Source organism: Diaporthe citri (genome assembly GCF_014595645.1).
Source record: "Diaporthe citri strain NFHF-8-4 chromosome Unknown scaffold_17, whole genome shotgun sequence".
NCBI lineage: Eukaryota > Fungi > Ascomycota > Sordariomycetes > Diaporthales > Diaporthaceae > Diaporthe > Diaporthe citri.
The window spans coordinates 346,172-457,587 of NW_025064862.1; the positions used below are offsets into that span (position 1 = coordinate 346,172).

Here is a 111,416-nt window from a genome sequence, read left to right on the forward strand (position 1 = left end):
CAAAGCTGTGCACGACGCTCTCCTCGTCATTTTGCTTCATATGGTGCATGCATGTCGCCGTGGCCTCCGCATGTCAATGACAACTCGACTCATGATACTCCCAGGCCATCTTTCGTAGCGGTGAACGCATCTTATTGGGCCACAGCAGTATGAGCCCCCGTCCACTCGACCATGCAAGCGAGAATCCTTCAGGCGGGCCGAGTGGTCGGATCTGGAATAGACTCGGCAGCCATTCCGAACCAGCACCCAGCACGCAGGCATGGTTTGCCACTCTCTGTTGGCTGCAGCCTGGAGGCTTCGAAGCGAGATTTGCCAAGGCGATTGCGAGCTACTCATGCACGTCTAACACCATGTCAGCATGTCTGCAATCATGAACGTCTTTAAAAGTCCTTCTAGACCTTCTGCTGCTTCTAGACCGTGGGAGAGCATGCGGGTGTCCGCCCATGGCCCACGCGGACAGGTATCTTCGCACATTAGTTTGCATGGTGGGGTGGGGTTCATTCTGGGCTTTGAAGTGAAAGACTCGGCACGGTGGTGTCAGTCTTTCCACCGGCCACTTTGGTAGCTGCTGACTGCACGTGTGGCGACATGGGCCTCTGCTTGAAACAATTTGCGATCGTTTCCGGTAAACACGAGTTGTATCCAGATAGATATACTAGCAAGGCTGTCGGTTGGTGCCGGCCGATCGAAAATACCCATGATAGAATGGACTTTGATTCAGCAGCAGTTTAGGATTTCGACTTGAGAAACTCCAGGAGGGCTATTCAAGTGCGCTCAATGCTCTCTCAGATCCCAAGACGATGCTCAGTGGGCTCACCCCATGACAGGTGCGCCGACTCGGAGGGCCTCCGGAGCCGCCGCCGCAGCTATACCGATTTACTCACTCTCTGAGTAGGTTTAATAGTTTGGATAAATTTACTAGTGGGATTTAAGATCGCTGGGATTTGAATATTAAACATATTTAGGTGGCTTTTCAATACACAACAGAGATATCTTGTAACGCTCTTCATGTATGACATCATTGTTTCTTGACATGTCTAATTGCGGACACTGAATCCATCTAGTGAGCCGAATTGCATCCAGGAAAGCACCCGAGCCTTGTAGTCGAGGGGACCAGTCCCCCATGGCATGCGCTTCATCTGGGCCTCAATCTGCTCGGGAGACTTTTCTTCGAACGCATCCTTGCGCTCTGCATTGAAATATGACGGGGTGCAGGTCGGCATGACGCTGAAATAGAGCGCCCTGCGTTTGACCTCGTCGGTCCACATGGCCTCGGCGGAGAGGTTTGCCTCCACCACAACCCGGTCCGCAACGAGGGCTTCCTCGCGTGCCTTGGTGATAATGTGCGCGACGACTCTCGCGGTCAGGTCGGCCGTAGAAGTGATGTTAGGAGTGGCGCCGGCATTGATTGGCTATCGAGTTGAATGTTATTTAGCACGGTTCCTGACGCCGGGAAAGAAGTAGTTCGGAAAGCCGTTGGTCGCCGAACCGAAAAGAGTGCCAAAGTCGGGCCCCATCCACTTATCCTCCAAGTTGCGCCCATCACGCCCGATGATTGGGACCCGTGTCTGCTGCGACGGGCAGCCGCCTTTGTGTCCTGCGATCGTGAAGCCCGTGGCGAACACGATGAGGTCGACCTCGTACTCCTTGCCGTTGGCCACGAGACCTTTCTCAGAGTAGCTTTCGATGCCCTTGCCGTCGGTGTCAACTAGCGTGACGTTCTCGCGGTTGAAGATGTCGAGGTATTCGTCGTGGAATGCTGGCCGCTTGCACCAGCCACCGTACCAGGGCTTAAGCTTCTCGGCGACGGATTTGTCGCGGACCTTGCTGTCGATGTATCGCCTCAGCTTTCGGCTCGTGGCAAATCGAGCTCGAACATGGCTGCGTGGTGTTTTTCTACATCCTGCGGCTTGATTATCTTTCCGCCTCCTCCGGAGATTCCGGAGAAAGTTCGCGTCTCAGTCCACTACCGTTTCGCATATTAGCCGCGGAGTATTTCAGTCGAGACAACAAGTTAAGAGGGAACATGAGGCTCAAAGGGGCGAATTCAGTAGCTGCTTACACCGTCCTTGATATGATCGATAGGGTCCGGGACGTTGGACACAAACGAGTCGAAGTGGTCCATGCGGTCTCTCTGCCATCCCTTGCCCGTGGCCACCTTGGACCACGTGTCGTCGGTTGTCTCCGTCTGGCCACGGGGCCCTATATACGACGGCGTGCGTTGAACCACGTATAAATGCTTAGCCCACTTGGCCACCTCGGGGATGATCTGCACAGCCGTCGCGCCGGTTCCAATGACGGCGACCCGCTTGTCGCGCAACTTGACCATGTCAGGCTGCTCCTGCGAGCCCCCGACGAGCCCCCAGTCCCAACGGGCCGAGTGCACGATGGGCTTGCTCTGGCGGAATTTGTCGAGGCCCGGGAGCTTGGGGATGTGAGGCGTCGAGAAGGGACCCGCGGCGTGGATGACGAACTGGGCGCGCAGGGTGATGTCCTGCGCTTCGCGGCCGGGCCCGCGCTCCTGGGTCATGCTCACGACCCATCTCGCCGAGGTCTCGTCCCAGACCTGTTTCTTGATGACGGTCGAGAACAAGCCGGTCACTCCATAGTGGGCAGCAGCACGCTCGTCCTGACCGCGGATCTCTGCACCGTAGGAGTTGGAATGGTCTATTAGTATTGCAGTAGTTTCCCCGGAAGCTCGTGAACCGCGATAAACTCCGCGGTATACTCACTATCTATGCTTGGGATGGTATCCAGTCTCTTCAAGCAGAGGGAGGTAGACGTAGCCCTCCACATCACACATGACACCAGGATATCGGTTCCATTACCAGGTCCCGCCAAACCCGCCGTCGTTGTCGACGCAGAGGACCTTCTCCTTTGGAATGCCAGCCTCGATGGCGCGAGCAGCAGCATGGATTCCAGTGTGGGCGGCCCCGATGACGAGCAGCGTCAGCTCGATGCCGTCCTGGGCCTGAGGGGGCAGCCCCTGGGCCGCGATGGCATCGTAGTCGATGAACGGGTTCTTGTCCAGATCTTGCAGCTCGGGAGACCAGAAGTCGATGAACTGAGCGAGGTTATCGCGGCGGAGGCGCTTGTCTCGCTCGGCGTCGTATTTCTTCTTCAGGTCCTCGTTGGCAGCTGCCATGACTACAGTGACTTATGGTGCGTTTCGATGGTGTGCTTCTTGGGCGGGGAGTGGCCGATCCTCACGGGCCGATGCAGCATTCTTCTTCATCTGCCTGAGACATCTTTTATCCTGTTTGGATCTTGCCCAGATGCCGGTTTTATACCTTGACGCCCGGGGACTTAAGCTGTCCGAAGTTCATGCAAATTGAAGCAGCTACCAAGTCGGGCCCACGCCCAGATGCCAGGTTGCGGTGGTGCCATTCATTGCGTACACTAGTTTTGGGAGCTGGCAGAAGCAGGGTATACATTCTTCCTGATAGAAGCGTTGCCCAATCTCATGAGCTTGAGCACAAGAAGGTACATTGTGCAGTAGACTCTCGTGGCATTTGTGTAACCGCCGACTGTCCGAACTTACACAGACAAAGCATGTGCAAACGGAGCTCTCTCAACGTATGATTTCAGGGTTTAGCACTACGGCACCGCTTCGGCTCCGGTCACATCTGGCGAATGGAAGTTAACGCCATGCATTGCCCCATAATTGATCACCACCCCGGAACGGACCGATGGCGTTCCAAGATGTATCGGAATCGCTGGAATTCAAATCCGAAACTTGGACTTATCACATCCATTAAGGCGCATACCATTCAAACCAAGATCGCGAGGTCGACGCTGCAGTCTCAGGACCGGTGCAAAACAGAGTACATGTGAGGACAGCGCCGTTCGCCTCGGATTACATCAATACAATAGCGCTATGCAGACGGTGATCCGTGTTGCGGCCGCCACGAGAGGCAATGGAATTTATCGTCGTTTTCCGTCGTTTTCCTAGAACTCAGTCGAACTGTAGCATTGAAAATAATACCGCGGTTCGATCAACATTACGAGGTCACATAGGCTGTACTTTTTTGCACTTTTGAGGGAGTGAGCGATAGTGTGCCGTTAGTAGCGGCGCCGCCGGCTATGCCGCTACCGAGTGGCAGTACGGATTGACACGAAAGAGAAATTATTCGAAATCGAGTCTAACGCCTTTTTGAATGCGCCATATTCCCAAAATGACAAAGACACCAATATGCTGGAGCGTGCCTGGTCTCCAGGCAGCGGCTCTCCCGCCTGCCAGGCTGAGCACATGGTGCAAGGATGTGGAGAGAAGAGATGGCGTTACGGACGGCCAAAAAGCGAAGGCACCGTCGCAAGAACGGTTGTGCACGTCATCTCTATCAAATGGGTTGTAGTGTAGCTACTTCGCTGTGAAATCTTGTTAGAGTCGTGCTTATAAGGCTAGTTTTGTTTGCCTTGCGCTAATGTAGCTGGGGAGCCTCCTCCGCTGGTTCAGGCATGTGTGAAGCTGACCGGACAGAGACTTTGCAAAGAACAAGAAGGCGGCCGACAGACTGCGGGTGCCACTTCTTACTCTGGTTGTCCTTTTTTGCCCACCGTGATTATTTGCCAGGAGACCAATCGATACCACCGAGCCAGCTCTCGGACACATCTCCCAGTACTTTCCCACAAGCCCAGTGTCAAGATGAGGCTAGTCACTCAACCAAATGAGCTTGGAAGGTGAGGGAGGTTGCGTTCCACCCAGAACCTCAGAACTTCTTTCCATTGAGCAATTCGGATGGCGATTGGCTACGGATGGACTGGTTGTGTTCTCTTGTGGCGTTGAAGGATCTGTTGGTACAGGGATCAACTGGGTTGGCGCACCTGAATCCGTGGGCCCCACGCAAGGGCTAAAACGCATGTTTACTTCCGCTCTGCCGTTACTCTGAGTGACTGGCCACCTTTCATTTCCTCCTCCTCCACGCTCTTTCTCACTCATCAGTCTGTCATTATGGCGCTGCCAAAAATCCACATCTTTTATCGCATCTGGTTCTTATGGCTAGACCCTGCTGTACTAGCCGTAACAGTATACGCGCTTGTGTTTACCCCTCAAGTTGTGCTGGACGCCTTTGTTCCGCCACCTCTATCGGCGTACAACCCCGACCAGGGCTTCCTCCTCCACCAGCTAGCCGCTTTATATGCATTCGTGGCCATCATACTCGGAGGCGCCCTACGCATCAGCAAGGATATCCAGGTGTGGAGGGTCATTATCACGGCAGTCCTGGTTGTTGACATTGCAATGCTTGCCAGTAATTATGCCACTCTGGAGCAGCAGGATCGGCTGAGCTTGGGAGCTATGCGCTCGGCGGACTGGTCCAACATCCTTTTCACTGGATTGGTCACTGCAATCAGGATTCTTTTCCTGGCTGGGGTTGGTGTCCAGAATCTCAAGTCGAAGAAGAAGTGAGAACCCAGATGACCCTTATTTGTGTGCTCTGGGAGGACACTGCAGGGATTTACACAAAAAGGGACGATCAGAGCAACCCACTGCAGGGCGTGGGAGGCGAGAGCGGCGTGAACGAGCTTGGCTAAACTCGAGAGGCTTGGGACAGCGCCATTGGCGAGAATATGATGATGGACGTTGTCTGTGTTATCATTTTGACACGCGGTTGGAGGGTACAAAACGGCCGGCGAAGGAAATGGGTGTGAGATAATGACAACTTACAACCACTGCCCTGTATGACCGCTGCTCTGATGAATCCTTAAGGTTGTTTTGCAGGCCGCTTTAGCGGCGCTCGGAAATTCCTATGATTACTAAGAGGCCAGGCAGCAGCAGTCAGCAAGACCAGCCTCTTTCAGCTGTCGCCCATTTCTGTTCGTCTCCGGTTGCTCACAAATTTCCCTATAAGCCTTCATCGCGTGAACTATATCCTCACTCTGACGCATATTAGTGCGTTTTATTTGCAGCAATGTCGGCTAAAGAGGCGACTCTTGAACCTATTAAGACGGCCGAAGAGGCTTCATCCTGGCACCAAAGTAGCCTCTACGAGCCCTTGCCTCTTGGAAGATACATCAGATTCCTACTCCTCGAGCCAGGTGAACCGGACGATCCTATCGTCTGCAAGCTTCACACATCCGGACTTGATGTTGCTCATTTCGAGGCTTTATCTTACGTTTGGGGAACGCCCTCAATGACGGAGCGTATTTCGTGCGATGACAAAAGCATCTACATCACGGTGAACCTGAGGGATGCCCTCGTCCAGGCTCGAAGCAAACTTGAGCCTCGCGCCCTATGGGTCGACTCTATCTGCATCAATCAGGAAGACAGGGAGGAGAAGGGGCTGCAGGTGGCGCTCATGGCTGAGATTTACAGAAAGTCTAGCTGTACGGTCATATGTCTGGGCCAAAATGATGCCGAGGCCCATGCCGTAGCTGCAGCAGGTTTGCTCGCCGACGTGAACGCCATGATGGATCGGGTGCTGCAGCACAAGGGCTTCTCTTGGGAGCCTGACAGTTTTCCGGTACCAGATCCAGATGATCCTCTCCTGTCGGATGCACGATGGGAATCCGTTGCCATCCTCACAGGGCAGCCGTGGTTCCGCAGAGGCTGGGTGGTGCAAGAAGCAGCACTGGGGCCAGACGCGCGCATACTTTGGGGCGACGTGGAGATCGACTGGCTCCAATTCTTGCGTGCTTACTCTTGGGTTCACCACAGAGCCATTACGATTCATTTCAGGGTTTTTGGCGACCGGTCGATATCTTGGTTACATCTCATGCCCTTTCACCTCAGGCGGAAGCAAGAGACGATAACGACCAGGCCTGCAGGTCACGATCCGTCTTTGACAATGCTGCAGGTTCTGGACTGTGCAAGGGTCCTGAGTGTGACCGATGCAAGGGACAGGGTCTATGCTTGCCTCGGTCTACCAAATTCCACTCCAAGACCGCCTGAGTTGATGCCAACCTATTATGGGACACATCTAGAGGTGTACCGCGAGTTTGCCTGCGAATATTTGCAGTCGACGCATATGGACCTCGACATTCTTCTCTTCACTCAACACGACGAAGAAACATTGAGCGATGCTGAATTCGGATCTTGGATTCCTCGCTGGCATCTCCACTACTCTGCAAGTCTTTTCAGAAACAACATACGACCTGTTGCGCCCCTATCTTCCCATGCATCATCGGGCGCCAGAAGGCCTTCGTTGGTCGACCAGAACACGCTGAAAGTCCAGGGTGTGCGTATAGGAACCGTCAGATTCGCTTCTGAGCTGTTTCTCTACCACAGCACAGATATCGAGACAGTCAAGCATGTTTGGCAGGATGCTACATCAACGAGCTCTGGAAGAAACGAGGAGTTGAACTACAACTCTCATGCCTCCACCCTCGAAGCCATGATTCAGACCCTGACAGCAGGGAACTACAGGGGTTCTCTCGAAGCTTGGGCTGAAAAAGAATCCGAGTATGCAGACTTTTTGCAGGCAGAAGACGGGATCAAGAGCGAAATCCCTGTGGGCGTGTCAGAGGTGCATGAAACTCTCCTGCAAACCGCCCATAATCGGAAGCTCATCGTGACCGACCGAGGACACTACGGCCTTGCGCCACTTACCACACGTGCAGGCGACGCCGTGTATGTCATTATCGGTGCGAAAATGGTCTTCAAACTCCGTGGGACGGAGCGAGATCATCATTATAGGTTTGTTGGAGATAGCTACATGTTGAGCAAGGCAAGGCCTGAAGATTTCAAGCTTCTGAAACCACTTGGCTTCAACGAGAAATTTGATGACTGGGTCAACTGGGGCCTCGAAGAGGAAGATATTTATCTTTGCTAGAGTACCGACAGACAAGGCTCACTCGCAGGCGTCTTGACATGACAGACACTAAGTTTCAATCGGTTGCATTCATGGAGTTCCTTTTTGTACTTCCATTTGTTGCAACAGCAGCTTACCTTGCTTCCGTCTCCTAAATAGGTGGCTGAGTTTCTCTTCCTTTCTAGGATTCCATTTTTGAGACGTTGTGCACGTCTATAATTCTGGCAAGAGAAAATTCTGCCAAAGAACATATTATCGGTTGTTTGGATTCCGTCTCATTCCATACTACATGCCCCTTGCTCGACTGGTGTTCTTCCACGATCTCAAACAACGGATTATTGCTCTGTCTCCGTTAATGGCCCTTCAGCCAGCAGGCAGATGTCCAAATCGTGTTGTGGTGCATGAAGCATATTTTGCTCCCAATAGGCTGTTGGTAACTGAGCAGGACTTGTTTCACAATTTGGGCGTGATTAACACTGCCAATTCGTTCTCGTCCTGACCGACAGTATATGGTGCAAGTTGATCAATACGGTTCCTCAATTCAGTTATTTAATTTTTGTTACCATTTTCCAAGGTATAAATCGCGTTCACAAAGCAAATTATATCCAGCGTGAAGCAACAAAACTCTGATCAGTGATGGATATCCTCATGCCCTGACGCAGTCAACAGGTCACCCCACCGCCATAACCCTCTTGGTTTTGCACTTGATCTCAAAATGAACAGCAACAATTTTGATTCATATTTTGAGGATGACTAGCCGCTACACATTCAGGCAAATCGTCCGTCACACCGACATCCAGGTGCTCGACTTTCCCACCCACTGTGTTCAACATGGGTTACCCGCCACGCATTTATCGGCACGAGGTGGTACGGTCAAAGTTTGAACAGCAGATCGCGTAGGTAGTCTGGTCGGAGGTTTCGCATTCATGCCCCTCTGCAACCCATTGTCAGTATCTCAAGAGTCCAGAAACAAGTTATGACGGTGGGGAGAGGCGCGGGTGGTCGAACTTACTCCAGCCCGTAAAGTCGGAGCAGCATGTGGCCGAATCGGTGTTGCTACCGTCGCAAGAGCAGAGAACTGCATTGGAGACGCCAAAAAGGGCGCTGATGACATGTTAGAAATGGTCGACCATGATCACGAGATCTTTGGATTTAGACAAACCTGAGGACAAAAACGGCAGCAGTGAGCTTCATCTTGGTTGGTGGTGCTTAAGTGGTACGTTTAATGGTAATTAAAGAGGACGGCGACGTGCTTGTGACTTCGGTCAGCGATCTAAAATAGATACCAAGTCAGGAACAATGCTTGAGGAAAGTTTCAGGATTTATATAACAGAAGGGGAATCCTCTCAGTTCTCCTATCTTGGCACTCGCTACCCCTGCCCCTTTTTACCATGTTGCACTCCACTCCACTTGCCAAGACCCGGGGGCTCGCTGCCGATGTGGGCGATGTTCGCGGGGCCGAGCCTTGGGACAAGCGATAGATTGGATGTCGGCCTGCTTCCCAGCACGGTGAAGATTGGCAGGGTCTCAAAGCTGCATTCAAGTTTCTTTTTACCCTGGATCATTTTGGGCAGGCGGCGGAGGGATTGATCATATCCAGTGTTGCTGGGACCTCATTAACTTGACTGAAGACACATCGTCCAACCATCCGTCATGGTGTCCTCTACGTCGCTTGCTGATTTTCGCCGGCGAATGTCCCTCACAGCAGCCGTTGCTATGCATGAAGGGCTGCACACTAGGAAATGAATGTGGCCTGGGAAAGACCTTGGCCAATGTGGTTTTCCGATCATTCCATGATTCGAAGAGGGAGAGGACTCTTGTCCGATGTCCACCAACATGCTGCAAGTGGAGCTCACAAGCTCGACCACCCATTTCCGGATTCTGGGGGCTGCTCGGAAGCGATTTGACTCACGGCTCCTTCCCAGCATCAACCCTCGAGACCTTGTCATCATGTACGAACTGGCAACAGTCGAAACGGATGTTCAAGACAGTGTCAACACCACTCACTATGGCCACAAAAGATTTCGGAGCCAAGAAATTGAGTACAGGCGTCCCTTTTCGGTAGCTCGCACCGCAACGCTACATCATCTGCAGTGCAATGTGGGTCCCTTGCAACTCTCGTCGTAGCATTGCTCCCCGATGAGCTTAAAACAAGTTTAACTCACAAAAACTAGTAACGCAATTCACCTTCTTATAGATCCTCCGACGTTGGTAGACGCCGGAGCACTCTGCAGACATAGAGCCCTCCGCTGGTCTTGCCATCAATAGACTGCGACTCGACCGGAGCATGTACTGGAAGAGGATGGCACAATGGCAATGATCAGTTGGCTCAGGGGCTACGTACGAGATAGTACGTTGGCAAAATGGGGCTTGTGGCAATGGATTAAGTGGAGAGTGACGACAACTATGCTATTTATCTAGAATAGTCTGTGAATGGGAACTTGGTTGGCATATCATAAGTTAGAAAAGTTGCAAGTTAATTAGTTAATTGCTGTAAGTACTGCCTTAAAGTATAGCAATAGCTATATTGCTATAATTCTTAAAACCTTGTAATTTAATTAATTAAATGCTATAAATATAATAAAAAGCTAAAAGCTAATTAATAATAATAATAAGGTTATATAATACTTTTTTATAAACTTAAAAAGTTATTATATAATAATAAAAACTATAATTATATAGTTTAATTAATAAAGGCATTATAATAATAAAATTAAGATTTTAAGGGCTAGTAGCTTTTTAATTAAATAAATTAGAAAAACCTTATTATAATTTAATTTCTTTTTAAGCTTAGTAAGCTTTTTTTTTTAATTTAAGCCGCCTTATCTTGCCTTAAAAGGGGATTTTTCTTTTTTAAGAGTTTTCTTAAGGCTAAAGTTTTCTTATTAATGCTATAATGCCTTCTTCTTTATAATAAAGAGTTGCTTAAATTTTATATTATAAGAGTTATAAGTATAAGTAATGCTTAAAGCAATTTATAAAGTTCTTTTTTGCTTTTTTATTAAGTTAAGATATGGAAAGCTAGGTAGTTAAACTTAATGTTATAAGGATTATAAGTATATTTCTTATATAAATTAAATTTCTAAACTTATTTTTAGCTTTTTCCTTAATATAAGTATAATTTTAATAATCTTAAAAAGTAATACTTTTTTATAATAAAGTTAGAAATAAGTATAAGGATAATTATGATAAAGTTAATAAGGAATATTTTTTTATAATAAAGTTAAAATTGTAAAGGTTATAAGTATATTTTTTATATAAATTAAATTTTTAAATTTCTTTTTAGTTTTTTGCTTAATATGGGTATGACCTTAGTAAAGCTAGTAAGCGGTACTTTTAAGTAATAAAGTTAGAAATAGGTATAAGGATAAGCATAGTAAAGTTAATAAGGAGCATTTTTTTATAGTATTAATAAGTTATAGCTAGCTAGCAATTTTTCCTTAAAAGTAGGATATTAAAATAGGTAATTTAATAAAGGGTAAAGAGGAAGTATTATTTAACTTTGCTTTATGGTAATAATAAGTAAAGCTTATTATAAATAAAAAGAATTTATAAAATATTTATTATTCCTAAGTTAATTAGTTTATATATAAATTAATTAATTAATTTAACTTTTATATATATTATATATATCTAGGAAGTAATATTATTAATATTATAATGTAATATTAAGGGAGGAGTAATTTCCTGCTTTAAGCAGCTTTGTATTTTGTAAGGTGCATAGGAATTAGCAAAGGGAAATATTAAAAGCTTATATATATAATAAGGTGCAAAGTAGGTTTAAGTATATAAGAAAGCTTAGCTTATTATTTAAAATTATAAAGAGGGTTGGTTTTATAAGGAAGGTATAACTTAAGTTAAATATAAATAGGAATATAATATGGATAATATTTTAAGGCTAAGGTATTTAAATATAGTGCTTTATATTAATAGCTTATTTTTTTAAGAAAAAGTTTTAAGCTTATAAGTGGGAAAGTAATAATATAATAAATAGTTTTAAGCAAGGAGAAATTAGTAAGAAGGGAGTTAAATTATTAAATAATAAAATAAGAACTTATTATATAATAATTTTACTTAAATATTTCTTATTATATATAATCCTAACCTTTTAAAATTATTACTTAATAAATATTAAACCATAAAGCTTATAATAAGCTTATCCTTAATTACTTAAGATTATTTAAGGTATTAATAATATTTCTTATTCCTTATTTAAGCATTGCTTTTATTATTAAATAATAATGCTTAGGTAGTAATATTATGCTTATAGTAATAATTATTTAAATGCTAGATATACTTTACATAAGCATTATCTTTAAATTTAGGGATGATTATATAATTTTAAAACTTAGTAATTATAAGGTTAGTATACTTATTAATATATAGATAAATAAAGAGTTTGCATAAAGCAATAATGAATGTATAAAAGAGATTTAAAAAATAAATAATCTTAATAATAAAGAGTTTAATATTCTTATTTAAATATATATAAATAAGGATATTATATAATTAAAGTTAAAGGGTAGTTATTTTCTTATTTTAAAAGATAGTTAATGCATAATTATAAAAAATATAGCAAGAAGGGTTTTGGAATAAATATTAATAGTAAGTTTATTTAGCTAGGTGTAATTAATATTTATTATTATAGGAAAGATTGCATAAAGCTAGCCATTAATAATGCATTACATAACTTAATTAAGCAGCATTATAATTAAAGGGGTAGGAGCAGTTATTATATAATAAAGATTAATTATTATTTATAAATTTTAATATTAAAAGGATTATATAATATAAGAAGGAAACTTAAATATATATATTATATAATAAAGAAGGGAAGAAGAAGAGAGAAAAGCGAAAGAAAGAAAGGAAAGGTTTTATATTAATGGGTAAGAAGCTGCTTAAGTAGCTAGGAAAGTTACTTTCTTAAATGGTAGTTAATTACTTATATAAATAACTTATTAAAAGATAATCTCTTTCCTTTCTTTCCTTTAAGTTAATAATATTATAAAAAGTTAAAGAAAAAGTATAATAAAAAGCTGGGTAAGTAAAGGGCTAATATTAACTTTATATTAAAAGCTTATTTATATTACCTAAGTATAAAAAGTTATAATATAATGTATAAAGAGCTAGGATAAAGTTTAAAAATTAAAATAATACCTTTTATTTATTATTAAGTTAATTTCTTTCTTTTTTTTTGCAACCTTTAATATTAATAACTTTTAATATTTGCTTTTAATAAGGTTTTAATGGTATAGCTAATAAATATTTTAAACTCCTTACTTAAATGATATAAAATTAAATAAGGAGTTTAGGATATTTATTAATTCTTTTATTAAATAATAATCTTGGTATATTTATATTAAAAGAAGTAATTTACTTATATAAAAAGATTCCCTACTTAATGGCAGCTATTATAAAGATTATAACTTATTTTTAAGGAAGAGATATTAATTTAGCCCCTTTATAACTTTATTTAAAAAAATATTAAATATAATATAATTTTTATTTTTAAATCCTTAAAAGCTAGAGATTTTAATAATATAAAGTTTAGGTTAATTAATAATTATTTAGCTTTAAAATTTATTAAATTATAGGTAAAGCATTAATTTTTAAGATTAATCTTTAATAATAAGATAAGTATATTATAAAGATATAAAGCTTAGCAAACTTTTTACTTAAATTAAGTAAAGAGTTTGCTAATTCTTATATAGCTAGATATAAATTCCTATTATTAACTCCTTATAATAACCTTAAGCAGTCTTTATATACTTAGTAAGCCGGATATTATAATAATTAACTTTTATTTAAAAGGGCGCTATATACTACTTAAATGAATTAATTAATATTTTTAATTATAAAGAGTAAATATAAAGAAAGCAAGAAATTAAATGCAAATTATAAACACTACTTACTTATTTATATAGCAATACAGCCCTCTAAATCCCATCTTATATACTTTATATAATATTAAAACAAGGCAATTTACCCTTCTTATTTTATATTTATTAATAAAGCTTACTCCTTTTATAAGCAATCTTCTCTTTTATATAATAATAAATTAGCTTAATAATCAATTTATTAAATTATATTATCCTTTTAAAACTTAAAAAGAAATCCTTTAGCTATTCTTAGCTTTAAGGTACTAAGGTGCCTTTAACTTTATTAATATCTATAACCTTTATATTTAAATTAGTAAATAGCTCTTAATTACCAATTAAAATAAATACTTAAGCTAGACTTAAAGAAAGGTATAATAAGTGCAAGTCTTTATTAAATATAGCATTAAAGCCTATATTATAATTTTCCTTTTCCTTTTCTTTTTTATTTCCCTTAATGTTATATACTTAATGCCTATAAATAAAAGATTAAGCAAGCTAAATAAATTAAAATACCAGCATATTAATAATTAGCTATAATATAATTTAATAATCTTTAGCTTAATTATTATATGCATAATTTAAATAAGCACTTCTTAGGATTAAAGGTATAAAATTAACATTAAGAGCCCTTATATAACCTTGCTATAAGCCGTGCTATTAATAATACTTATTATAAGCAAAGCTAAATGTGCTAGTAACTTAATAAAGAATTATAATTAAGTTTTTATTAATAAAAAATATATTAAAAATAGGGCTTAGTATAAAGGCTGCATTATTTATATAATAATAATTATTATTAATAAGCTTATTAATTATTAATAAATTTAATAACTTTTTAATAAGTTAATTATTTAACTTTATTATTAAGTAATATATAATTATTATAAGAATATTCACCTTAATATAATCCTATGCAAGCATTAAAAGAAATTATTAAAAATACTTAATTAAGAGAATAAGATTAATATTATACACATTTTTAAGTTAATTAATAATTCCTTATTTACTAAATGCTTATTTAATATATATTAATATAATTATAAGGGTAAAATATATTTAAGCTGCTACCCGCTCCTTTATTATTAACATTATTACTTTCATTATTAATTTAAAAAGAAGTTATTAAATAAATTATTAATTAAATAATTAAAGAAATATATATTATTTAAAATTTAACTAAAAACTAACTCTTATTATTATTATTACTATTATTAATATTATTATTATTATTATTATAGCTAAAAAAGAAATAATAAATGCTAAAGGTAAGAGTAATATGTTTTAAGTTATAAATATAAGGCTGTATAAACTTTTTATTAAAATATAATAAGGAGTTTGCTAACCTTAATTAAGTTAATATAGTTAAAATTATATTTACTTTTATTTTATTTATAAACTTATATTTAGTTGCTTTATAGCTATAATATTTTTTAATATCTTTTTAATTAAATGCTTATTATATTTAATAGCAATTAAAGTATTTACCCTTTTTTAAATTATTAAATAAAGCATTTTAAAAAATTTAATGCTTATTAAGTATTAAAGCTATGATATTCTTAAAGATATTTAATAAATAACTTATAAGTTTATAATAATTTATTCTTATTATTAATATATATTAAACTCTTTATAATAAGAATTAGGTTAAGGGGATTTATATTATTTAATAAAAAGTATAAGTATTGGAAATCTTTTATATATTTATAAGGGAACTTAATTCTTTTAAAATTAGCAGCAGAATTATTTATAATTTATATGCTATGCTATAAAATACCCCTATATCTTTCTTATGTTTTTAGCAGTTAATTTATATTAAAAGTTATTGCAATATATAATGCTTAACTATAAGAAGTAAAAGGCAGCTAATAATATTAATAAAATAAGGATCTTATATAAGAACCTTTAAGAAAATCCTTATATTATAACTTATTACTTTTACTATTACTTTAAGATATTCTTTTAAAAGTACCTTACCTTTAAGCTTAAAATTACAATTTATTAATATAGTTTTAAGTAGTAAAATTATAAAAGTACTTATATATATAGGGTTTTTTAAATTAATAGTATCTTAAAGGTACCTATAAATAGCTTTATTAATAAGGTTTAAAAGCAAAAGTTTGTTAAGTTTTAAGGTATATATATTTATATATAAAACTTTAAGCTAAGTTGCTAAATATTATTATAAAAAGATAACCCCTTAAAGTATAAAATAAGCAGCAATAGCTCTTTCCTTATATTATTTCATATTATTAACTGCATATGGCATTATATTTATAGCAAATCTTATTACTTATAAAAATATAAGCTTTACCATTTATTATCCTTGTTAAGATAAGTAGTTATATAAGGTAGCTTTACTTTTTTAATTAACTAAAAATTCCTTGCAATATAGTGCTTATCTTCTTAATACAGCATAAATTTATAAGGGATATTATGCTTTATATATATATATAGTTTCCTTATATTATTATATCTATTATTATTATATATAAGTTATAAGGCGTAATATTAGCTAAGGCTATCCTTAATATTTTTAAATATAACTTCGCTAATAACCTTATTTACATAGCTATATCTTAAGTTACTTACTTAAATAAAATTATATTTAATATTTCCTTTTACCTTATAAATTTACATATTAAAAATAATAATATTAATTTCTTATGGTTTAAGGATTATAATTACAAGCTAAATATAAGTTAAATCTTAAAGCTTAACATAAAGGAGGGCGCTTTATTTCCGCTGGAAAGGTTGCCATTACTTTTTTAAATATTCTTAAGCTTTGCTAATGCTCTTTATAAAGCAGTATTTATCATTTAAGAAAATAAGCTTAAATTAAATGCATTAAGTATATAGGTAAGGTAGCTAAATAAATAAATAAAAATATATAATATTTTTTATTAATATTATATTTATATTATATTTATATATAAGAGTATATATATAAGGGTATATATATAAGGGTATACATATATATGTATTTTAGCAGCACTTTGCTATATATTTACTTGCTAAGATATGCTTTATGCACCTTATAAGGTGCATACTTAAATTTATATATATACCTTGCAAGATATATATAATATAACTTAATAAGTAATAATATTTAATATAGGTTGCTATAATAACACTTATTATATTACATTATACTTAACTAAGCCAGCCTTAAAGCTAAGCTATTTAAAGAATCTTTTCTTTAATATTCTTTCTTAATAAGTTTTTATAAAATATTTATATTAATGCTAATAATAAGCGTTTATAAAATGTTTACTTTAATATATTAAGTTCTTTATAATAATAATCTAGGATAAGGTTATTAAAAGCAATACTTTAATAATAATTTTAATTAAACCTTCCCTTTTTATTAAATTTAACTTTTTATTTTATTTAAATATTTTTTCATTAACTACCTTTTAATATTACTTATTATTAATTTAAACTCTTTATATAATTTTTAATAATATATATATTATGCATCCTTTAATATAATAATGTTTATTATATAATTTTTTAATATAAGTAAAAAAAGAAAGCATTTTAATATAGATTTTAAGCGCTTAAATTGCTTTATAACCCTTTAGCTATATCTTTTTCCTTTTATTAAAAAACTTTCTTAATTATATCTTTCTCTTTTTATTAAAGAATATTAGCTATATCTTTTACCTTTTATTAAATATAAAAAAGTTTAAGTATTAGCTTAAAATTAATTTATGCCCTTTTTATATAAAACCTTATATAAAGGGATTATTTAAAAGCTATTAACCTTATATCTCCCTTCTCCTCCTCTTCCTCCTTCTCCTCCTCCTTCACCTCTACCCTCCTCCTCCTATTCCTACTCTTAATTTTGCTAAGGCTGCTTAATAAGTATATAATTTTAAATTCCTTTTATAATAATTAATTAAAGTAAAAAAAGTAAGTTTTATATAAGTAAGTAAAGTATAAAAAAGGATATTTATATAAAGGATATTCCATTAGCTTAAGTTTTATATAAGCAGGCAAAATATAAAAAAGAATATTTATATAAAGGATGCTTTATTAGCTTAAGTCTTATATAAGCAAATAAAATATAAAAAAGGATATTTATATAAAAGATGCTTTATTAGCTTTAGCAACTCCATTATATTATTTTAAGACTTATATTTCTTAGCTTATTATTTACTTACTTAGGTATACTTTAAAATATTAAGGCTATTTAATAAGTATATAATTTTAAATTCCCTTTAAAGTATTAAATTTAACTTTTTAACTTAACTTGCAAGATATTAAAAATACCTTATAAAGATATCTTTATTTTTTAAATCTTTAGTTAAAAAAATAATATAATTATAGCTATTTTCCTTATATTTTTAAGTCCTATTAAGGATGCTTAATAATATACTTAAGATTTTCTTTATATAAATAATAAAATAAGCTATCTTTAAAAAAGATATTAATATTAGCTAAAGTGTGGATTATAATTATTTAAATAAAAGGGGTTAAAAGAAAGGGCATTAAGAAAAAGATAAGCATAAAGAAAAGGATTATAAGGAAGATAATTACTCTTATAAAGATTTAGCTAATGCTTACCTAAACTTAGCAATTAATATTATACCAAAGCTTTTAAGGGCAGCTCCTTTATTAATTGCTAGCCATTAAGCTTATTAATAATAAAAGCAATAAATACTTATTTAAAATACCTTTTTTGCATACCTATTTAAGCAAGTACTTAAGCTTAAACTTTAATATAAGCTTTTTCTTTTAATTACTACCTTTTTACCTTTTATATTTTATTTATAATTTTATATTTAAACTTTTAATAAAATATATATATATAAGGCAGCTTTTTAATATTATTAATACTTATTTATTAAGGCTATTATTATTATTTTAATTATATTAATACCTTTTCTTATTTATATCTTATAATAGCTAAAGGTAAACTAAAATGGCTGCTTAAAAGGCTGCTAGGCTAATTATAAGGCTCTAAATGCCCTTATAACCCTGGGTGCCCTTATAATTATTTACGCAAATACTTTAACTTAATTATTGCCTCTATTAATTATAATTATATTAAGTATGTTCCTAGTTTAAGCGCCCTCCTGGTCGTTTATGCAAATACTCTAACTTAATTGTTGCCTTCATTAATTATAGCCATATTAAGTACGTTTTTAATTTGGGCGCCCTTATGGCCTTAAGCGCCCTTTTGGTTATTTATGCAAATACTTTAACTTAATTATCGCCTTTATTAATTATAGCTATATTAAGTATATTCCTAAAATATTTAAAAGTAGGAAAATTATAAGGAGGAGGAGGATTATAAAGGGGAAGATTATAAGGAAGAGGATTAAGGAGAAGAAAGAAAAGCATAAAAAGGATTATAAAAGGGAAGATTATAAGGGAAAGGGCTAAGGGAAAGGAAAACCACTAGCTTTAAATTTTATCTTAGCTTTATAAATACTTAATTAAGAAACTTAACCTTTTTAATTACAAGCCTTTTTTTACCTATAACTTTTTATATAATTAAATAATTAAAAGTAAAAAGGTTAATATAAAAGGCATTAACTTAAGCATTAAGTTAATAACGCTCCTTTTTTCTTATAAAATAATTAATATATAAATATTTATTATTAAGCTTTATAAATTTTACTTAAATAATAATGCAATATATAAAGATATATATATTATAAAGTTTAAAATTATTAAGGAAATTATAAAAAGGTTAATTAATTAAAATGCATTGCAAAGTATTTAAAATAAACTATTAATTATTAAGTTAGTTAATAATAAAAGTAATAAAAGGAAGAAAAGCATAAAAAAGAAGGATTATAAGCTTTAAAGCTTATCTTAGCTTTACAAATATTTAATAAACGGACTTAATAAAACTAGGAGGAAGATTAAGAGGAGGATTAGGAGGAGGACCAGGAGGAGGACCAGGAGGAGGACCAGGAGGAGGATTAGGAGGAGGACCAGGAGGAGAACTAGGAGGAAGACCAGGAGGAGGACTAAAAGGAGTGCTATACTAAAAGTGCAAGCTAGCAAATATAAAGTACGTAAAAGAAGATTATAGGAGAAAAGAAATAAATATATATACTTAAGATATTAGCGCTCTTTATTATTATTTTAAAACTCTTAAAGTAGTAAAATTAAGAAGAAAAGGAAAAGGAAGAAGATAAATAATATATCTTAAAATATAAATATAAAACTTTTTAAGTTATATTATATTATATTTCTTATAAAATTAAAAATATAAATTATTTTATTTATTTAGTAATTAATATTTAATATATATATTAAAAATAAATTAAATTAATAAAAATAAAGGCTACCCTTAAGCTTATAATTTTACTAGGGCTATTTTAAGCACTTTTTTATCCCTTAACTCTTTGCAAAGTTAATTGCAAAGTTAATTTTATAATAGCTTATTAACGCTAAATAATTAAATTTTAAAAAGCTATTACTTTTAAAAAATATAATAAATAGCATTAAAATAAGTATTTATATCTTTTCCTTAATTTTAATATTTAAATCTTTTCCTTAATTAATAATATATATTAAGTATTAAATACTTAGGTTATTTATAAGTAATTATTAATAAAATTTATAATAAAGTTTATTAAACTTATTAATGCTAGCTAAGTTTAATTTAATTAAATCCTAAGTTTATTTATAGCTAGTAAATAATAAAATTATAAGCTTATAAAACAAAATTAAAATAGTTTCCTTATAAAGTAAATGCAATACTTTATTTATATATTAAGGCTATTTATATAAGCAAATAAATAATAATATCCTTAGGCTTGCAAAGTATAATGCATAGGATAGCAACCTTTAATTCGGAATTAAGAAGATTAAATAGTTAAATTTCATAGTAAAATAGCATAATTAAATACTTTTATATTAAATAATAACTTAAAATAATAAAGGTTTAATTTATAATTATATATATATATCTTTTTATAATATACTATAATAATATAGCTAACTTAATATAATAAAAGTTAAATGTTAATTTATTAATATTTATACTTTATAAGGCGCATATTAAAATAAATTAGTTTTAAATATATATTTTATTAATTTTAAATATTACTTAAACTATGCTTTAAATTAAGCTATAAGCTATATATTAATAATAGCTACATAGTAAATTACTTATTAATATAATAAAAAGAAAAGCAATTTAAAAATAAATAATATTATTTAATTCCCTAGCTTTAACGCATTTAAAAGCAAAAGTTATATTACATTTAGCATTTTTTATAATAAAGTTATAATATATATAAGTTAGCATATTATAAATATAAATATTTAAGCCTTAATCTTTATAATTTTTAAGTTTACTTTTATTAAACTACTTAATAAATTAATCTTTATTAATATAAGTTTATATTTAATTAAAATATTAATTATATTATTAAAATTATTAAGCTTTATTTATTTAAGAGCAAAAGTTATATTATATTTATAATATTTTTTAATAAAGATATAATATATTAAAGTTAATATTTCTTAATAGCAATTTATATAAATAAAGTAATTATGCATATAATTTAAGCCTTTATATGCCTTGTAAGTAAGATAATATAATAGCTATTACTTAATAACCCTAGGAATAACCCCCTTTAAGTAAATTATATATATAAAAGACTTAATACTACTTAACATTAATATATAAAAATTTATATAATATAAAAATGCTAACGTTTAACGTTAAAATACCATACTTTATCCTTTTTAAATACTTCTTGCTAAAAATTATATATTAAACCTAGCCATAATATACTTATAAAGATATAACTAATAAGATACTAACTTAATTATATTTAAAGAGATAATCTTAACTATTAATATAGTTTTATTAATTTATATTTAAGTAATTATAAATTAAGAAATAAGGCTTATATTTAATTAAATTAAAATTTAATAAGCACCCCTTATTAAAAGGTATGCAAAATTAATAATCTTATAAGCTTTTAAGATAATAATAAGCTAATTAAAAGATAAATAAGGTAATAAGCTAAGAAATTACTTAATAAAACTCTTAGTAATTATACTCTTATAAGAATTCCTTCATTTCGCTATTAAACCATATATTTAAGGGTTTACCCTTTAGCTTTCTCTCTTCTTTTAAAACCTTTAAACTTATACTTATAAATAATAAAATAAGGATTATAACTATAATAAAAAATAAGGTATAAAGCAAAATATTATTTATAAAAGAACTTTATATAAGCTAATTATTATCCCAAGCTATAGCACTTATATTCTTTATCTTAGCATTATTAAAAAAATCCTTTAATATAAATCTACCCTAATACTTACACTCCTTTACCTTATTATATATAATAAAAATATATGCTAAAAACTTATATACTTAAATAATTTCTATATTATTAACTTCCTTTAAATTTCTTTAAAGAACTACCTTTATTTATTAAAGGATAAAAGGGGGGCAGTTAGTTATAAAAGGAGCTAATATTAAGGGCATAAGAGCTAAAGCTAAAGTAAGCATAATAAGGGTAGCTATGAATAAGATAGCTAATTAGCTATTAGGAAAGTGTGTTACTTAAGTAAGACTTATTAAAATAAGAATTAATTTAATAGTTTATTAATAATCAATAAACTTTTAATTATATATATAATTAGCATAATAATATATAAAAATATTATACCTTTAACTTACTTAAGCTAAGTTAATAATATAGCTTACTTATAAATTAAAGCTAAAGGCATATTTTTAATATATAAGTATCTTAATAATATTTAAAACTTAAACTATAATAATAATAAAATTATTAAAGTAAATAGAAAATTTATATATATTTGCTTAATAAGATAAGCTAATTATTAAAGAGTAAATAGCTAAAAGGTTTTATACCCGCTTAATCTTAGCATTATTAAGGGGTTAATTAAAAGAGAAAGCTTGCTATACCTTTAAGATAATAGCTTAAACTATTTGCTAAGTAGTTAAGGTTTTTATAAAAGTATTAATAATAAATTAAGCTTTATAACTTATTAAGCATATAGCAAAGGAAGATATATTTAAGTATATAAGTATAATAAAGGGTTAACTTATATATAATAATAAATATTATAAAGATTATTATTCCTATATAATTATATATTAAAACTTATAAATAAATAAATAAGAATAATCTTACTTAATGCTTTATTTTAATATAAATAAAAAAGGGTTTAAATAATATATAAATAATAAATTATTATTATATTATTATTATTATTATGTAAATATTAATATAATTATAATTATACCTTTTATATTTATTAATATAAGATTTTATAAAAAGATTTTATTAATAAAAGATAGGTAATTTATATACTTAATATAACATATACTTAATTTAAATATGCATCTTATTAAGCATATAAGATCTTTATTATTATATAAACAAACCCTTATTATATTTTATAATAGCTATATAATTAATATATATTACTTTAAATTTAAAAGTAATATATTTAGCTTACTTCTTAATTTATATAATATAAATAATAACTTATTCTTTGCTTAAATATATAATAAGGAAATACTTAAGAATTAATATTACCTTATAAATTAATTAAATCTTAACAAAATCCTTTTAATTACATTTTACTTAAGTCATATTATTTAGGTTTGCTTAAAGTATTAATATATCTTAATAACTTATCTTTCACTATAAAAGTTATTTTAATTTACTACTTAATTTATTATAATTAAGCTATATTACTTACTTAATTTATATTATTTAAGCTTACTTAAAATATTTTTATTACATTATATTACTTAAATTAATTTATATAAAAGTAATTTATTAATTATATAAATAATTATATATTATACTTATGCCTAGCTTTTTATACTTAAAATATTTATTTTTAATATTATTATAAAAAAGCTTTACTTATTAAGTTTATTATAATTATTCTTATATTTATTTTTAGCTTTATTATAAGAACATGTTCCTTGCTAACATTATTATAATTATTTTTATATCCATTTCCAGCGTTATAATATGTTTATTTTCCTTTTAACCCTTTCCTTATTATTATAAAGTATATTAAATAAGGCTAGCTTATAAATAATATAAAGCTTAAGGTTGCCTTATTTAAAGTACCATTATGAGTTCTTAACTTTAATAATGCTATTATTAAAAAGGTTAAATACTTAAATAAGATAATTTTATAGTTAAGATAATATTAATCCTTATACTTTATAAATAGCAAAAAAGCTAAAAAAATTATTTTTAATATGCTTTTTTTTATTTTAATAATAAACTTATTTATATTATTATTAATATTTATTTTTAATTATAATACTTTTATAAACTTACTTTTTTATAATAAATATATAAAGAATAACCTTTATATTTAAAATATTAAAAATTTAAATCCTAAGATAATTATAATACCCTTATAAGCTTTCTTTTTATTATTATTATTATATATATAAAGCAATTATTTAAATATAATAAAGTTTAAATAAAATAAGTTATTTTATATTAAGAATTATTATAAGATATAACTTTATATAAAGTTTATTATAAGCTTTTATTATATTTACTTTATTTAATTATTTAAAACTGCAAACTCTCTACTTAAAATAAGTAAAGAGTTTATAATTATAAATATAAGTTAAAAAAGTTTATATAATAAGGAAGGAATTAATTTCATTTTATAATTATCTTAAACTTTCTTACTTTTTACTTAATTCTTAAAAAATTAACATTTCTTATACATAATTATATATATTTATAAATTATAATTTTTAAAAATTAACTTAAGCTTAGCTAAATATAATTATTTATTTTATTTTTATCTTACTATATTATCTTCTTATTATATACTTATTATTAACCTTTTTTAAGCTTACTTTACTTTTTATCTTTATTATATAATTATATTATATTTTTAAAGGTTTGCAAGCATTTAATATAATGCTATAAGTATTATTATATTTTATTAATTTTCTTTTAAAACTTAATTTAAAACCTTAATACTTACAAGGTTTTTACACCTTAATAAGGATATATATATATTAATAAGCTTAAACTTCTTTAAGCTTTTTTTATAATTTATAAGCTTAATTAAAATCTTATTAAATATCCTTCCTTATGCCTTATAATTTATAATAATAAATATTAATATATAAAGCAAACCCTTTTACTTATAAATTATCTTAAATATCTTAAGAAAACTAAACTTATTATTAAATAAATAAATAATATTTAATCTTAAAATAATTATACCTTTTAGCAAACCTTTAATTTATAAGTTTTTTATAGCTTTAAATTATAAAAAAATTACCGCAAGGAGTTTAAAATAAATAAAGATATTTTTATTAATCTTAAGGTTATAAGCTTAATTATTAATAATAACTTTAAAGGCTATAAACTTTATTTTATTTATAACTTTAAGCTTAAGATATTAATTTTTATTAATTATTATAAGCATTTTATTTATATAAAAGAAAATACTTAGGATATTTATTTAACTATTATTCCCTTAAGCAATTATCTTTTCTTTTTTATTAAAATTAATAAAGTTCCATATATAAATTAATATAAATATCCAATAAACCTAATTATAGCTTCTTATAAAGCAAAATATAACATTTATATTTATTTATTATTGCAACTTATTTTATAAAGTAATAGCCCTTATATTATGCTCTTAATTAAGGGCCTTATTAAATTATATAACTTAATTTATAAGCTATATATAAAATTTATCTAAAGGTTTACCTGCCCTTATGCTACTTAACATTTCTTATAATTTTAAGTTACTCTTTACATGCATTTACTTATTAAGAATAATTATATTTTAAAACTTATTAAATAGCTTAAATTCCATATAATATTTTAAAGCCTTATTAACTTAAAATAAGGAAAATTTTTTTTTAATTTAATTATTTATCTTTTTAAAAAAATTCTTATAATTCTTATTAAGAAATATAAGAAAAATACCCTTTATAAGCTTAAATTAAGCAAAATCTTTAAGAATTATAATAAAAGGAATATTATTAAAAGGTTGATTTTCTTTATTTATATTATATAAATCCCTTAAGCATTTAAATATATTATAAAAGAAGTTATTAGCAATTATGCTTACTTTATTATATATAAGCATTTTAATCTTTTTTTATTAAGATTTTAAAATTTAAATATGCTTATTGCCCCTACCTTTAATATTTACATTAATTATTAAATAAAGAGTTTATTTATTAATATTTACTATAATAACCTTAGTTTAAGCAATTATTTATAGCACCCAACTCTTACCCTTTATTTAAAATATTATTATTAATATATAAATAAGGTAATTCTTATTAACTTTATTGCCTTTATTAATATATAATAATTTTTAAGATTTTTTTAATTAAATATTTATTATGCTTTAAAGATAATTTAAATATTATGCTATATAGAAAAGAATAAAGGCTTACTTAATATTAAGTAATAATAATTTTATAATCTCTTTTTTAATTATAACTTAGCGTTTCCTTAAGATAAAGCTTAACTTTATAATTTTTATTCCATAATTTCCATAATTAATATATAAATTATATATATTATTAGCTATTTATAATATATTATCTTTTTTAATACTTTCTTTAAAGGTATTAAAAATTATAATATTATTAACGTTTTTTTATGCTATTAAAAAACCCTTAATATTATTTTTATATAATCTAGCATTTAATAAATTATTAAATAAGTTAACTATTTATCCTTTAATAAGTAAATTAAATATAGTAGGGAGGCCTTTAATAAATTTAATTAAGCTCTTTAATTCCTAACTTTGCTTTGCTTTAATAAAGAGTACTTTCTTAAGGAGGATAGCTTGCTTAACTATTAAGGTTAAAAGTTTTAAATTATTTAAATCATTAGTTATATTAATAATAAGCAGCTTATTAATATTAAGACACTTCTCCGCCTATACCTTTATATTAATCCTTATATCTTTTATTAAATATTATAAATATTAAATATTAATTATATATATTTTTAAGCACTCCTTTAAGTTTTTATGCTTAATTTTTTAAACTTTTAAAGGGCTTAAGTTTATTTCTTTAATGAAATATTGCTATAAAATAAACATATTTAAGTAGTAAATTGTTATTTAAAATGGCTTTTTATTATTTTATAATGTAAAATTTAAGTTAATATAACTTATTAAGATAAAAATAGCAAGTTTTTTCTTTTAAATTTACTAAACTTATTTAAGTAATATAAAAAATCCCTTTAGAAATAAAATAAACTATAACTTCTTTATATTAATATTTATAAGCTATTTAAGTTTAATAAAAAGCATATAATTATATAAGCAAAGATAATTAAAAATTGGGCTATAATAAGGGTATGTTTAAATATATAATAAACATTATCCTTTATTTATTAATATTATAAAGTTATTAAACTTTATAGCTAGGTTTAATCTTATAACCCTTTTTTATATAATTAGCTAAGTATTATAAATAATATTATATAATATATTTATATTTAAAAATAATTATAAATTATCTCTTTTAAATAATAATGTTATAAAGAAGTTATAATTTAAAATATTAGCAATAACTTTAATAAATAATAATTTATATTTAATTAAGAAATAATTTACAACTCTTATAAGGAATTATTAAGCTATATTTTAAATAGCTATAATCCTAAGTAAATTATCTTTATTATTATTAGTAAATTCTTTAAAACCTATTACTTAAACTCTTATTATATATATAAAATACTTATATATTAATATATTAAGCTTTATTAAATATTTCATTATATAATATATAACTAAGAAATTTTAAGTCTTTATATATATAAAAGTAAAGTTATAATTATATTTAAATGCTATTATAAAGATTATATTATATTATATAATATAGTTATAATTACGTTTTAACTTAATAATGCCTTTATTTATAATATATAACCTTTTAATAATACTTTATAATATTTTAAAACAATATTTCTTATCCTTTTCCTTTTACATTTTCCAATACTTATAATAAGTTGCTATATAACTATATTATTAAAATATTTTAGCATAATAATTAGCATCCTTAAAAAAATTACATTAAGCTATATTTATATCTTACAATAATATATTAAGGTAAAGCGTATAATAATTTAATTAAAATATATCTATATCTTTTAAAATATTCTTATTAAAAATCTTTATAAAATTTAAATTATATTATCTTAATAATAATTCTTTAAGTAACTTTTACTTATCTTAAATATTTAAGTTAATTAATAAAAGTAATAAGGTTATATTAGGAAAGGCAAGGTTGCCTTAAAGCTATATTATCTTATATATATATAACATGCCTCTTTTATTTATTTCCATTACTTTAAAGTAAAAGAAAACCTAATTAATTAATAATAATTTATTAATTTATAAAAACTAATTATAAAAAATTAATATCTTATAATAAAAGAAGATAATAATGTTAATTAAATCCTTAATATTAAGTTTTAGCTTTTTATATACATTGCTTAAGCAATTAAGAACATCTTTTAATTCTTTTAATAATAAGAAATATTTTATATTAAGTTATATCTTAATAAAATTTATAAAATTATTTAAATTAATTATAAATTATATTATTAAAAGATTATATAATATAATAATAACCTTTATATAATAATATATTAATAACCTTAACTTAATTAAAAATATAAAAAGAAAGCTAAATAATATTAATTACTTTAGCAATTATTAAATATCCTTATTTATTATAATATTATACAGCTTTATCTTAGCAATTACCTTCTTAAGATAAGCTAATATTAAGCATAAAAGGATATTTTAAAATGCTTTAAAAAAAGCCTTTATTACTTATTACATACTAATATATTAATTCTTAGCATAAATAAATATATTATAAATAAAAAATATAAATATTAAGTGCTTTATAAAATACCCACTATATTATAAAAGGCATAGCCTTGCTTATAGCTTAAGTTTAAGTAAATAATTATACTTAGCATCTTTATTATTATTATTTTTATTAAAAATAAATTGCTATATACTCTTAATTCCCTATAAAAATAAATATAAAAAGGTTTTTACTTAATAGGCTAAATTTTTTAATATAGCAAAGTTATTTTTATATTTTATATAAATAAATAGTTTTATATAAAGTATTTCCTTTATATTTATTATAAGATTACCTATTAATTCTTTTAATAAAGCTTTGCTTAAGATAATATTAAGTATTATATCTTAAAATTAAAAGTCTTACAACTCTTATTTATATATGTTTATTGCTATAAAAGCTAAATAAAGCTGCTTTAAATTCATTAAACTTATTAAATTATTTATAAGAAAGATATTAAATAAAGTCCATCTTATTATTATAATAGCTAAATTATTAATTAAGTTTATATATAAATTAAGCTAATATATTATATAAATATGCTTATATATATTAATATATAATGCTAAGAAACTTATATTATAAACTCTCTATTAAAATATAATAAGAAGTTTTTAATATAAGTTATAATAATATAATAATATAATAATTAAAATATTTAACCTTTTAGTATTTTTATATCTTTTAAATCCCCCTATATATCTCTTATCTTAATAAACCTAAAACTATGCTTACTTAAAAATGTATTTTTATTAAAATTATTTGCTAATAAGTTTACCTTTTTATTAATACTTATATTATTTCCTTAGCCCAACCTTATCTTTATTTTAAGTTCCTTAAATAAAATATAATTTATTATATAAACCTTTTCTTTAGCCATAAGTTTAAAGTATTAAATATATCCTTTTAAGCATTTAATAATATAATCCTTAATTTATAAAGTTAACTTATCATTATTAATTTATATATTTATATATAAAAAGTTATTCCGCCTTAATTATATTAATGCTCTCACAATATAAATTAAATAAATGCTAAGAAAAAAGGAAAGGTTCTTTACCTTAAACTATATCTTCCTACTTTATATTACTAAAATATTTTTAAGTATAAACTTAAAAGCCCTTAATAATATATTTATACATAAATTAAATATTAAACTTAAAAATATATATATATAACCTTTAATATGTTTTTAATATTTTAAATTAATTTATTGCAAATTTATATAAAGCTTTATAATAAAATTATAAGCTATATTAATTTTAATAATCTTTTTCTTAATTAAAAAAAGGTTATATAGTTTTTTTAAATATTAATATATATATTATAAAAGATATTGCTTATGTAAAGCATAATTAAATAATTATTTCTTTTTTAATTATATTGTTCTTACAGGAATAATAATTGCTATGCTTTAATAATATTTCTTATAAGTTAATTATATCTTTTAAAATTAGCTATTTTCTCTTATAAATATACTCTTAGGGAAATATAAGTTATACCTTATAATATATAAAATTACTTTTTAATTATTAAATATAAGATTATTAAAATATTATTATTATTCCTAAGGTTCCTTTATAAAGTCTATACTAAGATATATAATTTAATATTATATATATATTTTTTTTAATAACATACCCCTTAAAAGCTTTTTATTAATATTTAAATCTATATTATAAAGTTTTTCATAGCATTTTTTTATAATTTAAACTTAAAGATTAAGATTTATTATTATAAATCCAGCATTTTACTTAAATAACTACTTTTTATTCTTAAATTCCTTAATAATTATTTAAACTAAGTATATTAAATAAGCCTTTTAAAGATATTTAGGAATTAAAGCATTATTATTTTTTTATATTAAGGAGATATATAAACTTATGCAATTAATATTCCTAGTTACTACCTATTATTTTTTAAGCTAATAAGCGCTTAAATTTTAGTTTACTTTAGCTTTATTTATAATAGCTATTATTAACTTAGCTTTGTGCTTTTTTATTAACTAAGAAGGAAGGTTTTTAAGTACTTTAGCGTGGTTTAAGGGAGCTGGCGCAAGTCCGGTACTTGCAAGCACTTAAAGCCTATATTATTACTTATTATGCTATTTAAGTAGGTTAAAGATTTATAATACTTATACTTAAAATATCTTTTCTTATAAAATTTAATATAAATAATATATAATCTTATTCTTAACTTATGCTTCTTATTATATTTTATTATAATTATATAATAATATAAATACTTTAATAAAATAGCTAAATCTTAAGAAATTTAAAAATTAAATTAAACTTAAGTATGCTAAAAACCTTATAAAGCTCTTTATTATTAATATTTATATATTATTTATTATATTAATTATATATTATCTTATTTAAGTATTTAAATAACTATTAATATTAACCTTATTTATTAAATAATATATAATTATTAAAATTAAATAAAGTAAGTAAAAATAACTTATAAATAAAGAATTAAAAAAGCCGCCCATAATATTTATAACTATTTAAAACTTATACAATGGATTTATTATTACTTTACAATGCATAGCATTATTAATAAAAGTTTTATTATATAGAATTTAAAAGCGTTTAATATATTTATTAATTTTTAAAATGGTTGTAAATTTAAGGTAATTTATATGGATTAAGCATATAATAACATTATAATTAAAAGCAAATAACTTAATTATATATATATATTATTAAAATATAAAATTTAGTAAGATAATATTTAAATATTAAATAATATTATAAGTAAAACTTGTATAATATAAAAGCTTTTAATAATTATTATATTTTTAATAATAGCATTAAAGATAATTTATTATTATTCTTAATATTTTATCCTTTAAAATTAATATAATAAATATTTTTAATTTTGCAAAGGCTATTAAAAAAATACATTATATGGAAATTTATAATTATATATTTCATAGCTAATTATACTTAAATTAAATCATTAAGTATAATATTATAATATTCTTGTTAATAGCTAACTAGTTTAATAATGCTTACCTTAAATAAGCTAAATTTATAGCTTAATATAAAAATTTTAATTATAAGAAGAATTAAGTTATGTAAAGCTAATATTATTAACTTAAAATATCTTAAATATAAATATCTTTATTTTAACTTACATTTTAATAATTAAAATAAGATATTATCTTCTTAAATTATATATAAGCTTATATTATTTATAATTTCCTCCCTTTTTATTTTAATATATTCTTATACTTATTATATTAAATATTAAGATAAATGTTAAATTTAAGGACTTTAAGGAAGACTTTAATATTCCTTTTAATATAAATTAATTAAATAATAATAACTTAGCTAATGGTTTTAAATATATTAACCCTAGGGGAATAATTATATAGCTAAAATTTAAAGCAAAGACTATACTTATCTTAAGAAATAATTATATGAAGTTTAGCAAGTTTTTTAAAGGTTTTTAATTATATGTGTTATTAAAAAGCTGGCAATATAAAAATATTTAAAGGTAATTACATTATATATTTAAGAATTTAAAGGAGATTAAGCTTTATATCCTTATTTAAATTTAACCCTATATAATTAATAAATTTAATATTTTTATAATTAAGGGAAAATTATTATATATCTTAATATAATGCCCTTATTACTTATAAAACCCACCCTTAAATAATGTCTTAAAATAATATATTTAATCTTATATTTTTAGCTTTTATTTAAATTTAATTTAATTTAAGATAAATATTATTAATAATAATAAGATAATAATATAGTATAAATAATTAATTATATCTTAATATAAATTTATATATAAGGATATATTTTAAAAGTAAGTAATTCTTAGCTTATTTTAAAGTTATTTGCTAACCTTTTCTTAAGGTTAGCCTTAAAATTTCATTTAAGTTAAACTTCTTAAGCAATATTGTTTTAGCTAATAAAATAGCAATAGCTAATTTAATAACATTTATATAAAAGTTAGCGGAAAACTTGCCTTAGTAGATAATTACATAAAAGATTAAAAATATTATAGGTTTTATGTAAATAATTATATACTTTAACATGCTACTTAAGTATAAGAAGGATTAGTTTATATCTTTAATTTGCTTAAAGATAAGTAATTATATATTTTATATTTTTATTATTATTTTTAAGTTAATAATGCAGCTTTAAAAAAAATTTAATAATTTATTAAAGTTAAGAGGTTATCTTTAATATAATGAAAATAAATATTGTTTTAATAAGTATTTTATTAATATATTAAATATAAACTTTTTATAGGAATATATAGTTTATATTTAAATCTTAGTTATTATCTTATGTAAGATTTTTTAGTTAAATGGGTAAGAAGGAAGTATTAATATATTTAGTTTTGCAAACCTTTCTTTTTTAAAGCTAAAGATGCCTTAAACACTAACTAAGAATAGTTAACCTTTATTTTTAAATAGCTTCTTAATATTTTTTACCTTAATAAATAATAAGAATGCTAAAATTAAGGCATAAATAAAGAAATAACTTTAAATTAATATACTTTTTAAAAAAAATATATAATTATTTTTAAGTCTTAATATATAGGATATAATTAGCGGCAATAAAGGTAGTTTCTTAGGTATAGCTTTAATAGCAATCAACCTAGGTATTAAATTTATAAATAAAGTTCCTTAAGTTATAAATATTGGCTTTAATAATGTAAGAATAAGTTTATTTGCGGAATTTATAAGTATAATATTAATAGCGTTAAAAGATTATATTGCTTTAAGTATTGCAAAGGATAAAAGTAAAGAAAAGGCTATTATAAATAATGAAAGATTTGGCAATATAATAAGAGTTAACTTTACTTAAGGTAGATAGAAAAAAGGAAGGAGGAACTAAGAATTATAGGTTATTATTACCTACTTTATTAATTTTATTTATTAATATAATTAATTATTTAAAGTATTATTTATTTAATTTATTATTTATTTATTAAGTTTCTTTATTTAGCTATTTTATTCCTTTTAAAATCTTTTTAAAAAATTATAATATTAGTTTGCATTTTCTTAAAGTTTATAAGTATTTATTACTTATAACTGTAAATAAATTATCTTATAATTTATTTATTTCTAGTAATATTATACCTTATATTCCTTATATTACTTATAATTAAGAGCTATTAACTTAGGTTAGTTAAATTAATATTTTTATATAAATAAGTAAGTTAAATTAAAATTGCAAACTCCTTATTAAATTTTAATAAGGAGTTTATATTCTTAAATATACTTTTAATTAATAAATTAGCTATTACTTAAGGAGAATTGGATATAAGTATTGTATAATTCTTTTTTAAGCATAATTTTATAAATAAATATAATAAGAGGAAGTTTGCTGGGTTTTCCTTTAAATAATATTATAGGAGCTATATAGATTTATAAAGTAAAAAGCCTTTATTATTATAAAATTATTGCATTATTAAGAATATAATTCATTGCTTATAAATAAATAAAGTAAAGTTAATAAATCCCTTAATTTATTATATATTATATTGCTATGTTTTTATAATTATATATTATTTTTTAGCCTTAAGCTTCCCTTTTCCAGCATTAAAATATTATAATAATAATTATTTTAATTTATTTAATAATGCTTATTATTATATTTAATATTACTTTTATCTTTATATTGAAAACGCTTATTTTTATTTTTTATATTTAAAAGAAATTAATATAAAGATTATAACTTAAAATTTTAATTATGCTTAAATAAATACTTTATAAATATTTATATTATTGCTATATTATTAGAAATTATTATAAAAATTAAAAACCTTATAAATATTTAATTTTAATATATTATATTATTTATTATATAAGATAATAAAGCTTATATAAGGGCTTAAATACTTATAAGTTTGCCAGCACCTTTTCCAGCACTTCCTTTATATTAATTATTTCCCTTGCTTAATATACCACCATTATTAGCAAGGGAATTACTATTAAAGCAGGCAAGGGTTGCTTAATTAATCATTCCCTTTGCAATTCCTTGCATTATATATATATAAACTTATCTATATTAAGGGCTATTTTAAAGCTCCTTTAAAGTAGCATTTTAAAAGATTTCTTATTACTTAGTTTAAAGAATATACATTATTATATTATACACCATAATTTAATACTTAAGATAAGCACTTAAGGCAATAAGCTTTTATATTTTAACTTATACTATATTATGCTAACTATTATAAAGTAGCTAAAATTAGCTATAGCTGCTTTTACTTATATTACTATTATTATAATCACTATAAGATAAGTAACCCTTATAAGAAATAGCCTGCAAAGGTACTTAAAGTTAATAAGGATGCATAATCTCTTAAAACTTAATGATTTTTATAATTATTAATATTAATTAATATATTTATTATAATATTAAATATAAACTTATTAAGGTTATTATTTACTTTATAATATTAATTAAAATTACTTAATAAAATTAACTCTTTATATTATATATTATACTTTAGCATATAAGATAAGTAGCTATTTATTAATTAATTTAAACCTTTATAAGCTATTATTATTAAAGCATGCAATCCTTTAAAAGCACGTTTTATAGCTTGCTAATTAAATTTAAAGGATTTAACTCCTTATATATTACTAAAAGGAAGTTAATTACGCAAAAAAATAAATAATACTTAATTAAAAACCTTAAAACTATTAAATTTAAAGGATTTAAATAAGATAAATTATTAATGGCTTCCGCCTTTTTATTAATATATATTAAAGAAAGCTTTAAATAATTAATATATATTAATAATTATATAATTATAATATTAAAAGGAAAGTAATATATATTAATCTTTAAGTTCCTATAAAATAAGTTTGGCTAATTTAAATTTAGGAAAGTTCTTGCAGCTACCATTATTAAAGCTAGGGCAGCTACCATTATTAAAGCCATATTAACTATTAATATTAAAGCTCTAGCAATTACTAAACTTAAAACCTAAGCAATTACCGGCATTAAATATAAGATAATTACTACTATTAAAGCTAAGATAGTTATTATTATTAAAGCCACCCCTTTATAAGTTATTACCTTAAACTTAGCTACTTCTTAAAAGCTAACCATGCTATTATAAGTTATTATCTTAACCTTAATTGCCTTAAAAAGCTTAACTACTTTATTAATTATAAGCATAATTAAAGTTATAATTAAGCATACCTTAATATTATACCTATTTAATTTAATTAAAGCAATAAAGCTTATTGCCCTTATTATTATTGCTATAATTATTATAATTATTATAATTATTTAATATTTTAAGTATAGCTATATAATAAGCTTTTAAATATAAGTAAGTAATATAAGGTATATAAATAAAGTAATAAAAAAGTTAATAATAATAATTAAAAGTATAAATAAATAAATATAAATAAGATAAAAGGTAAAATATATTTTATAATAATAATAAATAAGAAAGGTATATAAAGAAATTAAAGATTATAAATAAAGATTAAAAGTTTTATACCTTTAAGGTTTATTATATAAGTAATTAAAAAGCTAATATCTTTCTTTATAAACTTTTTAAAATAACTTATTAAATATGCTTATAATAAGTTAATTAGCATTTAATAAAACTATATTTATAAAGAATTTATTAAAAAACTTAGCTATATTACTTTCTTTATATATATAATAGGAAGGTAATATATAAAGAAGGCTTTCTTTTAAGTAAAATGAAATGGAATTAATAAAAGGAACTTATATGAATGTATTTAAAGGAATATAATTACTTATATAAATATTACTTATTTTAAATTATTTACTTTAATTTCTTAAATTTCTTAAAATAATATATATAAAAATAAGTTATAATATATAAAGTATATTAAAAAGAAAGATTTTATAAAATTAAAGTAAAGTAAAGAAGTTTTTAAAGGTTAGCAGGTTATTAAATAATTTATAATAAGGTTTTTCTTTTTTTATATTTATTAAAAGTAATAAGAAAATTTATATAATAAAGAATATGCTTTATATTCTTTTTAATTCTTATATAAAAGTTAATTATTAATATTATAAATATTAACTTATACTTATTAAGAAAGAATTAATAATTATTATCTTTCCTTAAATATGCTTATTATTTTTCTTTCTACTTAATATAATTTCTTAAAATAAATAATAAAAAAAAATAATTAATAAAATCTTTCTTACCTTTATAAGATTTTATATAATATTAATATAAACTTTAAGGTTTTAATTTAAATATTTATTATTTATACTTTAAATTATATTTAAATATTCTTAATTTCCATTATATCTTTTTAAAAGTTAAATTAATATTTAATACCCTTTTTTCTATACCTCCCTTTATTTCTTAAATTTACTTTATATATAATTATAAAACTCTTAAATTAATAAATAAATTTATAATTTTTTAAGCTATTTAATTATAATAATATGTTTTTTTATAATAATATATTTTTTAAAGTAATTTTATAATTATAAAGCTAAATATGCTATATAAACATTAATTTAAATTATAAACTCCTTATTAAAATCTAGTAAGAAGTTTACAATTTAAAATAACCATTAAGTTTATAATTTACCCTTATCCTTTAATTACCATTTAAATGCTATTTAAGCCTAATAAAAAAACTAACTATACTTATTTTAGCATAAAGGCCATACCTTATAGCATATTATATTATATTATATTTTCTTAGCATAATTTTAGCTCCTTATTAACTATCTTACCTTAAGATTTTTATATTATATATATTATATAATAATAAAAGGTTAATACTTATAATATTATAACTTAAGCTGGGCTTTTTTTATTAATATATAGCTTATACCTTATTATTAAGTTTAAAGCATAATTATAATAAATATAATATAAAGTATTAATAATAAATTAAGTTATATAAGAGAAATTCCTTGCTAAATATATTTTCATTTTATTATTAACTAAGAAAGATTTATAAAATTAATTAATTATATATTATTTTAAAATTAATACCATAAGCCTTTATTACTCAACCACTTTTCCCAAGAATATATATAAATATTCCTTAATATTAAATAATTAACCTTTTAAAGGTTTAATACTTATATAAGAAAAAAGCAATAAGTTTATAAAACTTCCTTTATAGCCTTAATAATTAAAAAAGGTAGCAAGGCTATTTTAACCTTTAATAACTTAAATATATTTACTAAGCTAACCTTATTAATTATTATTAATAGTAAGTTTAATTATAAGTTTAGCTTTAAAAATATCTTTATTAAAGTTTTCATTATTAATTATATTATAATTATTAAGTAAATTAAAAAATTAAATAATTATATTACTTAGCAAAAAACAATATTTAAATTATTTATAATATCTTGCTTATTTATTATTCCTAGCTTTACATAAGAAGCCACCCATATAATATATTTAATATTATAAAAAAGGTACTTAGGCAAAAAACATCCCATAAACCCTAAAATCATATAACTAATATGCCTATTCTTTGCCTATATTCTCTATATATACTTATTAACTATATATATAACTTAATTTACTTATTACTTATAAACTTATATTAAACTATTAAAGAAATAAATATATAAAGAAATAATAAATAAATAATAAATTTTCTTAATAAATTAAAAACCTTGCTATTTTACTTATATAAATAATTAACAACCCCTTTTAGCTAAGTACTTATAAAAAGTATATAAATAAATATAGAAATTAAATTAATTATTATATAAATAAACATTTACTTAATAATTTTATTATAAAATCCTTACTTAGCATTATTTATACAAATTATATAATTAATAACAAGAGCATTAAATATAAAATGCTAGCCTTTACTTAAAATTACTTTATTAATTAATTTAAAGTAAAAATATTATATATTAATACTTTATAATACCTTATAATATAGCCCTTAATAAAGCATTTTATTAATTTAAAATAATATTTTTAATATAAAATTAAAGTTCCTTTTTAGCAATTATAATAATTAAATAATTATAAATATTATTAAATTAAAGCTAAAGAATTAAATAATTATATATTATTATATTAATTAATATAAGAAAAGTAAGTTTTTATATAATATTTAATTTTCTCTTTTTATAATTATTAAAAGCTATATACTTTAATTAATAATAAATATTAAATATATAATCTTAAAACCCTTTTATTTCTTTAAAATACTTACCTTAAACTATATATATTTCCTTTAAACCTTATTTACTTATTTAAGAGCTTTTAGCTATAGCCTTAATAATCTTAAAACAAAGCTTTTTTAATTAATATATATAAGATCTTTTTTAATAAGAATTAACGGGGGAGTTAATAATAAAATCTTTAACATCTTTATTTACTTCTTTCATTAAATTTACTATTAAGTTTATTTTAAAGGCAACCCTTAAATTTATAAAATCTTTAAACTTTTTATTTATAGGAAATTACATTATTATAAAATAATATAAATTACTTTAAGTTAAAGTAAGAGATTATTAAATATTAAATTCTTATAATAAGGAAGTAATAATAATATTATTATTATTATTAATAAACCCTTATTAAGTAAATTATATTATATAAATATATTCTAAGCTAATAAAGGATAAAGCGCAAGCTAAATTTACTTAATTTACATTTTATATTATTATTTTATTAATTCTTTTAAGAATTTAAATAACTTTGTTATCTTAAATATAAATAACTAATAACTAAGCATAATATATATTATAAAACTAATATCTTTACATATATTTATATTAATATTAATAAATTATAAGATGTATATATATTCTTCATGGCTAAGGTTAGGGTGCTGCAAGGTAGTAATATATAATAATTAGCAGGAGGCAGCAACTTATTATACATTGAGCATAATGTTTATTATATAGTAAAACCTATATTATTTCCAGTTCTTAAAGTTACCATTACAAGTAAATTATAACAAAAGCATAAATTACTTTTATATAATATTATATAAGTTAAAAAGGAACAATATTATATTATATATAATAATGTTATATAGGAAAATAAAGTTAACTTAAAATAAATAAAGTTAAAGTTAAAAAAAGAAACTTATCCTTTATTATAAGAAAATAATATAATAAATAAGTTAATAGAAATTAAGTAAAATTAGTTACTTTATTTACTTATTTTAAAGTTTCCACAAGTAATATTAACACTTATTATTTATAATATATAGCTAAATAATAATCCATCCTTATATTTTATTACTTATAGCTTATTACAACTTAATTAAGATATATAATATTTATTCCTACCTTTTTCAACGCCATATTACTTAAATAAGTTAAGTTATTATTAAATAATATTATTATTTAAATATAATTAAATAATTAAACTTTTTAAGAAAGTTTAAAAAGAATATAAGCATTACCTTAAGTAATAATATTAATAATATTTAATATATTTAAGATTTATAAAGGCAAGCCAACTTTATAACATTTTTACTTAAAGCATTTCTAATATTAAAATAAAACTATTACAATAAATATAATTATAACTACCCTTTTTATAAATTATATATAAATAAAAATAGCTATAAAAATAAAAAAAAATATAAATAAGAAAATTAAAGCAAAAATAAAAGCAATAATAAAGATAAGATTTAAAATAAAGATAAAAGTTAAATTATAATAATTATTAAATTATAATAAATAATTATTACCTAAGCAATAACAATATTAACTTTCAAGGCCCATTATCTTAATAATATAAAGGCTAATAATAAAATATTTAAGAATTTAAAGAAAAAAAAAAAAAAAAAAAAAAAGAAAATAAAAATAATAATAAAAAGAAAAAATAATAATAAAAATAATAATATAAATAATAATAAGGATTATAAAGCATAAGTAACTTTACTTATAAATTATCCTAATAAACCTATTACTCTTTATTATTATTACCATTACTTTAACTTTTTAAAAGGCTTTATTACCTTAACTTATTTTCCATAAAATATTATAATTAATCCTATATTTAAAAACATAAGAAGCTATTACATTTAATTATTTATAAACAATAATTATTTTATTAAAAAGAAATATAATTAATATTATAAATTCCTTACTTAATTTTAATAAAGAATTTACCATTATAATTATAATTATTAAAATTTATAATAAGTTTTAAGTTACCTTAAATTTTTAATTAAAATAAGCATTTTTAATTTAAATAAACATAATTTAATATATTAATTATTAACATAATATTATTAAATACCTTATAATTAAAACTTAAGTAATTAATTATTAAATAATATAATATTAAGGGTTTAACCTTTAATATAATTAATATATTTTCCCTTCTTATTATAAACATTACCTTTTATTTTTAAGTAATATAAGGTATTATAAAGAAATATAATTATATAATAATAAGGAATATTAAAATAATATGGCATAATAAGGTTTATATAAATTATTAATATTAATATATTTTATTATATATTTTAAGGCATTATTAAAGGGTATATATATAATTTAATATAAAACTTAAAGATATACTTATAGCTTAAAAATTATAAAAGCTATAATAATTAAATAATTATAAAATTTAAGGGTTATAATTACTTATTATTTATATTTAATATTAATAAAAATAAGAGCTATATATATACTTATAAGCATTATAATTTTATAAACCCTATTTATAATTAACTTAATGCTTAATAAATATAAAATAAGATGCATATTATAAAGCATTGCTTAAAATTAGCATAAATTATATAAAAAGTATATTTAAGGTATTAATTAATAGCAATATTAAAGATAACTATATAAAAAAAGGCTAATTTAATATAATAATTAATTAATATAGCTTAAAGTATAATTAATTAATTTAATTTTAATTAAAATAATAAAATCTTTAAAATAAGTTTAATTATAATATATATTATATATATTATATAATTTAAAGTATAATATATAGTTAATTAATTTAATTTAAATTAAAATAATAAAAAATTTAAGGTAATTTTAATTAAAGCTATATTACTATTTTTAAAATTAATATAATTATTAAGAGTAATTAATTTTTAAAAATCTTTATATTTTATAAGATATATTATATATTTAAGTATATGCCTTATAAGGCATAAAGGCTTTTAAAACTTAGCTATCTTTTTATTAAATTTATTAATTATATTTATTATTATTATAATAATTATAAAATTTATTTATTAACTTTAATTATAATTAAAATAATTATAATATTAACTTATTTTAAGAATAATTTTAATAAATTATAAAGATATTAAGCTCTTAAGGAAAAAAAATAGCAAAGCTTATTATATATCTTAAAACCATATTTATACCTTTAATACTTTTATTTATATAGAATTTAACCAGCTTAATAAGTATTAATGCATATATTAAATAAAGCCCTTAAGTTTTTAGCTATAAATATTAATTAATATATATTATATATTTTAAAGTTTATTTATTAAATAAATATTTAACTTATTATATTTAAAAGCCTTATATTTAGCTTCTTTATAAAAAAATCTTACTTAATAATATTATTATAAATATTTTTATGCTTATTTTTAATTATATTAATAAAAAGTATTACTTATAAAGATTATTAAGCTTATTTTTATACTTAATTTAAGGTTTATTATAAAGTTTATTATAAAGAAGCCCTTTTTATAAGGATTATTAAGCTTATCCTTATGCTTAATTTAAAATTTATTATAAAAAAGCCCTTTTTATAAAAATTATTATACTTATCCTTATACTTAAATTAAACTTTATTATAAAAAAACCCTGCTTAAAAAGATTGCTATACTTATCCCTATGCTTAATTTTAACTTTATTACTAAAAAGCCCTCCTCTTAAGAACTACTAGGCCCCTCCTTATACTTAATTTAAGCTTTATTATAAAAAAGCCCTCTTTATAAAGATTGCTAGGCTTATTTCATCATCTCTTAAAGGCATTTTAAGCTAAAGAAAAACTTAAAAAAAAGCTTAAAAATTTAACTTAAGCAAAAGATATACCCATAGCCTTTATAATATAAAGTTTAAAGATTAAGGCCTTCCATTATAAAAAAAAGTGCCCTATGCTAAGAAAAATAATTCTAAACTTCCTTTAAGGATATTAATACTTAAAAAAAGTAAGTTTACCTTTAAAAAATTTTAAAATACCTTAAGATATATTATTTTAAGCATAAAAAGAATTAATATTTTAATAAAAGGGCTTTTCATACCTATATAATATATTTTAATTATTAAAACTATTAGCTAAACTATATAATATACTTATATTCTTTTTTAAATATAAAAAGGCGCTATTATTAAGCAACATTACGTAACCTCCCCTTCGCAGCCTGCCCAGATGAATAGCTCCCAGGGCCCTGATAGGGGCTTTCCACCTGGTTTTGCATGCAGTGCCCGTGACGCGGTCTGCGCTACCGTTTTTCGTGATTGGCTATATCAGCCGCGCTGCATCGGCAGCCTCCTAGGTCCTGGGCAGAGTACCTGGTCGTGAAGCCGATTAGTACCTTTCCCAATTGCCAGACAGCAATCAAGCAAGTCATGCGTATTATAGCCCTTAGCTGAAAGGGCAGCGCCGTAGTGGCGAGCTGGGCGCCTTGTTGGGACAGCGTCCACCTGGCCAACTACAGCTGGCAGTTACCAGCTACCTGAATCTCCTGTGGCTAATGTAGTTCACACTGCTACACCAGGATTGCACTTAAGGCTGGCGTGAGTTCCCAGTCTACAGGTTGGGAAGGATAACAATGCGTGTAGCCACGATACTGGTATACGGCGTTCGCAGGGGTGGCTGTCGCGCGGTGCGGTGACTGGGATTGGGTGGGGTGTGAGTGACCGGTTACCCTGGCTGCAAAGAAGTCGTTGAGACCAGTCACAAATCCGAGACTGGTCAATAATGTGCCTCTGCTAGGGCGGTGACCAGTATCTATAGCCGAAGCAGAGGAGGCGTGACTAGTATCAGCGGGCTGTGCGATGACTGGTCGCGCGTGAGGCAGGTGGTCTCGAAGCCGCGGCCGTGTAACTGGTCTGTTGAGGATTTAGCGTTGCCTTGCGACTGGTCATGGCGCACTGGGATTCAACTGGTACTATTAGGAAGGAACCATGTATAGACATCCTCAGGGTACTTCTAAAAAATTTAAAGCCCTTTAACCTTTTAGTCTAAACTTGAATAAAAATAGAAAAATAATAAAATTTATTTTTATCATCTTTTAACATAATTTCTTAATAAATAATAGATGTTAATAAGCAGTAAGTATTAATAAGTAGCGAATTTTCACTATATTAACTAATCTTGTATTATCCGTTTTTTAACCTATAAATATCCTAAATTCAAAATATAACTTATTTCCTCCGAGCAACTCGTAGACATATTGAATGTGCGATAATCCAAACCATGTTTGTTGAGCCTCAAGGAGTAATAACATCGTCAGCCTCCCGACCACCCAGGAGTCTCCCCTTAGCGTTAAACACGGCAGTCGTAAGGAAGCAGTACTCCTGAAGTCCCCAACCCCATCGCCCCAGCCGTTCTGAAAAGATCCTCGCCCCTCGCTAATTGGGCTGTTTTCTGTCCGACCCAAAGATGAGGGGCGTGATGGGTCTTTCTAGACTCGCATGGGACCTAAGGACTCTTGGCTCTGTTCGTACGAGGGTGATAACTCGGGTTGGGGGCTCAACCGACCGGTCGGGCACGGAAGTCGGCTGGGCTTGGGCACTCGAACAAGTGACTATCATCTTATTCTAAAGTTTACACCGAGATATGCTGTGGAACCAATGAGAGGCACTAGAGGCCCTGGCCACATATGCAAGATCTTACTAGCTTGCTCAATTGTATACCTTCTGGGAGGCTTACATGTCATCTCTCGCCACTTGCTTTGGGGTAAGTAAAACAGCCCAAAGGCAGCAGGTAGACTCGATCTCGATCTGAACTGCTCTGTTGGCATGACAGCTCGGTAAGAGGTTCATGTAGAAAGGTTTTTTTGGGGGGAGGGAGGGGGGGAGGGGGAATACAAAGGCTGGTTATTCTTATCTTATTTGGTAAGGCTTACGGGAAATGAGGCTGTTGTATTGATAACCACAGATTTTAGCCAGAATAATTAGACTATCGATTGATTTCCCCCACCCTCTGATGACATTCTATGAAAAGCCTGTGAGAGTGGACCAAGAAAAGCCACTCGTGGTCACATATTTCCCACGCCGTTCAACAAAAGCAAGCAAATGCAACTTCTTCTTCTAGCAGTCAATGTGCCTTCTTGGTCCTTCACACCATCTAGTATGCTGTTACACGAAATGGAACACGTGGCCGACTACCTAGGGATCTATTGCTTCTCCATCTACCGCAGGGCTAGGCACGGCTCAAGAATCACAGTACAAGCTCACAAAGGATACAAATACGCGGGTTTTTCTAAGACATCTCCCCTTTCAGGCTTTGCCGTTTCCTTGTGATCGTAAAACTTCATGTTCTAAAAGTCGAATGCCCTCGCCTGGATACAGCTCCTCAGATATGATTCGCCCCTCTGGAAGTCCGTTCTGGATACTTTTGTCCTCGTGCCAGTCTTTGGCAAGCGCCCATCCTGTGGATCAAGACAGCTCACAGTCTCCGACAACAAGCCGGACTTCCCTTTTGGTAGTTCAGTGTTTTGTCTTGATCATTGAAGTCATCGCATTTGCATTCGATGTCTTGTGCTCAAAATCAGCATGGCCTGCTAGCCTCGCCGTTATCGAAAAGCTCTCAAAATCAGCACACACTCGGCGCGTTGCAATCGCGGTCCCTCCACTGATATGGATCGATGTGCACACTGTACCTCATCGATCTGACAAGACACGACCGTCGTCAACAAGATTGCGAAGGCGTTATGATCGACCCCGACATTGCTGGTGTAGGAGTGCGAATCAGTTTATACGTGACTGGTGGAATCGTCTCCACGATGGCAATTCTTGGCCAATTCCATGCCGAACCTTCGCCTGTTGCCGAATTGAGTCTCCTTCTCTGGGCGCTGCTGTCGGCGGTGATTTTTAACATTGCCAAGGGTTTTGTCCATGGAATGAGTCCCTCTCAGGAATTATTGGCAGCAATAATTGCGGAAGGGTACATCAACTGTCTCTCAGTTCTTTTGTCAATGAAACAGCTACTGGCATACCCGCGGAGAACAATATGCACACTGTTCCTGCAGCTGATTGGTATAGCAGGCGTCGTTGCTGCTCTGGCCCGTTTGAGTAGGGCTCGAGAAGAAAGTGGAGAGGGCGCGATATGTAAATGTCTTGATTTTCGCTGGTGGGGATCCTCAAACACCTGTGGACAAGTATCCAGAACGCTTTGGCTCTATATCACTCTCCAGCTGTTGGACTGGATCCATCTCGCGTGGTCTTCCCTGCGACACTCTTTTGATTATAAGCACGCGCGAGGAGCAAGTGAGGGTGTAATAACGCCTAAAGGAGCAAATCGCCGATCGATGGCGAAATCGGTTTACGACTCTATCCCGGCAACAGCCTCCAGTTCTTACTGTGCGCCAATGATCAGACTACTATCAACTTGCATCACTCTCGAGACGTTTCTTCAGGAAATTGGGCACCAAGACACAGAAATGTGGCGGACATGGGGCCAGAGTACACAAATAATTGCAACCGCTTGGACGGCGTATCGATGGGTCAAAGAGATGGAACGAATGTTTAGCGTGGACAGCGTGCAAAGGAGGCGTGCAATCTTGAAACGTTGCGCAAATGGCACACTTGTTCCAACAATCGGATGTGTCGATGAGTCTGGAGCAGAAGGGCTTCCTTGGCTGCTATTCAACGTCCGTCGGTTCTTCAAAAACCATCCCTTTGGCCGCATGCCACCACGCCGGTCATCTGACCACGCCCGATTTCGTTCTTCAGGTGCAGGGTGGACAGAGATCCTCCTTGACTTTAGGCAATGGCCTGATGCTACCGACGATGAGAAGGGTGAACTACTGCTTCAAGGATCTCAGCAAGGCGATCAAGTTTTGGTATCGAATTTGCTTGAAGAGGCCGCTCCGGTGGACCAGTGCGACGCGGACGGGAAGACTGCGCTACGCGTCGCTATTGATCATGACCATGACACCATCGTGTCATTGTTACTGGCTAAAGGTGCGAACTGCAATATTCCGGACGCAAATGGTCAGGCTCCATTACATGTTTGTTCAGAGCTGGGCAAGGAAACGGTTGCAGATATGCTGTTACGAGCTGGCGCACATGTCAACATGACGGACACTCAGAACTTGTGGACACCTTTACATGCTGCCGTCAACTTCGGGTACGGTGATATAGCAGTCCGGTTGCTCCGGAACCGCTCTGACATCAATGCGCGAGACAAGAAGCAGAGAACACCCCTACATATTGCGATCAGGGTGGGGAACGGTCGTATGGTCCGCACTCTTGCGCCCAATTCCGACGTGGACAGCAAAGATAAAAAGGGCAAAACCGCTCTTTACATTGCCGCGCGCTACGGGCGAGACGACGGTGCGAAGGTACTTCTCGATAACGGCGCAGACAGAGACATCCCAGACTCGGGTCACGGTTGGACACCCTTGCATCTGTGCGCAAGATACAGCCGCAATGAGGTCGCCAAACTCTTACTCATGAGCCCTTGCAACACTGATTTGGCCGACAAAGAGGAGGGACAGACAGCCCTACACATTGCGGCAAACTACAGTTCAGAGAAATTGGTCGACTACTTGCTTGACGCCAATTGCGACATGAACTGTCTGGACCACGGAGGCCGGACGGCACTTTACTGGGCAGCACACAATGATGGCGCGTGTACAAGAAAGTTGATCCGGAAGGGAGCGGATATATTGAAAGGAGACACAACGAAGCTCCGCGTTTTGTTGCAAGACTATGGCAGGACGACTGAAGAAGCCGAGAACATGATGCGTAACGGGGACAGGGACGGAATAATCTCCACCTTGAGCGGACGGAGACGTCGAATCTAGTACCTACCAGGGGGAGGGGGGGTTTCCGTCAACATAGCACCACTATGTTAATGGAATAGCGATATAATAGTGATATGCAATTAAGGTTCTGATATGCTTTTTTTATATATACATTGCATTATTTATACGTTATTAATATATAATTATTCTTAATATGTTATAATATAATATTAACCCTTAATATAAGGGTAAAAAAAAACTTCTTTTTTTTCCTTATCCCCAACCTAACTACTTATTTAATTCTTATTAGCTTAACTATTTATTATGGGAGTATTTATAAAATTACGGAAATATTTAAAAATAAAAATAAATTTAAAGTTAATAGGATTTAAACCAAAGCTTTTAATATAAAATTATAATAATATTAAATTAATATTAATATAATTTAAAGCCTTAATATAATTTACTTTTAATAGTATTTTAATAGCCATTTATTAGCATTTTGCTAAAATTACATAATTTTGATTAAATGTCAAAACATGATTGCATTGCATGACCCATACAAAGACCCCCCCTCCCCCTGGTAGGTATCGCCAGCAGCTCAGGTATGCATCGGTTCCAGCCTCAGTAGGAGGCTTTCCCCGGCGTCTAGTGTGGCGCCAACTTCGCTGTCAGAGACCCCGAAAATGAGCCCAGTCCATACATTCCGGATCTTGAATGCGCCTTGTATCCCAAGATCGTACCACGTCACGTGGACGAGTTGTTTTCCTTCCAATGCTGTGTTGAATCCACCCTGGCCCCGATCAGGCCCGTAGTTTGCGAGAACCACCAGACTGTTGCCTAATTCATCGGGGCCAGCAATCCAAGCTTGGAGTTGTTTCGAAAGGTTCCGGCCTGTCGTCGGATTCCGGGGCTGCATGGGAAACTGGGCTGAAAATCGAGCCGCGTCCAAGGCGTCTTTTTGAGTGAGGAGGCGGGTTCCCAATAGATCGATCTTCGTCATGTCTGATCCCGTGATAAGATTTGCAGCAGCTCCGATCCAATGTGTTGCAATGGTCTCTCGCATCATGTCCGACACACCTGTGACCGCCTCTTCATTGCCTATGAACATGTTGTCCATGTCTGGATAAATGGTAGTGAATGGCGCTTCACTCGCATTGACAATTCGGCTTATGAAGTCTCTATAATTCTCAATGGCTCGTTGGATTGTAGCCCAGTCCGTGAATACGGTTTGATCTCCATTGTTGATGTCTTGATCGGTCCTCATAGAGTCTGCGTTGCTAGACCAGACGCCTAGATACGGTTCGTCGCGCTCGAGCTTCCACGATATGTCCAGCCTCATTGGGCGCCCTGATGCGGTGATAGCTTTATGGTACGCGATCACCTCTCCAGAATTGTCCGGGGGCAAATTGCCACCATTTGCAGGAGATCCCGGGGGTGACGTAATCCAATTTTATAAAATCGACATGCCTAAACAATCATCAACGGTTAATACCAGGTGTCTTCGCCCTACGGTCTGTGTGTGGGTGCGAACCAAGACGCAAATAACGCGACCACAGAATCATGCCATTCCTGAACTCCGTCTTTCGAGAAATCAAAGTCGCATCGTGAAAAGCCGTTGTTGTTTCCGCTCAAGGTTGCCTTGATAGCAATATCAGTGCCGAGAATGATCTTGTCGCTGTCCTTACAGAAAGCTCCTGGCAGGATATAAACGCCCAATTTCAGACCTTTAGAGTGCAGGTAGGAAGCCAGGGCAGGAATGTCGAACTTCTCAGTGTCATACACAATGCGCCCGTGCTTGTCGCCGTGGTCGCCGACGCTCCAGCCGGAGTCAAGGGATATGTAATAGTCGCCGGAAGTCAGAATACCCAAGGGAATCTTGTCCAAAAGGGCATTCGCTTGCTCGATGACTCCCTCCTGGTTGAATTTAAAAGATGGGTTGATGTTTGGGTTTGCTTGAAGCCCCCAGGAGTTCCATCCCCTAGGTGGTGCATTGAAGCCATTTGGAGTTCGCCTAGCCCTCACTATTCTGAGAGGCGGCATCTCTTCATTACCAGCAGAAAAGCCGAGCAGCAACAAAGCGAGGATGGTAAGGGTCAAGTGTGCCGAGATGCGGAAAGAGCGTAGTCCAACTGTATAATCACACCAGCTAGCATGGTTCTCGTCGCTTGACATGGTCAACTTGGTATGATGGATGAGGATTTCTTGTTACTTGTTGCAATAGTGGTGTAGGCGGAAGACCTTGAAGAAGCAGATCCAGCGGTATGCCTGTGTGGCAGGACGGATGCAAGTGAAGTGATTCCACATCCTGGACCCATGAGCGAGTGAGCAAGACGTCGTGTAAGCAAGCAGTCAGAATGAAGCTAGGCAGAACTGAGGCAAGCACTATCGCTCACCCAATTGACCCCGCCCGCCTCTAAGTCAGAGCTAATCTCACTTACCGGACACGCCGGAACGCTGTGGTGGTACAGCATCGGTAAACCCTTGGCATGCAGCACATGGATGGAGGTTGACATCACCTCAGTTGATCATCACCCTGAATTCTAACAGAGAGCTGGCAAGGGCCACATTCTTGTTCGCTGTCTTTTTTATTTTGGGTTAGTGCTGATGACTAGGACAATTCCACGATTCACGTCTCAAAGATGTGGCCATTTCCATGGTGCCTTACACGACGCTGAATCACAGAGCCGTCATAGGCACTAAAGTCTTCTTCACTTTGTCCACCGTTCTTTTGAGGGAACACAACTAAAGCGATTGTCGGCATAGTAGAGAAGTATGCGTGGAACCACAAGCGGCCGGTCTGATCCCGAACGAGTGGAACGGACAATCGGACACAGGACACTGATCGACCTCAAGCTAGAGCCTAAGCTGCCGCTAGCATAGCTTACCTCAGGCAAGCTCTAATTACATGGCATTATGGCTAAAACGAAATGCACCTAAAACTCTCACACAACTCTTAATATTGTAAGCAGAGTCCTTCTCTCAGCAAAATGTACCACCAAGAAAGCGTACAATTCTGATCGCGTTTTCCTTTTTGGAGCCTCGAATCAAGTCATCCTAGCAACAAACTGATAAGAGGAGTGGCACCGGCTGGGGATTCAGTGACAGCGTGATGCCGAGATAAAGATCTCGGCAAACGCCGGCCTCTCCAGCTTTTCCGCCAAGGACTCTGCATTCGCATCTCATCGTTTTCAAGGCAATGTCATGTCAGACCGACAGATTCCACGCGACGAAATACACAAAAGTTTATCTCCAAAGCTCAGCATCTCCATGTCAGCTCCCGGCGCCGAAGACGGTGCAGATCCAAATGCCCCACTCACCGCCGAGCCGGCCGGCGGTCGGGTGTGGCAAGCCTGCCTCGCGTGCCGGCGAAAGAAGGTGCGACGTAGAGATGAGCATTCAGAAATAATCCCAGGCGCTAAAGTGCATAATAGATCAAATGCGATGGCAAACAACCTTATTTGAAGAACCACACTTTCCGGCCCGTTACGGACGACATTTTTGTGCATTCAGGAATGATTGAATATCTGCAAAGCAAAGAGTTCGCCGACGAGTTCAAGATCAGAGGATACAAGATTTTGATTGGTGAAGTGCACAACGAGGAAACGTTGTACTCGTCATACAATGCCCCCACTGAACCAACCGTAGACGCACTCAAACTGCAAGTTTCGAATTACTATGCCCCTCAGGTAACCGACCGAGTCACCAGCAATACAAGTTGCCGGCGTCGGACAAGTTAGACGATTGGCAAAGGACATTCGGTGAGACGTTGTAAGCTTGACGCCAGTCTATAGAGCCATCGCTGATATTCACGATCCTAGGGAAACATTGTGTCCGACGGCCAAGTGCGCGCGCCGTCTCGAGCTTTTGCTAAAGCATTGGTTGACAATGGCCTCGACCTGCAAGACGTATGGAGATATCACATTGCATATCGTTTGTCTTTCATCGATGCAGAGGTGGCCCCGGCCTCTTTCAGCATCGCGCATGCGATGGACAAGCCAACAGGAAGAAACATTCGAGTCTTGAGAAGAAAAAAAGAACTGACTCTAGCCCCACCAAACAGCTTTGCGATTTGCCACGGACCAACGGCCGCTGAGAGACAGCTGATGGAGGGTTGGATCCAGATCTTGAAAGCTTTTGTGAATGATGACAAAGTGTACAAGTTTGGCACGACTTCAATGGATCAAATCAAGGTTATGACTCCAGAGGGAAAGGTCGAGATTCGTTCAGACGAAAGATGGGAGGAGCTGGTGAAGTTGGGAGGCATCATTGCGGGCAATTAGATTTCCCATAGTTACAAGTACCGTCGCCATTCAAGTTCACGCAATGTCTTTCAAACCCTCGAACTTCGTCCATCAAAGTCACTGCCCTCAGTTGTCAACTCAGATCAAGCGATATAACCCTTGTTAGCCATCCTCGGCTCGGTCTGATTTCCGAAATCGTCCCGGGCAAAACGAGCGACATTCTCTGAGGCACGGACTGAACCACTTCTCCTCCGATTACCGCTCACATCTTCCCCACGCAGCGACTCAACTCCTGGTTGCTCGGCATGGACCCCCTGTACAGCTGAACGGACACACCTTGATTTTGCCAACGTGTTCTTATCCCCAATTAAACCATTCGTTAAAATATTGGGTGTTGCTGTCTTTGGCTCTGATCGCCATGCTAGACATGACAAAGGGACGTAGGCAATATATCAGGTGTATAGCGGCATTGCCTGAGACTTAGGATTGGCAGCTTGGTGGGCATGGGGTTTGCGGACAGAGAAGTGGAGATGGGGGATGCCAACCGTTGGGGACACAGTTTGAGATACTGAAGGGTAATGCGTCGCACACAGCAGCATTGCTGTTCATGTGCGGTACCGACCCTCGAGCTTAATGCGACATGATTCTCCACAGTCCTATGGTTCTAGACTGGCAGAATGCATAATACTTCTTACTTGCATCATCTATGCATACTAGCCGCTTACATTGACGAGTCCTCTTGCGGAAATAACACCCGTTAGGCTTCTTCCGGGGCTGGGCTATAATTAGACCCCTCCTGAAGGATTCACGAACCCACAGGTTCCAATGCCCAGAAAGTCAAACACGTGCGCATGAAGTAAGACTTCACCTCCACGACAGTGCCATCACTGTAAATCACGACCCCCAATGTCGTCATCCAGTGGGGACGACGAAACGTCCATCGAGACAATGAGCCCAGTATGCACGCGGAAGGATCCGCGGCAGCAACAAGCCTTTTGCCCCATGAGCATACCCGTGACGCACCATGCTCCAGTCAGCTTGAGACCCGCAGCCGGGCATGACCGGGCATATCCCCAAAACGACGAATGGAACAAGTATAAGCCTCTATTGAGGAGGCTATACTTGGACGAGAAGAAGACCCTTGTTGAAGTGAGGGATCTCATGAGGACACAGTACAAGTTTGACGCCTCGTAGGTCTATCCTCGAATGGAGACGTTGCCCCAGGCAAGCTTTACTAATACAGAAATCCAGAGCCAAGATGTACAAGACACGATTCATAGCCTGGGGCTGGCGGAAGAACATCAAGTTAACAGCGGGCCTCGATCCTAAAGTAGTGCAAGACACTCCCTACGAGGACTCTGTCAGGCCCGGCACTCAGATCCGCCTGGCTAATGGACAAGTCGTCGACACATCCCGCCTCCAGAAGCACCTCCGGCGGAAGAGAGTCGTCACAAAGGTGCCGCTTACCGCGGTGGTTCGGCCGCCAGACAACCATCACGTTTCTGAGGCGGTCTTCGCCCACACGCGCACATACGTCTTTGGTCGGCATGAGAGGGAGATTGCCAACCTGACAGAAGCGCTCAGCATCATCTCGCTCGACCGGCCGAGCACTACCCGGTGGTTTAATTTTACGGGCGGGATCAACGAGGCAATGAGACAGAACAACGTGAGCCAGGCTCTCGTCCAGATGCGCAAGGCGCCTGATGAGATCGCCATCATGTTCAAGTCCCAGCCCAGCACAACAATCTGCAACATATTCATGCTGATCGTACAGCTGAATCGCTATGCGGAAGCCACCGGCGCCGATGCTGAACAGTTTAGGGTCCTCCTCAAGGCGCTACTCAAATACGCCGCGTCTCTAGGATTCTCCGGCGCTCTGGGCATGCCGAGCTCACACCCACTACCTCATCTCATGCAGAGCCTAGCAGTTGTCCCGCACAGCGACCTGAACGAGGTAGCGATCAGGGCGTGGAAGGTGACGTGTCAAGCATGGGCCGAGATGGCCTTTTCCAACTACTTTTCAGCAGTCGGCACAAAGTCACTCGCGACTTGGCTCCGCGTCGGAGACCAGGGCGAAATGGACGGCATGTGGTTCTTTCAGCTCATAGAGATGATTATTGACGAGCAATTGGCGGCCTACGAACAAATGTTCGGCACGCGTGACTACCGATATATCGATACCCTCCTGGCCAAGGCCGAGCTGCTGTCGTATGTAGATATGGCTAAAGGGGCTGACTGTTACCAAGACCCGAGAGTCATCGCTCTGTATGAGCAAATGCTGGTCAATGGAGCTCAAGGGCCTCGGAGGACTGCCGCTCTGAGATTTCTTGCGAGAGGGGACGCGAAAGCATGACATGTCGAGACGGGATATGCAACAGTACATAGTCATAAAATTGAACGGGCAGATAGGTGTTGAGGTGATTAGTCGGACGCCTCCGCCCCCACAGCAGAGAATGGTAGGACGATGCAATGAAGCTACATAAGTGTAAATTATACCCGATACTTGTTCCCTTGTCCTTGCACCAAAGCTATCGGCGACTACTTTGATTATTGTCCAACGATCTCTTGACATGTCTTTCACAGGAGGAAGCGTTGCTGAATTATATCTGCAATTCCCAATGGAATATTTAGTAGACTCGTGACTCAAAAAAAAAAAACACAAACACAACCCTGAAACCTAGGTATTCCATCATTACTACCATTCTCAATGCGGCCATCCTTCGCAGCCAACGAACACTTCCCGTGCTCCACATGAACCTAGTCGTCAGACTTATCATTGTCATCGTCACCCGGGCACCAGCCGGGGCCGCCCTTTCCACCACCTCCGCTGCCGATGCAAGCCCCGTTGCGGCAGACACCACCGTTGGCACAATCGCTGTCTCGGTCGCACGTCCCGTCCCCAGAGCCTGGACATGAACCAAAGATGCATCGAGTAGTACAGCACTGGAAACCGCTGCCGCAGTCGCCGTCGGCATTGCACTGACCCCATTCTTGACGTGATTCTATGACACCGCGAAAGGGTTCAACAGCAGCTGACTGTGCTGTGCTTGACATGAGGGCGAGGGCCAATGAGATGGTGGAGAGGAAATGCATGGTTGTGAGTTTGTGATTTTGTGGTTGTGTCAGGTATATGAATTGTTTGATGAGAGCAAGAGCTTGAGAAACTTGCACAATAGAGTATCATGTGGCTATTGTTGAAGGTAAAGTTATGCTTATTGTTGTTCACTCAGAGGAGAGAATGATGGCCAATTTATATGTGTCCTCCCCGCGGGATCGTCGATATCTCTGGCCCCGAATCGGGCGCGAAGATTTGCCCAAAGTTCTCCCTCGATAATGCCGCTTAGCAGCACACCAAGAGCGCGCAGCTTGGCCAAATACACCGACTATGCCGCACAGTATCCAATCGTATAGGTCATCCTAGGAAGTGCACGGCTACACAAACTTCTCATCGACGTCTTGGACAAGATGGTCCATGCAATCCGTTCGGATTCGTACTGCTAATTCGGGGACGGAAAAGAGCGGCGCGCCGTGCAATGTATCTCACTTTATGCCATGGAAGCCAGTATCGAGAAAAAGCCCTGCTGCGGTGAATTCCATCTAATGTCTGTGTGAATCTGTATCGGCTGCTGCACAAATTGTGCAGTAACTGAGTTCGGTGGAATATCAGCAAAGTTCTACCGACATCCGAGATCTCCGGCGTTGTCCACCACACACTTCAAGTTGGGGCGCGCCTTTCTCCCCAATTCTCTGCTGCCCAGTGAATGAATCCGACGGAATTGAGAGTTAGACTCATTCTGGATGGTTCTTTTTAGACGTATTCTCTGTCGATTTTCTCTTTACCTCTGCGATTGGATTCCGCGTGTTGGTAAAGTTCGGCCACATGTAGTGCTGCCTGCGCATTATGCATATTGGAGAATCGAGAGAAGACGCAGGCATGGCACGGCGTGCACGCGCCTTGGGCGTCAACACTACCAAGACCTCGGGACCGACGGTCCAGATCAACCTTCGCGATCGTTGGGGATCAGAGATGTGTCATGCTGCTCACAGCGAATACGGAAGCGATCAACGCAACCGAGTCCGGTCTTCGCCAAACTGAGCGCGCAAGTCTGGCTCCATTTTATCGACCAGAAACGTACGGATACGTCTGGGACGGTGGGCAATGGAGTGTCGCAAAAAGTTGTCTTGAACTGTGTTTATCATAATTTGCAGCGGCAGGGTACTCCACGGCAAGAACTTGCTCTGATTCACCAACTAATGATAACAAGGAACCACAACTAACCCGCGGAAGATATATCGCACACAGCACAGGACAGTTTGCCCTGTGCCAGATCCCACATTAGCTACCACCTACGGGCATACGTGATTCCAATAGCTACCAACACCATTGTTAGACTCCCTAAGTGCCACTAACGTATTACTGCCGCTGCCACCAGTGGCGGGATCCATAATGGCCGGCTGTATTAGAATAATCGCCCTTGAACAGTACACCAACCCAATAGTCCCCGTTTTGCATGAGGAACTTTAGACCGCAGAAAGATTGCGTCTCCGGGGGGGCCGAGCTGAACGAGCCACAACGCTGAAGCGTAACAGGGGCGTTAGTGTACCTGGGCGACGACAACGAGGTCGGGAAAGCCACAGCCACGCAGAGCCCAGTCCGCTGGTGGTAGAGATATCCGAGGTATCCACAGCCACCTTGGCCGATCCCGCCAGTGGGGTAGAATGCGAAGGAGTCTCCTGCAGGCTGGCCCGAGTATCCGACAGATCCGACCACGTCGGTCTTGAACCCGAATTTCATGCTGATCTCGGGTGAAGCTGGACAGAGAGGGGCAATGGGTGTGGCTGACGGGGTGCCTGACGAACTCGACGAGCTTGTCGAGCTCGATGTACTCGATTTACTCGAGCTTGATGAGCTCGACGAACTTGACGAACTCGTCGTACTTGAGCTCGACAACCTCGATGTACTCGAGCTTGATGTACTAGAGCTCGATGTACTTGAGCTCGATGTACTAAAGCTCGTCGAACTCGATGTACTAGTTTCAGGCCGACTCGTCGTTGAAATACCTGTCGCCGAGGTGCTTGCTGCTGCTGAGGCGGTATGTGTTTCCGAGAAGCGGCTACTAGGACTGGTAACACTTTCCACACTTTGGAGGCTACCAGATGAGCGATTTGTGGTATCCGTGCCGGAAGTTTTGAAGGTGCTCGTGCTAGGGGCGCTGGAGGTAAGCGTCGATATCAGACTTGGAAGGTCCGTTGAGCTCGACGGGCGTCCAGCTGAGGTAGTCGAGGAGGAACTGGACTGTGTGGTACTTCCGGGAGCTTCAGAGCTTGTCACAGATGTCGACGAAGGAATCGTCAAGCTGGAGGAGACAGTGCCTGGAGAAGTAGAGTATGGCGTTGGAGAGAGAACTGGCTGCGATGAGCTAGCCAACGCCGAACTGAAGCTGGATGCATCTTGCGACGATACAACAGACTGAGTGCTGGTTGGCTCCGATATTATAGACTGGGTCCCCGATGAGTCGACTGTGCTTGAGCTAGGCCTCAGAGATGCACTCGTGGGCTGAGAATTCTGAATGAAGGATGACCGTGGCGATGAAGCAACTTCGGCTGAGCTGGGGCTTAGAGAGCTTTGTGTCGACTGGACAACTGGAGGGATTGACGAACGAGATGATGATCCGGTAGTTGCTCCTCCAAAACTAGGAGACTCTCGCGTAGACTGCGCAACTGAAGAAATTAGCGATCGAGATGACGAGCGAGTCGTGGTTGAGTTAGAGATGGGAGATTCTCGCGTGAGCTGCCTGGTCGAGGAGGTTGAAAAGTGCGATGACGAGGCAGCCACGGTAGAGCTGAAGCTGGGAATGCCTTCCGACGGCGAATCAGAAACACTGCTGTTAGACCAGCTTGTTCGAGAAGAAGACAATTGCAGTGATGGGCCAATTGTAGTCCGGCTGGCTATGGTTGTGACAACGGGAGAAGCGCTGGTTGTTGTGCTGCTGCTGCTGCTGCGAGTAGAGCCTGCAGATGGGGTTCCAGCCGCAGTCGGAGGCAACTTCGAAGTTCCAGAGTCGCCTGGAGTGCTGCCTGAGAAGACACCTGTGCTACCCATCACACGGGTAGACGAACTCGGGCCAGAGGAGAGCTGGGAGCCCGAGGTAGACAGAGTGGAGGATGCCGCCATGCTCGGCAGCGCTTGCCGTCCCGGGCATTCAGACACTGGATGACATGTTAGACCCGCAACACCAGTCAATAAGAGGAAAGAGAATCATGACAAGACCTACATGATGTGAAAGAGAGCGTGACGTAGACGCAACCTTGAGGAGCGTCATCGAAATAAACATACACCGTGTCAACCAGGAGGCAGAAAAACGCTGTCTGCTTTGGGAACCGTGGGTTACTCCACGAAAGTGTACCGTCCGTGAAGGAGAATGTGATAGAGATGTCCCTACTCGCGCCACCCCCAAGCAAAGGCTGAGGCCTCGGTGGATCCGAAACTGTAACCACAACTCCCTCTTTGAGTAGTCGGCCACTAAGGAGTTGAAATAGGGCGCCTTGTTCACAACGCGGGCTAGTAGAGGAATTGTCTTCCAAATAGGGGTCAGACGACTCTTGTCTTCTGTTCCGGGGTGGTGATCCGGGATCTCTAGCCTGGATTTGCAGCAAGAAGGGCTCTGGAACGGTTGTGGCCGTACTGATGAATGGTTTCGTTAGGAAATGTTACATGAAATACGGGCATGGGCAATGCATTAACAATGTCGACCTACCTTGGAGCGGCTGACGATGTGTTAACAGTAATCAGAGAGGTTGTGGACTGCGCGATCGAGGCTGGCGGCGACTGAACACATCCTCGTCGGCGACCACCAGGACGCGACGCAGTGGCGAGGCATGAGAAGAGGAGAAGACTGGTAATCAACATGGTGATATTTTGTCCCCGCTCGGAGAGAAAACGAGAAAGGATGCGGCATCTTGGAGAGGAACACCGTAGATCTTTGGGAAATAAAGATGCGTTTAATCCAAAATTCAGTGCAGTCCAACAAACGCGACCGGTTTGCTTTCTTGAACGCCGGCATGCAAAAGACGCGACATTTGTGTTGGGGTGGATATTTGTTTTTATATCGCAATTAATGGCTCCACGCCACAATACGGCACAACATGCAGGCGGAATCATACCGTCTTATCAAGCTATGCGCATTCTCTTGGTTTCAGTTCAGTGGCGTTGCAGTGCTTAATCACCCTTCTAAGACAGTAATTGATACTGTAATTGTGGGCTGCGCCCATGTGCTTGAATGAGCACGCAGAGTGTCTCCCTTGCCTTTCCCCAGCTTTAGTGTCGGTGCATTTAGCCTGGAAAGCGGGAAGAGAAATCAGGGAACTTAATTATGATACCGCGAAATACCATCAAAACAATTCCATTCCTTGAGGGATTTGGTGGCGCACACATTTTTCCAGTGTGAGAGGGCTCTACTAAGCCCTACCAGAAGTCTCCCACAAGCGTAAAGTTCAAAATGACGATACATCGTATTTTGAGCAAAGAGTTTCTAAAGCAACAGGCTTCTCGGAATCCATTGGAGCATTTACCTCCAGTAGCAAGAAGTGAAAACCATACTTGCTCGAGACAGCTTCCAACCGCCAGACTTCTCTAATTTCAACGGACAAATCGTGCCCATTGAGAGGCCTTCCTGGAATTTTGGAAACCAGGATCTCCGGCTGGTCAATCAGTTGCTGCCGAAGACTGGCTGGTGGCTCATCGTTGAGCGCGCTGCACCGGCCCTTCAGTCCTTGTAGGAGCAGCAGCCCGGGGGTGTTTTATCCAAGCCATGGAACGCCTGCTAAATCTCCGAACACGTGTGCTAACATCTACTACCAGGAAGCACCAAGAGCCATTGGCAGCACTTACAGAAACATACACGATGCACGTCTGGTGCGTATGTCAAATTCGATCTTGAGAGCGAGTATCGAATGGAGGGCATCGCAAGACGTGGCAGGCTGCTGGCGAGGTAGTGAATGAGTAAGTGACTCGGGATTGCCCGTGGAGCCATTCTTAGATGGCTGGTCGGTGATGCCATGATGGGTGAGTGTTTATCCAGCAACACAAGCGCATTGTCTGGCAGCACAGTATAGAATGACCTCGACTGGGATACTCACTTGGAAAGCAGTAGAAAGCCTCGACGATACAATCTTGCAATTCGGTGAGAAGGACGGCGTCAATATCGCCAGAGTCTGGCAAAGTATTTGGGTCAAAAACCTCTTCTTGCACCCGGTCATGACGGCTGAGTGTCAAAGGCTGGCGCTTCTGCAGACGCGTGAGGCGCGCTGTTGTGGGCAGTGAGCAGATATGACCGGGACCAGGGCTCTGCGCAGTGTCACATCAGGAGATAAAAGCTTAAATGAGAGTGTTTAAATCGGGCTGGCGAACCCTTGGCTTATGGGGGTTGCGGCAGTTGGATGGCGGGAGGGACTCGGCCTGTTGGACGGCCTGACGACCATTGCGGCCCGGTGGTCGTGGCCCCAAGCTGGAGGGCCGAGGCGCCGAGGGCCTTGGGAGCCCGTGCGGTCAAAGTCAAGACGAGGGCGTCTGTTCTATTCTATTTAAAGGTGCCCAGAGGACGAGACATGCTGCACACAGTGGTGTGATGCCAGGCCGTGCCATGACCTTCCATGACATGCGATGTGATCTGATGGGTGTGATGGGATGTAAAGTTATGCGACGGCCAAGCCGTATACCTGTGTCTACAGGTCGTGTTGGTTGACGATGTGTAAGGATGGCGGCGAGACGGGTGTCGACGTGCTGTACCTGAAGAGACCAGATTACATAGGTAGAAAACGGAGTAGATCGTCATAGAGTGAGTACCGTAGCTCGTGTAAATGCAGCATGTGCTAACATGCTTGACTCGTTAGAGAATACCACAAGCTTTTGACGGCTCCAACCGTGTTTAATGGCATGACGAGGACCCAACACGCGAATCTGCGAGGTCTGGAGGGCTGAATGGGGCCGGAAGGGGTTGGTTGCATGGACGTGCATGAAAGTTTCAGGGTCCAGACGTCGAGCATGTGCAGCGTTGGCAGGTGGCTGGGCGCCACTCCCCGAGTGGGCGACGATCGAAGGTCGCTGACAGGGGACAGGGACAGGGAGAGGGGAGCAGGAAAAAAAGCAATGTGGTACCAGCGAAGAGAATGCAGTTGTCTTCGATAGCAGGTATTCTACCGTGCCACATGTCAGCATGTATGTTAGACCGTCCCATTCCCGAGAACCAGCGCCCAGCAAGGGATAGAACAGCTCATCAGTACCAGACTGGTAGTCCTCCCCATCATCACCATCATCACCATGACTGACCACGACCATCCCCAGCCCAGCCCAGCTCTCCTTGGCCTGCACAGCCCCACGCGTATTACCTGTACAGTAGATACTTGACGAAGTTGAATGGTCGGGTACATGTACGCAAGCAGCCAGATAAATCTGTCTGTTTGGGTGTCGTGGCTTCTTTGATGCTGACGACGACTACGCCTGCACCGTATCTTTTTCGTCATTGTCTGCCTTGAAATTCTTCGCCTTGGCCTGCACTAAATACTAGACACTCGATCTGTACTCAGTATAAGACGGACGAGGTTACTCAGCATTCACCACGTTGGTTTCTTCAACGGCTCTCGTTCAGTGTAACCCATCTGTCGGTCAATCCAGCCAGTCGGTTGATCAGTCAAGAGGCCACCAGTTCGGCCCCTACACAGTGCTGTACCTGGGTCCTGGCTAAGGATCTGCCGGCAGCCACAGCGGGCCCCAAACCCCATCAGCACTCGTCACACACCCACTCATTCAGCCCATCTTACCGCCAGGGCCACCTGTCTGTCGTCGTCGCCCAGGGTGCAGGCCCCCAACGACCCACTCCCATCCGCGACGTCAAACCACGTTGTGGGAGACCTCAGACATTCACTTTACCACCGGATGGGCCACCGGTTGAGCTGGGCTGAGTTGGCTTGGGTTGGGTTCATTACCCAAGAGTAATAAGTACATTTGACTCGACAATCCTCGACGCCACCTGCTGCACCTGCATCACTAAATCCCGACTCCCAACCACAGCAGTTCCTGATCCAGCCCACTTGGTTTATTGATCGACCTGCACACCCGTTCAGTACACTTCAACTTCAGTACACCACATACATACTTTGCGTGCAGCAGTGCAACTCCGACAAGGCACTTGCTTGTTACGGCCCACTAGTTCCCGAGCTGTGCTGTCGCCGGCGTCGTCTGATGCCGTCAGCCTTGGCTTAAATCCATTCCATCGTGAGATTTGGTCTCACTGTCACTCTTGCTCTCATCCTCACTCGACACCATCAGCATCTTCATCTGCATCTTCATTTCAAGCGTGGCAACTTTCACCAAATCCCCCATCCCTCCCTCCCTCCTCCCTCAACCATGGCCAGCGTTGAGGCCAGGTCTCTCTCCGCCCTCAACCACATCGCCGCCCATCCCCCTCAATATCCCATCAACCCGACGGAGCGCAAAGAGACCCTCACCCTCTACATCTCCAGAGTCCCCGGATGTCGCGGTAAGCACGACCTCCCTGTTTTCCGAGCGATGGAATCCCGCAACTGACGTCATCGCCAGACATAATACTGTCCACCTTCAAGCCGCAGAGGAAGGTTGTCGGCGGTGAAGACGTCGCAAACTCGCTCTACTACATCCACCTGGACACCGATGGCGATGACATGCTGGCTCCCAAGGGCGCCGCTGCTGTCGACAGTGGCAACCCAAGGCCCAGCATGGAGTCTACCATGACCCAGAGGATCGCCAGGAAACCTCTGCCCTCCACAGCCAGAGTCCCTCCCCTCCAGGAGGCGACCTCAGTTGCCACTCCTGGGCCGCCCCCAGACGACACCGCTCCGACCGACCAGCACAAGTACCCGCCATTGGACTCGTCCTCACACGACAAGGAGAACGTCCCCCTGGGCGGAGAGGCTGCTGGCGCTGCCGACCCTTTCAATGACGGCCCTCACATGCCGGCTCAACCATCCCCGACCAAGCTATCTGCGATCAAACCCCAAGGCTCAGTGGTGAGGAAGCCGTTGGGACCCCGCCCATTATCTACGGGTCCGCCCTCGCCCGGCAGGGAGCCCCATCCGTACGAACCTACCGCACCTGCAGCTGTCGTGAAGCCATCAACGCCTCCAACCCCCGATGAGGCTCGCCCGGACCTCCCACCAAGGCCTGCACCAGGGCCTCTGCATCTTGATCATCTACCAGCCCAAACTTTCGATGAAATTCAAGAGACTCGCAGTCCCATCCGCAGCCCAGGGTTTCAGTCGCCGAACGCACAATCTCGCTCTCCGTCCCCCCAATCGAACAAGAAGCCGTTCACGCCCTTTTCCCTCTCTATCATTCGCCGCGACCCTAGCACGGGACACCAGTGGAACATCGGCAAGGTCAGCTCCTTTCAAAGCACCATCATCGTCGCGCAGGACCCTCAGAACCCAGACTCGCCCAAGATCGCCCAGTATCCCAAGGGCTACCCCGCCATCACCGTGCACATCGAGACGAGCGGGTACGCACGATTCCGGAACTTCCCCACGGCTCTGCCAAAGATGTCGGATCTCCCGAGGATGAGCTTAGACAGCGCACGTCCAGGGTCGAGCGGCAGTTCTGCGAGGACCATGAAGGAGTTGGCGGCGAGCCTGCAGGCCCAGGCAGAGCAGCAAAAGGGACAGGACGACACCGAGGAAGGATTTAAGAGACAAGTCGCCATGACCTATACCAAGACGTGGACATCCAACCTCAAGGAGGCCTTCAGCGGCAAGAGGCGCGACAGGTCGTCCACCAACACCAGCGCGACCGACTCGGCCTACAATGAGCCGCTCGACCCTCCACGGGCAGGATTCCACAGAAGGCAAGACAGTGGCAACTCGACGAATTCCAACGACTCCATGTTCGGCTCGCTGGTGCCGAACCCGGCCAATAACGACGCCAACCACCATCATCAACAACAACATCATCACCATCATCATCGTCAGAACCACAACCAGCCCCAGAACCAACACCAACGCCACGGTTCTGACATGAGTGCCACATCCACAGCCGCCGCCGCGAACCCCACGGCCACAACGACGACACCAAAGCCAGACGAACCGCTCATAACAGCCCGCCCCGGGGCCGGCCTGCGTCCAAAGGGATACACCTTCGCCTCCCCGTGGGACGGGCGGTGCGACTTCCGGACGAGCAGCAACGGGCGGGCCCTCAAGTGCCACCACATCCGCAACACGCATTCGCAGGGGTTCAACCCGCTCGTGGCGGCCCAGGCGCTCCGCGACGCCCTGCCAGAGAACAACGGCGGCTCTGGCGGCGGCGGAGGGGCAGGAGGAGGAAATGGGAGGGCCGGCCGGGCAAGGGGAATGAGCGCGTCCCTCCCGATGGGCGACATGGGCAACCGGGTGCCCGTCAGCGAGCTGCGGTTCAACCTGCCGTCGTCGGACCTGTTCAACTCCAAGGAGGACCGGGACCGGGCGGTGGCGGAGATGAAGGAGGGGCTGGGGCGGCTGCTTGTCAGGAGCCCCGGGGGTCACGAGTATGATGATGACGACGACGACAAGGAGGAGCCCATCTTTGACTTCTCTGGACTCGGGAGGGAGAAGGCGGGCGGGGGAAACAGGGGGAAGAGGGCCAAGCTGGGCAAACTGCTCGTGCATGACGAAGGGCTCAAGATGCTGGACCTCGTGGTGGCTGCTAATATGGGCATCTGGTGGCAAGCGTGGGAGCGGAGTTTCTAGGGGATGACGTGACGGTCAGTTGGTAGTGGCGGCATTTGCATTGTTGATTTGTCTGGTTCAGGATCAATACCCCAATCTCTGCCCTTTTCTGCATGAGTCCAATATTGGTAATGAGTGTAGGTAGACAGACTCTCAGCGTTTGGATGTGGACGTGACGATAATTTTGCTAGAGCTGGTGAAACCAGCAGCCATGATAGAATAAGCGAGCGACAGCAATGTGCAGCGAGTCTGTCTTTTTATTTTTATTTCTATATTCTATTTTATTGTTCTCATCGTTGCCCTGGGACTTGTTTAGCATCTTAAATAACTTTCCACCTTGTATTCGTGCAGAAGAATTGTAATGAGTGTGCTCCTCACTCAGTTGCTCTTGATGGCAACAAGTAGGTACCTAGGTACATCGCCATCCGGATGACCGTATGTAACGGTCATCACTGGGACCCACATTCCCGCCCCCTCAGCCAACCAGAACCAGCCGTTTGTAATACCACCAAAACAGCTCGCGCACCCAGAGAGAAGTGCCACCCACCGCCCGACGTCAAGCTCCGTTCAATTGAAGGAGGGCTCTCGACTCCCGCCGACAGACCAACCATCCATCTACGCCTGGGCACCTCTCCACCCCGGATCCAAACCCACCGACTCCCTCCGCCGACCGAGACGTTGCCCAATTGGCCTCCCGACTGGCCCCTTCAATCCTCGCCCTGCCTCGACAGTCGCAAGCTGCACAGACAGCTCGCCTCTTCTGTCATCGATCCTCCGTAGCCATCCAAACACAGGCACAACTCGACCCGAGACGAAGCCCACGATGCTGTCGACAACATCAGCCCGGCGTCTCGCCAGAGCGTGCGCCACATCCTCCATCCTCCCCACGGCTACCGCCACCACCACATATCGCTTCGCCACGCCGGCGGCGGCAGCAGCAGCACAAGTGATGGCAAGACGGGGCTACGCGACGCCCCTGGGCCCGCCGCCAAAGGGCTTCCGCCAGCAGCCGACCAAGAAGTGGGACGAGGAGGACGAGTCCACCTTCAACAAGGTGGGCAAGTACTTCCTCATGACCGAGATGGCACGGGGCATGTACGTCCTGCTGGAGCAGTTCTTCCGGCCACCGTAAGTTGGATTTAGTCTCGGTTGTTGCATTGCCCTGCTTTCCCCAGTTGGAATCATGGAAGATGTTTGGATGGTCGATGCATTTGGGGGACGAAGCTGGCTTTGATGTTGGGGGGCACATTCAAAGCAAACAGCATCGGATGCGGTACACACGATACAGAGGCATAGATCGAGGCATAACACAGAAAACGACTGGCTGACTCCCCACCGACAGATACACAATCTACTACCCCTTCGAGAAGGGCCCCATCTCCCCGCGCTTCCGTGGCGAGCACGCCCTGCGGCGCTACCCCTCGGGCGAGGAGCGCTGCATCGCCTGCAAGCTGTGCGAGGCCATCTGCCCGGCGCAGGCCATCACCATCGAGGCCGAGGAGCGCGCCGACGGCTCCCGCCGCACGACACGCTACGACATCGACATGACAAAGTGCATCTACTGCGGCTTCTGCCAGGAGTCGTGCCCCGTCGACGCCATCGTCGAGAGCCCCAACACCGAGTACTCGACCGAGACCCGCGAGGAGCTGCTGTACAACAAGGGTGAGTGGATAAATGAATTTGGTGCTTCATTGTTGTTGAAGATCTCTTGCTGACTTGATTGATCTACAGAGAAATTGCTTGCGAACGGAGACAAGTGGGAGCCCGAGCTCGCGGCGCTCATCCGGGCGGATGCCCCCTACCGATAATGGCTGTGACCACAATGAGCCTGTGAGCGTTCATGACATGTGGATTGACACGACAGCCTGGGCTCAAGGACTTGGAAAGGAAAGGGAATTAAGATGGCAACCTGGTGTGTTGTCCAGGGCTTTCACCACGGTGACGGCAGGGGGAGACGAATGTAGACAAAACTATGTATATGAAATCCATCATCAAATGCTGCAGCATTCCATTTGTCCTATGTCTACCAGTTCCAGTTCCAATACTCTGTTCGTTCAGCCCTCTCTCACGGTGCAGCCCTCCACGCAGTTTCAAGTCACTCTGAAGGCAATGTGGCGGCGGGTGGAACCGGAGCTCTTGCTGTAGTCCGCACTGCTTGCTTGGCCACCCCGAGTCCACAGTGCCAAGGGCCACGGCACAGCAATCCAGTGCTCAATGCTCCTGCTCAGCTGCTGACATAAGGAGGGTGGCCCAAGCTTCCCCAGCCCAGCATTGCCGGCTCTCTGATTCGCAAGCGAGAAATTTATCATCATCGACCCGTACATTGCTTGCTTGCAGACCAGAGAAGGAGCTCCTCCCCCCCATCGACCCCCGTCGACGACAAACCGGCTCTGCCCTGCAATTGATTTCCACAACCACCGACCTTCGTACCCACCGAGATCTCCCTCAGTTCACGAACCTATCGTCCCCCGGTTGACCACCAACACATAATCAAAATGTTCCGCTCAGCAGCCGTCCTCCGATCCGCCGCCTCCGCCGCGCGCCGGTCCGTCGTCGCCACCAACACCAGCCGCAGCTTCTCCTCGGTCGTCTCGAGACCTACCCTCGCCTCGAGGGCTGTTGCCGCCGCCCCCGTCTCGCGCGTCGCCGGCTGGAACTCGGTGCGGTGCTACGCTGCTGGCTCCGGCCTGTCCAAGGGGGATGTCGAGGGGCGCATCACCAGCCTGCTGGCTGGGTTTGATAAGGTGCGTTTGTTATTTTGCGAGTTGGATGGGGCGAGGGGTGCAGGGGCGAGGCGTCATCTTCCCTTGATGTGCCGCGATGGGGACGGTTAGGTTGCCGTGGTCGCGCCTTGTGCTGCCTCTCTCGGATCGCAGGTTGGGACGGGCTGGCAGGCTTGCCCAGGCCCGGCGTGATTCTTGCTGTACCTTGGCGATTTCTGCTAACAATTTGGTTTCTCGCAGGTCAACGACCCCAGCAACGTATGTACCCTCGGACAAACAACGCCTGTTTTTAATCAAGGCCCCCAGCAGTAGGAACTTTTGCGACTGACATCATCGGGGTTTCTCAATGCAGATCAAGCCCACCGCACACTTCGCCAACGATCTGGGCCTGGACAGCTTGGACACCGTCGAGGTTGTGATGGCTATCGAGGAGGTACGGGAATTTCCCTTCCGCGATGCAGGGCTCAGCTCCTGGTCGCAAATCAAGCCGAGGTATTCGCGCTGACACGCATGCAACACAGGAGTTCAGCATCGAGATCCCCGACAAGGACGCAGATGCCATCCACTCCGGTAAGCAAAACCACTTCCCTCAACAATTGTGCCAACTTGAGGCATGGGCCTCTAGTCACGGCTGCTTTGGCGGCGAGAAAGAGATTGGCTAATCAGACTCTCCTCCTTTCAGTCGACAAAGCCGTTGAGTACATCCTGAGCCAACCCGATGCTCACTAAATCACGGACCCGGGCCTGTCCTACAAACTCTCGACACAAACAAAACTGTACTATACAATGGCGACAGACGGGCAGACACCAAACGCACGGGCGCGACGCGTTCAAACGCCACTCCGGGACGAGGACACTTCTAGACGATGGAGAGAGCAAGCAACAGGTTAAGCCATGGCCGCGCGGCCGTGGAAGCCACCTAGAGCTGGGCAGATGGGTGGTGGATGGGTGGATGTCCTGTGTCAGATAAAAGGCCAATGTGGAAATGATAAAAAGACCCAACGAAGCGACGCATCTGAATCGAGACGTGTTGTGATATCCCTGATACGGCCGGTTCTCCTGGATCTCCTGTGGTCGTGTGACGCGATTCGCTTTGGTGTTGTATGGGTATCCGCGGTTCTTTGAGCTTTGTGTTCAACGCCGCAGCTTTTTCGCCGCGCTTCTAGGTGAAGCCCTCGTCCACCGTCTTGATGCCCGGCTTCGGCCCAATGAGTGACCAGCTCTATCCGGCGTAATTTTTCTTGCTTCTCGGGATCCCGACAAGGCAGTGATACGAGACCACCGCATCATCTTGTACTCCTCTTTATCAAGCACACACTATACACCACCCACCAGACCTCACCGGCTGGTCGTGCCGGTCGAGAAATATCTCTACATCAACAACCTGAAGCTCACAATCTACTTTCAGGGCCATTGCGCGTGGGTCAACACGGGTCTCCTGAGGCTTCGAGCCTCAGGAGCCAACTGCACAAGTGCCCTCAAGCGTCCAGGGTCTGGAGCCAGTGCTATTATGACCAGCAGATGAGCACGACTTGAGTCTCCTCCAGAGTCGACTTTCACGCAAGAATGCTTAATTGACTGCGAGGCGCCGATGGATGAAACTGATGACATAGTTTCGTCTCAGAGGTTCACTCGCGCTCGTTTTCTCAATAGCTGGCATGGAAGTCAGCATCTCTGCCCGGAAACGAATGAGGTGTCCTTCAAACAGTGAGCCAACGGCATTTTTAATCGGTCTGGCTTGCAAGAGACAGATGTTAATCCTATCGAGCCGACTTCATAATACTCCTAAGGCGTTCCTGGCTTACTTTAGCTCTGGTAGCTTTTATACTCAATGGATACTTCGCCTACTCATACGTATATTACAAGGCTTGAGGGACTCTTGTACGCAAATATCCAAATCAAAGGTTTTCGGGTGATATTCTCAGAGCGTAAACCAGGAGAATGCAGCCAGCACGAACCCACATCACTTGTGGGAGCTTACTTTGATGCGATTTTCTCAGAACCAGTCTATTAAACCCACATGAGCTGACTATTGTGAAAGGCAATGCTATTTAACATTATAGTATAACACACCAAGTCAGTGACGCGTCAAGTAGCACCTAGTCAAGGTTCTCAAATTCAGGAACACGATCAGGACTTCAATTAAACCCACTTTACATGACCAGCGGATCTCATTGTAGAGGCTTGCATCATATGCTAGGGGCGGCAAGGCCCAAGTTGCAATGGGATAAAGCCATATCTAAATATACACAACGGCTACAAAAGCTGCTTTCTCATAACGGACTGTAAATAGAATACTGTTCCAAAACAAAGGCAATTCCCACCTCTGTGCCCTTTCCATCCGGACAATGGCAGAAGCTTTAAGTTGCTTGTGCATTCTGGAAAGGCCATGCAACTATCCCGAGTTAACTCGCTTGATTTCTTGTTCAACCTGCTCAACCAGATCGACTCCATTCGCAATACAATTCTTCCTGTACTTTTTTTTAATAGCCCAAACAACTGTGCAGGACAGGCGCCCCACCGAGCTTTCTCTCTTATTTAAAATCATTAATATCTGCTTTGGAAAATGGTGAAAGTACCAGACACGAAGACACTTCCACTCTTTGAGTGGATAGATGAGGCCGGGCAAGTACAGCCAGTACATGGACCCCATTCAGACCCTCGAGAGACCACGGATTACGTTATAGACCCGAATGATTGGCCTTCGGAAAGTGCCACGGTTCATGGCGTGCTGAGTCGAAATGTCTTTTCCCTGAATTGTGAGGTGGTAAGTTAGGATTCCTACCCAAGAACGTCTACTTCGTAGTTTGCAACACAAGCATGGTGCAAGTACAAATGTACCTGTCATGATAGATTGCTGACTACGAGCACTAAAGTGCGGCAACGGACGTGATACTTGCGGTGAACGAGCGTGTGTCGAATACTTCCAGGACGTTATTGCTGTTGCCGGTAAGGAAATGTGTGATATCAGAGGGGCTGGAGCAACGGGCAAAGGGGTGTTTGCTAATCAGACAATACCGAGTGGATCCGTCATCGGAGAGTACCTGGGCAGGCTTCATCCCCTGAAGTCCCTGCCGCCCCGCGACAGGTACGTCTTCGTCATCCCTGAGATTGCCGATGTGACGGCCAACCAATTTGGCAACCTCACACGTTTCGTGAACCATCACTGCAACCCAAACGTCACCGCCCGGATTGGGATGTACGGCAAGCGGCAGGTGGTTCTGTGCGTCGCCAACCAGGAGATTGAAGCCGGCGAGCAGCTATTTGTCGATTATGGCGCGGCCTACTTCTCATGGCCGGATTTTCCGTGCAAATGCGACGCCCAGGATGGGGATCACCTGCCCAGCGCAGCTCGGATCAGGCCTCGGGGCGCGGTCGCGGCAGAGAGCGCCAGCGTGAAGGCTTCGCGAATCGCACGGGATGCTCGGGCCCAGAGGCGTGACACAAATTCACAAAAGACCCAAACAGGCGTGGCTCTTGAAGAAGCCATCGAATCTACAAAATCACCGAGGAAGGCCAGTGGAACCGCCGGCAAGAAGCAGAGCCGGACACAGTCTACTGCTCTAAACACTTTGACCAGGAGTGCTGCGGTATGCAAGCGGTGTTGTCCGAGATGTTGTCCTAGAGTATCTCCCTCTATCTAGTGAGAAAAATTTAGACTATTAGTGGTGCAAAACACCTCGAGGATAATTACATACTACCTAAGACGGCAGCTCTCCATTATTGCGGCACTTTCCGCCAACATTACATGACTGTTGCCCTTGGCCCCAGATGCCTGTCTTGTCTGTCTAGAAAGCTCCAAAGGCACGACGGTTGTGCATGTAATCGCCCTGAACAGAGGGGTTAAATGTGAGAGGCGGGTGCAGTGAGACAATCGTTGCAGACTCGGACCACATGGGATAGCTAAAGTGTCTTGCTTAAGCTTGTTTTAACATTCCACGCCATCCCGTCCCGGCAACATGAGACGGGGACAGCGGAGTATGCCATATACACGCTTATTCTTGCTAGACTTTCAAGTCGAACCCGCCATCAGCTTCCACTCAAAGTACACAATCCTGTTGGCTCGTGTTCACCCTGACTGCCTGATATGGGCTCCCTTGCAGCGCGTGTCGGCGATCTTGTGAAGTCTTGCTCGTGTTGATCAATGCCTACAGTGGCTAAACGACAGGGGCATGAGATGTTGAAAGGTCCAGAACAGACAGATCGTTTCCATTTTAGTGTTATCATTTTCCTGCGCCCCTGAATCGGCACTCTGCGGGATCGTGATGTTGGCAAGATGAGAAGGGAGTGGCGCGAAGAGAAAGACAGAGATCGTCCTCAGCATGCGGATGAGGACCAGCCTCTCCCTTTCAGATAGACGGGCTTGAAATTCTGAAGTATAAAGGTGGTCTTGGTATTCTTAATAGGGCAGTATTGGGAAAACAAACCATCAACGGCCTGAGGAGTACATGTCACCAGTCTAATCTTCCAATCCCCCAAGCCCACGTTCTTTACCACATTACCATTCATTCATTTCCCGGGGAGTATACTGCCCATCATGTCGTTTCGAAAGCTGCCCTTGATTCTGGCCGCTGCCATGGTGCTCCGGAGCGCGGATGCTGCTTGTATCGAAGACAATTGTTACGGAGGTGCGAGACCCTAGGAAGTACATACCAACCTTCGAAGAGAAGAAATATACTGACAAGAAACAGCCATGTACTGGAACCCCGCAGGGGCTGAGGAGTGTTCTGCACATTTCATCACGACCGTCATTCCGCCCCCAACGACGAGCACAGTGACCATCACGTCCGGTATTGGAGAAATCACCACCATCAGTGGCCCCTTTGTTGGTGCCAGCACCATTGTTCCGTCGCAGGTGATCCCCACCTACATCGTGCGGGCCTGCTATGGAGATGTGGCATACCGCTTCGAGAGTGCCTGCTCGTGCATCGGCGCCGGACCAACGACCACAACGGCGCCGCAACCAGTTGCAACAAATACGGTTATCATCCCAGGGACATCAAGGGCCGGCATCTCGTCACGACCTCTGATAACAGCCTCACCGGTCAACAGCGGCAGCAGGTTGCCTGAGCCGATAGTCGTAGGCCCGGGCCTAGAGCCAGCTTGCCTTGCGGTTGGCGGGGGTTCTGTGATCGTGACCATCCAGGTGGACGAGTTCTTTGCCATGTCGCTCACTGTTTCCGGCCCCGTCTTCTGCATAGCGGAGCCCACAGCACCGCCGGCGCAGTCTTCGCAATGCAATTGTGCCAGCACGTTGCCTTCTTCAGCGCCGTTCTCTTCCTCCAGGCTCGCCATCTCGAACGAGACGAGTTCTGATTCTTTCTCGACCGTCTTCCGTACATCCTACACACCAACTTCCTCAGAACGCTTCTCGAACTACTCCACAGCTGCATCAGCAGAACCTACGACGTCAACTCGACCAGAGATGTCAACTCCACCAGAGACGTCGTCCGAGTTTGAACCAACCACATCGTCGCACTCCTTCCTGCCCTTCGAGACGGGTAATTTCAGCACCACTGAGGCTCCATCATCCGTGGAACCATCATCCGTGGAGCCATCATCCGTGGAGCCATCATCCGTGGAGTCTTCCGCAACGCAGAGCTCAGAATCGAGCGGCCCGACCCCGTTCGAACCCATAGGGCCCGAGATCTTCATCAAGATCAGCGCGGGCACGTTGACCGGGCAGTACTTCGCGACGGACGACCCAGACGGGACCACCATAACGACGAACCTCAAAACGCACGTGACCGCGAACCTGGACGACGCGGCCGCGTGGACGCTGGACCGCGAGACGGGCCTCCTGTTCCAGCAGATCGGCGACGCCTGGTGGGCCGCGTACATCACGTTCGGCCCGCTCAATTCGTACAGCTCGGTCCTGCTGCTCCCCGCCGACACGGTGGTGGGTTGGCTGACGGAGCCCGTCTTCCAGCGCGAGCCATTGCGGTGCACCATCGACTACTCGGCCGATTTCCTGCTCATCTGTGGCCTGCAGCACGGGTACACGTCGGTCGCCCAGTCGGAAAGGTGTGGTTGGACCGTCGCGTCGGCCCTGAACAATGTCGTCAAGAGGGCCTGTACGAATTTGCAGGAGGTGCTTCTCCAGGCGGTCGTCATCTACCCGGAGGAACAGGGGATATCGAAGTGAGACGTGGTACGCGCTGGTTGGGAGAGGACGCCCCGGTGTTGAGCCGGCCAGGGACCGGATTAGGGAAGCTTGGATTGATGTATAGTGTTTGATAACTTCGAAGCGGTCTAAGAACATTGATTAGTCCTGTATTAGTATAGCAATTGAGTACCTTGATCAAAGAACCGGTGACAGACAAAGTGTTTGTTGTCGCTGCTGTGACGTTAGTCTCACCTTCTGCCCTTCGGAAGGAGGCAGCTAAATGCCATGGGGGTTCAGCCTTGCCTCGCGTTACCTCTTCACAGCATACAGCTGATGTTCCAGGATGGTCCGCTCCGTGGACGGAGTGCTGAGGCCGCAGGACATGCCGTTTGTTGAGCGAGGGAAGTATGAATCCGGCTGATCGCTGTGTGAGACGGGTGCCAGGTGGTTGCAAGTCTCATGTCGCCTGGGCTGCCCGGATTGAGGCGACAGCGCCTTGGTGTCATCGATGATTAAATTGGTATACCGCAAACTCCAACGCCTTCTACATGTGCATCAGTACACGTAAGTCCCGCCCAGGTGCCATACTCGGACCAACGCCAGCCATGCCATGCCCACCGCCGAGCCACAGACGCCGAATCCGGTCGCATATTGTACAGCTTGAATAGTACATACGTCTTCGCGTGACGGCCCAAGGAAACTGAGCCCTCTCCCAAACTCCAGGTGGAATGAACCCTCAAATGTTGTCCACCAATTCCCATCTCAGTACTCGTCTGTTGGAAGCACATCCATGTCTTCCTCCTCGCTGCCTTGGCTCTCTATGCCCATCATCAAGAATTCGTGCTCCAGCGCCTCGTCCGCATCGATCCTCTTGCTCGGGTCCAGCTCCATGCAACGAGCCAGGAAATCCAAGGCGATCCTCTCTTCGTCGGAGAAAGGCTGTTTCTTCTCGTCTCGAAGGGTGCTCCACATGATGATCTTGCCCAGGTCGAAACCGTTCTGCCCGATAGTAGGTATGGTGGTGTCGAACATACACCCATGCTGCTGCCCGGCTATGCGCATCCTTCTGTGGCCAAAGATGGTCGCGATCTCGATCATGGCCTCGACATCGTCAGCCGAGTTGAAGAAGGGGAACCGGCGGGACATGATGGTGAGTAGGATCACACCGGCGGACCAGATATCGAGCTTGGTGGTCTGCTCGGTGCATTTAAACAAGACCTCGGGCGCACGAAATCCGCGGGTGCCGGCACGGTTGGCCCGACGAGAGGGGCGGGTATCATTCTTTGGGTAGCCACGATGGGGACCACCGTTGGCCATGACGGCTGCCCTCAGGCGTTGCCGCCGGACACTGGGCTCTTCGTGGCAGTAGCAGGGCTTGCTGTCCTCGCCCTCCCGCTCTGCAAGGCCAAAGTCTACAAGAACACCACGTTGCGTCGAGGGGTCGTAGAGGAAGTTTGTAGGCTTGATGTCTCGATGTATGATGTGATTCCGGTGAACAGCTGACAATGCTGTGAAGAGCGAGCGGAGGTAAACGGCCATGTCGGGGATGGTCATGTTCCTGAAATAATCCCGGAAATCGTGGTGGCAGAAGTAGGGGAGGATGGCAATGACCTGATCTGTGCTTCGGAAGGCCGTAATCAGGGGGCAGACGGCAGGGCAGTCGCGTAGGTCGTGAAGCAGCTCGAGCTCGTTGAGGATTCGCGAGGGGGAGGACGTGACGTAGATCTTCTTGATGGCGACAAAGCGTGACCGTGTGCGGTGCTGTCGCGTGGCGCGGGATGTGAGCTCTGAGGCCTGGTCGATCGTGGCAGAAGAGCTGCTACTGCGGTCGACGTGCCGCTTGAGGGGAGGCGGAGTCCACGACTCGTTCTCCTTGTCGACATCCCATTTGTTCTCGTAGCGGTCGTACTGCAGGTCTTCGGCCTTGTAGACGGTGGAGAATGTGCCTGGAAAAGTTGAAAGTAGCAGTCAGTCAGTGTCAAAGTCACAGCACGCCGACGGGCGAGAATTGGCGTCTACACACCCTCTCCGATCCTCTTGATGAGCTTGTATTTGCGTCTGAAGCCCGGGAAAGCATCTTGGAGCCTCCTCATGTCATCGTCCAGTATTTCTTCCTCGTCTGACTCTTCTTCGTCCTCGTCGTCTTCATCAAGCTCAGGCTCCTCATCCTCCTCCTCGTCGACGTCCCGACGGGCCCCGCGTGCCCCCCGTTCTTGACTCTGGTCTTGCTCCTGTTCTTGGTCTTCCTCGTCAATGTACTCCTCCTCCCTGCCGCCAGCAGCGTCTGTGTTCATCTCGGTGTCTTCTGTCGAGGGGCCATCCTGGTGGATTTGGAAGTCGTCTGGCCGCCGCCGGCGGACTGCAGGCGACATGATTGGGTGGGGGACGGCGATAGAGTGCGTGAAGGGTCGAGAGTTGAGGGAGAGGCCAAGAGAAGAGGGTGTAAAGAGAGGATGCTGGCCGTTAGAACGAAGTCGTTCCTGTTGAACGCGCAGGGAAGTGAGACGACAAGTCGAACTGCCAGCCAGGAGCAACAACCCAGACGTCCAAAAAGGTCCAATTGACGACTCGAGAGTAGTCTAGTGGCCTCGAAAATGGTCGTTCAATAGTCAATGGTCAATGGCAGAGCAGGGATTGGGGCATGGGGCGCCGAGGTTGGTGGCCTGCAAGGAAGCGTGCTTCGTGCTTGCAGCCTTGGACTGCTCGACTGACGCGGATTACTGCGCTGCAAAATTGGCGGGGTACCGATCCGCACGCGTCGAGCCACCCGCGCCCACCCCAAACAAAACAAAGCTCCTGAAGTGGGCAGCTGGTTGCCCAGCACCTTCCAACGGGCCCCCGCGAAGAAATCCCACCTTCCCTGTCAACACCCACCTGCGTCAACAACAGGGCAAAGAGAGGCAGGCCCACCCGACCGAGTCGCAACGTCCATTCCTTTTGCATCTTCAAGGTTGCCGTCGCCACCGAGTTAGGGACTCCGGACCACTTTCGAATGTTGCGCGAGCTGTGACCAGGTCGCCGTGTCTGCTGCTCCACGGGACTGCACTCTGCCACCGCACTTTCCTTGCCTCTTTCCCATCTACTTGTTGTTGATCCTTTTGTCCTCCATCTCTTTCGACTTCACGATACCCAACCCGCCATACGACACGAGCACCAGACGAGCCTGCCTGTCTGTGTGACCAGGCGACCCGGCAGCCAAGATGGACAACGTCAACTTCGACATCAACGAGGCGCTCAAGCTCTACATGAGCGACCCTGCCACAATACCCACCGAACAGGCCGACTCCGCGTTGTTCGACTGCGAAAACGACCCAGAAAGCCTCACCAACGGCGTGATTAACCCCGTCCTCAACCCGATTATCGACGCCGTCGCCGAGAACCCGGATGCCATCACGCGCAGCGCCCACTTCGACTCGCTGCAGTTCCTCCTCAAGTGCGCCCCCATTTCCCTTTCCCCCTCCGTTTTCCCGGCCACTACCGAACCTGCTTCCTCTGCCAATGCCTCTGTCCATGCCTCTGCGCCCTCGCCCTCGCGATCCGCGCTGGCGCGGAAGAGCGCGCGTCCTCTCGCAGACACAGATACACCTTCAACCCTGCCCACTCCAGAGCAGACTCCAGACCCAGACCTAGACCCAGATCCAGGCCAGGAACAAGACCCACGAGCACCTTTCGCGGACCTGCAGGGACATGTTTCTAAGCTCTTCCAACTCTCCAGATATACTCCATACCTGCCTACACATGCGCTCTCAAAGGTCTTTGATCTGATCACTTCCGGTCTGTCCGCCGAAGCCGACATCATCCACACCGACCTCGAGTCCGATGAGCAGGACCTTCTCTCCCACCACAAACATCTCCTCGAGATCTACGGATTCCTCCTGCAATGGACCATCTCTTGCGTCGAGACCAAGGCTGCCGAGAAGTCATCGTCGGCACCGATTGCTCGAGGCAGGAAGCCCAAGGGCAAGAAGGCTGCTGCGGCAGACAAGGACGCGAACTGGGACAGCGCTGCCCAACTTCAGATAGCCCTCGACACCATGTGCAAGGTGCTGCGGTTGAAATTGGGCAAGATCTTCTTGACGACCTCCGAACGAGACACCTTTATCGGCCTGATCACCCGGCCCGTCTACTTGATCCTCGAGAGCGAGCAACGAATCAAGAACACCACCATCCGAATGCACGCCTTCAAGGTGCTGTGTATTGCTGTCAAGCACCACGGCCACGGTTACGGTAGGTTCCTCCATAGAATCAGTGGCGATGGCGGTGGCTGCACGATACTAAGCTAACTATGGTTTCCCAGCCGCGCAAATCTCCATTGTCCAGAACCTGACCTACTTCGAGCACTTGTCCGAGCCGATGGCGGAGTTTCTACACATTTTGGCAGAGCAATATGACTACCCGCAGCTCGGGGAGGAGGTACTGCGCGAACTCAGTAACAAGGAGTTCAACAGTAACGACACCCGGGGCCCTAAGTCTGTCTCTACCTTCATGGTCAAGTTGTCTGAGCTGGCACCCAGGCTGGTGATCAAGCAAATGACCATGTTGGCCAAGCAACTCGATAGCGAGGTAGGCTCTGAAATTCTGTCCACTTGATGGCCTGTTCTGAAGCTAACGAACCCAGTCTTACACGCTGCGATGCGCACTGGTTGAAGTCTGTGGCAACATGCTTATCTACTTGAGCAAACAAGAAGAACGCGGAGAGAACTACAAGTCCCAGCTGAATGCCTTCTTCGACGTCCTGGAGGAGCGTTTCCTCGACATCAACCCCTACTGTCGTTGCAGGGCAATCCAGGTCTACGTGAAGCTGTGTGACCTCCAGCAGAAGTTCCCCAAGCGAAGACAGAGGGCGGCTGAGCTGGCGTGTCGAAGCCTCGAAGACAAGAGCAGCAATGTCAGGAGGAATGCCATCAAGCTGCTGGGCTGCCTCATCAAGACACATCCGTTTACTGTCATGCATGGCCACCAGCTGGCCCGAAAAGAGTGGCAGGAGCGCCTGAACAAGGTCGACCAGGAACTCGATGCTTTGAAGCCTCCAGCTGGGGCGCCAGATATGGACAGCCAGGGTAGGGCGGATGTCACAGTGGATGAGCAGCTGCTTGATGAGGCAACGCAAGTCGAGCCGTCCCCGCAAAAGAACGACCCTGCCGAGATGACGGAGGAAGAGAAGCTCGCTGCCATCCAGAAAGTGCAGGAGGATGCCGCGACCTCGGAGGCCATCGAGAAGCTCACCCTCACCCGACGGTACTACACGGAAGCCCTCAAGTTTATCGACGTCCTGCACGAGGCAACTGGTACCGTCTGCCAGTTGCTCGGGTCCAAGAACAAGAGCGAGGTGATCGAGGCAATGGACTACTTCGAGGTTGGCGATGCTTATAACATTGAGCAGAACAAAGTAGGCATCCGCCGAATGCTGAGATTGATCTGGACCAAGGGCAACAGCGACGAAGGAAAGGGCGTTCAGGCACATCTCATCGAGTGCTACAAGCGGCTGTTCTTTGAGGCCCCGGATTCGTTCAGCCCCAACGATGCTGCCAACTTTATTGCACGCAACATGATCAGTCTGACCTTCGGAGCCACGCCGGCAGAGCTGACCTCCCTCGAGCAGCTGCTAGCGACAATGATGAAGCAGGGGATGATTCCCGACCTCGTCATCTCGAAGCTCTGGCAGGTCTACGGCGTGCACAAGCGCGAGATCTCCAGGACACAGAGGAGAGGCGCCATCATTGTTTTGGGCATGTTGGCGACCGCCAGTCCCGAGATCGTAGTCAGCGACATGGAAACCATGCTCCGTACTGGTCTTGGGCCCCATGGGCGTGGCGACCTCCAGCTCGCCAAGTATACATGCATAGCGTTACGTCGCCTGAACCCAACAGGCCGACAGGCCAAGGAGTCTGGCGTTAAGTTTTCGCGATTGCCGAACCAGCATGCCGTCCTCCAAAAGCTCGCTGCCATTACAGATGTCCCCTCCCAGAACGAGGAATGGTACGGCGTTGCTGAGCAGGCCATCAATGCCATCTACGCCATCTCCAAGCATCCCGATGTGCTTTGTTCCGAGATTATCCGCCACAAGACAAAGGCTGTGTTTTCCGGCCGAGCTCGCTCGAATTCCAATGACAGGCCTGGATCCAGGGACTCGCAGAAATCAGCGCAAAGCCGACACTCGGCCAAGGTCGAAGCAGAAGAAGATGAGGATGGTGCTGAGCCTACTGTCATGCCCCCAACGCAACAGCCGGCAATACAGCAGCCGGCTACGCAGGCGGAGGAGACTTCAAAGCCCAAGCGCGACAACGCGATCGCGCTGTCTGAGCTCCTATTCATCGTGGGCCATGTTGCTATCAAGCAGATTGTCCACCTTGAGCTGTGCGAGCTGGACTTCAAGCGCCGCAAGCAAGAAAAGGAGAAGGCTGTGGCTGCTGAGAAGGCAGCCGAGGCCGAGTCGCGCCGCAACAGCAGGAACAACAGGGCATCGACCATCGGAACGGTGGCCAGGGACAAGGATGAGCCTGAAGATGAACTGGATCTCATTGGCGGTACGACTGAAGATGATTTCACCGAGGCCATGCTGCACATTCGCGAGCGGGAACTCCTCTACGGCCAGGATTCCCTGCTGGCCTTGTACGGGGCTCTCGTAAGCGAGATCTGTGCGAACAACACCAAATACAAGGACAAGGGCCTACAAGCAGCTGCCACCCTGTGCCTGGCAAAGCTGATGTGCGTCAGTGCCGAGTATTGTGAGGCCAACCTGCCCTTGCTCATCACCATCATGGAGCGATCCCCCGACGCGACGGTGCGGTCCAACGCGGTCATCGCGCTGGGTGACATGGCAGTGTGCTTCAACCACCTTATCGATGAGAACACGGATTTCTTATACCGCCGACTCGCCGACAAGGATGCTTCGGTCAAGCGCACGTGTCTGATGACGTTGACCTTCCTCATCCTGGCTGGACAGGTCAAGGTGAAGGGCCAGCTGGGCGAGATGGCCAAGTGTATGGAGGACGAGGACAAGCGCATCGCAGATCTGGCCAGGATGTTCTTCACGGAGCTGTCTACCAAGGATAACGCGGTGTATAACCACTTTGTTGATATGTTCTCGCTGCTCTCGGCCGAGAAGGCGCTAGCAGAGGAGAGCTTCAGGAGAATTGTCAAGTTCCTGCTTGGATTCGTGGAGAAGGTAAGCCAGAGTCTGGCGTGGCAGAGTTCAGGGATCTTCAGGGTGTATCGGCTTGCTAACGCTCTTCATCATCACAGGACAAACACGCCAAGCAATTGGCCGACAAGCTTGCGGCTCGTCTGCCGCGTTGCGATACGGAGCGCCAATGGAACGATGTGGCCTTTGCGCTGGGGCTTCTGCAACATAAGAACGAGGACATCACCAAGATGGTGTCGGATGGCTTCAAGGTCGTGCAAGCGGCGGCCTAGAAAGCTGAGCTCCCTTCGCGATGAGCACGGCTCGCACGTCCTGATTTGTTTTGCTCTCGATGTCCCGATGTCGACGGATGTGTCTATATTATGTGAAACCGGTCTTGGAGGGGAAGCATAGAGCTCGGGGAGTTTATGGTTCGGTCCAGCATGGGATGGATGATGGGTCTGGTTTTCTTATGGTATGGGTGGATGATACACTCTATGCTTTTACGAAGTAATGTACGCGGCACATACGAAAGACACCGTAGACGTTGCTTGGTGAATGTTGACTCGAGGCATCCAACACGTCTTGACTTTTCAGGCGCCGGACTCTTTAACGCCCTCTGTAACACTGGAGGACACCATGCCTTGTTCTTGGTTTTTTTATTGCTTGTCGCCATTGAGCCAGCCGTATCATATGTACAGAGAGCTCATCTTGTCCCCGACTGGCAAACACACTCAAGGCAGGTATGTGCTGCTCCCGTCGGACACGCAGCTGGATCGTGGTCTGATGCCCAGTCTAATATCCCACTCTGTCTCCATTCGTCCCTTGCTTCCACCACCACCTCCTCTTCCGCCCTAACCGAAAGCACACTACTACTTCGTCTTCTCGGGCGTGACGGCGAAGGTGGGCTTGACGAACCTCTCGTTGTTGTAGACCTTGAAGTTCTCGCCGCCCATGAGGTCGCGCTCGCGCTGCTGGTCGGCCAGGTAGCGGCGCACCTGGTCGCGGTCCTCCTCGGCCTGGAGGGCGGGGATCAGGTGGATGCGGGCCCACATCTTCTCGCGGGCGAGCTCGCTGGGGAAACACCGGGGGTTGTCAGCGAAGGGGGGAACTGGTGGTGGTAACGCGAAGTCTGGGAGAGAGTGAGGGGAGGGGGTTGGTTGAATTGGCAGAAGATGGTTCGACTCACCGTTGTTCTCTTGCGCCCTTGCCGAACTGGTACCATCCGTAGAGCACCACGCCGCCGCAGAGGGCGAGGAGTGTGGCGGGCTTGAAGCCTCGTGCGGGCAGGTTGCGCTGTGGCGGGTGGTGCAAGTCAGCAAAGTCGTCCTCGTACACTTGGTTTTGAACAACACTGCAGGGAACCAGGAAATCCATCAAGTCCAGCAGTCGATTGTGGTCCTCCTCTTTCATTGGCAATGGCCGATCCTGATTCGGCTCTCTCGAGGTTTGCGACTTCCCGACCCCATTCATGCCATTGCGCTTGGTAGACGCATGGTCTGGTCAGGCCAAGGTCGTCGAACCGCGTCCTCCAGCCGCGTGCTTGTCCAGCGCAAATGTGCCAACAACCGGGGTATCAAGCAGCCACCCAGTGTGCCTCCGCCTCCCGGGACTTGGGTCACTGGCCGTGTCTTTCTTGATGCATGGGAGTCGTCTGGATCGACGCTTTCGCCAGCGGCGTCTGCTTCTTCGCTCGCATTGGGCGGGCTGCTGCAGACAGAGTGCGTCATTCGGCTCGGCCATTGCCATCCCAAGCTCCTCACATACGCTCATGCCCCCTTCAACCTTTCCACCCGTCCAGTTCCCATCCATCTCGTCACCGTATGACCCGGGCGGCCTCGAAACGGACTGCCATTGTCGACAGGAGGGGGACGAGGAAGGATAGTAGGTATAGCGCAGTCGAAGAGGTCATCTCACCTTGTACTGGACGGCGTCGTAGCCGCCCACGGGGGGCATGTCCTGAGGCATGGTGGGCTGTTTGTTGTCGGATGGGCCGACCAATCCTGGCGTTTGTTGCCTTATTTGGGTTGCAGACGGTATTCTACTCGGCGTGTCGGTCAATCGGGGGAAGAATTCGCGGTCGGGACGTCGTCTCGGGGGGTCGGGAGGATCAGGCTGAGGACAATGGGCGACGTCTGGTCGTGGTCGTGGATTTGGTCGTCGACTTCGGGAGCGGATGCGATGCGGCTCGACTTGCTTTCCCTTGCCTGCCCGCGGCTCACCTGCTTGCATTCAACCCGGGCTGGATTGGCCGGAGCTCTGGCTGTGGAGGTGCCGTGTGGGGTGGGATTTGCTTGCGTGAACCCTATCCCTGCTGCCTTTCCCGAAGATCACCTATTTGCCAACCACAGGTCAGTAGGTGGTAGGTTGCTTGGAACGCAACTTTTCCATTATATTTCAGGAAATTCACCTTGATGTTACCCTAGAATTCGCTGTGGAGCACTGGCCGTCACCACATGGACTGATGATCAATATTAGACTCACAGCAAGATACTGCCCGTCCAGGTCTCCCATCATAATATCTTCTCGTGGCCCCGAATGTTATGCCTCTGGGACAGGCTGTGACATAGATTCTAATTCACACGGCTAATCAAATATCGCTAGTAAAAAAAAAAAAGGATCCTTTCCACAAATGCAACCCGCTGATTCCGTAGAGATCCCCTAGAACCTCTTCACCGCCGCCCTTGAACCTATCTAAGGGTAGACTCCGGGGGCGTCGAGGGCGTTGATGACCGTCCCTGCGCCAGTTTGGCATTGCGCGCCGGCGAGTTGAGCGACGAGATCCAGGGCACCTAGCCCTTCTCTGCGATAAGCTCCTGCTCTTCCCTGTCCAGCTCTGCCATCAGCTCCTCCTCGTCGATCTCGTCCATGTCCTCGTTGCCGGCCCCCTCCGTCTCCAGGAGGTCCACCTCCTCCTCCTCCTCCTCCTCCTCCTCGTCCCCCTCGGGCCCGCGGCTACCGCCGTTCGTACCCGCTCCTTCGCTTGGGCTTGCTTGCGGCTCGGACTCGGGCTGATATGCCGACCGCAGCTTGCTGCCCCCTTGTGACCGCGATACCTTCAGTTTTTTCGACAGCGCAGAGCCGCTGCCGCCCTCGAAATCCCTCTCGCCCTCCGTATCGCTGTCGCCATGTTTCCGCTTGGAACCGGGTGATGTGCCGTTGACCGTCTCGCCCCTGGCTCCGCTGGCTTTCGACCCTGTCTCACTCGCACTGTCCGAGGTCGTGCTGTTGTTGTCGTCAAGGTCGGAATCCGACTGCCGGCCTCCCTCCTCCGACTTCCCGTCATCGTCATCGTCGTCATCGCCGTCGTCCTCCTCCATGAAGGCGGCAAGTTCCTCGTCGGCCTCATTGAAATCAAACGTCTTGAGCTCGTCAATGGGGCTGCGCGGGTCCAGCTCGTCCTCCTCGTCGGCGCTGTCGAGCTCCTCTTGGTCGGCACCCCCGTTCTGGATGGCAGTGTTGATCGCCTCGGGGCTCGTGCCACCCTCGCCCTTCCCAGGCAGCACGAGGGGCGCCAAGCCTCCCCGGTCAGCAGGGTGCAGGTCCAACAGATATGGTGTCTCGTCCAGCTCCTCCCACTGGCTGATCGAGTCTTGTAGCCAGTTCTGATTGACGATCTTGATGGTCGGTATCCTGACCGCCTCGCGCACCTTGGCCGTCCGAGGCCGGAGCAGGCTGACCACCAGGTGTGTGATTCCAGGATGTATCCGGTCTTCCAATATCGCGCCAAAGCTCTTCACTTGCAGCGCTATCTCGTGGTTCCACTTGTCCACGTTGTTGGGCACGATGCCGCTCAGCACAATGCGCGTGCCGCGCAGGACCTCGTGTTTCAGCTCGTCCAGCAGGCTGCCCACATCGGGTATCGAGCGGCTGTTCTCGCGGCTTTCGTAGGCCTCGTAGTATTTCTCGTGTAGGTTCGTGAGGTGTCGTTCTAGGTAGATGAGCTCGGCGTCATCGTCGAGGAGTACGTGATGTCGCTGGTGCGGCGGGGTGATATGGCCGCTGTTGGGGCTCTCGTTCTCCGCGCTGGCCTTCTCGGCTTCCTCGTCGTCCTTGTCGAGCTTCTCCTGCATGTGCAGCAATGGCCTGTCCGTCAGCTGCTTCTCCAAGGCCCGCTCCTGTTCGCTCTGGGCTTTCAGTAGTGCAACATCATCAGCACCGCTCACGCCAGCCGGAGTCGGACCCACGGTGGAGGGGACGGCGGCTGCGGCGGCGGGCTTCGCTGCTGCGTCTCCCTCGACCTCCGGCTTTGCGTCACCGTTCGGCGGCGGCGGCGTCTCCTGGACGGCGTCTGGGGCTGGGGTAAGGTCCGGCCTCTTTGGCAGGAAGCTGGAGTTGATGTCGCCGGTGCCCTTGAAGAAGTCGTAGGGCACGACCTTGATCAGGTTCCGCCTGTTGTTGGGCCAGACGTCGGCACGGTCATCAATGACGACGACCATGTTGGTCGAGACAGGGAAGAGGCGCTGCAGGCTCTTGGCGGTCATGTTGCCGTTCTCGTCGCGGCTGATGATGCGGTCGCCAAAGAGCTTCTTGTCTGGGTCCACGATCCTGGCGATGTTCATGGCGTATGCCCTTGTGCCCATTGTGTAGACGTGCAGCTCGTAGAGCCTGGCGATGTTGGTGAGGAACTGTCGCAGATTGGGGCGCATCTTGATATAGTAAGAGCAGCCGCTGGCCATGCCGCGGGGGCCGTCGTCGTTGAGCTGGAAGCTTTGGACGTCCTTGACGGCCTCATGGTTCGGGTTCGTGGGGTCGTTCTGCCACTCGCCGACGGTGGGGTCTATGCAGGCGTGGATGATGGTCTGGTCCAGGTCGACGACGAGGCTCAGCTTGCGGTGTTCGAGCAGACGCTTCTGCTGCAGCAGCTCGGTCTCGGCGGCGCGGTCCAGGCTGACGGTCAGCTTGACGTTGTCGTGGATCATCTGGACGGGGGCGCGGGCGGTGTCGAGCTGGGTGGTGTAGAAGTCGATGTCGTCGGTGCTCTTGCCGCAGATCAGACACATACCACCGTACTGGTTATCGTGTATGCAGGTCTCCTCGATGCGCACGCAGGGGCGGCTGCGAGCGATGACCTCGCCAACCTTGATGTCCCAGGACTTGAGGGTTCCATTGGTAGGGCAGGGCCACGAGGCAAAGCCGGTCTGCTCCTCGTGGCGGATGTCGCCGGTGATCTGGTCGCCAAACTCCATCTTGTACTTGTACGAGAATTCCATGGCATTGGAGCCCTTCTTGACCTCATCACCAGGCTTGTATATCAGCCTGGTGATTGTTATGGGATACCGCAGGTGAGGCCCCAGGGGGAACTCTGTGACAGAGCCCATGGTGGAGGATGGGTGTGGGTTGAGGTTGGGGCAAAATCTGGGCCAGGAACAAAGGTCAGCTAGTTGCAGCAGAGCACGAGGAGGTAAACGGATATATTTATTTAGAGGCAGAGACAGGGAGGGAGAGAAAAGTAGCTCACAAGGAGGCTCAGCTGCCTCTAGCTGGACAGAGTATGGTCGCGTTGAATGGAGGATGGAGATGGAGAGGCAGCGATTGAGCTTCCCATGGCAGACAGAATGGGAGGAAAGTGGTGATGCTCTCGAGGGCTGCACGGGTCGAGGTCCAGAGGAGAAGCTGACGCGAAAGGCCGAAGAGGATTTTCTGGGGTCAATTCGGGGTGGTGATGGCTGGTCAAGGAGGTGATCAAGAGGGTGTTGAGGATGGTTGGAGGGACGAAGTGAGATGCGATGCGCTGCGCTGCGATGATATGCGACTGGGATGGGTCAAGGCCGAGAAGCTTGGGCCACCGGCACACACAAGAGCAGACAAGAAGCGCACACAACCCACACACACACACACACTCACAAGGCCGCAGGCGGACAGGTGGAGCAGGGAGTAGGTAGGTGTAGGTAGGTTATGTACAACGGACAGAAGTTGGGTACCCCGGACGGCGGCTGACCAGGCACGTTATGAAGCGTACCAGACCAGTTGCTTGCAGGTACCCAGGTACCTGACCCCAAAAAAGGCCCAGGTGGGAGAGGGGTGGTGGGCTGGAGTCCAGGCAAGAGCTCCCTGCTTAGCGTCGGCAGCTAGCCGTGACAGGCCAATGGCACGGCGGATTGGCAGGCAGAGAAGTGGGGCCGGTCGGACCGCCAGAGCTGGTTCGTTCGTTTGTTCGTTCGCGTTTGCTCCTCCAACACAAGGAGGAGGAACGGCTTTCTCGAGAAAGTTTCACCCCTGGGAGTTTCGTAGGAGAAGGTTTGTGAGGAGGATTTCGATGATGATGGTGCAGGCGATGGAGGCGTTCGAGGTCAACAAGGCCAGAGGCTCAGCTGGATGAGACTGTGATGATTGGTAAGTGGGCTGCTCTGTGCCGTGTTCGAGTTGGAAACAAGGTTGCTTCTGGGGCACAAGATGTTGGCGGGCGGTGGACATTTGTGGCTGCAGCCAGCTCCTCCTGTGTGTCGCCACGCAGTAGACTGACTGCCTGTGTTCACAGTCCACGTAAAGGCATCAGAAATGGACAGGGCTCTGCTCACCTGTGGGCTCGTGACGGTGATATTGTTGTGCTGTGGTATCGCGGTGGTACGTCGGATGGCTAACCGAACAACCTGTAACCTGACCTGACCTGACCTGACCTGACCTGAACGACTATCCCAGATGCTGGTTCTTACTATGACAGCTTCGCCGTTAGGTCATCTAGCTTATGACTGTAATTAGACCCGAGTGAGTCAGTGGGATGGGAGCTATGGACAGAGAGGAGAGAGAGATCACATACCTTCAGTAGCTTAGTCTCTTCTATGCAACGGCCAGTGGTAAATAATTCATCAGCCAGTCAGCTAACCAATCAGTCAATCAGAGCTTTGCTCCCAGGGGCCCCCAAATCCCGCGGCGCTGAGAGGCGGGAGACTGGCGCCCTTTTGTACTCGCGTACCCTGCGGCCGAGACCCTCTTTTTCCGGAGCTGCACATGTGCCATTGTGCACTGACGCGAGGAAGCCACTCCGCATTCCCGCTCCTTACCGTTTGCGGGGTTCTCCAGTCTTCGCGTCCTCCAACTGTAGCCTACTTGGTACTTACTCTCGTGGTCCACATTGCGTTGCATATTGTCAGTACTGCAGTATATATTGTGGCTGCTGGACTGTGGCTTGATTACGAAACCCATATACTATGAATAAGCAAAGTTTCTATTTGCATCGTACATCCATAAGAGTTTGATTCGATTTGAAACCCTCACCCTGAAAATGCTGCCCCGTGCCTTCAAGTTCTTCCATGTACCTACCGTCTCGCCACTCTCACCTACTCTCTCAACGGCACATAGTCATCGGCACATACAGGCACAGTGGTCTTTCTCTCTGTGATTCCCCCATGAATTTTAACTATCTGTCCTCTCACCCTATTCGCCCACACCGACCTTGCAGGAGCTGGCTTGGTGGGCTGACATCCGCTCTCTTTGTTGCTCCACCGCCCAGTCTCCTGATATTCGCCCCCAGCCCCTAGCCCTTTTGACTAGAGTTGCGTGCTTGCTCACTCGAATGCGTGTATCCCTTGCACCCATCGCCTTCCTCTCCATGAACCCTTCGATCCAACATGTTCCTCCCCCCCTCTCGTCTTCTGCAAACTCTCATTTGTTGCTGTCCCGGTTTTATCTGTTGAGTCGAGTTGCTCCTAGGTACAGCACTCCTCACATCTCGTTCAATAGTGACGCGCGAGCAAGGCACAGTATGACTGACACATCCCGAACATCGTATTGCAGGCAGTGATGGAGGCCGGCGCATTCACGCCAACAACCGTGCCGAATGTGAACCCGGAAGCAGCATAACAAGCTCTGACTACCTGCGTACATCCCGCCTGACAAGTGCCGTAGCTGACCGGGTCGCCTGCGACGGCGGTGGTCAGCGAGAGGGCTGTGATGATGGTTTTGGTGAGTTGCATGGTGTGGTGATAAGGCCTTCAAGTCTGATAGTGGTCGTTGTCTTGTCTGAGGAACTAAATCTTTTGATCGTTGGTGGTGTTGATTCACCTGAGCATGGCCGAGGAATGGCGGCATCGATAGTATTTTATGTCTGGTTAATTTGAGAGTTGTTGGAATTCCATTGTACTCCTGAAACCTCATCGTTTATTAAGCTTACTGTCGTGCCTTTTTGGACTGTTGAAGCCGGCCAAGTTGCATGTCTCATTAAGCTCCCGGCCAGGACGAAACATGACCAACTCATGGGCGGCTGGCGCCTTTATGAGTGTTATCTTTCTGAAACCACCAGGTCTCAGAAGTGTTGTTCCAGACAATGGGCTCATTGCCATCACGATCCAGAAGTGCACAATAGAATGTTTCGGGGCCAGAACTTGGGTCTTTGACTCCGGTGAGTATTGCATGCATATCCCTAACCCTGGTTTACAACCACTTCCTAAAATGCTTAAATAGCTAGATTTCTTTTATTTCCTCCTTTTAAACTACTTTTAAAAGATAAATGCTTTTATAATTATGCTTTTAAACCCCTTATAATACTTATAGCCTTTTATAATTATAAGCTTAGTTTGCATAAAATAATCTTTCCTTTTTATAAGTTATAAATAAGTTATATAAAGCGTATCTTAATTATATTTATTTTATATTATTTATTTCCTTTTATTTTTAAGCATATATTTATATAATAATTATAAATATTTTTTTAAATCTTATTAATTAAGTAATTTATTTAAATACTTATTTTTTTCTTACTTAATTTATTATATTATAATCTTATTATTAAATTAAAAGGTATTAAGAATTTATAAACCTTAATGCATTAAACATAGCCTTTATTAAGCAATTAAATATAATCTTAAAATTAAATTTTTAATTTATATAATATAAAAAGAAAAAAAGAAACATTTAAAAAGCTTTATATAATAAGTATTAAAAGCGTTTAAGTAATAATAAGCTTTTAAAAAATAAAATAGCACTTACTTTATTTTCTTCCTTATTCTTTAATAAATTAAAATAAAATATAATTAATATTTTTAATAATAAGTTGCTTTAGCTTTTAATAAAGTAATTAAATTTAATAAAGGATAAAAAATTTAAAAATAAATATAAAAAATAATATTTAGCTTAATTCTCTCCTTATATTTAATTAAAATAATAAATATAAAATATTTTTTATTTAATAAGTAATTTAAAATATTAAAAATAACCTTATACTTTTTAAGTTAAGCATAATAAATACCCTTTAAACTTAATATTAATAATACTTAAAAAAAATAAAGAAACTAAATATTAAATTATAATAATAATATTAAGATTTTATAAATTTATATTTATAAGCTTATACTTATAAATTACTTAAAATTAAGGGATTTATTAATTTAAATAACTTCCTATAAATAATTGCAATATATATTACCCTTAATTAAGTAATCTTTAAGCGCTAAAAATTTATTAAATAAAATGCATTAAAAAAACCTATTTATTCTTTAAAAACCTTATTTAAAGGGTTAATGGTATTTTTATATTATAATAAGCTTACATTAATCTTTAAAAATATTATAATATTTATTATATTAAGATTAAAAGTACTTTTTAAAATGGAAAGTAATTAATTAAGGGAATAATTAAAAAATGAAAATATATTATTTTAATTACATTAATAAAATAAAATATATAAGTATTCTTATTAAAAAATTAATTAATAAAAGGAATATACTTAGCTTTTTATTAATTATCGCTACCTTTATTTTATATTTTTAAGGAAATAAATCTTAAAGTTAAAAATATTTTTAGGGGAATTTAAATATAATAAAATTAAAATATAATTATAAAAAAATTATTATAAGAACTTAATTTAAAAGCTTACTTAAAAAAACCTTTTACTTAAAAATTAAATGCAAAGCTTATTAAGAATATTAAAAACTTCCTTAAATATATTTTTAAAAGCTATTAAGGGATAATATCTTAATTTCCTCTTTTTATTTTATTTTTCCTTATAAAGCAAACTTATATTTTCTTAAACCTTAATTTTAAAAAATTAACTAATTAATAATATTTTTATTATATCTTTATTAACTTTTTATTAATTTATTTATACTTTAATTAATTTATTATAATTATTAATTATAATTAATTTCTTAGGAATATATATAACTTTAAAATTTTATATTATATTCTTTATTTTTAAGTATAATTTTAAATAATTATGGCGCTATTTATTTTATTAACTTTATTAATTATTTAATTTTAAGTACTTTTAAAAAAGCTATTAAAATAAATATTATTAAAGTAAAAACCTTATCTTTAAAGGTTTTAAGCTATAAAATAAAGCGCTTTAAAAATATATTATATAAAGTAAATAAAAAAAGAATTAAGGATTTAATTTTAAAAAATATAATAATTATAAATAAATTTTATATTAATATAATATTAAAAGCGCTCTTATAAAAATTAAGCGTTTAGTATTATAAAATTAATTTAATGCTATATTTTAAATTACTTAAATAAAGCATTATTTTTCTTAAACTTATTTAATAATATAATTTAATCTTTCTTAAATATATATTATTATAATTTCCTTATTTTTATTTTTTATTATAAATACTTATAAGCATTATAAGTATATATAAGCTTATAATTTTTTAATAAACTTAATAAAACCTTTTAAATCCTTTTAATACTTAAAGGAAGATTAAAAGGACTTAATAATCCTTTAATATCTTTAATTTAAATACTTAAGGGCTAATATTCTTAAATTATTAATTTAATATATTTAAGGCATAAAATTTAAGGGAATTAAATAAATTAATTATAAGAATTGCTTTAAAGCCTTTATTAAAAAAGTAATTTAATATAAGTTATTAAAAGATAAGAGCTTAAAACCCTTTTTTTAAATTTTATAAAACCTTTTTTATTATTTATAAATATTAAATAAGTTAAACTATAAGCTTATAATAATAAATAAGTTCTTAGGATTTATTTATATTTTCCCTTTTATATTAAAAACTTAAAAATAAGTATTTAATACTTTTTAAGTTTATAAAAGTTAAATAAAATAATAATATAATTTAAATTTTTATAAAATTAAATAAAATGCTAAAGTAATAATAATTAACTAATTTATAAATATTAAATATATTAAATAGATAAAACAAAAGAATATTAATTTAAAACTTATTCCCCTTTAAATCTTAAAAGCAAATAGCATTGCGAAAAGGGCTAGTAAAGCAATAATTAAATATACTTTAGCTATGCTATTAAAGATTAATTTACCTTTTAACCTTTAATTAAAGGTAATGTAAGTTGCAGCTTAATTATATAATATATTACCTACCCTAAGAAAAAAAAGGCGCGCCTTAAACACTCTTTTATATATATAGTTTTCTTATTATTTTTAGTAATTTAAATTAGGATAAATTTACCATTTTACAGCTTATTTATTGCCCCATTAAGATAATATTTATACTTATAAATTTAAAGCATATATGCTTAAAAAGAAATATAAAAATAATATAAAAAGATACCTTATAAAAAGGGAACTAAGAGCTTACATTAAATATTTAATTAATTATATAGCATTTAACGTTTTTTAAATTTAAATTCCCTTGCTTAAGTAAATAATCTTTATAAGGAATATATAATTTAATAAAAATATATTTTATAAATTAGCAATAAATAAAGTAAAAAATAACCTTTTAATTTTTAAAGTAAAATTACTAAATATTAAAATTATTAATGCTAAGGAAATTTAAAATTATATTTATATTATATTTTTAATACTTTATATAAAAAATAACTTAATTAATTTAAATAATAAATTTAATATTTATTTTATATTAAAAAAGAATAAAATTAATACTTTTAATTAAAACTTAAGAATAAGGACTTTTAAATTTAAAAAGTAAAGTTTATTATATATTGCCTTTTTAAAAAGCTTAGGAAATTAAGAATAAGGACTTTTAACCCTTAAGAAAACCCTAAATATATTAAAACAAGGCTTTTATAAAAAGAAATATACTTTTATTAATAAAGTAAAAATTAATAAATTTAAACCTTCCTTTTAAAAATTATATATACTTAAAGTTATGGGAAATTAAGAATTTTTTTAATTAATGCAAATAAGGAAGATATAGGAATAAATTTAAGGGTTTAAACTTATAAGAAGATCTTCCTAAGTATATAATTAAGATAAATGCCCTTAGGAATCCTTTAATTAATTATTATATTTAATAAATGCAATTATATTTTATTTTAATATAACCTTTTAAAGTAACTTTATAATTATTTTTTTGCTTAATTAGCTTAAAAAATAAAAATAAAGAATATTTAAAAACCTATATTTTTTAACCTTAAATAATATAATAATAGCTGCTATTTAAGCTCTTAAAATTAAGTTTAAGCCTTATTTATAATAATAATATTATAAAAATCTATCTTTAAAATTAATTATATAAAAAGAAGCTTAAAAAAGCCCTTTTTAAGATAAATAACTTAAGGTAATATATTAAAAGATGCAAAGCCTTATTAAGCTTAGTATTTAAAGGACTATTAAGCGTTAAAAAAGCAAAATTAATATTGCTACCTTTAAAATAGGTATATAAATATAAGCTTAATAAAGATAAAATAATTAAATCTTTTAAAATATTAATTTATATTTAAAGAAACTTATAACCTTATTTTATTATAAAAAGCATATATATTGCAATCCTAATTATAAGATTATTTTATATAATAATAATAATTATTATATACTTTAATTTAAAAATTTAATAATTTAATATTATAATTATATTCTTAAATATTAGCTAAAAAGAGTTAAATTAAATTTATTATAAATTGCTTAATAAATTTAAGAAGTTAAGGAAATATAAAGTATTTTTAAAGGTACTTTATAAATTGAAAGATTTTTTATTTCTTTAATATAAGGATTTTAGCTATATATTATAAAATTTAAGCTTAAAACCCTTATTAAAAAAGCCATGCCTTTTTATTAGCTTAGCTTATAAGGTAGTAATCCTCTTTTATATAAATAATATTTTAATTATATATCTTAAGGATAAATATAATTTCTTTATAAAGATTAAAAATAAAATTAAATTTATATATAAAATAAAGAATTAAGGAAAAGCTTAATAATTCTTAAATATATAAATTTTTAAAGATTAAAAAAAGCGCATTATAACGCTTCTTTATAACTTATATATTAAAAAAATAATAAATAAATATAACTTATTAAAAAGTAAAAACTTTTTATTATTTACTTTAATGCTTAAAGAAAAGCTTAAGCTTTTTTTTAAATAAGCCTTAAAATAAGAAATTTAAAAATTTTAAGAAATAATTATTTTTATTTTTTATATAATAATTATAATATACTTAAATATAGCATTTCCTTACTTTATATTATTAAGATTCCTTATAAACCTAAGTTTAAGTTACCTTAAGGTAATAAATTGCATAATTTAATATTTATATATTACTTAATTCCTTAAATTATAATTTAAAGGAAATTAAAAAGCTTAAGCGCTTTTAATAATTAAAAACGCTTTATTTACTAATAACAAGGAAGATTAAAGATCTTCTTAAGGATATATAATAACCTTTTTTAAGGGCCTTATATATTAAAAAGTATATAAATAAGTAATTATTTTTATTTTAATTATTAAGGCTAAATTATTAGCTTTAAAGCTTATAGTTAAAGAAATAATAGCTTTAAAATGCTTATTTAAAAATATAACCTTAAATTTAAGCAAATCTTAAATTATTTATTATAATAATTAAATAATAATATACTTAATTATTAATAAGTATAAATAGTTAAAAATAAGGCTTAAATATATAAATATTTAGCAAATATAATTAAAATAGGAATTTAAAAGGGGTACCTTTAATATTATATATTTAAAAACTAAGAAAATACTTATAAATAAATTTATTAAAGTTTTATTATACGTTTAATTTAAATATTTTAAAGTTTTTTTAAATCTTTAAAATATAAGGAAAATAATAAAAAAGGATTATTTATTTATTAATTATTTTTATTATTAAGTTTTTATTAAAAATTTTAAAAATTATACTTTTTAAAAATTATAATATAACTCTTATATAAAAACTATTTTGCAATTAAAAATTACCTTTTAATCTTTATAATAATATATTAATTAATTTAAAACCTTTTTTTAATTATTATAATAATCTTTTAACTTTTTTAAAAAACTTTCTCAACCTTTAATTAAATTTTTAATTATAATTTTAAATTAAAATTTAATTATATTTATTTCTTAATATTATCTTTAAAATTAAAGCATTTAATTATAATAATAATGTAATCTTTATACTTTTTTATAATTTTTATATTATTAATAACTTAGTTTTAAAGCCTTTAAGTTTTTATATTAAACTTATTATATTATTTTAAAGTAATTATAATTTAAGCTTTAAGGTGCTTTATTATATTCTTATATTTACTTTTTATAATTTTTATAAGTTATTATTATAAAGTAAAAAGCTTTTAAGTATTAAAAGGAATTATAAGAATATAATTAATGCAAATAAAATTAAATTTCTTATACTTATATATATTTAAAGCCTTTTTTTAAGCATATTAAAACTTTTTAAGCGCTAAGGAATTGCTAAATTAAATATAGTAAAAATAAAATATAAATAATAAAAGGGCTATTAAAAGTAGCTTATAAGAATTACTTTAAGTATAATAATAATAATAATTGCTTTTATTATTATAGTTTATATAAAAATTATTATTATAATTATATATAAAACTCTTAATATAAAGGAGATAAGGAATGCAATGCTTATTAATTTTCTTAAGCTTCTTTATATCCTTTTTCTTTTCCTTATGCTTTATTTTAGCCTTTTCCTTAAAAAGGAGTTTTATTTTAAGCTTTAAGTTATTTATATATATTTAAAGGTTTTTTAAAGCTATATTAAGAATTAATATATGCTTTAAAATTAATTTTTAAATTAATTAAAAAACTTATTTTTAGGTATATTATTTAGCAGCATTTTAATAAGAGTATTAAAACTTTTGCTATTTTTATTAATAAGCTTTTTATTAATTTAAATATATTTATATTTTTTTTTTAAACTTTAAAAATATAAGAAGGTAGAATAATTTAAGGCTTAAAAGCTTATTTTTTATTATTTTTAGCTATTTTTAATATAATTAAAAAGGTGCTTAAAATTAATAAAAGTAAGTATTTTTAAATATAGATTTAATTAAAAAGTTTAAAAAAGAGGTTTAATTATTAGTTATAGGTTGCATTATAAGGTTATAAGTAATTAAAGTTTAGGTAATAAAGTATATATATTATAAGAAAAATTAAATAATTAATTGCTTAATAAGCTATAGCTAATATTTTTAAGTATAAATTAGCTGCTTAAAAAAGTAAGGTAGTTAATAAGATAAGAATTGCCTTTTAATTAAGGGATGTATTATATGTATATCCCTAACCCTAGTTTATAATTATTTCTTAAAATGCTTAAATAGCTAAATTTCTTTTATTTCCTCCTTTTAAACTACTCTTAGGAGATAAACGCTTTTATAATTATGCTTTCAAACCCCTTACAACACTTATAGCCTTCCACAGTGAGCTCGGTTGCGAAATCACATTTTTTGCCCAGGCAAACCCACGCAAAATGGTTGCAGCCACGGTTCCTGACAGTCAATGTTAAGTGGCCACAGTGCACACGCTGAGCCATACATCATGTAAGCAGAGCATACTTCCATATCCACCATACAACTGTGTGTGTGTAAGACTTCCTGCATATATCGGACGCATCTTTCATGACTATTGTCTTTCTTGGCATACGCTGTTCTGGCCAGGGACAGGATATAACTTAGCTGCAAATGTGCCCAAATCATGAGGCAATTCTTGTTGAGGTTGTACGCTAGTACAATGGTAGCATATGAGTGGCAAGCTCGTGTCAGATGTTACGACCACTTGTAGGAACACTATGACCGACTCAAAGTACCTACTGCAGGCGAGAATCAACGGTGAAATCTGCTACGTACCTAAACAGAGCTGATGTGGGCCGTGTAAATTCATAGACGGCATTCGGGACTATGGCAAGTGGTGAGCTTCATCGAATCGTGAGTGGTGGAGTGGCACAATTATCAGACGCCCATGCCAGATGTAGTATTCCTTCATTACTTTTCTTTGGACACATCGTCCGTCAAATATATGTACACATAGCAGCCATAGTCTAGTACACGAGGAAGTAAGGATCTCTCCATGTCTGCGCATATGTTGAACAGTGAATGCCGCTAACATCCAGAGGGCACGACAAACCTGCCCTATCCGGACCCTCTGACGGCGTCTTGTCCAAAACCTCTCTTTGCGAAGCCCTTCCAAATGGCGCACTGATTCGTGCCACCAGTTAGAACACGATCGGCCTGGAGTATCGCGTCCCTCGTCTGCAAATGATTCGGGGAGCAGGGTACCAGGGCATCACTGCCCAAGATCAATTTGAGCAGCAAGTAACGAGCTCTTTGTGGAATCCCGCCCGCACCCAGCGTCACCTTGTCCATCTCGCCGATGCCGTATGTGTCGACAAGGTTCCAGAAGACCTCGTACAGGGCCGTCGCCCACACGGTGGCCAGGCCGAAACCACCGCTGGAGGCCAGGGCGTTGAGTGATTCGTAGGTCAGAGACGTGGTCTCCAGACTGGTCGAGATGTAGTGAGACCTAAGCCCGATGGCCTCGCCCGTGGCCCAGTCTGCAATGGTGTAATCCGTGCTTCGTGTATCGCCAGCCTTGACCCGCAGGAGCGTCGGCACAAAGTCGGAGTAGTCCTCGTTCAGGGAGAGCCCGTCATTTCCACTGAGGCAGCCGGAGGTGGCTGGCCCGCCGACCAGGCGCACCGTCACGGCGTGCATGTACTCATGTAGTAGCACCGTCGAATCGAAAGCGGAGTCTCGAAGCGGCGTTTCGCCACTCGTCCAGGCGCCCATGGACAACCGTGGACTGCTGCCGTCGGCCGGCGTCGAGATCATGGCGGATCCACCGCTGCTGTGGACTATGATTTCTACGGGGTCACCGGCTCGTCCACCATTGCCGTTGTTGGAGACCTGGAAGTTTCCCGCGTCCTCGTCGAAGCCCAGGGCGTAAAGGATGTCGTGAAACTTGTTGATGGTGTAGAAAGCCTGGGTTGCTGACGCGTTGACATATGTTTGCCAGTTGGCAGTAGCAGGGGAGTACGGGTACGAGAAGACAAGCGAGGGAGAAGTTGCAACTGCCTTGTTGGTAGTTGCCCCTCCAACAGTAACAAATGCATTGTTTCCGCGCAGGGTTGTGTAATTCTGGGTGCCATCTGAATGCCAGCCAAATGGCGATGATGGCGCGTCTTCCGGGTTGGCAATAAGCTGCCAAGAGCCTTCATATGGGTTCATTGTACCCCATGGGCTATATGGTTGCCTGGTTAGGTCTTGTTGGCTTTATATGAGTCAACACAATAGGGGAAGGACCCACAAAGCCTCGCAACTCGCCGTGTTTGTGTAGTCAATGACTCCTGCGATCTCGTTGCCAGAAGCAGCGTCAACGTAGGAAATGAGCCAGTTCGATCCGATGTCTGTCTCTATTCTCCAAGCAAGGTCGACCTCAGAGTCTCTGGTCACGTAAACCAGCTTCGCTGTTGGACTCGCCACAAAGCCCTCGACTTGCTTGATAGTGTAGCTCTCGCCGGGGCCCTCCACCTCGGCGACTGCACCGGTAATGCTCGTGACTGAGATCAAGAAGCTTCACGGCGCTCTCGAAGGCGGCCAGGGGAGTTATGGTGCTCTCAGCCCTCCTCACAATTTGTAACGGGGTAAGGGAATCCATGTGGAAGGAATGGCCGAAGGATAGCACAGTGCCATTTTCCAGAATCTAAGTTGAGTGGTCAGGTATTCGCTTCAATGATGAGAACATGGGATATATGAGTTCACGTGCGACTGTAGCACAAGTAGACAACCTACGTTGATTTTGAAGTCAGCAGTGTCCACGTCGATTCCATCAATGACCTGCTGGAAGTGCACATGGCCCACATTGTTGGTGCCAACATAGTAGTCGTCTACGACGCGAAAACTTGCGTTCGGTACAACCTCTCGCACCTGAGATGTCGCAACTTGGACATAGTTGGGGACTGCTGCATTCCCATACCCATCTGCACCCACGTCGTCATCACGTTTCGAAGCCGCACTGGAAGGAACATCGCGATCCTGGTCAAACGTGGTATAGGTGGACACCGTGTTGAAGCGATAGATATCAAGCAGGGGCGCTCTCTTGTCCACACGCGACGAGGTTTCACGCGTAGGGTGCTGAGCCAAGGCGGGTGCTAACAGCAGCGACAAGCCAGAGGAAGCGAATCCGGGACATTTTGGCAGCGCTGGCCTGGACGGCGTGTAGGAAGGAACAGGATGGCTGAGAACATCGAGTAGGACCCGAAGTCTAAGTCTCTTGCCAGAGAGTGAAGTCTCTTTAAATGCAGTCTTCCGTGGGGTCACAATGTTGTTTGCAGGGTATGATGGGACCACACCGGTAGCGATGCTGGCATGGCAGCGACCTCCCTAATTCGGATCTAAACGGCGGCCAGGGTTGTGTGCATGTGCTTGGCCGGCGACATCACGAAGCTCTGCCAAGCACCCAAATGTGGGTCGTCTGGCCACCAAGATCAAGAGCCCATCTAGCAGTGCTTCGATTTCGTACATAGTAGGCAGGTTTAGAATCGTCAACTGCGCTGGGCTTGAGGCCGGCCACTGTCTAGGCGGCCATTCCACAAGCAGCCGGCATAGACATGCATGCAGGCAATGTAGCACCCCAACTATCCAGCAACCTTCTCATCAATCTTCTCTGAGCGATCTCCGCCCGAGAAAGAATAAGACAGCACGAAGCTCAACCTAGAGACCGTAGCCGATTGCGACGATGAGGCTGGCCCGCCGTTAGAAGATGAACTGCCGCCCCAGGCCCTTCCTTCAGTCCGCACGGCCTGACACAACAAACTACGTTAGGTATTGTCTGAAACTTTCCGAAGACGACGCAACAAAACCAGAGCCACCGAACCAGATCATTGCTTTCTTCAAGGTTATCGGTGATGCTACCTGTGAAGCGTATTACCAGAGTAATACAAGACTTGACGTTTCATCTCCATTCATGACTGAAGTCAGCTGACACAAGCAGGCCATCGAGGAATACTCCTGAGGGAATTCGAGTTTTTCATGGAGACTTCAGAGGCGGAACAACGAATTCGACTCAGCCCAGAACTCCCATCAACGGAGGAGTACATGAGAGCCCGGCTGGGCACAAGCGCAGTCAACGTGGCCAGCTTCTTCAATGAGTGAGTCGATGGTCGGTAGATCGCGGCTACACCAAGACAGGCCGGCTGACGCCCGCAGATATGCCTATGGTACGAGCATATCAGTCGAGGTCCTCAATGACCCGGATATGAAAGTGTTATACGTCGTCCATCAGACCTGCCTGACGCTTCACGACCAACGCTGACGCTCTCTATCAGAACCAATGATCTGCGTTCTCTGAAAAAAGAAGTTGTAGGTTGGCCCCGCTTGCTAGTACATTTCGTATCTGACGTTTGTCCTTACTGAACATGATGGTTGCAGGCGCAACAAACCGTCGACAGTTTTGTGCCGCTGCTCTACCTCGTGCATGGGAACCTGGACCTGGCGGTGTCGCTGGTTGTCGAGACCATCGAGAATGCCGTCAAGGACTTTGACTGCGCGGCTGAATCGTTGGCACGGAAGTTTTCAGATGACAAGGAATTCATACCCAGGCTCGAGACCTTCATTCGTGCGTGCCGACTAAACTGCACAGGAAACCTGAACTGGAGCCTTCAGACGGGCCGATACGGCGTCTCACAGCACAGCATTGCGGGCGGCGTGACATTAAGGCTGGAGTAAGATGAATGTTGTCGAGATATTTCCATTGAATACGATCCGTTGGTGTGAAATCCAACTCTCTTCCAAGGAGAATCAACTTACCATTACCGTGATATCAACCAACGCGGTGTGACATATTGAAATAAATGCAAGATAGGACCAAGTGCCAAAGAGAGACACAAAAGACCGAAACAGGATTGCGAGGTCCAGCAGGATATGGTGCCGTAATTTCAACAAGGGCAGGTTGCAACTTGAAGTCCCATGATAAAGAACGGATTCTGAAAGATGTGTAGGTAAGGTCTACGGTGGGGGTGTATAGCTGCATGTTGAACAGGAATGGTCCTTTTCCTCAAGCCCCCCCCCCTGCCTAGATGGGGTGGGGGCATCGACTGCAACGCAGACTCACGCGAGATCAGGGATAGGGTTGAGAGCCGCCTTCCATTGCCCCCAGAATTGCTCAACTCATTCTTGAGGGTGCGATTGACCATCAGGGTGCGATTGACCATCAACATTCCATCCACTCTTGTGCAACAACCAAGCGTCTAGAACTCATCCTCAGAGCCACCCGCTTTCAAATCATCAGGGACCCACGGTGTGAGGCCACCCCTGCTCTTTCTCTTCCCAACAGCAACTATTTGGTCACATGCATACTCGTGCTTCCGTCCGCCATGGCAGCCTCAGACGAGGTCCAGCGAGATCAGACCAATTTTCACCACCCGTACTCGCCTTATGACGTTCAACTTGAGTTCATGAAAGCAGCATATGATGTTCTCGGCCGCGGCGAAGGCCAAGTGGGGATTCTTGAAAGCCCGACGGGCACGGGGAAATCCTTGTCGCTCATCTGCGCGTCAATGACCTGGCTGAGGGACTTCAAGAGACGTGCTTTCGAAGCGTCAACTCAGATCGATCCCAAAGACGCCGAAGGGGAGCCAGACTGGATCGTTGAGCAGATGCTGCGACGCAAGAGGAACGAACTCGTGGCAAAGTGGGAGGAGCGTGAGGCGCGACTCGAAGCCATCCGCCAGAAGGAGAAGGCCACCGAAGAACGTGGAAGCAAGCGCCGTCGTATCGACAGATCGGACATCACTTCAAGATCGAAAGAGGAAGATGAGGAAGAAGCCGAGTTCTTGATCGATGACTGGGAAGAAGGTAATGGTGTTGGTGCTGCTCGGAGCTCGGATGAGAAAGATGGTTTCGACGGGTTGAGCAAGGAGACAAAAGCTCTGCTGCAGAAGATTGGAATGGGAGGAGCACAAAAGATTGACGCCGAAGAAGAAACTGTGGACGACGAGATCAAAGTAAGCCTTCCTTTTTTCCATCCAGAACAATACCAAGTTCGACCATGTTAACCGCCTCTTCAGATTTACTACACATCGAGGACCCATTCTCAACTGACGCAGTTCATCTCCGAGTTACGCCGTCCCGTTTTCCCGTCTGCATTGCCCACGCATCTGAAGAGCCAGCACCCTGATGATGAGTCATCGGAAGGGGAATCAGTGAAACAGATTCCTCTTTCATCACGACAGCAGCTTTGTATCAACCCAGCTGTGGCAAAACTCGGGTCTGTGGCCGCCATCAACGACAGATGCAGCGAACTGCAGAAGCCAAAGTCAAAGGACAAATGTCCCTACCTCCCAAATTCTGAGAACCTTGCCCAAACACACCAGTTCCGTGACGCTGCTCTGGCAACGCTTCCTGACATCGAGGACCTGCACGGACTGGGCAAAGCTCATCATGTGTGTCCCTACTACGCATCGCGATCAGCAATACCCACAGCAGAAATCGTCACTTTACCGTATCCACTGCTTCTGCAGGCAAGTGCCCGCGAGGCACTGGGCATAAAACTGGAGGGCAATGTTGTGATAATTGACGAGGCGCATAACATCATGGACGCTGTTGCAAATGTCCATGCTGCAGAAGTACGGCTGAGCGAGCTGAAGCGGGCGCGGAAGATGATTGGGGTATACTTCAAGAGATTTGGGAAGAAGCTCAAGGGCGAGAACAGGATCATGGTGGCTCAAGTTGTGAAGGTGATCGATGGGCTGACCGAGTGGTCGACCACAGCCTTGTCTTCCAAAGTGAGTCCATCAAGCCTAAAGAACTTTGGATGTCGTCCATTTCCACTAACTATCCTCAGAGTGAGCATGGCATTGTGGATCCTAACTCGCTGCTCCAGAGCAAGGGAATCGATCAGATCAACATGTTCAAGCTGATCAAGTACATCCAAGAGTCAAAGCTCGCATTCAAGGTCGAAAGCTACGCAGCCCACATCGAGGAGCCCGAAGGCTCGGACACCCCGGCCAAACCGGCTCACTCAAGCCCTGTTCTCCACGCTCTCCTTTCTTTCCTCGTAGCTCTCACCAATCCAGCCGACGAAGGTCGCATATTCCACGAGAGAAGCGCGAATCCCCCAGATATCAAGCTTTCATATCTGCTGCTGTCACCAACGCATGCCTTCTCGTCCATCGCAACATCCGCCCGAGCAATCATTCTCGCCGGCGGGACCATGTCACCATTCGACGATTACAAAACACATCTCTTTCCTTACCTGACACCCGAGAAGATCACCACTCTCAGCTGTGGCCATGTAATACCCGATTCGAATCTTTGCGTCTGGACACTGGCATCCACACGGCCCAGGAAGACTGTACACGGCAATGCCGCAGCTGACGCAACAAGCGGACTATTTGAGTTCAGCTTCCAGAAGCGGAGCGACAAGGGTACAATCAACAGACTTGGCCAATCCCTGCTGAACATCTGCTCGGTGGTACCAGACGGCGTAGTGGCTTTCTTCCCCAGTTATGGGTATCTGGATGAGGCAATCGAGGTTTGGAAGGCTCCATCAGGACCCGACGGTGGAAAGCCACTGTGGGACCGATTTTCAGACAAAAAGGCGCTCTTTCGAGAGAGCAAGGGCGGGTCGAGCGAGGAAGTATTGGCAGGATACAGCGAGGCAATACTAGGAACCGTTCAGCCGGCAGATCGTAAGCCCGCCAGGGGCGCGCTGCTTTTAAGTGTTGTGGGCGGCAAGATGTCCGAGGGCATCAACTTCTCCGACCGCCTGGGCCGATGCGTGGTCATCATAGGCCTCCCATATCCCAACATCAACAGCCCCGAGTGGAAGGCACGGATTGAATATCTCGAGTCATCCACTGCCGCCCGGCTGACGGCCTCCTCACCGTCGGTATCGAAGGCACAGGCATCTCAGGAGGCGAAGCAGATCGCCCGGGACTTTTACGAAAACGCCTGTCTCCGCGCCGTCAATCAGAGTATCGGACGCGCGATACGACACAAGGCTGACTATGCTGCTATCGTGCTCGTCGACCGCCGTTTCGAGACGGAGCGCATTCGCCGCAAATTGCCCGGGTGGATCAAGGGACGACTGGTACCCGGTGCAGAGACACAAGGTCTGCAAGGACTCATGGGCTGCTTGAACATGTTCTTTAAGGAGAAGAAGACGGCAAAATAGTGGATTCATGCTTGTCACTTGTAGTCCCTGAAGAGAAATGCCACTGATATGTACACGTCCTGGTGGACGGTTGCACTGTCATACCTTACTTTATTACTGTCATACTTTACTTTATTACTAGATGTGCATTTTGACACTATGCCATACTTTTCTCACACAGGACTTCCAGATCTGCTCCCATTGAAATTCCCAGCCTCTTTAGGGCTTACGATCTCCAGGATGGATTCGAAGCCAGAGAGTGGGCTCACCGGAGGCAGATACCATGGGGCTCTCAGGTCATTCCTGGCATCTGAAATAGATGGCTCCCAGTGTACGTGTTCGCCAGTTGCATAAGTATGCGTCCGAGTCACCGCGTCCGCAAACGAGTCCAGACCTTGGTGCCTCGTTAGTTCCACTTCATCGTTCGCAGCATCGTGCCTGGTGCCTCCTGTCACCCTGGTCGTTGCGGTCGTCGCGGTCCTCCCAGTCCTGGCACCCGATGATGATATGGAGGTTAGCTTCCGGAGCCATTCCATATGGACCCACCCGGGATAGCTTTCAGATGCAGATTCTCGACGGTCCTGGTTAGCACTTGGGGGAACCAGCCCGCGATAGACCTTCTGTAGAACAGGTCTGACAAGGGGCAGACTGACTGGGTGTTGTCAGAAACAAACTGGACTCACGGGTGAAAGCATGGTTAACTGATACTTCGACTTACTTGCGACGATGGCCATGTTGATCTCGATCTGGCCCCAAAGTGCTGGAGGGGCGGTGTTGCTTGGAGTGAAGAACAGCGTTAGCAGGAGCGGTCAACTGTTTCAACAGCCAAATATGGGTCTTCCACTTACTACAGGACCTCTATCGAAGCATCTGTGTGCAAGAACGCGTACAATTGGGTCAGATTTACAATGGAGACGATGCAGACGAAGGCCCCGGATGCAAAGATAGCCAGGACTGCTAATTTCTCGCCGGTGGTTCTGAAGGTCAGTTGTTGTATTTGGAAGATTGGCAGGCTGAAAATGGTGACGTCCAAGAAGGCGTGGACAACGACCGTCCCGAATTCGAATTTGGCGTCATCAATCGGGCAAACAGCGTTGGGATATTTGGCCATTCCCTCCCAGAATGCCTGGATGGGATAGCAGTGAAAAAGGCCCAGGAAGGTCCGGCAGAGCAGCCAGATGACCGTGGCGACAAAGAGTGTGATGATGGGCACACGGATCCTGAACAGGCTGAAGAATCTCCAGTACAGCGCAAGAATGGAGAGCTTGGAGAAGCCGAGCGAGTAGGCGTATGTGAACTCGAGGATGTATAGGTACAGCGTGTTGTCACGGAAGATGACAGCTTGCGGGCGCGGGACGTCAGCCAGTAACTTCCCCAGGCCGTAGTTTGTCCCTATATACGATTAGAATCACTCATCGGCTTCCTCGCGCCAGGTGTTGACGGACAGCTGAACATGATGCCGGAACAGACTGCTGCAAAGACCTGGTTCTCCATGTCAGTCCTGACGGCTGGAGCGCACTGGTTTGCGCATCGACTGTGGAAATTCAGCAACTCACATAGGCGACAATGCAGAGGTAGTCATCGATCCCAAGACGGACTCGAGTTAGCTGACGGGCGTATAGCCGGAGCGCCAGCGCGGCAGTGGCGGCAAAGAGGGTGACCGATATTCCGACATAACAGCCACGATGTCGGGACAGCGCCATGACTTCCAAGGTCGTCAATTAACGCGATGCTCGCGCGACGTGCCCATACCGATCTCGCCATGCGCGACGGAGACTGAGATGTAGTAGTCACGACAAGGTTGAGAGGAGACCCAGTGTTGGCTGCACGACGGGATGAATGATCAAAGGTGAGAGAGTCACCAGTCCAACAGAGGGCGCTATCCACGCAGGGGCCTCGGCCCTCAGTAAGGTTTCAGTCCAGTGTGAATAACGCAACGCTGGCTGGCAATAGGGCCCAGCGTCACACTGGCAACACGCCACGCTGCAATCAAATTAAGCTCGCAGCTCTGACGCTTGCGAGTAAGTTTCCGTGCCAGGCGTTCGGGTCCTTTCTGCAGTCAGCGCTCCGTGTGGCAATGAACCATGCAAGCTGCAAAGTTTATCGTTTTTCTTAGACATGGAACCGCGGCCGCCGGAAGTCTGATCACCAACAGTGATTGCTCCATATGTATGGCTGGTATACGCGCTGTCACAACACTTCACACCATCGGCAGACGCGGAAAATACGTTTTCCAACGAGCTACCCGGCGATCAATATTGTTCTATGTTTCACGTTGGGATAGCTATGTTTGTTTGCCGTAGCTGGCGTTCGAGAGGCCTTAGAAGACATTCACTACACTACACCCTCATGTGCTGGATGGCGAAACGTTGGGGTCGCCCCCGATGAGTCCGATCCAAGTGGCTACCGCGCGATTCCTTTGTGCAGTATGGAATGCACGGTTAGGCAGCAATGAGGCGACTGAGCCCGTGTTGGTCAACCCGGCGCCTCCAAACATGGCTGCTACGGTTGTTCAGCTGTGTCTTCGGCCGGTCGGATCGGCGCTAATTTGGATCTCCATGCCACCAAGTGTGACACAGCAAACATACGTCGCGCACTGACTACCCGTGCTCTTTACGAAAGTGTCTGCCTCCCACTCAAACTCTCGGCGATCTCCCCCGTGACATTTCCAGTTCCCGCGGTGCGAGCCATTAGCCCAATCTGGCTGACCAGCACTGTTGGATTGGTATGACTTGCATCCTCTGCTTTGATCAGGGTTGCAGTTGGGCAGGTGTTTGCTTTGCCAAGCATGTCCTGACCGAAAGCAACGCAGTCAACAAGTCTGGGCCATCGGCCTTATTTGGGGCGAACACAAGCACAACTCTTCCTAGGCTTTATAAAGCCCCATCCCATGCGATATGGAAGCAGTCTCATACTTTTTGTGCGTCTCCAGAATTTGGAATATATACCATGTTGTCCAAAGTCGCCCAACACCAGAGCGAATAGTTAGCCACCGGTCTTAAGTGACATGTGACAAGATCATCCGACTTCCCATGGACTGCCAAGTAGCTCCGAGGCCTGAATTCCTCAAAGCGCAGAGTATATATGGAACGCATCTGAGGGATCGCTTGACAAAAGCGGCGAGAGGTGCAGGCACACAAGCCTGAAAGACGCCACCGAGTTTGATTCCGGGCGGGCTCAAGTAGCTGCAGACACATCAACCACTTGGCAAAGCTCGCAAGGCTATACCTAGGTAGGGTCTGTAGAAGTCCAATCCAAAGCGGGTCAAGCTGTGGGTCGCTGCTACAAACTAGCGATATTCATCTGTATGGTTACTGTTCTGGGTTGAAAACCACCCGTGCATAGGAAATCATCCACGGTGCCCCTAGGAACTGGTGCGTCCGATCACCTATTTCAAGTTACAACGAGAGATCATCGAATGTGTACGTTTGATCTCACACGCCGATACCCAAACCCCAGATTTCCAAGGCTTCACTGCTACGAATTGTGCACGGCTGGCTGGGGGCGAAACGGAATATCGGAACGGGCCGAAGTGATGTCTCCTCTGGCGTTTGATCACGGTCACATGTGTGCAATATCCTAGTGACAGAAACAAATAGAATTACTATGTCTTGTAAAAAGGTCCCTAGCACAATATGGCTCACACAGGTACGTGGTCATTATTTTGGCGATGTGTCCCACTTCGGAAAAGATCAAATCCGGTCCTGTTCCTCCCTGATGAGGCTCTGGAGCAACTCGATCTGACCCTTTCGCACCGCCAAAGAACCAATCGTCTCCCTGGCTACAGAGCGGTCACACTCGGCCGGCTTCTTCACGCTACCTTCCTCAGCACGGATCCCAAACGAGGCGCCGGGCGTTGGCACGAAGCAGTTGTTCTGGCTCCTAGCGGCTCGGAGTTGACAGATCTCCGTCTTGCGGCATACTTCGTTGCACTCCGGCATGTTCCAGCCGCGGGTCCTGCGGGACCAGTAAGCCTGGAAAGCGGTCGGGTGATCCTGTTGGGCAACAGTGACATTATGCCAGAAGGCCGGGGTCAGTTCGGCATCGGCCGAGATGGGTATTTGGAGAAGTGCACCAAAGGTTTCCTTGGCGGAGTACGACTTCTTCCATGTCGGGCCGTTCTGAAACCCGGGGTCAGCCATGTCGGCGACGTAGGTGTCGACGTCGAGGATGCCGAAGGTGTCGGGATCGACTGTGTAGATCCTGGATGCTGGCATTCCGGACAGCGGGGTCATGGACGGCGCGATATAAGACATGGCTACGGCATTTAAGGCGTCGCGGTTTTGATAATCGGAGTAGCTGATCTGGAAAGTGATCCAAGTGAGTGTGACCTGGAGAAAACTGGCATCAGCACTGCACAGACAAGTAAACAGGCGAAAGACCCACCAAAGAACATGCCAGAGATGGATGACCTGTAACGGTTGACCACCTGGTCAAAGTAATTAGATCCGTCGTGGAGTGCATCCGAGGTACCCATTGGCATGTGTCCGACAAGATAGACTCTTTCGCCTGCCTTCTCAGCCTCGTCCAACTCTCCTACCAACCATTGAAGATGGTCGCTGGGGTCTCTCTTGACGTCCTTGTAAAGGCAGAAATTGAGTGTATACCACATGTTGGTGGAGACCGAGACGATGCGGAGGTTGGAATTGGGGTGTTTGACTGAGTAGGCTCCGATGGCTTTCACTTCTGCAGGGGTACCGATCCAGCGTTTCCACGCCTCAGAAACGACGTCGTAGAGCCATTGAGCACTGTTCCCGAGGTGAGAAGGAGGAATCGCGTTGGCCGGAGGCATTTCATGGTTACCAACTGTCACGTAGACCAACAGACCGGTGTCAGCCATATGCTGGTGTGCCATGGTGATTTCGGCTGTCTTCTGCTCAACAGTAGTGTTCCAGATGGCGTGATCGACGATGTCTCCTGTGAAAAGCGCAAAATCAGGAGAAAAGACTTTGATGGCGCTAGACATGCTCTGCTCAGGGCTCAACGGGGCACCGCAGTTGTGATCACCAAAGGGACCTGCGGGAAAGTCATTGTTGCCAGGCGCATCCGCGGGAGTATAGGGTCTGTGGCATGTTTGTAAGTTGCCGCGGCGCTTGAGGCGGATGCGAGAATTACTTACCTGCAGCACATGGGCTTAGAGCAGTTGGCGTTTGACCCGGTGACGTAAAGGGGGTCGATGTGGATGTCAGAGAAATGGGTGATCTTAAGAGGGGATTTCTGGGTTGCGTTGACCGAGGAAATGGGTTGGATCGTACCGATGGCGTTCTCGGGTATCACCGGAACCGCGTACTGCTCGACCTCTGGATAGTTGCAGAGACCCAGCAAGGTCGTGCAGAAGATTTGGGCGGTCTTGCCTCCCAGTGTGAGATGGTGCAGGCTGGCTGCAATGACGGGGCCTTCGAGGGCAAGTGCCCCATCGCACACGTCCCTATCTTCGGACTACGCGGGAAGTTCATTAGAGGAAGCCAAGACAACCAGTAATTTCATGGTATACCTACAGATGTGGCAGAGCATAGCGCCTGCAGAGCGCTGACGAAAGTGTCATCGCCAAAATTGGCCAATGTCCGGAGAGTCAGTAAAATCCCCTAGCAAGGTCAGATGCCAGTTCTTCATACAGGTAGGTCTCTGATAAATCACGTCTTACCTGGCATCCGAGGCAGTTATTGTCTCCAGTGAGATCGCCCCAAATGTCCTCCGCAGTCTCAGGCACAGGTTCCCCAGTAGCGAGCTCCTCTCGCACAGTTATAGCTTGATCAGCTGACGCGTCCCGGGGGTTAGCAACTGCTGTGCTGATTATTGCAAAAGCTAGAGGAACGACCTTTGAGATTTTCATGTTGGGAAAGGACAAATGGGCTTCGTGGAGCTGGACAAAAATAAACGAAACAAGACAGGTGAACGAGTGGGTGAGATGTCGGGATGGAGATCAAAGAAGTAACGAGTGTAGTAAGCAATCAAATGAAGCGAGGGAAATCTAGAGTCTGATCTTGACGAGTATCATCTAGGGCTGATAGTTGCTGCTGTATAAGTGGTGATGAGAACGAGCGAGTGGCTGGTACATCGTCACTGGAATGCTGATCTTTCTAGAGGCAATCTCATGGCAGCAAAATCCCCCTTCCGAGGGCCGATGGAAAATATGACTTGTTGCTAAAATTGAAAGCTACATCTAACGGATACGAGTCTGATTAGGAAGTCGAATACACTTCGCAACCAATCAGGAGGATATCTGTCTGGGCGTACGCGGACTGGGTTGATCACCCACACTCTGTCTGCAATCGCAGGGTCTACCTCGGCGCTCGGGACTTGGCTGGCAGAAGCATATCGCGTGCAGTCCAATAAGACGAGCTTTGTGATTGGGGTCCAAGGTTACTCTGTCGATATTCCACACGTTCGAGAGAATGCAAAGCGTGCCTCGTAGGTATCCAAGTACTCCTGCTGATGCTTGTCCCTGACCTGAGGTTCCCTCCCGGCGATTAGAGGCCGAAGGGCTGGTGGGCCCACGGCAACACAGTTCGGAACGAAAAAAGGAGAGCCCGAATTGTTAATTCCAGATTTCCGGAGTTATTGGAGACAGGGATAAGCATCAAAAGTAAATGGAGGCATACTCTTTACTACTGTTACTTAGAACGGTGGTGGACTCTAATCGAGACTGACGCGTCTGACCAATTGCCATGCACAATTGAAAAGATGGCCACCCACTGAAAGATAGGAACGAACCAGCCCAGAACCAAGACAGCATCTGACGAACAGGCTGACGTAGACTTGAAAACCGTAGAGGGGTGGTTCATCCATGACTGGACAGCTGTAATCATGCAACGGCGTGGTTCCAAAGGACGCCTTGTTCAAGGCAGCATAAATCGAGCGCCATGGTTCGGATGAACACGGAGCCTCCTGTGTAAGCGACAGTTCAGCCTGGTGAGTGAGCCTGTAATATCCACAATGTTGCACACGAGGAGGTAATTACAGGCCAACGGCCAGGTGTTCTTCTCCGTGACTCACGGGAGGGACGAGCTGATCCGGGAATCCTCAGGCCCGTCAAGAGACCCGGGTGCGCCAGCTGATTTGTAATCCCCAGGTACGTGGACGACGCCATTGGTGGAGCGGAGGGTGGCCAGCGACAGGTACTGAGGTCGTACGGTCGCACATAGGCCAGATTTTCAGCCGTTGAGCACGGCGAGGCTCTCACTCTCAGGTGGCGTCAGGCGTTTTGTCAGGAGTACAGTGGCTGCTTATCCGTGTAGGTCAGAGAGGGCCAGGGAGGCGGCGTCATGCGGTTCAGATGATTGGAATATCTGGGCTTGGCTGGGAAGATGGGGGGGGGGTGTGTGTCCCGAGAGTCAAGTCGGAAAAGGCTCGCAGGCATCATGATTGAAGGCCATTTGCCTCCCGCGACCAACTCGACTTGACGGGGTTCGTGGTGGCTGATGTCGCCGAAGATCGATGTGGCTGATGGAATTGTTTGCTCCTTTGTTCCATAGGCTGGCCCGGCTGGCTGGTGTCGTCGATGGTCGAGGAGGGCTGTGTTGCGGGCTGTTAAACGGAAGGAAGACGATCCATAGCAAGGGCGGGGGCAGTGTTGGGACTGACGGGACGACTTTGGTGCTAACACGGACTATCATTCTCGCCAGGATGAGCAGGTTTCTCAACACACCATTCGCAACGATTTGTCGTCAATGATGTCCAAAGTGTATAGAGGCATCAGTGATAGCCACAGATCCCATTCGAGACGAGATGAAGCCCTGCGAGGGCATTGAGCGTTGACTGGTATCGGGCTGAATATTGACAGCTGGTTCTCGATGTTAAGGTTAGAGGCAATGTCAGTTCCCAGGCTGGTGGCCC

General features: G+C 40.4%; 24 protein-coding genes across 24 annotated transcripts; 14 read left to right on the forward strand and 10 right to left on the reverse strand.

Annotated features, from left to right (window-relative positions):
* Nucleotides 1-1,037: 1,037 nt before the first annotated feature.
* INS49_005427 (uncharacterized protein) lies at nucleotides 1,038-3,145 on the reverse strand (the record flags this gene model as incomplete). The annotated part of the gene is made up of 6 exons (XM_043166207.1): nucleotides 1,038-1,412; nucleotides 1,449-1,827; nucleotides 1,878-1,966; nucleotides 2,063-2,643; nucleotides 2,733-2,740; nucleotides 2,829-3,145. The coding sequence occupies 6 exons, from the start codon at nucleotides 3,143-3,145 to the stop codon at nucleotides 1,038-1,040; spliced, it is 1,749 nt and encodes a 582-aa protein (XP_043017239.1).
* Nucleotides 3,146-4,667: 1,522 nt separating this feature from the next.
* Nucleotides 4,668-5,407, forward strand: INS49_005428 (uncharacterized protein; the record flags this gene model as incomplete). The annotated part of the gene is made up of 2 exons (XM_043166208.1): nucleotides 4,668-4,680; nucleotides 5,028-5,407. The coding sequence occupies 2 exons, from the start codon at nucleotides 4,668-4,670 to the stop codon at nucleotides 5,405-5,407; spliced, it is 393 nt and encodes a 130-aa protein (XP_043017240.1).
* A 724-nt stretch (nucleotides 5,408-6,131) lies between these two features.
* Nucleotides 6,132-7,769, forward strand: INS49_005429 (uncharacterized protein; the record flags this gene model as incomplete). Its single annotated transcript, XM_043166209.1, has 1 exon — nucleotides 6,132-7,769. One exon carries the CDS (start codon nucleotides 6,132-6,134, stop codon nucleotides 7,767-7,769), a length of 1,638 nt encoding a protein of 545 aa, XP_043017241.1.
* Nucleotides 7,770-46,204: 38,435 nt separating this feature from the next.
* INS49_005430 (uncharacterized protein) lies at nucleotides 46,205-47,436 on the forward strand (the record flags this gene model as incomplete). Its single annotated transcript, XM_043166210.1, has 2 exons — nucleotides 46,205-46,286; nucleotides 46,367-47,436. 2 exons carry the CDS (start codon nucleotides 46,205-46,207, stop codon nucleotides 47,434-47,436), a joined length of 1,152 nt encoding a protein of 383 aa, XP_043017242.1.
* Nucleotides 47,437-47,977: 541 nt separating this feature from the next.
* INS49_005431 (uncharacterized protein) lies at nucleotides 47,978-48,718 on the reverse strand (the record flags this gene model as incomplete). Its single annotated transcript, XM_043166211.1, has 1 exon — nucleotides 47,978-48,718. The coding sequence occupies one exon, from the start codon at nucleotides 48,716-48,718 to the stop codon at nucleotides 47,978-47,980; it is 741 nt and encodes a 246-aa protein (XP_043017243.1).
* A 167-nt stretch (nucleotides 48,719-48,885) lies between these two features.
* On the reverse strand, nucleotides 48,886-49,551 carry INS49_005432 (uncharacterized protein; the record flags this gene model as incomplete). The annotated part of the gene is made up of 1 exon (XM_043166212.1): nucleotides 48,886-49,551. The coding sequence occupies one exon, from the start codon at nucleotides 49,549-49,551 to the stop codon at nucleotides 48,886-48,888; it is 666 nt and encodes a 221-aa protein (XP_043017244.1).
* Nucleotides 49,552-50,646: 1,095 nt separating this feature from the next.
* Nucleotides 50,647-51,659, forward strand: INS49_005433 (uncharacterized protein; the record flags this gene model as incomplete). The annotated part of the gene is made up of 3 exons (XM_043166213.1): nucleotides 50,647-50,754; nucleotides 50,811-51,065; nucleotides 51,198-51,659. 3 exons carry the CDS (start codon nucleotides 50,647-50,649, stop codon nucleotides 51,657-51,659), a joined length of 825 nt encoding a protein of 274 aa, XP_043017245.1.
* A 909-nt stretch (nucleotides 51,660-52,568) lies between these two features.
* Nucleotides 52,569-53,973, forward strand: INS49_005434 (uncharacterized protein; the record flags this gene model as incomplete). The annotated part of the gene is made up of 2 exons (XM_043166214.1): nucleotides 52,569-52,798; nucleotides 52,872-53,973. 2 exons carry the CDS (start codon nucleotides 52,569-52,571, stop codon nucleotides 53,971-53,973), a joined length of 1,332 nt encoding a protein of 443 aa, XP_043017246.1.
* A 2,061-nt stretch (nucleotides 53,974-56,034) lies between these two features.
* INS49_005435 (uncharacterized protein) lies at nucleotides 56,035-56,415 on the reverse strand (the record flags this gene model as incomplete). Its single annotated transcript, XM_043166215.1, has 1 exon — nucleotides 56,035-56,415. The coding sequence occupies one exon, from the start codon at nucleotides 56,413-56,415 to the stop codon at nucleotides 56,035-56,037; it is 381 nt and encodes a 126-aa protein (XP_043017247.1).
* A 34-nt stretch (nucleotides 56,416-56,449) lies between these two features.
* On the forward strand, nucleotides 56,450-57,094 carry INS49_005436 (uncharacterized protein; the record flags this gene model as incomplete). The annotated part of the gene is made up of 1 exon (XM_043166216.1): nucleotides 56,450-57,094. The coding sequence occupies one exon, from the start codon at nucleotides 56,450-56,452 to the stop codon at nucleotides 57,092-57,094; it is 645 nt and encodes a 214-aa protein (XP_043017248.1).
* Nucleotides 57,095-57,190: 96 nt separating this feature from the next.
* INS49_005437 (uncharacterized protein) lies at nucleotides 57,191-57,838 on the forward strand (the record flags this gene model as incomplete). The annotated part of the gene is made up of 1 exon (XM_043166217.1): nucleotides 57,191-57,838. The coding sequence occupies one exon, from the start codon at nucleotides 57,191-57,193 to the stop codon at nucleotides 57,836-57,838; it is 648 nt and encodes a 215-aa protein (XP_043017249.1).
* A 4,187-nt stretch (nucleotides 57,839-62,025) lies between these two features.
* INS49_005438 (uncharacterized protein) lies at nucleotides 62,026-64,370 on the forward strand (the record flags this gene model as incomplete). The annotated part of the gene is made up of 2 exons (XM_043166218.1): nucleotides 62,026-62,158; nucleotides 62,218-64,370. The coding sequence occupies 2 exons, from the start codon at nucleotides 62,026-62,028 to the stop codon at nucleotides 64,368-64,370; spliced, it is 2,286 nt and encodes a 761-aa protein (XP_043017250.1).
* An 802-nt stretch (nucleotides 64,371-65,172) lies between these two features.
* INS49_005439 (uncharacterized protein) lies at nucleotides 65,173-66,157 on the forward strand (the record flags this gene model as incomplete). The annotated part of the gene is made up of 3 exons (XM_043166219.1): nucleotides 65,173-65,477; nucleotides 65,692-66,011; nucleotides 66,081-66,157. 3 exons carry the CDS (start codon nucleotides 65,173-65,175, stop codon nucleotides 66,155-66,157), a joined length of 702 nt encoding a protein of 233 aa, XP_043017251.1.
* Nucleotides 66,158-66,844: 687 nt separating this feature from the next.
* On the forward strand, nucleotides 66,845-67,801 carry INS49_005440 (uncharacterized protein; the record flags this gene model as incomplete). The annotated part of the gene is made up of 5 exons (XM_043166220.1): nucleotides 66,845-67,093; nucleotides 67,313-67,330; nucleotides 67,425-67,505; nucleotides 67,594-67,642; nucleotides 67,755-67,801. The coding sequence occupies 5 exons, from the start codon at nucleotides 66,845-66,847 to the stop codon at nucleotides 67,799-67,801; spliced, it is 444 nt and encodes a 147-aa protein (XP_043017252.1).
* A 1,660-nt stretch (nucleotides 67,802-69,461) lies between these two features.
* Nucleotides 69,462-73,217, forward strand: INS49_005441 (uncharacterized protein; the record flags this gene model as incomplete). The annotated part of the gene is made up of 4 exons (XM_043166221.1): nucleotides 69,462-69,545; nucleotides 70,084-70,662; nucleotides 71,553-71,700; nucleotides 71,764-73,217. 4 exons carry the CDS (start codon nucleotides 69,462-69,464, stop codon nucleotides 73,215-73,217), a joined length of 2,265 nt encoding a protein of 754 aa, XP_043017253.1.
* Nucleotides 73,218-73,940: 723 nt separating this feature from the next.
* INS49_005442 (uncharacterized protein) lies at nucleotides 73,941-75,550 on the reverse strand (the record flags this gene model as incomplete). The annotated part of the gene is made up of 2 exons (XM_043166222.1): nucleotides 73,941-75,124; nucleotides 75,202-75,550. The coding sequence occupies 2 exons, from the start codon at nucleotides 75,548-75,550 to the stop codon at nucleotides 73,941-73,943; spliced, it is 1,533 nt and encodes a 510-aa protein (XP_043017254.1).
* An 828-nt stretch (nucleotides 75,551-76,378) lies between these two features.
* Nucleotides 76,379-80,594, forward strand: INS49_005443 (uncharacterized protein; the record flags this gene model as incomplete). The annotated part of the gene is made up of 4 exons (XM_043166223.1): nucleotides 76,379-77,405; nucleotides 77,476-77,741; nucleotides 77,797-80,346; nucleotides 80,424-80,594. 4 exons carry the CDS (start codon nucleotides 76,379-76,381, stop codon nucleotides 80,592-80,594), a joined length of 4,014 nt encoding a protein of 1,337 aa, XP_043017255.1.
* A 579-nt stretch (nucleotides 80,595-81,173) lies between these two features.
* Nucleotides 81,174-82,269, reverse strand: INS49_005444 (uncharacterized protein; the record flags this gene model as incomplete). Its single annotated transcript, XM_043166224.1, has 3 exons — nucleotides 81,174-81,375; nucleotides 81,491-81,783; nucleotides 82,219-82,269. The coding sequence occupies 3 exons, from the start codon at nucleotides 82,267-82,269 to the stop codon at nucleotides 81,174-81,176; spliced, it is 546 nt and encodes a 181-aa protein (XP_043017256.1).
* An 824-nt stretch (nucleotides 82,270-83,093) lies between these two features.
* Nucleotides 83,094-85,622, reverse strand: INS49_005445 (uncharacterized protein; the record flags this gene model as incomplete). Its single annotated transcript, XM_043166225.1, has 1 exon — nucleotides 83,094-85,622. One exon carries the CDS (start codon nucleotides 85,620-85,622, stop codon nucleotides 83,094-83,096), a length of 2,529 nt encoding a protein of 842 aa, XP_043017257.1.
* Nucleotides 85,623-96,559: 10,937 nt separating this feature from the next.
* Nucleotides 96,560-98,618, reverse strand: INS49_005446 (uncharacterized protein; the record flags this gene model as incomplete). Its single annotated transcript, XM_043166226.1, has 5 exons — nucleotides 96,560-97,667; nucleotides 97,734-97,965; nucleotides 97,988-98,129; nucleotides 98,219-98,524; nucleotides 98,583-98,618. The coding sequence occupies 5 exons, from the start codon at nucleotides 98,616-98,618 to the stop codon at nucleotides 96,560-96,562; spliced, it is 1,824 nt and encodes a 607-aa protein (XP_043017258.1).
* Nucleotides 98,619-99,188: 570 nt separating this feature from the next.
* Nucleotides 99,189-100,153, forward strand: INS49_005447 (uncharacterized protein; the record flags this gene model as incomplete). The annotated part of the gene is made up of 5 exons (XM_043166227.1): nucleotides 99,189-99,360; nucleotides 99,420-99,576; nucleotides 99,635-99,691; nucleotides 99,754-99,787; nucleotides 99,857-100,153. The coding sequence occupies 5 exons, from the start codon at nucleotides 99,189-99,191 to the stop codon at nucleotides 100,151-100,153; spliced, it is 717 nt and encodes a 238-aa protein (XP_043017259.1).
* A 647-nt stretch (nucleotides 100,154-100,800) lies between these two features.
* On the forward strand, nucleotides 100,801-103,601 carry INS49_005448 (uncharacterized protein; the record flags this gene model as incomplete). Its single annotated transcript, XM_043166228.1, has 3 exons — nucleotides 100,801-101,430; nucleotides 101,494-102,210; nucleotides 102,270-103,601. 3 exons carry the CDS (start codon nucleotides 100,801-100,803, stop codon nucleotides 103,599-103,601), a joined length of 2,679 nt encoding a protein of 892 aa, XP_043017260.1.
* A 152-nt stretch (nucleotides 103,602-103,753) lies between these two features.
* INS49_005449 (uncharacterized protein) lies at nucleotides 103,754-105,283 on the reverse strand (the record flags this gene model as incomplete). Its single annotated transcript, XM_043166229.1, has 5 exons — nucleotides 103,754-104,232; nucleotides 104,299-104,357; nucleotides 104,429-104,972; nucleotides 105,026-105,062; nucleotides 105,137-105,283. 5 exons carry the CDS (start codon nucleotides 105,281-105,283, stop codon nucleotides 103,754-103,756), a joined length of 1,266 nt encoding a protein of 421 aa, XP_043017261.1.
* A 1,989-nt stretch (nucleotides 105,284-107,272) lies between these two features.
* Nucleotides 107,273-109,413, reverse strand: INS49_005450 (uncharacterized protein; the record flags this gene model as incomplete). Its single annotated transcript, XM_043166230.1, has 5 exons — nucleotides 107,273-107,911; nucleotides 107,944-108,643; nucleotides 108,700-109,019; nucleotides 109,079-109,165; nucleotides 109,225-109,413. The coding sequence occupies 5 exons, from the start codon at nucleotides 109,411-109,413 to the stop codon at nucleotides 107,273-107,275; spliced, it is 1,935 nt and encodes a 644-aa protein (XP_043017262.1).
* Between the last annotated feature and the right edge of the window lie 2,003 nt (nucleotides 109,414-111,416).